Source organism: Schistocerca piceifrons, chromosome 2 (genome assembly GCF_021461385.2).
Source record: "Schistocerca piceifrons isolate TAMUIC-IGC-003096 chromosome 2, iqSchPice1.1, whole genome shotgun sequence".
NCBI classification, from domain to species: Eukaryota; Metazoa; Arthropoda; class Insecta; order Orthoptera; family Acrididae; genus Schistocerca; species Schistocerca piceifrons.
Window position 1 is genome coordinate 1,012,244,111 of NC_060139.1, and position 144,179 is coordinate 1,012,388,289.

At 41.8% G+C, this 144,179-nt stretch overlaps 3 protein-coding genes across 3 annotated transcripts in view; all 3 read right to left on the minus strand.

Annotated features, from left to right (window-relative positions):
* Positions 1-451: 451 nt before the first annotated feature.
* Positions 452-63,801, minus strand: LOC124776788. The gene is made up of 2 exons (XM_047251926.1): positions 63,693-63,801; positions 452-1,437 (listed from the first exon to the last, which is right to left on the minus strand). The coding sequence occupies exon 2, from the start codon at positions 1,426-1,428 to the stop codon at positions 547-549; it is 882 nt and encodes a 293-aa protein (XP_047107882.1). The 5' UTR covers positions 1,429-1,437; positions 63,693-63,801; the 3' UTR covers positions 452-546.
* Positions 63,802-69,044: 5,243 nt separating this feature from the next.
* On the minus strand, positions 69,045-83,189 carry LOC124776911. The gene is made up of 2 exons (XM_047252122.1): positions 83,089-83,189; positions 69,045-70,420 (listed from the first exon to the last, which is right to left on the minus strand). Exon 2 carries the CDS (start codon positions 70,418-70,420, stop codon positions 69,437-69,439), a length of 984 nt encoding a protein of 327 aa, XP_047108078.1. The 5' UTR covers positions 83,089-83,189; the 3' UTR covers positions 69,045-69,436.
* A 36,715-nt stretch (positions 83,190-119,904) lies between these two features.
* Positions 119,905-144,179, minus strand: part of LOC124776565 — a 25,726-nt gene continuing 1,451 nt past the window's right edge. Inside the window, exon 2 of the mRNA XM_047251605.1 lies at positions 119,905-121,253. Coding sequence (XP_047107561.1) covers positions 120,327-121,253 — 927 coding nt within the window. The 3' untranslated portion in view covers positions 119,905-120,326. The remainder of the gene's footprint in view (positions 121,254-144,179) is intronic.

Sequence of the window (144,179 nt, forward strand, 5' to 3'; positions counted from 1 at the left end):
GTACGCTCTGCAACTGCTCCACAGAATGTGATGCGAGTGGAAACTTGAAGAAATATACTGTCTACTGATAAGTGCCATTTTTCTGTAAGTTTTATAGTTTCCTTCTAGTTTTTTTTTTTAACTCCGGAGGTACTTACGAGTAGCCCTTTACTTTTGTCATGTCCTTACAGTTTTTTACTTTTATGTACATTTCAGCCACAAGCAAATAAGTTCGCAGCTCGTGGTCTAGTGGCCTGAGTTGCTGCATCTAGATCACGGGATCTTGGGTTCGATTCCTGGCCGGGTTGGGGATTTTCTCTGCCCTGGGACTGGGTGTTTGCTCTTATCATCATAATTCGCGACGTGGCGCGACTGGACATGGAAAGACTGGGAACTTACATGGGCGCTGGTGACCACGATGTTGAGCGCCCCACAAACCATCATCATCACAAGCAAATAACACATTTAAATCTCAAGTTAAAGAAAGAACTTTTTATTAATTTACGAAATAAAGAAAATTCAGAAGAATAACGACAGATTAATGTTTACTTCTTTCCACCGCGGTGTTTAGAGCGCTTGAACGTTGTTGACCTCTTCATCACAACGCAAGCGCTCGAACACATCCTGGACGGTGTTTCGGAGGATGTCCTCGGCTGTGGCTGCAGCGTCTTTGCGGGCTCTGCTCGCAACCCACGTCACGATCTTGGAGAGCAGCGGGTTCAGCTTCCCCATACCGGTAAGCCGGAGCTTCGGTTCTCCGAGGAAGCTGACCTCCGTGTCCAGGAGAGAGATGCTGCAGGTCTGTTGGCCGACGTCCATGGAAAATTTTACCCTGACCACACTCGTACCCATTTCTCCGTCGATCTTCCCGCTGAGCTTCAGAGGACCTACTTTCAATCTGTACTTGTTGTAACCCAGTTGTATTGTGCGCAGACCAATCCCAAAATCCATTATTATGTTCTCTTCGTTGCTAAAGACCTTGACGTCACCAGCACGTGTAATAGAAGACAGGTCCCTAAACCAGCCTTCGGTTGCGTTCAATGCTAACGTAACACACAGGTAACCTATCCCTTTGCAAGAACTCTTATGGATATCAGGTAACTCAATCTGCCGCTTATCCTGAGAAATTATGTGCGATCTGATCAGATGCAGGATGAAATCGGTCATTTGTTGCACGAACTGACTGTTGTTGGTATCAAAATCTGAAGCTTCGCCTCCAGTACTGGACACTTGGATTTCAGCAGGAGAATGTTTCTCTACCTTTAGATCTGGATGACCTGAGAAGTCTCCAGCGTCCAGTGACAGCTTGAATCGTCTGGGAGATGCAAAGCTGTGATCTGTCTCTCGTAGGGCAGCCAGGTTTTCAGCGGCGTCTGCATTAAGGCAGCTCAGTGACACACTACACAAAATGGCAATCGACACCGTCCAAAGGTTCACTGCAGAAATCATTGTGGTAACCTGGAACAAAAATACGAAACGAAACCACTGTATTGTACCGAAATAAATGGAACAAGCTTAAAAAAGAACAAATGTTATGTAAGAATTAGCTGTTAACCTAGATCGCATCACATAAAATTAGGATCGTCATAAATGACGTTTGCAGAGAAGTGGGTTCCTACAAGTAGATATAAAATGGAATTACCAGCCAATGTTAACCGTAAGTTTCGTCTGAAAACTACCCCTTAGGTCTTTTTGTTTCTGTTGGTAAATAGCACTAGCACTCCATCTTCAGGCCACAAGTGGCCCATCGGGGCCATCCGACCGCCATATCATCCTCAGGTGAGGATGCGGATAGGAGGGGCGTGTGGTCAGCACACCGCTCTCCCGGTCGTTATGATGGTTTTCTTTGACCGGAGCCGCTACTATTCGGTCGAGTAGCTCCTCAATTGGCACCACGAGGCTGAGTGCACCCCTCTATTGGTAAATGGCGAGATATTATTGTCATAACAGTACCTATAATTACTCTTAAAGTTTACATAATCATCGATTTTATCATCATCATTCAGTGCTGCATGGAAGTCCCCTCTACACTTTCCCACGAGGTACAGCATACAACCAAACGCCTCATGTTTTTTCCTATATATTTTCTAATATAATCTACTAGCCTTCAATTAGGTCCTCGATATTGCATATTTGAACCATCAGCTATTTATATCTTAAACCCAAATATCTGCCTGTGTCCGCCTGCTTAGCTGGGTGGTAACGTGCTCTCCTTCCATACAAGCGGGCCCGGCTTCGATTCCCAGCCATGTTGGAGATTTTCTCTGCTCGGGGACTGGGTGTTGTGTTGTCCTCATCATCATTTCATCCTCATCACCGGCACGTGAGTTGCCCAATGCGACGTAGACTGGAATAAGAACTTCCCCAGATGGGGCCTCCCGGCCAAAGAGGCCATACGCTCATTTCATTTTTTTTTTTCATCTACCGGTTTCGCTCTTGGACCAGCTTCACGGATGAGGGTTAGAATGGTTTAAGCCATCATATTGCATTAGTCATTACTTAAAATATGTAATGCATGCCATGAATGTAAATCATTTTAACCCTCATCCGTGAAGATGATTCTAAGACCGAAACCGGTAGATATTTGGGTTTAAAATATAAACAGCTGATTATTAAAATACTCATTTTATTCATAACTTAAAGACTGTTAACAGCCTTCTTCCAAAAATGTTTAAAATAGGGTCGTCGTCTGACAAGGGGACCTTAAAGTTTCGGAAATTCAGTTCGGGATGAGACTTCGAGGTTAGTCAAGGATGTCCACACATAAAACATGTAAAGCGCACTAGCCAGAAGATACCGAGAAAAATAGCTCTAAAGTTTTACGCGCAGCTCATATACCAGTCAATTGACGCATTCTGGCTGCGCTTGTAGTGTGGACTCACTTGCCACGCGGGCAGTCCACATTCGATCCTACTTTCGCGTAACTTTTAATTTGCTTTTTTACATCGCTTTAAAAATCAAAGTTTTTATTAATTATTGATTCTCGTGGTAGACAAGCTCATCCTGAATTATATGACGAAATTCTTCAGGATGACCAGAAAGTGATTCCTCCAAAACGTACTCCTCTTGTTCAATCCTGTGACGTCTATTTTTATAGATAGGTAAAAAGTCTAATAAAGCGTATGTACAAAATTGAACTTATCTGATTGAAAATAATAGAGAAATAAATTCCCGTGAAACTATATAAAATACAATTAATAGTGCATCATAAACTGTCATCAACGATTTTTAACGAAATTGTCCAGTCGTTCGTGTAAACACTCGTCCTTCACAGATTGTGCAAGATGTCAATTAATAAAAACATTGAAAACAAAGATAGTTTATCATTCTGGTGCTTGTATTTAAAACACGAAATTGACAAATGGAAATGGAAATGCCGTGTGGCTAGGGCCTCCCGTCGGGTAGACCGTTCGCCTGGTGCAAGTCTTTCGAGTTGAAACCACTTCGACGACTTGCGTGTCGATGGGGATGAAATGATGATGATAACGACAACACAACACCCAGTCCCTGAGCGAAGAAAATCTCCGACCCAGTCGGGAATCGTACCCGGGCCGTTAGGCATGACATGCCGTCACGCTGACACTCATCTACCAGGGGCGGACAATTGACAAATATAAACAATATTATAAAAGTGTTTGTATAAATAAAAAACCACCTGAAATTTTCTCACAGTGGTAATTAAAGCTTTAATTCACCTCCATTAAAATGCATTTGAAATTATTCAGCCGGCCGAAGTAGCCGTGCGGTTAACGGCGCTGCAGTCTAGTTTACGAAACCCTGTTTAGTTTTCCAAAATCTAGTTTTACTCTTCGTTTTTCTTTGTTCATTATCGATTCAGCTCCAATTTCCGGGGATACAAAAACTCAAGTGGTTTTACGACTTCATTGTTCATTTGTGCCTTACCTTTTTGATGCGCTTTACATTATTTTAATGTTACTATAACTGATTTTATAGGCTACTTTCAAATTTGTCCTATCTTCCAGTGTTATGCGCAAAATTAAAATGATTCTAGTATGTTCCAGTAATTCGTACTCTTCTCTTCTTTCCGATTTAAGAACGTGTAAACTTTTCACATACAACCCAGAAAAATCACAAAATTTCTAAGGTCTACGTGCATCAATGCTCATGGCTCAACAGCATGTTAAAAATTAATAATGTACTTGAAAATGGAGCTTTCGTTTTGTGTGTTTCAACTAGTCTGATGAAGTACTCTAACATCCCAAAACAATTATATGTAAATATTTCGTCTTTTTCCTAATTTTGTAATAGAATTAATTTTTGCATATAAGTGAACTTGTTGTAAATGACACTTAATTTTTTTCTGTGTAATAACACGTATTTTCAGTTTGTTGTGATTTATTGGGCTCTGCCAGCATGAAGGTTGTCTTCGTAATGTCTTTGGAAGACAGGCTGCTCGTGTACTCCAGTCTGGGAGTCTGCGCTATTACGTCTCGAACTACTCCATACTGTAAAGGAAGGTATCACTCTCGCAAACATTCGTGAATCGGAATACCATGTTTAGCGGGTGCACTCCATTTGTTCATCTTTTAGTACTAGCGTTTTCTCACCGGGCTGTGAACTGTTACGACTTCGTAACAAGCCGTTCACTTCGAAACAGAGAGTTTGAACCATTCTGGAGCCGATGGGACATTTCTGTGAATGCTCCACTCCATCATATTTGCAATGTCGAATGTAGTAATAATGATCATTTTACGAAATTTGATTTGTAAAATGTCCTGTCTGACTGCAATAGCAATAACTTCCATGTAATGTAATTTTGTATGTGTCGTGCAACTGATATGTAAATGCAGGTTTCTGCATCGAGTTACTGGAATATAATTTCCTCGGGTTTCCGGTTTGGCCAGTTGGTAGTCTGTCTGCCATGTTTCGGAAAATATACATCCTCTTCCTATGTTTTTTCATTCATAAAGAACTACATTTACGTCTACAAATGCGTATACGTACACATCTATACTCCACAAAGCACTGTGCATGGCAGAGGGTACTTCCCACCGTGCTGCTTATTAGGGTTACTTCCATTCCTTCTGTATGGAGAGACGAAGAATGATTGCTTGAAAACCTCTGTGTACGCTGTAATCAGTTTAATCTCGTCTTGAAGTTTCATACGGAAGCGCTGTGTAGGGATGTAGTATATTCCTAGTTTCCTCACTCAATACTGGCTCTTGAAACTTTTTAAGTGTATTTTCACGGAGTAATTGGTGTAAATCTTCAAGAGTCTATCACTTCAAGTTTACCAGCATCTTCGTGACACTTGCACGCGTATCAAATAATCCTGTGACGATTACTTCGCTCTTCTTTTCTGTACGACAAATATCCCCTGTTACCTCTACCTGATATGGGTCCCACACACTTGCACAATCTATAAGGGGCTGTCAAATTAAAACGAGAAAGTTGAAAAAATTAACTATCCTTTCGAAAGTGATCGCCATAACAGTTAATGGATTTGTCCCACTGTGAAACAGGACGGTCAATGCCTTCACCGAAAAACATTTGCGGTTGCCTACGGAACAGTGCGATTTATATGAAATACAAAAGAGCGTGATCTTTTCCTTTCGGGCCAAGGGTGGATGCATTTCCGAAATGACTAAGTTGGTCAACAGTTCCGGTACATGGCAAAGCGACATTGTCCAAAAGTGGCGTCGAGGCACCTTTGGTATCCAAGCGTGCACCTCTTCATCCGAAGCTAATAAGCGGCCGCTTATCCCATTCTACAGGGCTCCAAATATATGGAAATCGTATGTGGTGAGATCGTGACTGTATGGAGTAAGTGTAAGGACTTCCAAGCGAAACTTCTGCGACGTAATCGAAACAGCCTCGGCAACATGTGGGTCCGCCCACATCCTACATACAGTCGCGATCTCTGACCTTGCCATTTCCGTATTTTTGGAGCCCTGAAGAAATACATTAGTAGCCGTCGATTTGCTTCGGACGAAGAGATGCACTCCACGAATGCAGTCATAGATCCGCACCGGCCGCTGCGGCCGAGCGGTTCTAGGCGCTTCAGTCCGGAACCGCGGTGCTGCTACGGTCGCAGGTTCGAATCCTGCCTTGAGCATGGCAGTGTGTGATGTTCTTTGATTAGTTAGGTCTAGGGGACTGATGACCTCAGATTGTTAAGTCCCATAGTGCTTAGAGCCATTTGCACCATTCATAGTGCCGCAGGCAAGCGCGAAGATTTTTCCATGAGGGTATTAACAGTCTTGTGTTACGGTGGGGTACATTTGTTGACAGTTATGACAATTACTTCTCTTAATAAATGGTTTACTTCCTTTTTTCCCATCTGTCTCGTTTTTGACTGCCTTATACATACACTGTCCAGCCACATTAATGTGTCAAAAGCCTGAATAACCACCTTTTGCGGCGTGGACCGCTGCGAGACGTACAGGAAGAGAGTCAACGAGATTCTGGAAGGTATCGACAGGGATGTGGAACCATGCCGACTCCAATGCCGTGGCCAGCTGCGCTGTATTTCTAGATTGGGGATACAAGGCGCCAACAGTCTGATCACGGTGGAGTCACATTTCTCGTCTGGGCTTCAATCCGGGAAGTTTCACGTTACGTTGAGGGATTAGGGCAAACTCAACCTAATGCTCTTCGAACCACGCATGTACACTGCAACCTGCGGACTCGTAGCACTGTCCTGCTGGTATATTGCCTAGTTCCGAGGAAAACTAACTGCATATAGGGGTGGACAGGATCCCAAGGATGGACGCATCTTGTATTGGTCCATTGTGCCTTCCAGAATGACGTGATCACCCAGGGAATGCCACGGAAATATTCTCCAGACCATAACGCTCTCTCCTTCGGCCTGAACCGTTCCGAAGACTGTAGCATGGTGTTTGCCATGTGTACGATAGAACATAAATGTGGTTCATATGGAAAGTCAATGTTTGTGTCACCTGACATATGTGAATTAGAGTGATAAACATTGGGGTGACAAAAGTCATGGTATACCTCCTAGTACCGTGTCGAACCTCCTTTTGCCCGGCGTAATGCAACAACTCGACGAAGCCCCTGCAGACGTTTTGAGCCATGCTGCCTCTACAGCCGTCCATAACAGTGGAAGTGTTGCCGGTGCAGGATTTCGTGCAAGAACTGATCTCTCGATTACATCCCACAGAGTTCGATGGGATTCACCTCGGGCGATCTGAGTGGCCAAATCATTTGTTCGAACTGTCCAGAATGTTCCTCAGACCAGTCGCTAATAGTTGTGGCACTGTGACACTGCGCATTGTCGTACATAAAAGTTCCTCCGTTGTTTGGAAACATGAAATCGATGAATGGCTGCAAATGGTCTTCGCGTAGCCGAACATAACCATTCTAAGTCAATGGTTGGTTCAGTTGGACCAGAGGACCCGGTCTATTCCATGTAAACACAGTGGATGTCCACTTACGGTGTTGACGTGCACGTACTAGTCGTCGTCGCCGACGAACGGCACTCAGCGTGGGTGCATGAACCAGGCGTGTGCCGTGGAGGTTCATACGCAGAAACGTTCGCTGAACGATCGTTGAGGAGACACTGTTTATAGCCCCTTGGTTCACATGGGTGGCCAGTTGCTCAACAGGTGCACGTCTATTCGCCCGTACACATCTCCGCAGTCGTCGTTCACCCGTGTCATTCATGCCTCGGCGCCGCTTTTGGACAAATGCATCCACCCTTGCCCCGAGAGGCAAAGATCATACTCTTTTGGACGTCAGATAAACAGCACTGTTTCCACAATACGACAACGACTGCACTGTATACCCTCCACTGCTATTCCACCTGCCGGCTGCGTGTGACTTTGAACGCGGAGTGGTAGTTGGAACTAGAAACATAGGACATGGGACACTTCCTCCTGCAGTCTCTGAGTGGTTATTGCACGTTTACGTCGAATAAGGGCGGTGGTCACATTAACGTGGCCGAACCTTTTGTTACTAAATGGGTATCCCGGTTCACGGTATCCAGTTCCAGGTGTAGGCTGCCCATCTAACGGCTATCAGGGCCAACATAAATATGCTTTTCAGTATTTCATATAACAGCAGAGCGAATTTTAAATACTACTCATTAAGAGGTATGTACTCACTAATCTATTCATTAAGAGGTATAATTATATGCTAAAGATTTAACACGGGAAGACAATCATTACAGCTAGAAACTGCATTTGTCTTGAGGTAGCATAACTCACCATACGCAAAAACGTAGAATATATTGGTTCAAATGGCTCTGAGCACTATGGGACTCAACTGCTGAGGTCATTAGTCCCCTAGAACTTAGAACTAGTTAAACCTAACCAACCTAAGGACATCACACACATCCATGCCCGAGGCAGGATTCGAACCTGCGACCGTAGTGGTCTCGCGGTTCCAGACTGCAGTGCCTAGAACCGCACGGCCACTTCGGCCGGCGTAGAATATATTCATCGAGCATTTGAGAGTGAGAGCACTTTGCGACTTCCAACCAACTCTACACATAATTTCAAACCCTTGCGAAACTTTTTCTCGTGGACACCCCCGGCGAAATTATCAAGGAAAAAACTCTATCACTTGCTATATTTTCACTGGGTGTGCAGTAAAACTTACCAGGCATGAAGGTTCAAATTGTTACTTCTTTACTACAGACGCTATTTGTAACACATTTTGCAGACAGTATCCACATGAGCCACTGACAATATGTGCGATATTGTACTGAGTTGACAAAAAGTCGTGGGATAGCGATGTGCACGTGGTGGTAGTATCGCGTACACAAGGTATAAAAAGGTAGTCCATTGGACGAGCTGTCATTTGTAGTCAGATGATTCGTGTGAAAAGGTTTCTGAGTTGATTGTAACCGCACGATGGGAATTAACAGACTTTGAACGCGGGATGGTAGTTGGAGCTGGACGCATGGGATATTCCATTTAGGATCGTTAGGAAATTCTGTATTCCGAGATCCACAGTGTCGAGAGTGTGCCGAGAATACAACATTCCAGGCATTACCTCTCACTGCAGACGGCCTTCTCTTAACGACCGAGAGCAACGGCGTTTGCGTAGAGTTGTCACTGCCAAGACAAGCAACACTTTCAAATAACCGCAGAAATCATTGTGGGACGTACGACGAACGTATCAGTTAGGACAGTGCTGCGAAATCTGGTCGTTAGTGGACAATGGCAGCAGACGACCAACGCGAGTGTCGTTGGTAGCACCACGACTTCGCCTGCAGCGCCTCACCTGGGCTTGTGACTATATCGATTGGACCCTAGACGACTGGAAAACCGTGGCCTGGTCAGGTGAGTCCCGCTTTCAGCTGGTAAGAGCTGATAGTAGGGCTCGAACGAGGCGCAGACTCCAAGAAGCAGTCCGCGTGCTTAGCTGGGTGGTAACGTGCTCTCCTCCCGTGCAAGTGGGCCCGGGTTCGATTCCCGGCCGGGTTGGAGATTTTCTCAGCTCCGGGGCTGGGTGTTGTGTTGTCCTCATCGTCCTTTCATCCTCATCACCGGCGCGAAAGTCGCCCAATATGGCGTCGACTGAAATGAGACTTGCACTTGGCGCCCGAACTTCCCCAGATGGGTCCTCCCGGCCAACGATGCCACACGCTCAGTTCATTTCCCAAGAAACCGTGGATCCAAGTTGTCAACAATGCAGTGTGAAAGCTGGTGGTGGCTCCATAATGGTACGGGCTATGTTTACATGGAATGGACAGGGTCCTCTGGTCCAACTGAACCAACCATTGACTTGGAACGGTTATGTTCGACTACCCGAAGACCATCTGCAGCCATTCATTGATTTCATGTTCCCAAACAACGAAGGAACGTTTATGTACGACAATGCGCAATGTCACAGTACCACAACTATTAGCGACTGGTCTGAGGAACCTTCTGGACAATTCGAGCAAATGATTTGACCACTCAGATCGCCAGACGTGAATCCCATCGAACTCTGTGGGACATAATCGAGAGATCAGTTCGTGCAGAAAATCCTGCACCGGCAACACTTTCACTGTTATGGACGGCTGTAGAAGCAGCAAGGCTCAAAATTTCTGCAGGAGGTATCCCACGTCTTTTGTCACCCCAATGTATCTCACTGTAATTCACATATGTCAGGTGTTACAAACACTGAGACGCATGAAAAACTAGCTCTTACTTAAAACGGGCAGACTACTCTTATAGCGTGTTGGATAATGAGAGTGCTTAGCGACTGTCAACAAACGTGAAACGTGGTTTCAAACCTTTTCTAAATTTTTCTCGCTTACATAGTTATCATCTAATATTTAAGTCACTAACTCTTTTGCAGTCAGAAGTTTGATGCTGTTTTATACATGGCAACTCTATTCTGTGAAGAAATGCGGGCTTACTAGTGTTGTACAATGGATGGCATCAGTATTTTGTAAGCAGTTTGCTTTGTAAACTAATTCCATTTTCCCCGTATCCTACCAATGAAACGAAGTCTTTCATCTGCTTTACGTACGACCGGGCTCATGTGATTATTCCATTTCGTATTCCTAAGAGTTGCTACATCCAGGTATTGATATGGGATGAGTGATTCAAACGGCGACTGACTATAGTCATGTATTGCGGTTTTGCGTTAGGTAGATGGGAGGAAAGAATATGTCTTCGGAAACGGGAAGGACGAATTGAAAATTGACGTGAAAAAAAAAAACGTAAGTCTTACTGCAATCTCTTCTTGTTACAAACTTTTTTCATTATTAATTTCTGTTGCAGTTCAAACGTTTTTCATCTAAAGCACTGAATACCAATTATTTATCGATCATTTTGGATAGATAACAGCTTTTAGAAAAATATTTTAGAAAACCGTAAAACTTGAAAAACACTCTCATGTGTAATAAACTAAATGTAATTAATACAGTCTAATGACAGATTAAAGCTAAAGTAATAATACATGAATTACTGAATAGAGAAATTATGCAAATAAAATTTAGATAGTGACTACAGAAATAATGTAATAGTTTTTTTCTAGAGAAGCTGACGACATAGAGGTCGACAAGATAAGGGAAGAGGCTAGCCTTTTCCGGCGTTACAATGCCGAACGTGGTCGGAAACATTGTGGTTTTAACTGCCGCTACACAACTTATCTTTGTTTCGTCGTTATGCTGTTCCGTTATATTTTTGGGCCGACGACGGATTCACTGAATAACGATGTGAATTTTGCGAAAACAATTCATTATAGAGGTAAAATTGTTCAGACAAACAAAAAGTTACACACACACACACACACACACACACACACACACACACACACACACACTAAAGATAACAATGAAATCATGTGCTTTTGCGTTAATGTTTTTGCTTCTATCACTGTGTCGCTACACTTACAGGCCAGACCTTGTCGTCCACATTTTTTTGCGACAGTTCGAGAGAGAGAGACTGACATCCCGTCGCAACATTAACATGAACTTCTACAAGTCTACACGTACTGTACCAGCCCAATTATCGTATATACAGGGTGTTACAAAAAGGTACGGCCAAACTTTCAGGAAACTTTCCTCACACACAAAGAAAGAAAATATGTTACGTGGACATGTGTCCGGGAACGCTTACTTTCCATGTTAGAGCTCATTTTGTTACTTCTCTTCAAATCACATTAATCATGGAATGGAAACACACAGCAACAGAACGTACCAGCGTGACTTCAAACACTTTGTTACAGGAAATGTTCAAAATGTCCTCCGTTAGCGAGGATACATGCATCCACCCTCCGTCGCATGGAATCCCTGATGCGCTGATGCAGCCCTGGAGAATGGCGTATTGTATCACAGCCGTCCACAATACGAGCACGAAGAGTCTCTACATTTGGTACCGGGGTTGTGTAGACAAGAGCTTTCAAATGCCCCCATAAATGAAAGTCAAGAGGGTTGAGGTTAGGAGAGCGTGGAGGCCATGGAATTGGTCCGCCTCTACCAATCCATCGGTCACCGAATCTGTTGTTGAGAAGCGTACGAACACTTCGACTGAAATGTGCAGGAGCTCCATCGTGCATGAACCACATGTTGTGTCGTACTTGTAAAGGCACATGTTCTAGCAGCACAGGTAGAGTATCCCGTATGAAATCATGATAACGTGCTCCATTGAGCTTAGGTGGAAGAAACTAAAATGAGCTCTAACATGGAAATTAAGCGTTTCCGGACACATGTCCACATAACATCTTTTCTTTATTTGTGTGTGAGGAATGTTTCCTGAAAGTTTGGCCGTACCTTTTTGTAACACCCTGCATAGAAATTCTTCATATTATAAGCACCTGATGTTATCTGAGCCTATGAATACATCAAATTAATATATTTACATAAAATATTGGGTCCACATACCGTACACGAAAGAGGTCAAAAACACGATGTTACATCATTAGCAGGAGGATTTTTTGTCTCAGATTAAAATATTCCGTACCAAACATCCTTATAAGATAGGTGATAGGAATAGTCTAAATAATTACACTACTGGCCATTAAAAATGCTACACCACGAAGATGACGTGCTACAGGCGCGAAATTTAACCGACAGGAACAAAATCAATGATACGATTCGCTGATGACATTGCTATCCTGAGTGAAAGTGAAGAAGAATTAAATGATCTGCTGAACGGAATGAACAGTCTAATGAGTACACAGTATGGTTTGAGAGTAAATCGCAGAAAGGCGAAGGTAATGAGAGGTAGTAGAAATGAGAACAGCGAGAATCTTAACATCAGGATTGATGGTCACAAAGTCAATGAAGTTAAGGAATTCTGCTACCTAGGCAGTAAAATAACCAATGACGGACGGAGCAAGGAGGACATCAAAAGCAGACTCGTTATGGCAAAAAAGGCATTTCTGGTCAAGAGAAGTCTACTAATATCAAATACCGGCCTTAATTTGAGGAAGAAATTTCTGAGGATGTACGTCTGGAGTACAGTATTGTATGGTAGTGAAACATGGACTGTGGGAAAACCGGAACAGAAGAGAATCGAAGCATTTGAGATGTGGTGCTATAGACGAATGTTGAAAATTAGGTGGACTGATAAGGTAAGGAATGAGGAGGTTCTATGCAGAATCGGAGAGGAAAGGAATATGTGGAAAACACTGATAAGGAGAAGGGACAGGATGATAGGACATCTGCTAAGACATGAGGGAATGACTTCCATGGTACTAGAGGGAGCTGTAGAGGGCAAAAACTGTAGGGGAAGACAGAGATTGGAATACATCAAGCAAATAATTGAGGACGTAGTTTGCAAGTGCTACTCTGAGTTGAAGAGGTTAGCACAGGAAAGGAATTCGTGGCGGGCCGCATCAAACCAGTCAGTAGACTGATGACAAAAAAAAAAAAAAAAAAATGCAAACGATTAACTTTTCAGAGCATTCATACAACGTTGGCGCCGGTGGCGACCCCTACAACGTGCTGACATGAGGAAAGTTTCCAACCGATTTCTCATACACAAACAGCAGTTGACGTGGCGTTGCCTGGTGAAACGTTGTTGTGATGCCCCGCGTAAGGAGGAGAAATGCGTACCATCACGTTTCCGACTTTGATAAAGGTCGGATTGTAGCCTACCGCGATTGCGGTTTATCGTATCGCGACATTGCTGCTCGCGTTCGTCGAGATCCAATGACTGTTAGCAGAATATGGAATCGGTGGGTTCAGTAGGGTAATACGGAGCGCCGTGCTGGATCCCAACGGTCTCGTATCACTAGCAGTCGAGATGACAGGTAGCTTATCCGTATGGCTGTAACGGATCGTGCAGCCACGTCTCGATCCCTGAGACAACAGATGGGGACGTTTGCAAGACAACAACCATCTGCACGAACAGTTCGACTACGTTTGCAGCACCATGGACTATCAGCTCGGAGACCATGGCTGCGGTTACCCTTGACGCTGCATCACAGACAGGAGCGCCTGCGATGGTGTACTCATCGACGAACCTGGGTGCACGAATGGCAAAACGTCATTTTTTCGGATGAATCCAGGTTCTATTTACAGCATCATGATGGTCGCAATCGTGTTTGGCGACATCGTGGTGAATGCACATTGGAAGCGTGTTTTCGTCATCGCCATACTGGTGTATCACCCGGCATGATGGTATGGGGTGCCATTGGTTACAGGTCTCGGTCATCTCTTGTTCGCATTGACGGCACTTTGAACAGTGGACGTTACATTTCAGATGTGTTACGACCCGTGACTCTACCCTTCATTCGATCCCTACGAAACCCTACATTTCAGCAGGATAATGCACCGCCACATGTCGCAGGTCCTGTATCGGCCTTTCTGGATACAGAAAATGTTCGACTGCTGCCATCGCCAGCACATTCTCCAGATCTCTCACCAATTGAAAACGTCTGGTCAATGGTGGCCGAGCAACTGGCTCTTCACAATACGCCGGTCACTACTCTTGATGAACTGTGGTATCGTGTTGAAGCGTCATGGGCAGCTGTACCTGTACACGCCATCCAAGCTCTGTTTGACTCAATGCCCAGGCGTATCAAGGCCGTTATTACGGCCAGAGGTGGTTGTTCTGGGTACTGATTTCTCAGGATCTATGCATCCAAATTGCTTGAAAATGTAATCACATGTCAGTTCTAGTATAATATACTTGTCCAATGAATACCCGTTTATCATCTGCATTTCTTCTTGGTGTAGCAATTTTAATGGTCAGTAGTGTATCTATCCGCTTCCTTAGTGGTTTCATTTTCTGTAATGTGATAATAATATACTCAACAGAAGTGTCATAATCAGCTAGAAACGATTTCCTGAATACTTCACAGGTTAGGTCCCAGAAGAGTTGCTCAACTGAGAATGCGATTTAAAATTTAACTCGCCATATATTACAAGTCTTAAATAACGAACTATCGCTAGTTAGAATTTTGTGAGTTGTGTCAAGAGAATTTGAGTGTGTAAATCATGACACTATTTGAGAAAATATTTTATAGCATTAGTGATGTTACAAGCAAATTGTTCGAATCATATTTACCAAAAAGAAGGCAAGTTTTGGTGCTGAATGATCCTGGAAGCGCAGAAATTTTTTTTGACTTGGGAGAAAATTTTAGTGACTTGGGAGAAACCACAGTCTAGAAAGATTCGGTTATGGGTCCAGTCCTATTTATTGTGCTGAAGTTTAGATACATCAAGAAGAGGTTGTACTTTTTGCAAATGACCTAAGTGTTAGTAAACGTAAGAAATACTATTTGTCACACAATTTTTAGTGACTGTCTGGAACTAGACTCTTCCTAAATTAAAAAAAAACCACGATACATGCATTTCTCTGCTGGAAATAGAACAACGTATCTATCCACAATAGTGTTGACGGGAGATTAAACCTTACTCTTTCTTCTTTTATGAATAGGCAAATACCAGCAATTAATGTGGCACATAAACAGAGATCGGTTACTGATGGCAATGCTCCAGATTTCTGGTGTCAAATTACTGAAAACTTCAACAGGAAGAAACGTGTCAGAAAGGAATTCAGTTTGCCGCCACAAAATTCTTTGATCATTTGCCCCTTAGAATAAAATTGACATGCAACAAAACAAATTTTGAATCTAACCTGAGATCATTTATTCTGGGCAACTCCTTCTATTAGAGAGAAAATGATTTAATTAAACATCGGTAGCATGTCGAGTGTAGTAGAATAATCCATTTAAGTTCTTGTTAAATTTGTGTTTCAGCTGGAATATGAGCAGTGACTAAGACTAATGTGCTCATTTTTGTTAAATTTGCTCTTCTGTGTTATATAATAATCTGTAAATGATCGAGATGCAGTCATACATAGAAATAAATCATAGACAGGGTGTTCCGAAATTCCCATTACAGACTTCTGGGAATTGTAGGGGGGAGTGAGTACATAGTATTTTGAATTCAAACCCATGCCCGGAAACGACGCTACATTGCGTCAAACTTAAAGGCGCAGGCGCGTGTAAGTGTATGTGTATACAGGGCGATTCCGTGATGATGATACAAACTTTCAAAAATTATGGAGACAGATAAATCTGTCAGTTGAGGTAAGGGTTCCTGGTTCGGAAACAAACGAATCGAAAGTTATACGCGAAAATCATTCTGATACTTCTGACAAAGGAAAAGATATACCGGTACTGTTGTTGGTTAGAAGTCGGGTCTGAAATTTTTAGAGGTGGTAGTATGGACCAAAACAAGAAAAAAGTATCGTTAAACATGGGATCTAAAATACTTTCCTGAGGGGCTATGAGCAATTCTTCATCTTCGCTAGCATCGAACACATATCCTCTACTGAAGAAGTGCTCATAGCTCCTGAGGAATGCATTTTAGAGCCCATGTTTACTGGACATTTTTTCTTGTTTTGATCCGTACTACCACCTCTGAAACATGCATACTCTACACTCTTAGCACCAACAGTGCCGGTACATGTATTCCACTGTCAGAAGTATACGAACGGTTCTCGCTTATAACTTTCGTCTCTTTCGTTTCCGGTACAGGGACCCTCACTTCGAATTGACACGTTTATCTGTCTCCATGATCTCTGGAAGTTTGTAACATCATTAAGGAATCACCCTGTATGCACATACGTTAACGGACGCTGGCGCCTACAGCTTCGCGCTCTGTAGCGTCGCTAGATGACACTTACGGACATGGGTTCGTATTCAGAGTATCTCCACTCACTCCCCTCTACAAGTCTAGAAGTTTGTAACTGTGGTATATACGTAACCTAGAAACTGGCTTCTTCCACATTTTGACAGAAATGGTGCAAATAATCCATGGAACATGTTACTAATTAGCTAACTCCCTTTCCGGCTATCCAGATATAGGTATTTTGTGGGTTTCCTAAGCCATTTCAGACAGAATCTGGGATGCTTATCTCAATGATGCACCGGACGATCCCTTCCCCATCCTTCCCTAGTTGCTCTAATAATCTACATGACTAACTATCATTCAAATCTAGTCCTTTTTTGACGGAAGCTCTAGCAGTTCACGTGGAAATTCTACTCGAGTTGGTAATAATTCTTTGCTCGAAGTAGAAGCCACCACGTCCAGTTTATTTATTCTCTTATCAGAACCATACGTAGGTGCACAGTTAACATGTCACATAGTCTTTGACCAAAATTTGGACGCTTCCAGTCCATTTTCTGTCGCCTGATGGAGGTCTTCTCCAGTGCAGGAGACTGGACAGTCTGGACTTCTCCACAATCGCACTTAATATTGTTTTCTGTACCGTATCCCCATCTTTCCAGATTAAACCTTGATCCATCCACTACTGATCTCAGCCTATTCAAAGATTTCCAGGTCATCCATTCCTCATCATGTCCTGGAGGCACAGTTTCAGAAACTCTTTTCCAACCAGAGGGAAGGCAAGTCTTATCCCCCCAAAGTTGCACCTTGGAATTTTCAGCAGCGGTAGTAAGTACCTTTGGAAACTAAGGAAACTCTTCCTTGATTTCAATCTCTGCGAATGCAGTTTATGCCCTTACAGGGGATGGGTTTGTTCTTGCTCCACTTTCTTTCATTCCTTATTCGCCGCAGTTTTTCTTCGAATGGGAGCTGGTGCTAGTCCTGCAACGTGGTAAAACCTTTCGACAGTAGTAGATTTCAAACAACCTGTTATAATTCTGCAGGTACATCTACATCTACATACAAACTCCGCAATCCACCATACGAGGCGTGGCGGTGGGTACCTCGTACCACAACTAGCATCTTCTCTCCCTATTCCACTCCCAAACAGAACGAGGGAAAAATGACTGCCTATATGCCTCCATACGAGCCCTAATCTCTCTTATCTTTGTGGTCTTTCCGCGAAATGTAAGTTGGCGGCAGTAAAATTGTACTGAAGTCAGCCTCAAATGCTGGTTCTCTAAATTTCCGCAGTAGCGATTCACGAAAAGAACGCCTCCTTTCCTCTAGAGACTCCCATCCGAGTTCCTGAAGCATTTCCGTAACACTCGCGTGATGATCAAACCTACCAGTAACAAATCAAGCAGCCCGCCTTTGAATGGCTTCTATGTCCTCCCTCAATCCGACCTGATAGGGATCCCAAACGCTCGAGCACTACTCAAGAATAGGTCGTATTAGTGTTTTATAAGCGATCTCCTTTACAGATGAACCACATCTTCCCAAAATTCTACCAATCAACCGAAGACGACTATCCGCCTTCCCCACAACTGCCATTACATGCTTGTCCCAGTTCATATCGTCTAGAGCTACCTCTTTGACACGTGATGAATTATACCGAACTGGAGAAGCACACTCTGCTGCAGAACAGACAATTGCAAGTGCTGAGGTTCGGATGGCTTCAGGTTGACTGCCCCACTGTGATGCAGTCAATTTTCTTAACAGATTGTTCCTGGTGGAAACTTTCAACTTATAATTCTTGCAGTGTCTGTGGAAAGTAAGAGATTTGTCCAGCGTTACTCCTAGGTATTTTGAAGTGTAGCAATGTTATAACTCCTGATCATATTATCATCTACTTACGAGTAGCTATCCTATTTTTGAAATGAAGAGCACACACGCTCAGCCAAAGCAGTGATTATGCACTACACTTTCCGCGTAATTGATAACATACTGGCATCTGCTAAGTGGTTTGCCCATGGAAACATTCCCCAGGCTGCGGCTAAGCCATGTCTCCGCAATATCCTTTCTTCCAGGAGTGCTAGTTCTGCAAGGTTCGCAGAAGAGCTTCTGTGAAGTTTGGATGGCAGAAGACGAGGTACTGGCAGAATTGAAGCTGTGAGGACGGGTCGTGAGTCGTGCTTAGGTAGCTCAGTCGGCAGTCGGCTTTCAGCCGTGATACCGTGCGGACGGGCTCGGCGCGCCGGGCAGTGCTCCGCAGGTGTTGTTGTTTACTCGTTAGCGCGCGGTCGCGTCGTTATATTGCCTTATAGTACCTGTACTGACCTGCCATGGCGTTCTCATATCGAAAAGCTGCAATCAAACTAACGTTCAACGCATCGTACACGAGACCGAAGGCCCATGAAATTGAACTGTTTCTACGAGACATCATGCACATAGAACCACAAGAACTGATAGGCATTCATCTGTCTATTGTAACCAGCACAGTGTACCTCAAACTGATTGACGAAGCGGCCTGCGACAGATTACTCCAACGATCTGCAAACGGCTTTCGCTTCTGTCACGCAGACGGTAATGTGAGCGTGGTAGGAGTTGACCATGCTGGTCTGGGGGCACGTACCGTGCGCATCTTTGAACTATCGTTCGATGTTCCTGCCAACTTAGTCGTTGATGCGCTGCGGCCATGCGGCACAGTTCTGAGACACACAGAGGAGAAATGGAACACATTCGAAACGTACCCTGTTCTTAACGGGGTACGACAAGTGCGCATAGAACTTAAGAAGCACGTTCCATCACATATTTTCGTTGGTGGCTGCCGCGCAATTGTTATATATGATGGACAACCGAGGACCTGCTCGGGCTGCGGCCAGGAGGGCCATGTGAGAACTGAGTGTCTGCAGCGCCGCCTCGTTCAGGTGCCCCGCAATGAACTTCCCCAACGATCCACTATGACCTCTCTCCCGCTACCATATGTGGAGACGGCACGACATGATGTGATGGATGATCAAAACCTGCTACCTCCTCAAGCCGCTGCCAGCTCCGTTGGAGAGTCAGCGCCGTCGACGACGCCGCAGCCCAATGGTGCAGAGGTTCCTACAGCCTCTGCCCACCGCAGCGCCGTGGGCACCCAGCCACCGTCACTGCCCGATCGGACACAGGGATTCCTAGCGACCGAGACTGTGTCGAGCCCGCCCTCCAGTGGATGTCGTATCTCGGACCCGAAAGCAAAAATCACCCAAGTGACACAAGAGGAGGTGATTGTCAGTTGAAGCACAGGACAGAGATGTGAAGCCGGCGGAAGACATCGACTTCGTTGACTCGTCCACAATTGCAACGGACTCCAGTGGAATCATTCAGCAGAAGGTGCCTGAAGACAAGGAACACTCTCCTAAATTTGGTGGCCCAGAAAACGAGGCGCATTACCTCGACTCCCAAAATGTGGGCTCCTGCGAAAGCGACCAGCCACCAATGACATCACAATCGTCTCTTGGTGATTGGGCAGACGATATGGAGGCAGATGATGCACAGCAAACATCGATATCTCCACCAGAGCCCATGGCTGACATTGAGCCCGGAGGGCTCTGCCAGTCAGGGACTCATACGGCACAGTAATGCATAGCATGCAGATGGATGGCTGTGCAGTGTGTGAGATCACTGTGGGCTTGCACCGGCACACTGCCTCCGCCACTTGATATGTCTCAGTCATACCGCGTGGGAACAGTCAATGTAAATGGTGTCCACTCCACTGTCAAGACCCGCATGTTACACGACATGATCAGAGCGGCAGACGTGGATATTGTCCTTCTCCAGGAGGTCCGTCCCGAGCTACACCACGTACAGCCTACCCGTAGGTGATGTGCAGGAGGAACGGCCATCCTTCTCCGAGATGGCATAGACGCGACGGCCGCGACGTACTTGCCGAACGGGCGAGGCATCGCACTCACACTTGGCGCAGTCCGCCTCATTAACGTCTACGCTCCCTCCGGTAATTCGCACCGTGGTGACAGGCATGTCTTCTATTCGGAGGAGATAGCCCCACTTTTGCAAGGAAATATGGACCATTACATAGAGGGCGGCGATTTTAATAGTGTTCTGCGGCCCGAGGACCAGATACCACATTACGTCCCATGCCCGGCTCTACAAGGATTGATACGTGACCTCGCGTTCCACGACACATGGCTCTTACATCACGGGACCCAGAGTGGACATACGCACTTTACCAGCCATTCTGCCAGTCGTCTGGACCGGATATACGTCTCGCGTGCCCTCCGCACAGCAACCCGTGATGCAGAACTGTGGCCGACGGCCTCCACGGACCATCTCGCGTACATCTGCACTGCCACCTTGCCCCGACAACTCACAAGACGCAGCAGGGGACCGTGGACGTTGAACGTCTCCCTCCTTCGCGAGGAGGCGTGTCGGCGAGCAGTCACTGACACGTGGCGTCGATGTATCAGGCGCCTGCCCATGTTTGCTTCCACGTTGCTGTGGTGGCTGGGATGTGTCAAACCTGCACTCCGAAAGACCTTGATGGATACGGGCGAGACAGATCGAACTGGCAAAGGTAACATCGGAATTTTACTATACAGCGTTACGTGAGCTGGCGACGCAACCACCGTCTCCCGAACGTCAGATGTCCGTACAACACATCAAAGCTCGTCTACTTCGCATCAGGACAGAGCAGCTAGAAGGTGTCCGCATCCGTGTGCGAGTGCAAGACTGTATCCCCAACGAAAAGGCGTCAGTGTATCACATTGTGCGCGAGAGGCGCCACCGCAAACGTCAGCTCATTACGGCGGTAAACACGGAGGACGGCGGGCGCGCAGTGACACAAACGGACATCGCGCACACGTTCACCAGACACTATGGGACCTTGTACATGGAAGATCCGCGAAGTGTACGTGATTATGACGAGCTGCTGCACGATTTTCCCGCCCCTCGGGACGTGGCACCCGGTGATAGTCTGCTGTTGCCCATTATACCCGACGAGCTGTCATCGGCCTTGGCACGTGGAGCACCGAACAACTCGCCTGGACCGGACGGTTTACCCCTGGAATTCTACCGCACTTTTTACGACCTTATGGGCGACAAGTGGCTCCAAATGTTTTAAGACCTGATCCGCCCTGATTTCACTGTCCCCACAGAATTCACAGAAGGCATCTTGATCCCAGTACCGAAACCGAATGGTGGTTGTAGGTGGCAGGACTTTCGCCCACTCACACTCCTCAACAACGACTACAAGATCTTCGCCCGTATCCTCCGCGCGCTTCTCCACACCGCTATCGGGAAAGCCATCCACACGGATCAGACATGTTTAGGTGGTGTCAGCAACATTCATACGGCGTTAGGAGCATACCGCGACGTAATTGCTTTGACGGCGGCCTGCAAAACACGAGGCGCCCTTGTCGCCGTAGATTCTGACCACGCATTCGACCACGTCGATCACGGCTTCTTACACGCAGTTTTGCAGCACATGAGCCTCTCTCCGGAGTCTGCACAGGTGGTCCTTCGACTGGTCCACGGAGCGCGCTCCCGCATGATGGTCAACGGTTATCAATCTGGTCACATTGTTGTTGGACGGTCAGTGCGACAAGGGTGCCCCCTGTCCGGTATATTATTTGCTGCAGCGCTTGAACCAACTTTACATGGTCTACGGCAGCGATTAACTGGTATCTCCTTGCGGGACGTGACCTTTCGTTGTGGTGCATTCGCCGATGACGTGGTGTTCCTGGCCAGATCAGAGGATGAAATGCATATGGCGCTACAGTGGCTACGCCAGTACGGGGCGGTCGCTGGGAGCGTCAACAACGTGAAGAAGACAAAATACGTGGATGTCGGAGGGGGGCTTTCCCACACAACGGCAGTGCCCTTTGACAAGGTGCCCGTATTCAAGTGTTTAGGAGTGCAGTTCTATAGCAATGTCCGCCGCACGGCGGCGGCTACGTACCGCCGGCTCCTACACCAGACACATGCTCTGCTGCAGGACAACAAACTGCGTCGCTTGGATATGCTCCTCAGAACACGTTATGTCAACACCTATCTTGTCTCAAAACTGAACTATTTTGCGCATATCCTTCCATTGACGGCTACGATGGCCGACAGATTTCAAGCAGCATATGGACATTTCGTAGGCACCAGTCTGGTTTTTAAAGTCCGATACGTCACCCTGACACTGCCGCAGCGGGCGGGCGGTATCGGTTTAATTCATGTATATAACCGTGCGCGATCGCTTTATCTCAACACTATGCGTCGCACATGGACCTCTGCCCACGCCACTCTGACGGGCACCCTGATAGCGGAAGTGGCACCACACTCTCTGCATCCCCCGGTTTCTGTAGGACACATTTCACCGGCACTCACCCACATCAGAGAATTCTTGATTGACTTCAGCTACTTACGGTCAGAACTTCCGACGACACGGAAGTCCCGGCACAAAAGACTATTATCGCCTCTATAAACAGCAGCAACCTGTAAATACGGTCGCCCACAGACATCCTGAAGTTGCCTGGAACACGGTGTGGCGAGCGGTACACACGCCTTTTCTACCTACGACGGTGCGTTCATTGTGGTACGTGGTTGTGAATGGGAAGTTCGCTACTCGTCAGAGGCTACATTCCATACATCTGACGGACGACCCCTTGTGTCCGACATGCTCAGTCGCTGACTCGGATGCACACCGTCTGACGTGTGCCGCGACCAGCGAGTGTTGGCTACTGACGCAGCGCATGCTGGCGTTACTCTTGCGGCGATTGCCGGAGTGTATCTCCCCTGATGATGTATTGCGCCCCGACGGCGTATACTTTCCATCAACCAGAACGAACGCCGTTAACTGTGTAAAAGGCGTGGCAGTTTGCTACATATTTTGCGATGCTCCCAAAGGCACACTCGACTTTTGGTCCCTATTGATGACGACACATGCAGCTTTCAGCCGCCACCCGAAGTACAGAACTCGTTTCGCAAATTATTTAGGTTCATTATTTGCGGATCCTCCTGCTCACTGGGGCGTTCCGGGTATGAGACGCTGAAAATGAAGAAGAATCCTGGAGCACATTGATCCTCTACGGACGGAATAGGGGGGAACCCCTCCCAACAGACGAGAAGACGACTCGGACGCTCGGCTACGGCAGTTGTAGGATCTTTCTTTGTAATGAAACAAAAATATATCTATAAATACAATACAAAATGAAAATTTAAAAAAAATTAAAAATTTTCTAAAAATTAAAGAAATAAATAAATAAAACAACATCGACAAACCCACTACACACTCTTCCTGACCCTTCGATCCTCGAACTCGAACACGTTGTTTGGGCGTGGCGGCGGGATGACCACGCTTCGGGTCTCGACCCCTGCCCTACCTGTCGTCCTGCTCCTACAGAGGTTCATTAAAAAAAAAGTCGGTAGAGTTGCCCGCGGAAGGCAAAGGTCCCGAGTTCGAGTCTCGGTCCGGCACACTTTTTAATCTGCCAGGAAGTTTCATATCAGCGCACACTCCTTTGCAGTGTGAAAATCTCATGCTGGTTTGCTTTTATTTCACGGTCAGTTTCGATCATTCAGGTCATGATAAGGTGCAAAAATGTCACAACAGATACACATGTCTGCATTATAATTTCCAGATATACTTCTGAAATCAATCTGTGCCAAAATTCCTTGTGGTTCCGCGTGAATGGACGACAAGAACTACTCATATACATTTGGGAATATCGTTGTATTGATACGATGTAATTTAAAAGGTAGTCGAAATAAAACTGGCCTCGAAAATATTTCATGCACCTTTAAGATAGGCAACCACACCGTGCTGAGGATGATGTAAGCTGTATCGCTAATCATAAGTAGTATGGAACATTTTCCGGGCCAATTTTACGGTTGCGAAATGGAAAACACACAGAAAATCGAAAATGTTTTATTCGCAAGAGTTTGGTACACCTTCAGCTCAGACATTCGTTGTCGTGATTTTCAGTACCCTCGTCACAGAAGGTAGCCGCTTGCGCTTTCCGCCAATTCTCTACGCTGGTCTGCAGTTCGTTGTCTGTGCCAAAATGTTGTTTTCATATCCAACGGTTCATGCAAGCACACATCTGATCGAAAACGCTGCAAGGGTGTCCTCATTGTCCATGGAGTGTGCGGTCTGGAATTGTCATGAAGAAGATAATGCATGGCGGGAACGTTATGTGGGGTTGCATGAAATCAGGAGAAACCTCGTAACGGCCACCCATACTTGGTGGGAGACACTGTTTCCTAGGCATCTTCTCGCGCTCACTGTGTGCTCGGAACTGAAAAGAGGGACGTGACGCAATCGGCAAGCGTACTAGAGACACTGTACAACACATTTCTGCGAAGCTTCATCGGATTTTCACTTTCGTTTCCATTTCGCTACCTATCGGAACTTACTTTCCGAGTATCCCTCGTATTGTGGCCACCCTGTATATTACCGGAAACCCGTACTATCCAGCCCGTTATTTTGCGCGAATTATGTTCTGTCATTCCCAGAAATGTTATAAACTCCACCGATACTACTATGTTCATGAAGTAAGAACCGCAGCAGAGGACCATGGATTCTGATATGTCGATATACCGGCAGAGGTATACGATATCGATTCCCAAAATGGCGGAGGAAGAAGCATTAGACGCAACTGCAAATTAACGAAAATCAGTAAACACATCTTACTGGAAACAAAACAACAGATTATATTTTTTATTCTCCGCAACCATATGAAAGCGTAACAGGAATGCGCTGGGAACTCGAATGGGAATCTTTGGGAGAAAGACGACACAGTTCTTGTGAAGACGTTTTATGTACACTCTTTGACATAAAACTTGACCGGCGGCCGGCCGCTTCAGAGGCTAAGTCCGCGCCGATCGCGACATGGGACAATAAAACTGGCCAACTCGCTAATTCTCTAAGTCCGGTTATCTGCACAATCTGGCAACACTGTAGACTGCGGCACTTCCTGGAGGAAAACTTGTCCCATGATAGAGAAACACTAGGCTGATTACGCCTGTGGTCTAGCGGTAGCGTGCGTTGTTTCTGTTTGTAATGTCAGTGGATCGAGAGCAGCTGGAATAAAATATTTTTATAGCCTCTTCTGTCTGAATGCTGAAGACGTGAATGTAATGGTAGCGCAGATTCAATCTATTTCGCTTTCTGACACACCAATATCAAAATTTTATCCAGTAACGATTTTGCGGCATATTTCCTGCTGACTGTCCTCCACTGGACGCCGTATGCGGCAAAGCTCCGGGATCCATTTGCTGGCTACCGGCAGCGGCCGTGGCGACAGCAGCGGCGCTGCGCTCCTCCGTTCTTTATCGAAAGCGCCTGCTCCCGCTCATCGCTTTTGATGATTTAAAACGCTTTATTATTAAATGTTGCTCCACAGAAAATTTCTACGATTTCCATTCACGCTCAAAAGCAACGGAGACAGTAGGCGGGTATTATATTACATTAATCGGCAAGAGCTGAGTATGGCCCGAAATTAATTTTATAGACTGGGACGAAATTAAACCACCTCGCTACATTCGATGAATTTATAAATGCTTCCTACCTCCTTTCTTTTCCTTTCAAACTCAATTATTTGTGCAACTTTTGGTCAATGTTCGGATGTTTTCGTCAAGCCGGGGTGAGCGTCTGTGGTGTAAAGTGTATTACAGTTCTTGTTTCATTCCTTATGGTAACGCTATGCGATAAACTGTGTGAATACCTTGCAATGCATGCTCTGTAGCAGTGCAGGAACACTGCACATTTGGAGTTCCATGTATGGGTTCATGAAGTATTTAATGTTGATCGGAAGTGATAGTTAAGGTCATCAGATTTAGACCAGAAAAATTTGTCGTTTTGGAGGTTTCAGAGAACGGAAAGCAATTGCTAACGCCGGTGTTAGAAAACGTCTACAGTTAAATGCTATTGCAAAAATTTAGAAGAGGGGAACTATATTAATCAACATGTGCACTTCATAAACAACCTTCTGACATGTTAGACCTATATGACGAACAAAACTCAAATTTATATCGTTGACAGTCGCTTTGAATCTTTTCAGGATCTATTTTACAGTGAAGCACCTTGGCATTTGCAAAGCAGACATCCATGATATTAATTTACTAAGTCGAATCGGACGAAGATTGATATTTAAAGGCATTCTTCAGATTTCGTATAAAGAATTTTTACTAGCCGTTTGCAACTCCATTAATTAAAATGGAAAATACAAGGTTGTAGTCAGCGGCTTCCACCGAGATTGGAACTGCTATGTCATACAGTATGACGACCGCAACGCACAAGGGAACCTCTTTTTTTTAAATTTTGCTTTTTTTCTTTTACTTTTTTTGACGATTACCCCTTCTTTTCTCTCTTATTTTAAAGCCCCTTAGGAAAATGGCAATAAAAGAAGAAACTAAGTGCCACCGCCACTTTTCATCCTATAACAAAAAAAAAAAAAAAAATCTGGTCCACTTCAGGCGTTGGCTTCTGACTAAACCTACCCCAAGAGCTGCCTATATACCAGGGGAAATATGGGAATTCAAGGTTAGGGCTATCATTACAAACAAAACGAAATCTTCCTTTTATGAATTTTATTTTTATTTTGATTGTTGTTTTGTTTATTTTTGTTGTGTAATTGATCAGACGCCTTCTGCGCCCCGCTGGTAATATGTTGAGTCACGTCTTCTAAAAATTGGTGTGTTCCGTTCAGTAGTTCAGAAATGTTCATTGGTTCAAACTGGAAACCTTCTTCACTCTTGGCTTAACACATTCCAGCAGCGAGGCGGGTCGTGGAAAGCACTCCCAAGGAAGTTCGAAAAAAATTGTCTGTATTTTGGGTGGCGGACAACGACATAATGACGGTCGTTGAGGTATGTCCAAAAATCGAGTACAGAGTCTACAGTTTGTCCAACTAGGTAGTGAATGGCATGTCCGCGAATCCAATTCACAGCATTGGTCTTTGTCCGAGGAAAATAGTCACGTCCCGGAACTGATAATGAAAGGGGAGTATTCCGATTCAGAATGTCCCGCGTTAGAAAAGCCACAATATGACGAATAACCTCTGAGCTTACGATACACTGGCGACCACAGACGGACAATAGTCACTGCGATGTTGCCTGAGCCTCAAAACGCAACCTTAAAACACACAAACAGGTGTTACTTATGTGAAGAACGCCGTTCTTGGAGTCCAGAAATTAATTATACTTTCTGTCTCATCTTACAGCGGATTCTATCGTACGAGTCTTCGATGTGGAAAACGAATGTCAAGTGATTTTAGCGAGATAACGCCGGCCTACACCCGGAAGTAAATGCACTATCAGAGTGCTGACAAATACTTGCTACGACGCTGCCATTTCTCGGTTCTCTTACGAGGCAGCTCTTCAGCGAAATGCTTGCCGTGATTCTCCGATACGGTCCTTCAGAGTGGAGACGCGAGCGCACGTTTGGTTTTTATGCGGCGTTCTCCCCTGATGGTTTCTGACGTCGCCTTGTGGGCTATGTCTACATTTGAGACATTCAATTATCATTAATCCAAAATAATACAAGTTTCAGCTTCCGGCGTGGAAGAAGGCTGTTGACGCCGACATTATATCATTTCAACGTAGGGAAAGCAAAACGGGTCATCCAATGTTTCTCATTCAACATAAAGCATGTGAGATAATTTTCCGTAACGTTCATAATCATCTAAAAATACAAACGAAGTAAAAATACATCTGAAGCTTATTCGAATTGAATATAATGTAAGATACCAAACGCTTTGCACCTCGATGTCGAATTTGTCCACGTGCAATCTTTTGCAGCATACAAAAAGAATATCATGATTACCACGAGAATGAAGAAATATGTTGGTACGGATGGAAGCAAGGAGAGACGCAGTCAACAAATATTCGATTCCTCATGACATTCATTTCATTTGAGACGTAAGAAGAGTTAAAGTGGGATATTACTTTCGTTAACACGAAAGATATGCCGCACATATTGATAACGAGGAAGTCTGCGTCTTCATACGTTTCCTCCTTAAAATCTGTATGCTCTCTTATATACTAAGTAGCCTGATCATTGTTTCAGTAATGTTACCCTCTTGTTTGACCCCGTAACGATGAACAGATTCCAAGTGCATGTCTCTGCATGAAAGTAGCTGTTCGAACCTTTCCTGGGTTGCTTTTTGTGTTTTATTGCTTGGAATTCCTGAAGCAGACCACTGTCCCTTCTCCCCTTGTGGGTTAGGTCTCAAAACTAAACCGCTTTTTATCCAATGGCATAATTTATTCAGACAGCATCAGCACAAGACTGTCAAACAAAGCCTTCCATTAACAGTTGCAACACTCTAACCAGCACTGACCGAAGTGTAATCCACGGTCATGGTCCGTAATTAGCAGCTGTCTGCTACTGAGACAAAGTCCGTACTACACTTTTGATTCCGCAGCACCATTTTATCTGGTAACACTGTGTAGTTGCAGAGTTGTGCCAGCATGTCTGTCCTCACACTGTCAACTTTATGTATCTCACTTCTCCTGCAGCGTTGATCACGAGGAGCAGAAGTAAATGAGTGTATTCTGCGTGACGTAACATTCAGTATTCCCATCTTTCATAGCCACTCTTCATGTGCATCGATACCAAATAGGAATGTGAAAAATCTTGCGAGTGAGAGAATGTCAATAACAATCGTAACAAGAACAATCAAATAATGAATAATGTTTATTCCAACGCAGAACGAGAATGGCTTTAAATATAAAAATCTATATCTATATCCGTATCTATTAATCTTTGAGTTGGCACAATGCAAATTTATTCTTAGCATTTAGTTACTGAATTTAGTTCGGGATGTTTGCAGAGAAAAGGAAAAGTCGGTACTTCTCACTAGTGTAATATAATGTGAATCAGCAACTACCCTTTCCTTAGAACACGACTCAAGCAGGTCCCCAAGTAGGTACCAAGGCACTGCTGCATTCTGTTCCCTGACATTGCTCTGATGACGGTTAATGCAGATAGTTCCGATTATGAAATACAAAACGTATTGCAGATTAGTTCCTAGGATAGTAACATTAAATTTGCGTTGTAGACGGCACATGAACGTGACGACTATCCATATTACTCATCAATATAAAAAGACAATATTATGGGAATTTAGCAGGATTACTCAACATGAATTCTGAAATTGGTTGACTGACCGCACAGGTGCTAAACGTCGTCAAGAGTATACGATGTCCTAATCGCATTAGGAATAGGAAGATCGTCTTCGACAGCTCGCAACTTTCACATTGCTATCTCCACCCTACTCCAGACAGCCCTCGGTGGAGTTGCACTAAGTTGCCGATGCAATGTAAGGCCTTCAAACCGACAACAGACCACATATTGAAAAATACAAGCGAGTTCTCTTGCAGCGTAAACTTATTGTAACTAATCTAAAAATTATTGGACAGGAACATTGTCCTATTCAAAAAAAGCTGTCTAGCAGGTCCTCTAATCGCTCCTTGGTACAGTCGTTTGACTTTTGGAAATGGTTCCAACAAGTCACCACTAGAAAAAACTGCTCTGTACCGCAATAACTCAAGATGTAAAGTAATATCACGGTACTGCAAATATTTGGGAACACCTTATCACAGAGAAGACTGTGCTTAAGGCTTGTAAGTTCACATTTATTACAATAAATGACATACCTGAAATGTTACCACTCTCATTATTACGTCAGATTGGTAATGCACGTAGTAAGTTCGTCGTATTCATGATTTCCTCTTCAAAGTAACATACCCTACTTATTATTTAACACAAAATGACATTAAAAATTTAAGTTATTCACGAGCAGCTAGTTGAGAATATGTATGAACTTCAAATGACACGACGAACCGTCTTGTTCCGCATATGGATTCAAATTCCAGCTCATGCAGACTAAGCAAAGATTTCGTTACTGACGGAAACTAACAGTCATTCCTGATTAAGCATACAGAGAGTGATATACCTCGATTTTAGACACTGTCAGTTAGCAAATATCAACTTTAAATTGCATAACGCAAACATGTTTAACAGACGCGAATTCCTACCCATCATCTATTGTCCCTGTTAACGAACTACGAGAGATGTTAAATATTGCTTCTTCACAAGTAATTTACTTGAAATGCCGTGAGGTAAAGCTTTGTGTTGGACACGGATTCGAACCCAGAACCTAATCGGATTGTATAGAAGCACAGTCAAATGCGACATATCGGATTTTCGCGACAGTAGCTAGATGTTTTAACTGAAATGACGAGACGAAACATTAATTTTTTCCTTCCAAGGACACCTACCCGGCACCTATCGCTGTTATATTCTAGAGAAAACGAACGTTAAATATGGGTTTGTTGCGCCAGCAGTGATATGTGAGCATGTTTGAACTAGAAATAATATGACGAAGAGTTCAGCGCTCACTGGGAATAGAGCCCACATATATCGTTGTTGACTACACACAAAGAGACGTCAGCTACCGAATTTTTCTCCACCAGCTGCTCAGAATAACATCTTGAACTTACAGTCATCTCGCAAATAGTTCTGTGTCTCACTGGGAGTTAAAAACGTCAGATATCGTTAGTGTTGACAACGAATGAAAATACATTAAAAATCAAAATTCTTATCCACCAGCAGATAGGTGTTCTCATGCTAGAGCTTGATAATACATAATTAAATCTTTAGTGCCGGGCCAGGATTCGATCCCATTCACGCGTAATATGTGGAGATGTTGAGGAATCTGCAGTTTTAAACAAACAACAAATTGTAGCCGAGCTGTATTGTCACGAAAGGATCAAATTCCGCGTTAAGGGCGGTCTGAGTTGCATTCCCAGTTCAGAACCAATCTTATCGACACACAGAAGCTCAGATAAAAGATGGAATAAGTGTCCTGTGACCATACATAGCGTTTGTTTCGTCACTTGAAATAAATAACTAGTATAAGAAAGGTTACTGGTGATAGAGTTTCTACATGTCGCCACTCCAGACTTTATTGTGGTTCAACCCACCGTCTACTTGGTAGAGAAGGAAACTCATCTTTAATGTGAATTTTCAGACCACACTGCCATTACACCTTCTTCACTTGGTGTAGCCAGGAGAGAATGGACTCTGTCTCTCCCTATCTAAAATCATTGACAGAAGTGGGAATCCAACCCAGACCATAGGTATAACAACCTACCATCCGTCCAACAGACCACGAAATCCTCTTCTCTCATTTTTCTATCGTAACGCCGTTGCGCCACGCTGGATGAGAATTCTGACACACAGGCGTCCTGTAGTAATTTGCACCATGTTCAGTAAATTCATTTACTTGTTTGACCGAATCACCATGAACTAGCTGCCTCGGCTACCCAGTGCATACATATTTTGTAATCACCGAAATAAAATCACGTAACTGCCACCTACACAGAACTGCCAACAGTGTAGGATGCAGAAGTTTAAATAGGAAGTGTTCCTTTCCACTTGAGCTATTCTATTGCGCTATCTGTTTGTAGAAAACATCGTTCAGTAAAAAAAAAAAAAAAAAAAAAAAAAAAAGAAAAGCTGTAACTGTTTGTCTCTCAGAAGTCAAGACCTGGCCATATGCATAATCTCACAGTGCTGTGGAATCAAAAAATTCTGGAGGAATAGTTGTCGAGCTCTGGAGCTGTTGTAGCTACGTGTCAGCTAGTAGCGTAGATAAGATGTCGCGAGTTTGAATACATTCAGTGCTACATTTTTTAAAACGCAATTCTGCTGTCTGCTGAAGTTGTCAATCTAATGGAACTTTGAACATACTTCCCTTCACTTCTCAACCCAAAGTAGTCGCATGTGGAAAAAGGGCTAACTACTGTGACATTTTGTTCTGTTCAGGTTTAATAGACAGCAGGCAGCAGATGCATCTCGAAGATGTGTAGGGAGAGCGCATCGTGCCATAATATGTCAGAAAAGTATTTTCTACATTAGCTGTCGAGTGGTAGTGAGATTTTATTCTTCTTCAAACTTTGTTTGACAGCTTTAACTCAGAACAAGTTTTCTACATGCATGTAATCAATAAACTGCACGTGCATTGTCATACTGTCATAGATAACATCAGAGAATTCGCATATATCGTTGATGATTAATTTCTCTCTCATGTTTACTATTGTTTTAACAACACTAAAGGAAACCTTACGAAAATTGTGCACTGTATTATAAGAAATGAAATAAAACTAAACACGATAACCTTACGACGAAAGTATGTTTTAATGAAACCGAGTATCTGTACACAAATGTGCCTCTATCGACACGAATTAGTAAAATACTACTGACTTAGATTTTGATTGGGTCTGTGTTTCATTGGTATGCTGTGTCGTACTCAAGAGGTATGCAAATGTGGCATTTCATAAATATAGTTACGTATTCCTAGAAACCCAAAATTCGCTTGTCAGCAGCGGAAAGAGGCGTTACCAGTTGTGCAGCATTGTAAGTTTTTCAACATTGCACTATGAGCCGAAAGTATTTTCTTGCGATTTCCTTATTGATGTTTTATCCGACTCCTTGTAGCTCTTTCACAGAAGGGATAAAAACGTTGCAGTCAGTGAGACTGGAACTGCAAACCATAACAGACGCTTTTCCACAGGTCACCACGTTACCACAGATCTGGCGAAGAGGTAGGGGTCTGAGCGTCCTCTTACGACGGCAATAGGGCCTAGAACTCGTAAACCGCTATTTAAAGGTCGAGATTAGTTGCGATTTCCATCTGCAACGACTTTCCTGGGCTGAAAACCGTAAATTTACAATCTTTTGTTACCCTTCAAGCGATAATAACTCAGATTATTCAATGGAAATGACAGGTGAAATAAAGTGAACTTTGAGCTTAATTCCGTGCACACCAGGAAGTAACTCGTCGATCACAGAGTTGCCAAACATACGTTGCCTTGTTGCCAAATCTCAGTTACAGTACCAGCAGGAAGAAGACGAACCGATGTGATCCTACAGCGGGCTGGGAAGTGACCATAGCTGGTGTCTCCAAGTCGCGGCTGCTACGGCCTGGAACATGTAATGCGTCTGACTTGCTTACTGTAACTAGGTTTAGGGACTGGAGCGTAGTTACTAGTAATACTCAGAACTGACTGCAAACTAAGCATCATAAATCAGTAGCTCTCACTGTTGTTTTTATATTTCTTTAGTAAGTGTACTCAAAACTAAGAAACTCATTCACAGGCGTTTTCGTGCCTCGCCGATAGTCGAGCACAACAAACAAATAAATATAAAAAAGAATATATATATATATATATATATATATATATATATATATATATATGTGTGTGTGTGTGTGTGTGTGTGTGTGTGTGTGTATGTGTGTGTGTGTGTGAGTGTGAGTGAGTGTGTGTGAATGTTTGTGTGTGTGTGTGTGTGTGTGTGTGTGTGAGTGTGTGTGAGTGTGAGTGTGTGTGAGTGAGTGTGTGTGAGTGTGTGTGAGTGTGTGTGAGTGAGTGTGTGTGTGTGAGAGAGAGAGAGAGAGAGAGAAAAAAGAATGAGAGTGTAACAAATTTTTGTAAAGAAATTAAATCATGCTATTTAAAGAAATCTTTCATTGTAATGACACGTTCCACATCATTACGAATTGTCGTATTCATGATCTATGGAACAAGAAGTAATCTAATGTAATGTAATCTAATCTAACCACATCATATTGATGACTAGCCATAAAGAGTCATGGTTCAATAATGGTTCAAATGGCTCTGAGCACTATGGGACTCAACTGCTGAGGTCATTAGTCCCCTAGAACTTAGAACTAGTTAAACCTAACTAACCTAAGGACATCACAAACATCCATGCCCGAGGCAGGATTCGAACCTGCGACCGTAGCGGTCTTGCGGTCCTAGACTGCAGCGCCTTTAACCGCACGGCCACTTCGGCCGGCTAAAGAGTCATGAATTACCGAAATTTTGCCAATACCAGTAACCAAATCTAAACTTGAAAATAAAAGACGACAAGTTTTGTAATAAACCGCGACTCCTATCAAGACCCTTTCGTCCCTGTTATCTAACCACGAAAGATGTCTGATATACCTCCATTCTGAAGTAACAAAGTGTGCATGCATTTAAAGATGAAGTGCATGATGTGAAGTTCTGTGACGGAGATACAAACCCAACACGTAATCGGATTGTTAACTAAGAAAAATCAAATGTTACTTATCGGTTTTTCTTACGAGCAGCTAGGTGTCTGAATCTAAAATAAGGATACAAACTTTTGCGCCTAAGAGACAATCGAACTGCACACCTACCGTGCATCCACGAACGTAGCTTAAGTATCAGTTTCTTACTCACGAACAGTAAGATGTGTGTGTGTTTGACCAGAAATAACGACACCTATTGCGATTGTTGGCAACACATGAACAGACATTAAAAATACGCGTTAATTTTCACTAGCAGGTGGGTGTGCACTTGATAGAGCTGGAAATGAAATTATGAATATTTTTGTATTGGATCAGGATTCGGACCCACATATTTACCTTTGGAGGAGACCTAGAGAAGACTGCAGTCTTGGGAAAAGGAAGGAAATGATTGAACTATACTGTTCCGAGAGATTCAGATCCTCGAAAGAGCGATACGAATGCGAATCACATTTCCCAACGTAAACTGGCTCTGCCCAGTTGGTAATGAAGGAACGTGATGCTTAATGCTGATTGTGGATTATAACGTCTTTCTCTTGAGGTTACCAGAGGTAAAATAAATCTGTTTGTGCTTCTTAAAAGCAAATTCCTGAACCCACGAATTGCACCTGTGATAGTTCGTTCCACCAGACCATTGTGGCCACATTTCCCAGCCCCTGGAGTGTGCTGTAACGGATGATGCCCTTAGCTTACAAAATTAATCACGGTGGAAAAAATGCGAGTCTATTAAATGGTTAAGTAGAAGCATGCTTCTGACGCAGACATTATGCTATTCTCATGTCAGCAGGATGTAAAGACCCTTCTAGGCATCATAGGCTGGATGTGAAACCATTTTGATTTTTCACAAATTCAGCAAATTTCTTAGTTCGAGAAAATCCACTGTGAAGTGTGAAGTTGCCGGATAATTCGATTATTACTGTTATTATTACTATCATTTTATTCATACCGCTGCTGGAACATTAGTGCTTAAAGATCATTTAATGCCTTTTGGTTAATATAGAAGTAGTTTCCCAAGAACAGGTTCTTTCTCTGTCTACGGAATCCTTTTCATGTTAATATCAAACATCAGCAACGACTCTTAGATTACATTAAAACTAAAGTAATTGACGAAGACGTTACGTGATGACAAAAACGCGCTGCCTTTCGTCATTTACTTGCACCTAGAAATGGCTATCGAGTACTGACAAACCAAAAGGCAAGATATCTTACTGCCTTCCGATATACGCCGCTGTCAGTTCTTCCACATGATTTGGTCGACATGACCTGTTTCAAGTTGTGTATGACAGACAATGTTTTAGAAAATCTATTGTTTCCCTTTGAAATAAACAGAAGTATTTTCATTCTAAGCTGTCCAAGTACAAAATTTTCGCAATATTAGTTCAAATTTAATATTCTCTTCTATAATGTAGGAAAGTATTTCACAGTTGCAAAACTCGCATCCGAAACATTGACCTGACCATAAATTCTAGCTCAGAGTGACACCAGTTTAAATAACCTCATGTAGCGAAGACTGTTTGCCAGTGCTCTTTCTCACCGGAAAATACGCAATCCACTCATTTGGCTCCATAAGTACACTGTAACAGTAATTTCTGTCTGAAATTTGTCAGTAAGCTTTTGCCTTCCAACCGGCGAAATACGGCAGAGTGCGGCCGGTAAACAATTCACAAATCACGAGTTAGTGCTGATAAGACGATTTCTTTAAACATTATCGAAGCTGAGGGAATTTAGTTTCTGCTTAAGTCGTCTTAAGCAGCAACGTTCACAGATATCTCAAATAGGAAAAAGCTCATTATCCAGGTACGAAGGCTGTGAAACAAACTTCCCACAGTTTGTGTCAGGTTGATCTTTTCGTCTGATAACACTGCTTAAGTATTTTGTCTAAGAGGTATCACAAGTAGTGTTCCTGTAGCTATGGGAATCATTGGTTGAAAACGAGTTTAACACCAATTGGTACAGTGCTGCTAAATATTCAGAATTATTATCAACCTAAGTTTGAGTTCATCCACAAACTGAGGCGTATTTATAATATTCAAGCTAGACTGTGTATCCTTGCCTTCCTTGAGTGGTCATTGGAAGGCGTTTACACACACGTATACAATACTATGAATACTTCGAACGCTATGGTTAACGTTGCTCTCATAAACTACTTTTGTTTTTTTAATTCTTCTGGGTCTTCAGCGTGCAATATGTGTTGTAGATATAGTCTTAGACCAAAAAATTGACCGCCGAGTCGTTCACGTAAGGTGGACAATACAGTCGTGCTCCTCTCAGAATTCTATGTCTGGCAACATGCTCGATCTGGCAACATGCAGACTGCGGCACTTCCCAGAGGAAGTCTTGACTCCAGTCTTAGTACATTACTCTTCACTACGACCGTAGTCTTGAGGTAAAACGCGAAACCAGATAATATTATATAGTAGATTCGCTTGAATTACACTCATAGCTTCAGCACCGAGAGGAAAGGGACGACAAAAATTTTGTCGATATGTGCTTTCGGTCGCCAGACGTCATATTAGCAGGTCTCGCGTTTTACCTCAAGACTACGGTCGTGTTCCAGCAGCGGTATGAATAAAATGATAGTAATAATAACAGTAATAATCGAATTATCCGGCAACTTCACACTTCACAGTGGATTTTCTCGAACTAAGAAAATTTCTGAATTTGTGAAAAATCAAAATGGCTTCACATCCAGCCTATGATGCCTAGAAGAGTCTTTACATCCTGCTGACATGAGAATAGCATAATCTCTGCGTCAGAAGGTTGCTTCTACTTAACCATTTAATAGACTCGCATTTTTTCCACCGTGATTAATTTTCTAAGCTAAGCACATCATCCGTTACAGCAAACTCCAGGGGCTGGGAAATGTGGCCACAATGGTCTGGTGGAACGAACTATCACAGGTGCAATGCGTGGGTTCAGGCATTTGCTTTTAAGAGGCACAAACAGATTTATTTTACCTCTGGTAACCTCGAGAGAAAGACGTTATAATCCACAATCAGCATTAAGCATCACGTTCCTTCATTACCAACTGGGCAGAGCCAGTTTACGTTTGGAAATGACATAGCGGAAGTCATTGTAAACAGAAATACAGTCGCCAGTAAGCTTACTTACATTAGCAAATTTTATGTTATTTGATGAACCGATAGCCATTTAAAGGGATTGAACTAGAGACGTTGAAAAATTTGGTGCTGGACTGTGATTCGCATTCGTATCTCCTCTTTCGAGGATCTGAATCTCTCGGAACAGTATAGTTCAATCATTTCGTTCCTTTTCTCAAGACTGCAGTCTTCTCTAGGTCTCCTCCAAAGGTAAATATGTGGGTCCGAATCCTGATCCAGTACAAAAATATTCATAATTTCATTTCCAGCTCTATCAAGTGCACACCCACCTGCTAGTGAAAATTAACGCGCATTTTTAATGTCTGTTCATGTGTTGCCAACAATCGCAATAGGTGTCGTTATTTCTGGTCAAACACACACACACATCTTACTGTTCGTGAGTAAGAAACTGATACTTAAGCTACGTTCGTGGATGCACGGTAGGTGTGCAGTTCGATTGTCTCTTAGGCGCAAAAGTTTGTATCCTTATTTTAGATTCAGACACCTAGCTGCTCGTAAGAAAAACCGATACGTAACATTTGATTTTTCTTAGTTAACAATCCGATTACGTGTTGGGTTTGTATCTCCGTCACAGAACTTCACATCATGCACTTCATCTTTAAATGCATGCACACTTTGTTACTTCAGAATGGAGGTATATCAGACATCTTTCGTGGTTAGATAACAGGGACGAAAGGGTCTTGATAGGAGTCGCGGTTTACTACAAAACTTGTCGTCTTTTATTTTCAAGTTTAGATTTGGTTACTGGTATTGGCAAAAATTTCGGTAATTCATGACTCTTTATGGCTAGTCATCAATATGATGTGATTAGATTAGATTACATTGCATTAGATTACTTCTTGTCCCATAGGTCATGAATACGACATTTCGTAATGATGTGGAACGTGTCATTACAATGAAAGATTTCTTTAAATAGCATGATTCAGTTTCTTTACAACAATTTGTTACACTCTCATTCTTTTTTATCTCTCTCTCACACACACACTCACACACACACCCACACTCACACTCACACTCACACACACACACACACACACACACACACACAAATATATATATATATATATATATATATATATATATATATATATAAACATTCTTTTTTATTTTTATTTGTCTGTTGTGCTCGATTATCGGCGAGGCACAAAAACGCCTGTGAATGAGTTTCTTAGTTTTGAGTACGCTTACTAAAGAAATATAAAAACAACAATGAGAGTTACTTATTTACGATGCTTAGTCTGCAGTCAGTTCTGAGTATTATTAGTAACTACGCTCCAGTCCCTAAACCTAGTTACAGTAAGCGAGTCAGACGCATTACGTATTCCAGGCTGTAGCAGCCGCGACTTGGAGACACCAGCTATGGTCACTTCCCAGCCCGCTGTAGGATCACATCGGTTCGTCTTCTTCCTGCTGGTACTGTAACTGAGATTTGGCAACAAGGCAACGTATGTTTGGCAACTCTGTGATCGACGAGTTACTTCCTGGTGTGCACGGAATTAAGCTCAAAGTTCACTTTATTTTACCTGTCATTTCCATTGAATAATCTGAGTTATTATCGCTTGAAGGGTAACAAAAGATTGTAAATTTACGGTTTTCAGCCCAGGAAAGTCGTTGCAGGTGGAAATCGCAACTAATCTCGACCTTTAAATAGCGGTTTACGAGTTCTAGGCCCTATTGCCGTCGTAAGAGAACGCTCAGACCCATACCTCTTCGCCAGATCTATGGTAACGTGCTGACCTGTGGAAAAGCGTCTGTTATGGTTTGCAGTTCCAGTCTCACTGACTGCAACGTTTTTATCCCTTCTGTGAAAGAGCTACAAGGAGTCGGATAAAACATCAATAAGGAAATCGCAAGAAAATACTTTCGGCTCATAGTGCAATGTTGAAAAACTTGCAATGCTGCACAACAGGTAATGCCTCTTTCCGCTGCTGACAAGCGAATTTTGGGTTTCTAGGAATACGTAACTATATTTATGAAATGCCACATTTGCATACCTCTTGAGTACGACACAGCATACCAATGAAACACAGACCCAATCAAAATCTAAGTCAGTAGTATTTTACTAATTCGTGTCGATAGAGGCACATTTGTGAACAGATACTCGGTTTTATTAAAACATACTTTCGTCGTAAGGTTATCGTGTTTAGTTTTATTTCATTTCTTATAATACAGTGCACAATTTTCGTAAGGTTTCCTTTAGTGTTGTTAAAACAATAGTAAGCATGAGAGAGAAATTAATCATCAACGATATATGCGAATTCTCTGATGTTATCTATGACAGTATGACAATGCACGTGCAGTTTATTGATTACATGCATGTAGAAAACGTGTTCTGAGTTAAAGCTGTCAAACAAAGTTTGAAGAAGAATAAAATCTCACTACCACTCGATAGCTAATGTAGAAAATACTTTTCTGACATATTATGGCACGATGCGCTCTCCCTACACATCTTCGAGATGCATCTGCTGCCTGCTGTCTATTAAACCTGAACAGAACAAAATGTCACAGTAGTTAGCCCTTTTTCCACATGCGACTACTTTGGGTTGAGAAGTGAAGGGAAGTATGTTCAAAGTTCCATTAGATTGACAACTTCAGCAGACAGCAGAATTGCGTTTTAAAAAATGTAGCACTGAATGTATTCGAACTCGCGACATCTTATCTACGCTACTAGCTGACACGTAGCTACAACAGCTCCAGAGCTCGACAACTATTCCTCCAGAATTTTTTGATTCCACAGCGCTGTGAGATTATGCATATGGCCAGGTCTTGACTTCTGAGAGACAAACAGTTACAGCTTTTCTTTTTTTTTTTTTTTTTTTTTTTTTTTACTGAACGATGTTTTCTACAAACAGATAGCGCAATAGAATAGCTCAAGTGGAAAGGAACACTTCCTATTTAAACTTCTGCATCCTACACTGTTGGCAGTTCTGTGTAGGTGGCAGTTACGTGATTTTATTTCGGTGATTACAAAATATGTATGCACTGGGTAGCCGAGGCAGCTAGTTCATGGTGATTCGGTCAAGCAAGTAAATGAATTTACTGAACATGGTGCAAATTACTACAGGACGCCTGTGTGTCAGAATTCTCATCCAGTGTGGCGCAACGGCGTTACGATAGAAAAATGAGAGAAGAGGATTTCGTGGTCTGTTGGACGGATGGTAGGTTGTTATACCTATGGTCTGGGTTGGATTCCCACTTCTGTCAATGATTTTAGATAGGGAGAGACAGAGTCCATTCTCTCCTGGCTACACCAAGTGAAGAAGGTGTAATGGCAGTGTGGTCTGAAAATTCACATTAAAGATGAGTTTCCTTCTCTACCAAGTAGACGGTAGGTTGAACCACAATAAAGTCTGGAGTGGCGACATGTAGAAACTCTATCACCAGTAACCTTTCTTATACTAGTTATTTATTTCAAGTGACGAAACAAACGCTATGTATGGTCACAGGACACTTATTCCATCTTTTATCTGAGCTTCTGTGTGTCGATAAGATTGGTTCTGAACTGGGAATGCAACTCAGACCGCCCTTAACGCGGAATTTGATCCTTTCGTGACAATACAGCTCGGCTACAATTTGTTGTTTGTTCAAAACTGCAGATTCCTCAACATCTCCACATATTACGCGTGAATGGGATCGAATCCTGGCCCGGCACTAAAGATTTAATTATGTATTATCAAGCTCTAGCATGAGAACACCTATCTGCTGGTGGATAAGAATTTTGATTTTTAATGTATTTTCATTCGTTGTCAACACTAACGATATCTGACGTTTTTAACTCCCAGTGAGACACAGAACTATTTGCGAGATGACTGTAAGTTCAAGATGTTATTCTGAGCAGCTGGTGGAGAAAAATTCGGTAGCTGACGTCTCTTTGTGTGTAGTCAACAACGATATATGTGGGCTCTATTCCCAGTGAGCGCTGAACTCTTCGTCATATTATTTCTAGTTCAAACATGCTCACATATCACTGCTGGCGCAACAAACCCATATTTAACGTTCGTTTTCTCTAGAATATAACAGCGATAGGTGCCGGGTAGGTGTCCTTGGAAGGAAAAAATTAATGTTTCGTCTCGTCATTTCAGTTAAAACATCTAGCTACTGTCGCGAAAATCCGATATGTCGCATTTGACTGTGCTTCTATACAATCCGATTAGGTTCTGGGTTCGAATCCGTGTCCAACACAAAGCTTTACCTCACGGCATTTCAAGTAAATTACTTGTGAAGAAGCAATATTTAACATCTCTCGTAGTTCGTTAACAGGGACAATAGATGATGGGTAGGAATTCGCGTCTGTTAAACATGTTTGCGTTATGCAATTTAAAGTTGATATTTGCTAACTGACAGTGTCTAAAATCGAGGTATATCACTCTCCGTATGCTTAATCAGGAATGACTGTTAGTTTCCGTCAGTAACGAAATCTTTGCTTAGTCTGCATGAGCTGGAATTTGAATCCATATGCGGAACAAGACGGTTCGTCGTGTCATTTGAAGTTCATACATATTCTCAACTAGCTGCTCGTGAATAACTTAAATTTTTAATGTCATTTTGTGTTAAATAATAAGTAGGGTATGTTACTTTGAAGAGGAAATCATGAATACGACGAACTTACTACGTGCATTACCAATCTGACGTAATAATGAGAGTAGTAACATTTCAGGTATGTCATTTATTGTAATAAATGTGAACTTACAAGCCTTAAGCACAGTCTTCTCTGTGATAAGGTGTTCCCAAATGTCGGCCGAAGTGGCCGTGCGGTTAAAGGCGCTGCAGTCTGGAACCGCAAGACCTCTACGGTCGCAGGTTCGAATCCTGCCTCAGGCATGGATGTTTGTGATGTCCTTAGGTTAGTTAGGTTTAACTAGTTCTAAGTTCTAGGGGACTAATGACCTCAGCAGTTGAGTCCCATAGTGCTCAGAGCCATTTGAACCATTTTTTTGTTCCCAAATATTTGCAGTACCGTGGTATTACTTTACATCTTGAGTTATTGCGGTACAGAGCAGTTTTTTCTAGTGGTGACTTGTTGGAACCATTTTCAAAAGTCAAACGACTGTACCAAGGAGCGATTAGAGGACCTGCTAGACAGCTTTTTTTGAATAGGACAATGTTCCTGTCCAATAATTTTTAGATTAGTTACAATAAGCTTACGCTGCAAGAGAACTCGCTTGTATTTTTCAATATGTGGTCTGTTGTCGGTTTGAAGGCCTTACATTGCAACGGCAACTTAGTGCAACTCCACCGAGGGCTGTCTGGAGTAGGGTGGAGATAGCAATGTGAAAGTTGCGAGCTGTCGAAGACGATCTTCCTATTCCTAATGCGATTAGGACATCGTATACTCTTGACGACGTTTAGCACCTGTGCGATCAGTCAACCAATTTCAGAATTCATGTTGAGTAATCCTGCTAAATTCCCATAATATTGTCTTTTTATATTGATGAGTAATATGGATAGTCGTCACGTTCATGTGCCGTCTACAACGCAAATTTAATGTTACTATCCTAGGAACTAATCTGCAATACGTTTTGTATTTCATAATCGGAACTATCTGCATTAACCGTCATCAGAGCAATGTCAGGGAACAGAATGCAGCAGTGCCTTGGTACCTACTTGGGGACCTGCTTGAGTCGTGTTCTAAGGAAAGGGTAGTTGCTGATTCACATTATATTACACTAGCGAGAAGTACCGACTTTTCCTTTTCTCTGCAAACATCCCGAACTAAATTCAGTAACTAAATGCTAAGAATAAATTTGCATTGTGCCAACTCAAAGATTAATAGATACGGATATAGATATAGATTTTTATATTTAAAGCCATTCTCGTTCTGCGTTGGAATAAACATTATTCATTATTTGATTGTTCTTGTTACGATTGTTATTGTCGTTCTCTCACTCGCAAGAGTTTTCACATTCCTATTTGGTATCGATGCACATGAAGAGTGGCTATGAAAGAAGGGAATACTGAATGTTACGTCACGCAGAATACACTCATTTACTTCGGCTCCTCGTGATCTACGCTACAGGAGAAGTGAGATACATAAAGTTGACAGTGTGAGGACAGACATGCTGGCACAACTCTGCAGCTACACAGTGTTACCAGATACAATGGTGCTGCGGAATCGAAAGTGTAGTACGGAGTTTGCCACAGTAGCAGACAGCTGCTAATTTCGGACCATGACCGTGGATTACACTTCGGTCAGTGCTGGTTAGAGTGTTGCAACTGTAAATGGAAGGCTTTGTTTGACAGTCTTGTGCTGATGCTGTCTGAATAAATTATGCCATTGGATAAAAAGCGGTTTAGTTTTGAGACCTAACCCACAAGGGGAGAAGGGACAGTGGTCTGCTTCAGGAATTCCAAGCAATAAAACACAAAAAGCAACCCAGGAAGGGTTCGAACAGCTACTTTCATGCAGAGACATGCACTTGGAATCTGTTCATCGTTACGGGGTCAAACAAGAGGGTAACATTACTGAAACAATGATCAGGCTACTTAGCATATAAGAGAGCATACAGATTTCAAGGAGGAAACGTATGAAGACGCAGACTTCCTCGTTATCAATATGTGCGGCATATCTTTCGTGTTAACGAAAGTAATATCTCACTTTAACTCTTCTTACGTCCCAAATGAAATGAATGTCATGAGGAATCGAATATTTGTTGACTGCGTCTCTCCTTGCTTCCATCCGTACCAACATATTTCTTCATTCTCGTGGTAATCATGATATTCTTTTTGTATGCTGCAAAAGATTGCACGTGGACAAATTCGACATCGAGGTGCAAAGCGTTTGGTATCTTACATTATATTCAATTCGAATAGGCTTCAGATGTATTTTTACTTCGTTTATATTTTTAGATGATTATGAACGTTACAGAAAATTATCTCACATGCTAAAAGTTGAATGAGAAACATTGAATGACCCGTTTTGCTTTCCCTACGTTGAAATGATATAATGTCGGCGTCAACAGCCTTCTTCCACGCCGGAAGCTGAAACTTGTACCATTCTGGATTAATGATAATTGAATGTCTCAAATGTAGACATAGCGCACAAGGCGACGTCAGAAACCATCAGGGGAGAACGCCGCATAAAAACCAAACGTGCGCTCGCGTCTCCACTCTGAAGGACCGTATCGGAGATTCACGGCAAGCATTTCGCTGAAGAGCTGCCTCGTAAGAGAACCGAGAAATGGCAGCGTCGTAGCAAGTATTTGTCAACACTCTGATAGTGCATTTACTTCCGGGTGTAGGCCGTCGTTACTTCGCTAAATTCACTTGACATTCGTTTTCCACATCGAAGACTCGTACGATAGAATCCACTGTAAGATGAGACAGAAAGTATAATTAATTTCTGGACTCCAAGAACGGCGTTCTTCACATAAGTAACACCTGTTTGTGTGTTTTAAGGTTGCGTTTTGAGGCTCAGGCAACATCGCAGTGACTGTAGTCCGTCTGTGGTCGCCAGTGTGTCGTTAGCTCATAGGTTATTCGTCATATTGTGGCTTTTCTAACGCGGGACATTCTGAATCGGAATACTCCCCTTTCATTATTAGTTCCGGGGCGTGACTATTTTCCTCGGACAAAGACCAATGCTGTGAATTGGAATCGCGGACATGCCATTCACTACCTAGTTGGACAAACTGTAGACTCTGTACTCGATTTTTGGACATACCTCAACGACCGTCATTATGTCGTTGTCCGCCACCCAAAATACAGACAATTTTTTTCGAACTTCCTTGGGAGTGTTTTCCACGACCCGCCTCGCAGCTGGAACGTGTTAAGCCAAGAGTGAAGAAGGTTTCCAGTTTGAACCAATGAACATTTCTGAACTACTGAACGGAACACAACAATTTCGAGAAGACGTGACTCAACGTATTACTAGCGGGGCGCAGAAGGCGTCTGATCAATTACACAACAAAAATAAACAAAACAACAATCAAAATAAAAATAAAATTCAGAAAAAGGAAGATTTTGTTTTGTTTGTAATGATAGCCCTAACCTCGAATTCCCATATTTCCCCTGGTATATAGGCATCTCTTGGGGTAGGTTTAGTCTGGAGCCAATGCCTGAAGTGGACCAGATTTTTTTTTTTGTTATAGGATGAAAAGTGGCGGTGGCACTTAGTTTCTTTTTTTTTTGCCATTTTCCTAAGGGGCTTTAAAATAAGAGAGAAAAAAAGGGGTAATCGTCAAAAAAAGGAAAAGAAAAAAAGCAAAATTAAAAAAAAAAGAGGTTCCCTTGTGCGTTGCGGTCGTCGTACTGTATGACATAGCAGTTCCAATCTCGGTGGAAGCCGCTGACTACAACCCTGTATTTTCCATTTTAATTAATGGAGTTGCAAACGGCTAGTAAAAATTCTTTATACGAAATCTGAAGAATGCCTTTAAACATCAATCTTCGTCCGATTCGACTTAGTAAATTAATATCATGGATGTCTGCTTTGCAAATGCCAAGGTGCTTCACTGTAAAATAGATCCTGAAAAGATTCAAAGCGACCGTCAACGATATAAATTTGAGTTTTGTTCGTCATATAGCCGGCCCCGGTGGTCTAGCGGTTCTAGGCGCGCAGTCCGGAACCGCGCGACTGCTACGGTCGCAGGTTCGAATCCTGCCTCGGGCATGGATGTGTGTGATGTCCTTAGGTTAGTTAGGTTTAAGTAGTTCTAAGTTCTAGGGGACTAATGACCACAGATGTTAAGTCCCATAGTGCTCAGAGCCATTTGAACCATTTTTTTTTTTTTTGTTACTCATATAGGTCTAACATGTCAGAAGGTTGTTTATGAAGTGCACATGTTGATTAATATAGTTCCCCTCTTCTAAATTTTTGCAATAGCATTTCACTGTAGACGTTTTCTAACACCGGCGTTAGCAATTGCTTTCCGTTCTCTGAAACCCCCAAAACCACAAATTTTTCTGGTCTAAATCTGATGACCTTAACTATCACTTCCGATCAACATTAAATACTTCATGAACCCATACATGGAACTCCAAATGTGCAGTGTTCCTGCACTGCTACAGAGCATGCATTGCAAGGTATTCACACAGTTTATCGCATAGAGTTACCATAAGGAATGAAACAAGAACTGTAATACACTTTACACCACAGACGCTCACCCCAGCTTGACGAAAACATCCGAACATTGACCAAAAGTTGCACAAATAATTGAGTTTGAAAGGAAAAGAAAGGAGGTAGGAAGCATTTATAAATTCATCGAATGTAGCGAGGTGGTTTAATTTCGTCCCGGTCTATAAAATTAATTTCGGGTCATACTCAGCTCTTGCCGATTAATGTAATATAATACCCGCCTACTAATCAGGGCGTCTGTCTCCGTTGCTTTTGAGCGTGAATGGAAATCGTAGAAATTTTCTGTGGAGCAACATTTAATAATAAAGCGTTTTAAATCATCAAAAGCGATGAGCGGGAGCAGGCGCTTTCGATAAAGAACGGGGGAGCGCAGCGCCGCTGCTGTCGCCACGGCCGCTGCCGGTAGCCAGCAAATGGATCCTGGAGCTTTGCCGCATACGGCGTCCAGAGGACAGTCTGCAGGAAATCTGCCGCAAAATCGTTACTGGATAAAATTTTGATATCGGTGTGTCAGAAAGCGAAATAGATTGAATCTGCGCTACCATTACATTCACGTCTTCAGCATTCAGACAGAAGAGGCTATAAAAATATTTTATTCCAGCTGCTCTCGATCCACTGACATTACGAACAGAAACAACGCACGCTACCGGTAGACCACAGGCGTAATCAGCCTAGTGTTGCTCTATCATGGGACAAGTTTTCCTCCAGGAATTGCCGCAGTCTACAGTGTTGCCAGATTGTGCAGATAACCGGACTTAGAGAATTAGCGAGTTGGCCAGTTTTATTGTCCCATGTCGCGATCGGCGCGGACTTAGCCTCTGAAGCGGCCGGCCGCCGGTCGAGTTTTATGTCAAAGAGTGTACATTTAGAGAACCTGTGGTCGAGGAACATTCTGCGACCACTTTGCTTACGCCAACACGTACCGCGCGCAGGGATCATGAGTATAGAGAGGTAGAGGGAATAGAAAGGCATGTAATCAGTCATTTTCTGTCGCTGAATAAGGGACTGGAATACTACAGAGAATCTCTAAATGGAAGGAAGTACCTTGTCCCGTACGCTCTACAGCGTGTTATGGCGTGTATATGCCTATGTATGTATGTAGCCAGCCTCCGTTTCTGTAGCGAAAGACACAAATGATAGGATGAACGACAGAGTTTAAGTATTACAGACGACTTAATGGTTGCCAGCTTGTGCGATGTCGATCGGTGGTGTAGTAGCCACGGCAGGAGGTCCCAAAAGACATTTTCTTGTGGTAGTCATAGACTTCGACGAGCGTACATTTCTCATGGTTGTGCGGAAATACTGAGTAGTGAGGGATACATGCATAATACCATCGTGCTATGCATTAGGTTGCCTTCCTAATATCGTTATGACAGATATGTATTTTGCAACATGTCTCACGCTTCTTGCGTCACCCAGGGCGTGCATTTCTTGGCCAATGCGACCACAGAATCCGTCCGTCGTTGAACGCGTGTCGTACATGACGGGGCGGTATCTGTTCTCCTCTTCGTTAATGACTTCTTTGATCGTGCAGTGCAATAACTAACGTGTAACACTATCTTCGAAAATGACATCGGTGTGATCGTCTCTATGAGCGATTGTAGGATTATAGTCCGTATATGCCACCGAAATCGTTACAATGAACAACCTATGGCTGTGATGTATGAACTTTTATCTTTATATTAAACCTCTTTTGAGCGGAAGGAGCTGCCATCAGATTACTGACTGGTTTCAAGTGGCTCACCACGATTTCCTCACCTGTGCCAACTCTTCATCTCTTATGTAGTTGTCTCCTGCATGTGGTTTGTTGCGGAATGACAGTGTAACACTGCATTCAAAATAGCCACCACGTCTCTCCCACATAGTACAAAGAATAGGCTGAAATGTGCTGGACTATAGGTTTATTTGTTTCACTTGGAAAATTTTCAGTTGGATAGACCCAAAAGCCACTTCTAGAAATCAAAACGCAACGAGGTTCAAGAATGATTCCTTCGCTTTCCAACAATGTAGGTCAAAACCTTGGCCAACGTTAAGCTGTATTTCCAGTGCGGTTATTACAAAGCAAGGCGTGTATACAAATCCTTTGTAACCTAGGAGATGTTCTACAACTGTTCTTCTGAACAGTTACGCTTTTCTCTTTCTTGGAGAGTAGAAATCTTTTATATGTAACGAACGTTACCTATTCCTCAGATCGGAGAGGATCAAAGTCACCGATATGCTCTTACACTGAGGTGACAAAAGTCAAGGGATACCTCCTAATATCTTGTCGAACCTCCTTTTGCCCGGCATAATGCACCAACTGGACGAAGTCGTTGGAACTCCCCTCTATAGCCGTCCACAACCGCCAAGGTGTGGCCGGTGCAGCATTTTGTTCACGAACTGACCTCTAGATTATGCCCCATAAATGGTCGATGGGTGACAAAATCATTCGAATGTTCTTCAAACTAATGGGGATCAATTTTGGAGCGGTGACATGGCGCACTGTCATCCGTTAAAATTCCATCATTGTTTGGGAACATGAAGTCCAGGAATGGCTGCAAATGGTCCCCAGGTAGCCGAATATAGCCATTTACAGTCAATGATCGGTTCAGTTGGACCTGAGGACCCAGTACATTCCATGTAAATACAGCTCACACCATTATGGAGCCACCACCAGCTTGCACAGTTTCTTGTTGACAACTTGGGTGCATGGTTTCGTGGGGTCTGCTCCATGCTCGAACGCTACCATCAACTCTTACCTTCTACATCCACATCTACATGGATACTCTGCAAGTCACACTTATGAGCTTGGCAGAGCGTCAACGAACCACCTTCACAATAATTGTCTATTTTTCCAATTTTGAACAGCGCGCGAGAAAAACGAACACCTGTATCTCCCTGCGAGTTCGCATTTCCCTTATTTTGTTACGACGATCATTTCGTAGGTGAATGTCAACAGAATACTTTCACATTCGGAGGAGAAAGATGGTAACTGATATTTCGTGAGAAGATTTTGCAGCAAAAAAAAAAAAAAAAAACGCCTTTGTTTTAATGATATCCACCGCAAATCCTGTATCACGTCAGTGATTCTCTCTCCTTTGTAATACAAAACGTGCTGCTCCTCTTTGAACTTTCTCCATGTACTCCGTCGATCCTATCTGGTAAGGACCCCATACCGCGCAGCAGTATTCTAAAAGAGGACGGACAAATGTAGTGTAGGAAGTCTCTTTAGCAAACCTGTTAAATTTTCTAAATGTCCTGCCAATAAAACGCAGTCCTAGGTTAGCCTTCCCCGCAACATTTTCTATGTGTTCCTTCCAATTTAAGTTGTTCGTAACTGTAATTCCTAGATATGTAGTTGAATTTATTAGATTTGACTGATTTATAGTGTAACGATTTCTTTTAGCGCTCATGTGGATGACATCATACTTTTCGTTAGTCAGTTTTCGCGCCACACAGATATGCTTCCTAATCGTTTTGCAGTTCGTTTTGATCTTCCGATGACCTTAACAGTCGATAAAGCACAGCGTCATCAGCAAACAATCTAAGGCAGCTGCTCATATTGTCTCCTAAATCGTTTATACCAGGTGTACCGGTATGAAACGAGCGTTAAGATACAAATGTGTTACGATAGGGAACATTTGTTGAGAACGAGCCTTAATTTTTTTTTGGTTGGTATGACATCTGTCAAAGATATTTAGTATACATCAAGTCATGGAACAAACAACATGATATGTTTTCGTCGTGTTAACAATGTCGAATTTTGTTCCAGAAAGTGATGATTTGCGGAAAGCATTAATGTTTTGTTTTCATTTGAAAAAAAGTGCTGCAGAGTCACATCCAATGCTTGTCGAGGCATATGGTTATCATGCTCTATCAGAAGCAACATGCAAAAGATGGTTTCAACGGTTCAGAAATAATTATTTTGATGTAAGAAATGAAAAACGTGGGAGACCACCAAAAAAGTTCGAAGACGGTGAATAGAAAGCAATATTGGATGAAGATGATATTTTGAGTCAGAAGCAAATGGCAGCAATGCTGAATGTTGCACAACAAACAATTTCTGACCGTTTGAAAGCTATGGGAAAGATCCAAAAGTGTGGAAAATGGGTGCCACATGAATTGAATGAAAGACAGATGGAGAACCGAAAAACCATTTGTCAAATTTTGATTCAAAGACATGAAAGAAAATCAGTTTTACGTCGAATTGTTACTGGCGATGAAAAATTGGTTTATTTTAAGAATCATAAACGGGAAAAATCATGGGTTAATCCGGGACAACCATCAGCATCGACTGCAAAATCAGATCGATTCGGCAAGAAGACAATGCTCTGTGTTTGGTGGGATCAGAAATGTGTGGTGTATCATGAGCTTCTAAAACCCGGTCAAACTGTGAATACTAATCGCTACAGACAACAAATGATCAATTTGAACTATGCATTGATCGAAAAAAGACCAGAATGGGGCAGAAGACATGGCAAAGTACTTTTTTTACACGACAATGCACCCGCTCACAAAGCAAAACTGGTTCAGGATACAATCAAAACACTTGTCTGGGAGCTGCTACCCCACCCGCCGTATTCACCGGACCTGGCCCCTTCTGACTACCATTTGTTTTCATCAATGGGACACGCATTGGCTGAGGAACACTTCGATGCCTACGAAGAAGTCGAAAATTGGGTGTCTGATTGGTTTGCTTCAAACGACGAACATTTCTATTGGCGTAGTGTCCACAAATTGTCAGAAAGGTGGTCAAATGTATAGAAAGCAATGGTCAGTACTTTGAATAAAATGTTTTTACTTTTCAATTCAAAATTAGTGTTTCATTTTCGCAAAAAAACGCTCATTTCATAGCGGTACACCTGGTATAATGAGGAACAGCAGATGGCCTATAACACTACCATGGGGAACACCAGAAATCACTTCTGTTTTAATCCAAGACTTTCCGTCAATTACTATGAGCTGTGACCTCTCTGACAGGAAATCACAAATCCAGTCACATAACTGAGACGATATTCCATAAGCACGCAATTTCACTACAAGCTGCTTGTGTGGTACAATGTCAAAAGCCTTCTGGAAATCTATAAAAACGGAATCAATTTGAAATCCGCTGTCAATAGCACTCAACACTTCGCGTGAGTAAAAAGCTAGTTGCGTTTCACAAGAACGATATTTTCTAAATCCGTGTTCACTGTGTGTGAATAGACCGTATTCCTCTAGGTACTTCATAATGCTCGTACACAATATGTGTTCCAAAATCCTGCTGCATGTCGACGTTAATGATATGGGCCTGTAATTTAGTGGATTACTCCTACTAGCTTTCTTGGATATTGGTTCGACCTGTCTTTGGGTACGGATCTCTCGCCAAGCGAACAGTTGTATATGATTGTTAAGTATGGAGATATAGTACCAGCATACTCTGAAAGTAACCTAATTGGTATACACTCTGGACCAGAAGACCTGCCTTTGTTAACTGATTTAAGTTGCTTCGCTACTCCGAGGATATCTACATCTACATCTACATTTATACTCCGCAAGCCACCCAACGGTGTGTGGCGGAGGGCACTTTACGTGCCACTGTCATTACCTCCCTTTCCTGTTCCAGTCGCGTATGGTTCGCGGGAAGAACGACTGTCTGAAAGCCTCCGTGCGCGCTCTAATCTCTCTAATTTTACATTCGTGATCTCCTCGGGAGGTATAAGTAGGGGGAAGCAATATATTCGATACCTCATCCAGAAACGCACCCTCTCGAAACCTGGCGAGCAAGCTACACCGCGATGCAGAGCGCCTCTCTTGCAGAGTCTGCCACTTGAGTTTATTAAACATCTCCGTAGCGCTATCACGGTTACCAAATAACCCTGTGACGAAACGCGCCGCTCTTCTTTGGATCTTCTCTATCTCCTCCGTCAACCCGATCTGGTACGGATCCCACACTGATGAGCAATACTCAAGTATAGGTCGAACGAGTGTTTTGTAAGCCACCTCCTTTGTTGATGCACTACATTTTCTAAGCACTCTCCCAATGAATCTCAACCTGGTACCCGCCTTACCAACAATTAATTGTATATGATCATTCCACTTCAAATCGTTCCGCACGCATACTCCCAGATATTTTACAGAAGTAAGTAACTGTTACCAGTGTTTGTTCCGCTATCATATAATCATGCAATAAAGGATCCTTCTTTCTATGTATTCGCAATACATTACATTTGTCTATGTTAAGGGACAGTTGCCACTCCCTGCACCAAGTGCCTATCCGCTGCAGATCTTCCTGCATTTCGCTACAATTTTCTAATGCTGCAACTTCTCTGTATACTACAGCATCACCCGCGAAAAGCCGCATGGAACTTCCGACACTATCTACTAGGTCATTTATATATATTGTGAAAAGCAATGGTCCCATAACACTCCCCTGTGGCACGCCAGAGGTTACTTTAACGTCTGTAGACGTCTCCCCATTGATAACAACATGCTGTGTTCTGTTTGCTAAAAACTCTTCAATCCAGCCACACAGCTGGTCTGATATTCCGTAGGCGCTTACTTTGTTTATCAGGCGACAGTGCGGAACTGTATCGAAGGCCTTCCGGAAGTCAAGAAAAATAGCATCTACCTGGGAGCCTGTATCTAATATTTTCTGGGTCTCATGAACAAATAAAGCGAGTTGGGTCTCACACGATCGCTGTTTCCGGAATCCATGTTGATTCCTACATAGTAGATTCTGGGTTTCCAAAAACGACATGATACTCGAGCAAAAAACATGTTCTAAAATTCTACAACAGATCGACGTCAGAGATATAGGTCTATAGTTTTGCGCATCTGCTCGACGACCCTTCTTGAAGACTGGGACTACCTGTGCTCTTTTCCAATCATTTGGAACCCTCCGTTCCTCTAGAGACTTGCGGTACACGGCTGTTAGAAGGGGGGCAAGTTCTTTCGCGACTCTGTATAGAATCGAATTGGTATCCCGTCAGGTCCAGTGGACTTTCTTCTGTTGAGTGATTCCAGTTGCTTTTCTATTCCTTGGACACTTATTTCGATGTCAGCCATTTTTTCGTTTGTGCGAGGATTTAGAGAAGGAACTGCAGTGCGGTCTTCCTCTGTGAAACAGCTTTGGAAAAAGGTGTTTAGTATTTCAGCTTTACGCGTGTCATCCTCTGTTTCAATGCCATCATCATCCCGGAGTGTCTGGATATGCTGTTTCAAGCCACTTACTGATTTAACGCAAGACCAGAACTTCCTAGGATTTTCTGTCAAGTCGGTACATAGAATTTTACTTTCGAATTCACTGAACGCTTCATGCATAGCCCTCCTTACGCTAACTTTGACATCGTTTAGCTTCTGTTTGTCTGAGAGGTTTTGGCTGTGTTTAAACTTGGAGTGAAGCTGTCTTTGCTTTCGCAGTAGTTTCCTAACTTTGTTGTTGTACCACGGTGGGTTTTTCCCGTCCCTCACAGTTTTACTCGGCACGTACCTGTCTAAAACGCATTTTACGATTGCCTTGAACTTTTTCCATAAACACTCAACATTGTCAGTGTCGGAGAAGAAATTTTCGTTTTGATCTGTTAGGTAGTCTGAAATCTGCCTTCTATTACTCTTGCTAAACAGATAAACCTTCCTTCCTTTTTTTATATTCCTATTAACTTCCATATTCAACGTTACTCATGTTAGCAGCTGTTCTTGATCCGAATTCTGGAATATTTACTCCGTCTTCTTTGGTGAAGGAATTTCAGAAGGCTGTGTTTAGTAACTCTGCTTTGGCAGTACTGTCCTCGACAGTATTTCCGTTGTTATCTCGCAATGATTCTCTCTTGCCGCTAGCATACTTCACACACGACAAATCTCTTTGGATTTTCTACCACGTTTTGTGACAAAATTTCATTGTGGACACTGTTGTAAGCTTCTCGCATTGAAGTCCGCGCTAAATTTCAACCTTCTGTGAAAGATCGCCAATCTTGAAGATTTTGCGTCCATTTAAATTTAGCAAGTTTTTTTCATTGTTTCTGCAACAGTGTTCTGACCCGTTTTGCGTACCAAGGAGGATCAGCTCCGTTGTCGCGCCTCATCTAACGAGGCCGCGGTTTTCTAGTAGTCTACGGTCGAATCGATATGATCGAGAGCCCAGGAAAGGCACTGCAGGCGATGTCGTGTGTGTTAGCAAAGGCCCTCGCGTCGGTCGTTTGCGGCCATAGCTCACTAACGCCATATTTCATCGCACTGTCCTAACCTATACGTTCGTCGTACGTCCGATAATAATTTCTGCGGTTATTTCACGCAGAGCTGCTTGCCTGTTAGCACTGAAAACTTTATGTAAACGCCGTTGCTGCCGTTCGTTAAGCTAAGGCTGTCGGCCACTGCGTTGTTCTTGGTGATGTCTGAAATTTGCTATTCTCAGCACACGATTGACACTGTGGACCTTGGAATATTCAATCGCCTAATAATTTCGGAAGTGGAATGTCCCATTGCCTACCTAAAACTACCATTCCGCATTCAAATTTCCATCTTGAGGCCATTATCACATGGGAAACTTTTTCACATGACTCACCTCACTACAAATGACAGCTCCGCTTTTTTTTTTTTCTTTATTGATTTTCAATTCCCCCCGAAGGGGGCGGGCTGGCAGCAGCTTAGTACGCCGCTCTACAGCCTACAGACTTTTTTAAAAACAGAAAAGAAAAGAAACAAGAAAAACAGGCGATAAAACGGTTACATAAAGTGTAAAATGGCGGAAAAATGTGGAAAGTTAAAACAGAAAGCAAAGGGGTTGGCAATATTAATGAAAGACACAGGAATCAGACAAGTAACATAGTAGACACACAATTAAAAAACATGGCGACAGTCTGGTTTCTGTTCGCAAGAGATAAAAAATTACACCGAGCGACAGTATGATGGCCGTTCACAACACTTCCCAAAAGACACAACACGGAACACTCACTGTAAAACACTCACTGTAAAACACTCACTGTAAAACACTGCACGAAAATGGCGGCACAAAGATGACACTCCTGAGCCAAAGGCAGATGGGGGGGAGGGACCTAGAGGAGGGGGAAAAACAAGGAGGAAGAAGAGGAAAAAACGAAAGGGGGGGAACCAAGGAGGGAGAGGACTCATAAGGGGGGGGGGAGAGGGGCAGGGCAGATGCGAGAGGGAATGAGAAGAGGCAGAGGAGGGAAATGCAAAAGCACTTGGAGGAGAGAAGGGGGCAGAGAGAGGGGAGGTGGGGATAAAAGAAGATGGAAGGGGGGGAGATGGAGCCTGGGAAAAGGACAGAGGAAAGGAGGGGGAGTGAGGATCAGAGTTGATAGGAGGGATAAATGGAGGGAGAGAGGGCATCATCTGGGAGGGGGAGTTGATGGAAGCCACCTTGGAAAAGGAGATGAAGGGTGTAGAGATGGAGGGTAGGGGGGACACAACAGTGAAGACGTGACAGGGGACGAGGATGGGAGAGGAGAGGAGCAACAGGGGGTGAGGGGGATCAAGGTGGCGGGAGGTGTAGAGGATGCAGATATGTTCGAGGAATAGGAGCAGACTGGGGAAAGGAATGAGGTCATAGAGAATCCACGTGGGAGACAGGAGGTGTATACAGAAGGCGAGGCGGAGTGCATGACGCTCAAGGATCTGGTGGGACTTATAGAATTTGGGGGGGGGGGGCAGATATCCAGGCGGGACTGGCATAACAGAGGATGGGACAGATTAAGGATTTGTAGGTGTGGAGGATGGTAGAGGGGTGCAACCCCCATGTCCGGCCAGAGAGGCGTTTGAGGAGTCGGAGGCGGTTGTGGGCTTTGGATTGGATGGAGCGGAGATGAGGGATCCAGGTGAGGTGACGGTCAATGGTGAGGCCAAGGTAGGTGAGGGAGGGGGTGAGGCGGACAGGATGGGCGCAGACAGTAAGGGAGAAATCCAGGAGCCGGAAGGGACAGCTCCGCCAATTGAATACCCTTTTATACCTTGTGTACGCGATACTACCGCCATCTGTATACGCGCATATCGCTGTCCCGTGACTTGTCATCTCACTGCCCTCAGATTTAATGGTAAGATGGCCCACTGGATAGCCCGTCAAAAACTCAACTCAGATCAAGCGTGAAAACAGGAATGAGGTGTACTGAACTGTGAAAAAAGGCAAAACAGAAACAGTGAACGGGCCAAGGACACGACATGCAATATAGAGCCGCTTTGAACAGGAACGGCGTCCTTGTTAAGTGGTTAAGTGTTGGACTGCGGAAGGGGCGAGCTGTGTTCAAACCGCCTTAGTTCCAGTTTTTTTTCGCTGTTCTCTGAGTCTGTGCCGTGTTGCAACGTCCGTTTGCAACAGCGATGTGTAAGGAAGAGACCTATAATAACTGGCCGGTGTGGCCGAGCGATTCTAGGCGGACTGTCATCTTGTGTTGTGTGTATAACATCGAAGCAATTTGTGCAGTGGCAATCAGTGACAAAATATAATGTGCAATAGTGTAATGTCAATCAACAGCTCCGCCATTACAGCAGTGATGCAAGTGAAGCAGCAAGATGACGAAATTGCTGTGATATGCATAGTCAACAACAGAGAAGAAAACCAGCAGAAGACATCACTGATTTCGATTTCCAGATATACACTGCCCCCTCCTTCCCCCCAAATGCCACACCAGTAGCTACAGTAAAAAACAATGGACAAAGTATTCTAGATTAATCTAGTTTAAGACCGTTTATTTTTAAGTAACATTTCTCTATGTATGTATAAACGCTTGAAGATGAACAGAACATGATCTAAACGCGTTGTATTATGTTAGATTAAGCATAAAATAAAAAGTGACTGGTAGCAGAAACTTGAAATAAATAATTATTCCACACAGTCACGGTTCACAAACATAGCCATTACGGCTGAAAATAATTGTGATGGTGGTTCGATGAACCCTCTGCCAGGCACTTAAATGTGATACGCAGAGTATCCATGTAGATATAAATGAATGTCTATAGAAGAACGTTAGCACATTCTTCCTGAAGAACCGAAAGCAGTGAAGGTAGTGATGTTGGAGCCAAGGTTTGAAGTGAAGTCGACTTTCTCACTCATCCCAAAGGTGTTCCAATGGGTTTAGGTCGGTTCTCTGAGCAGGCCAGGAATGTTACTGTCTACAAACTATTACTTCACACATGCTGCTGTATAATAGAGTGCACTGACACGCTATCATCGTCTGGTTAACTGTTCCGCTGCTGTACGCAGTATACGACGATTTAAAATTGTGTTCATAACCTTCCACATTCAGCGTTTTCTTAAGCGCAATAAGGAGACTATGCACTAATCTCGAGAAACACCTCCATATCGTACCAACACCTGCTCAGTGCTTGACTGTTGGTATTACACTTGACGGCAGGTAACGTTCTTCAGGGATTCGGAAACCCAAACTCTACCATCGAACTGCCACAAGGCACAGCGCGATTCATCATACCAAATCAATCATTTACAGTCATGCACTGTCAGTGTCGTAGCTACACACTTTGGAGCTCACGAGTGATTCCTTCCACCGATGCCATACGATTTTCTTACAACCACCCTCCGCAATACCCGACAGTTGCCATCTTTCAGTGTACGAGGTCTGTGATTGATGCTACGTGTCTTCATCTCACAAATCACGTCACCGACAGTCGACTCAGGCTGTTTTACAAGGGTTGAAATGTCTCTGTGGACTTATTAGATGAGATCCAATGACGAGTGCACGTTTGAGGTCATTGCCGACCGTTCAGCTGTTTACTGCCTCTCACCTGACAACTCGGTACTCCCGATCTCCTTTTATATCGCCGGGTCCGCTTCTCGTGACATCTGGTCATCAATTCAGCTCTGTCCGGACGCTCTTGATCAGATAGCGTTTGCTTGGCGCATTCGAAGTCGCGTTCTGTATTAGAAGTACCACTGATCACAAGGGTCAAGAGGCTCACCAACAGTCACCACATTCCAGCCTTAAGCAGCACATGTCTTTAAGTAGTTGGGATTTTTAATTTAAGCGTCGAACTAAATTTACGCGTGGTTATCAACAGTCATTTCGTGTTAGTAAGTAACAATGACATCTAAAAATACGATACTGTAAGGAAAATTGGAGTATTAAAGACTAAAGGCCACCTTGTCCACCAGGGTAATAAATTGTTTGGCAGACGGTTTGAACCCTCTGCCAGGCACTTAAATGTGATACGCAGAGTATCCATGTAGGTATAGATGAATGTATATAGAAGGACGTCAGCACATTCTTCCTGAAGAACCGAAACCAGAGAAGGTTGGAGCCTCGGGTAGTCGCGCCGGCCCTGGATCGAATGCCCCTGGCAGAGTAATGACGAGGGCCGGTATGCCGGCCAGCCTCGATGTAGTTTTTAGGCGGTTTTCCACATCCTGCTAGGTGAATACCGGGCTGGTCCCCATGTTCCACCTCAGTTACACGACTCGCAGACATTTGAAAAACGTTCGCACTATCCCATGGCTTACACTCGATGCAGACAGCCGGGGTACACTTCTTCTGTCCCGGGGGGTTTGGGGTGGCGGCAGGAAGGGCATCCAGCCACCCTCTGCAACTAACGTTGCCAAATCAATAGTAACAATCCCGACCCCGCATTGCAGCGGGAATAAGACCTCAAAGACAAAGAAGAAGTGTGTAGCAGAGAGTCGTGTAGGATGTGTGGTGCGATGGGAAGTAGACAGAATTTACAGTGAAAAGATTTTTGATGTTATGAATGTTAAAAGCGACTGAAATACTTATTCATTTTCCATGTCCGGGAGGAAGACATCACACTTTTCCTCTACGCAATTCCGCAACTTTTGTGCACTTTACGGTGACAGTTAAAAAGTCTTTCTGACAAGGGAAACTCCCCACCTCACCTCCCTCAGTTTTAGTGATGAGATAGCTCAGTGGAAAGCCCCTCAAAGACTGGGCACAGATGAAGCATGAAAATAGGAGGATGGTATAACTAACTGTGGAAAAAGAAGCAAAATAGAATCAGTGAACGGTCCAAGCTAAAGACGTGCAACATCGAGCGAGTTGCGAGAATCTCGGCGTCGTCGTTGTGTGAACAACGGTGTCGGACTGGAAGGCGGGAGATCCGCGTCCAAATCTCCCCCGTACCCCTTTTTTTTGCACAATTATGAATTTTCCGTTCGGTCATTATCGTGTCTGTTCTCCTTCTATAGTCTTGGCAGTTGTCATTCTATACATTGGTAATGGAATACGAGTCATGTGGTAAGTATGGGTTACCGTCACAAGTAAATGTGATGAATAGTGACAGCATGCCAGGTGCCGCATAGATGTCTCACAGGCTTGAAAACAACAAACGAACGGGTGTGAACTATGTTAGAAGAAAGGAATCCTAGAGCCAAAATTTCCAAAATGGAACGCAAGAGTCATAACATGTGGAACTTGTGTAGAACAAACAGGAGGTACGTACGTCTGGAAGACCTCACTGTTGTAAAGGACGTTACACCACGACACAGACACAAATTTAAATGCAGCGAACGGACACGCCAATGACTGGTCGGACACTTCATAATTTAGTGACATATGTGGGATATGGAGGAGATTTGAACACGGGTGTCTCCCTTCGCAGTCCAACACCGTGACCACACGGCCACGATACCATGACTGTTTAAATTCGCACGATATTGCTCCTTTCCCCACAGTTCAGTACACCTTCTGCCCGTTTTTATGCGTGATCTCTGCTCAGTTTTTGAAGGACTGTCCAATGGGCTATCTTATCACTAAATCTGAGGAGCGTGCGATGCGAGTTTCCCTTGTGAGCACAGGATTCGTTCAAGTTTTGACATACTAGTAGGTGATTAGGTATCTGGACTGCTCCCCAGCTGCATTTGATCTTCTCTTCAAGTCCACGTATGACCAAATTTTTTCTGTATCTTGAGAGACTCCTGTTCTCAATCTATTAAGTATTCTCCAAGCAGCGTGGGGTAAGTGGTAACAGCATCTAATTTTCCCCTTGAAAGTGAAGCCTTGTTGCTTAAGAGCACTTTCTTGCCACTGGAAAAAAAAGTCGTAACATCTGGCTTGAGTCTTATAGTAGCTTTCGCAGAAAAAAAAAAAACTTTTCCTAGACTTAAGGCGAAATGCTGCAAGTGTTTTGGGTTTTCAGTCTGCTTCTTCCGTTCTGTTTCTCCTGTCACTATGCTGCTTATGGGTGGGTGTGCAGTGCTGGCCAACAGGTAGCTTTTGGGTCTGTGGTTGGTCTGAGGCACCCCGTAACTAAGCGGACTGATTCGTTTAATGCCTCGTCCGCATGCCTGGTGTGGTGATCCGACCCTTCCCAAACTGGTGCTCCGCACTCTTCCACAGAGAAACAGTTCCAACACAGATGACGGGATTTTCTCCCCACGGAGAACTTGTCAGCTTGTTCGAGATGTTCTTCCTGCTGCAGAGATTTCCTTTCAAACTCATGTAGTGTGTTCTAAACCTTAGGATGATATCGAGGGTAATACCCAGAAATAAATTCCGACAGATGATAAAACGTGGAAGTGCGACACGAAGAAAGTATTATTTAAAGGATTCAGGGGGAAGTAACGGAATAAGAAGGTACTGAGGAAATTGTATCGGATGCAGATTGCTCAAGTGTTTAACAGTAATAAAAGAAATGGTATTTGTCCTAAACAGTGTCTGATTTAAGATTCTGTACATTTCATGGGTATATTCCAAAATGACATTAACAAGAGCATAGATAGTTTTGGAAAGACAATGTAAGTGGAGAACTAAAACATTATTAGGCTGAAATCGTTATCTAATAAAAAGTGACTTTAATTACAGATGTTTTTGGTTTGATTCTTAAATGAACCAAGGTATTTATGTTGTCCATTAAATTTCAATAATCATGCTGCAAACTATATCAGAAGATGGAAATAGGGTCCTTTGATTGGTACTACGCATACGTTACAGCTATGAACCTGCCATTATTTACCTGTATGTTACTTTTCAACTCAGAACAAAGTCTTTTCCAATGGCCTTGATTAGATTTACAACCGTTAAATAAACATTTTAAATGGAGCGACGTGGGGAGACGTCTTACAAGGCTCAACCTTTGACTCAAAGAGGAGTGAAACAGGCAGAGTAAAACTTCTGACAATATGCCAACTAAACTAAAAAGTCTCACAAACAACAGCAGTGTTTCAAATGTAGATAAGGTTATTATACCTAGATATCTATCTTTACATCAGAGATACATTCTTGAATGGTGGCAGCTATTTACTTCTTTCAAGAAATTCGTGGCACTTGGCTGGATTAGAACAATTTTTAATTTGCTATAGGTTTCGATCGCTGACCATCATCTAGCACGAAAAATGGGCCACTGCAAGACACATGACAATCATACTGAACCATAAAATCGTATTAAGTGTCAGTTTCATTTAGAAGAACAGTACTTTTCATACATCGACAACCTTCTTCATGTACACAGAACAGCATTGTAAATGGCCATCATGTCACAAAAATACACTCCTGGAAATTGAAATAAGAACACCGTGAATTCATTGTCCCAGGAAGGGGAAACTTTATTGACACATTCCTTGGGTCAGATACATCACATGATCACACTGACAGAACCACAGGCACATAGACACAGGCAACAGAGCATGCACAATGTCGGCACTAGTACAGTGTATATCCACCTTTCGCAGCAATGCAGGCTGCTATTCTCCCATGGAGACGATCGTAGAGATGCTGGATGTAGTCCTGTGGAACGGCTTGCCATGCCATTTCCACCTGGCACCTCAGTTGGACCAGCGTTCGTGCTAGACATGCAGACCGCGTGAGACGACGCTTCATCCAGTCCCAAACATGCTCAATGGAGGACAGATCCGGAGATCTTGCTGGCCAGGGTAGTTGACTTACACCTTCTAGAGCACGTTGGGTGGCACGGGATACATGCGGACGCGCATTGTCCTGTTGGAACAGCAAGTTCCCTTGCCGGTCTAGGAATGGTAGAACGATGGGTTCGATGACGGTTTGGATGTACCGTGCACTATTCAGTCTCCCCTCGACGATCACCAGTGGTGTACGGCCAGTGTAGGAGATCGCTCCCCACACCATGATGCCGGGTGTTGGCCCTGTGTGCCTCGGTCGTATGCAGTCCTGATTGTGGCGCTCACCTGCACGGCGCCAAACACGCATACGACCATCATTGGCACCAAGGCAGAAGCGACTCTCATCGCTGAAGACGACACGTCTCCATTCGTCCCTCCATTCACGCCTGTCGCGACACCACTGGAGGCGGGCTGCACGATGTTGGGGCGTGAGCGGAAGACGGCCTAACGCTGTGCGGGACCGTAGCCCAGCTTCATGGAGACGGTTGCGAATGGTCCTCGCCGATACCCCAGGAGCAACAGTGTCCCTAATTTGCTGGGAAGTGGCGGTGCGGTCCCCTACGGCACTGCGTAGGATCCTACGGTCTTGGCGTGCATCTGTGCGTCGCTGCGGTCCGGTCCCAGGTCGACGGGCACGTGCACCTTCCGCCGACCACTGGCGACAACATCGATGTACTGTGGAGACTTCACGCCCCACGTGTTGAGCAATTCGGCGGTACGTCCACCCGGCCTCCCGCATGCCCACTATACGCCCTCGGTCAAAGTCCGTCAACTGCACATACGGTTCACGTCCACGCTGTCGCGGCATGCTACCAGTGTTAAAGACTGCGATGGAGCTCCGTATGCCACGGCAAACTGGCTGACACTGACGGCGGCGGTGCACAAATGCTGCGCAGCTAGCGCCATTCGACGGCCAACACCGCGGTTCCTGGTGTGTCCGCTGTGCCGTGCGTGTGATCATTGCTTGTACAGCCCTCTCGCAGTGTCCGGAGCAAGTATGGTGGGTCTGACACACCGGTGTCAATGTGTTCTTTTTTCCATTTCCAGGAGTGTATATGGATAAATTGTTCCAATAACTATCGCACGTTAATGTTTATTGTGAATACAATCTATGAAATCCGTAAATAACTAACTAACTTACCAACAACAGCGCCGGATGCTGGCGCTGTGTTTTCTGCCCCTGTGACACCTATCGAACAGCAACGACGTTGCACCTTTATCTCACTGTGCCAGAATGAAGAGGTGACAGCTGATTTCCGGAGGTACTGACAGGAGCCTTCGCCGGAGGATATGAACAGGAAACGGGAAACAGCAGAAGCGCGTTGTTTACAGGAAGAGGTCACATTACGGAAATCCTCAGGTGCTTGAGAGCTTGATAAAGTTTCTGTTTCGTAATGTGGAAACGCTTACAAAGATATTTTCAAGGCTTTTGGGCGTGTTCGGGTCATAAATCTTCAGTGTTTCCTACAGCGCTACAACACCCATAATTCCATCGGTTCCATCAGTGTTTGCCCTTTAACGAGATGATAAAATGTAAATAAGTCTATAGAGAAAATAACAGTTGTTGATCACGATCGACTACTGTTCTTGTCTCCATTGTCTATACTCAATGGTCGGTGCGCAGAACGGGATCTTATGGATTCCAATATAATTAATTGAAATATGTGTCACAAAGCTTTCGAAGTTCGGAATATCTGTAGAGGTGTTCTTATCGAATCTAAGGGCTAGGAAGAGTAATCGGAATGTACGGTTCTTGACAATTGCTGTCGTCTCCGATCACTCTAGCATATCCATTTGGTTGCCTTTTTTCTGATCACCCTCTTGACATATATCTTGACTGAATAAAATTATGTGAGTTGTTGTGTCTGACACTGTGCCAAATAGAGTTCCCACTCTATGAATTTTCATGATTAGAACAAGTTTTCTAATTTGTGCGCGATACTGAGCTCTCAGACGTTTCTGTATCATTGTTCTATACAAATAGATCTTCAGAAGTGTTTAATTTTGAATTTGTACTGTTGTGTAACTTGCCTGGGTTGGAGCTCTTATTTTACTGTCATCAGTCTTATGACTGGTTTGATGCGACCCGCCACGAGTTCTTCTCCTGTGCTAACCTCTTCATCTCAGAGTAGCACTTGCAACCTACGTCCTCAATTATTTGTTGGATGTACCCCAGTCTCTGCCTTCTCTATACTTTTTACCTTCTACAGCTCCATCTAATACCATGGAAGTTGTTCCATGATGTCTTAACATGTGTCCTATAATCCAGTGCCTTCTTGTTGTCAGTGTTTATCATATATTCTTTTCCTCGCCGACTCTGCTGAGAACCTTCACCTTCTTATCAGTCCACCTAATTTTCAATATTCTTCCGTAGCTCTACATCTCAAATGCTTCGAATCTCTTCTGTTTTGGTTTTCATCCAGTCCATGTCTCGCTGCCATACAATTTTGTGCTCAAATGCACATTCACAAAAATGTCTTCCTCAAATTATGGACTATGTCTGATACTAGCAGACTTCTCGTGGCCAGGAACGCCCTTTTGTCAGTGCTAGTCATCTTTTTACGCCCTCTTTGCTCCTTCTCCAATTCTGATGTTAAGTTTATTACTATTCTCACTTCTGCTAATTCTCATTACTTCCGTTTTTCTTCGATTCGCTCTAGTCCATATTCCGTGCTCTCTGTAATGTTCACTCCATTCAACATATCCTGTAAACATTCTTCATATTCAGTGATAATAGCAACGTTATCAGCGAATCTTATCATTGCTATCCTTTCATTTGAATTTTAGTTCTACTCTAGAACATTCCTTTTATTTTCGTCATTGCTACTTCGACGTGTAGACTGAACAGTAGTGGCGAAAGGCTATATCCCTGTCTTACACCCTTTTTTCATCCGAGCACTTATCTCTCGGTCTTCCACTATTATTGTTCCCTTCTGTTCTTGTACGTACTGAATATTACACGTCTTTATTTTTATTTTCATTTTACACGTCTATTTCTCTAGGACCAAATTGAGAAGCAAATCTCCATGATGATGAAAAGTATCAGGATATGAACTTACAACACAAAAGTAATAATAAATAAAATAAAATATTATGAATCCTAAAATGACGGCAAGCTATAAATTTATGTAAACGCAATCAACAATATAACACAGGGATCAGCTTGATTTTTCCAGAAAATCCTCTGCAGAACAGAAGGAGTGACACATGGAGAAACTCTTCATATTACATAAGAAGACGCTTGGATTACGGCTAAGATTTTTGAATTCTTGTGGCAGCTAATTGAAAATGGCTGCAGCAGAATACCCCATGCCTTCTGCACAAGAGTCAAAGAGTTGTGATCCATATGAAAATTGGATTTCTGCCTACTATTAACTGACTGAAAGCTGATAATTCTTATGAATAAGCTCCTATTGTTAACAAGAAACTACGTTAAAGAATATCCACAACAATGAACAGAGGTCGACAAGAGTTTCGCTACCTTACGTCACTTATGCCTGAACTGCCCATTTCTTAGCCAAAAACATATCCTTTGAGAACGGGAAGAGTTACCCCAAAATATAATACTATACGTCATAAGTGAATGAAAACAAGCAAAGTAGGCTACTATCACTTACTTCAAATAATGTTCTATCAGTAAAAATGGCAGCATTAAGCCTTTCAACAAGATCCTGAACAAGGGTTTTCAATGACAGTTTACTATCTGTCTGAACACCTAGAATTTTGAACTGTTCAGTCTCAATAATCACATGCCCATTCTGTGTAATTTAAATGCCAAGTTTTGTTGAATTGTGTGTTAGAAACTGTAAAAACTGAGTCTTACTGTGATTTAGCGTTAGTTTATTTTCTACAAGCTATGAATTTATGTCTTGAACTACACTATCTGAAACAGTGCCGACGTTGCACACAACATCCTTTTCTACCACAGTAGTGTCGTCGGTAAACAGAAATATTTTAGAATCACCCATAATACTAGAAGGCATATCATTTATATAAATAAGGAAGAGGAGTGGCCCCAGCACGTACCCTGAGGTATCTCCCATTCAACTGTGCCATTCTCAATGCAGTGGAGAATGACTTTTTGCTGTCTGTTATTGAAGTAAGAGGTGAACCAATTGCGAGCTACTCCCCTATTCCATATGGTTCAACTTCTGGAGAAATATTTTCTGATCAACACAATCAAACCCCTCAGTTAAATAAAAAAAGATGCCACACGTTCCAAACCTTTTGTTTAATCCATCCAGGTACCTCACAGAGAAAAGAGAATATAGCATTTTCAGCTGTTAAACTTCTTCTAAAATTGAACTGTTCATTTGATAGAAAATTACGTGAAATAAAATGATCAATTACCCTTCCGTGTACTGACTTTTCAATAACTTTAGCGAATACTGATGGCATAGAAATTGGCCTAAAATTGTCTACATGATCCCTTTCACCCTTTTTATGAGCGACTTTACTACTGAGTACTTTAATGGTTCAGGAATCTGACCATTCCTAAAGGAAAAATTACAAACATAGCTAAGTGCATAGCTAACATGTGCAGCACAGTTGTTTAGTATTCTGTTAGATACTTCATCTTATCCTTAGTCTTCAGTGATTTGATTGTTAACTCAGTCTACCTCTTCTTAGCACAACGGAGGAGTGTTTCAGATAACAGCCTTGAAAAGCCATTTTTCAAGAGAGTTATGTGATTCTCTGTAGGAACTAAGGTTTTATTTAATTCGCCAGTTAGACTACGTTTAGAAAGTGACTCTTAAACACTGTACATATATCTGACTTATCAGTTAGTGGAACATTTTTACTATGTACTGACCTTATATCCTCGAACTTGTGCTGCTAACCAGACACTTTCTTCACAACTGACCGAGTACTTTTAATTTTAGCCTGTGAATTAGCTGTTTTATTTGCGCACGACGTACTCTTTGCCTTCCTAAAAACATTTTTAAGCACCTTACAGTACTGTTTGTAATGGGGTACTGTAGCTCGATTGTGGCTACTTCTAAAATTTTGGTACAATTCCCACGTTTTTCTACATGATATCCTTATCCCATTAGTGAGCCATCCAGGCTGCCTTTTACTGCTAGCACACCGTTTTGAACGTTCTGATGGAAAGCAACTCTCAAAGAGTATGAGAAATGTGTTATGGAAAGCATTATATTTGTCATGTATGTTATCAGCACCACAAACATCTTGCCGCTCTCGTTCCTTAATGAGGTTTAAAAAACTCTCTACTGCCACTGGATTAGCTTTCCTACATCGTGTGCAATTACACATGACATGTATTTGAATACAAAAACCTTTTACTGATAAAATTTGTGCATCATGGTCTGAAAGGCCATTAACTGTTTTACTAACAAAATGCCCATCTAGTAATGAAGAATGAATAAAAATATAGTCTATGGTTCTGCTACTGTTCCCCTTCACCCTGATTGGTAAAATGCTGTCTGCATCAGACCATATGAATTTAGGAGATCTTCCACAATCATAAAATACTGAAGTCATCGCATACAACTGATTTTTGCTACTTTCCATAAGGTGAACCAAAACCCAATCTACCTTCAGCAGAAATGCTCTGAAGTCAGTGTTAGGGGACGTATAAATAACAACAATTAGTAGTTTCACTAAATTCAACTGCCCCTGCACAGCATTCGAATACGTGTTCAGTGTAAGACTTTGACGCATCCACAGACTCATATGGAATACTGTTTTTTACGTACATGGCCATTCGTTCACTCTGCAAAAAACTTCTTGAGAAACAGCCAGCTAATCTGTATCCTGATAAATCCTATACTTAGATATCTGACCTTTTATGAAGGTGGTTCCCTTGTTAGAGAGACTTCCTTTAAGCAGGGATACCAATTAGCTGACTTCAATCTAAAAGAGGTGCAGCTCTAATACTACAGTTTATCACTATTTTTCTCATATCTGTCTAGAAGACTGAAAATTATACTTTGCAGATCTTTAGAGATCCTTCGTTGTTTAACTACGCCATCAGATCGCTGGAGCTACTCATAGCGCTCAAACAATGAAGGGCATCCACTTGAATCCATGAATGATGAACCATCCAAGATACACAATACTGACCAATACTGTTTCTCCAGTACTTTCAGCATTTATGTCGCAGCCGCCATCTGTACTGCCTGCTTCCACAAGGATAGTTTTAGTGTGAGTAGTTTTCCTCAGTAGCCACCTTGTCACCGCATCAGGGGAATGTTATATATGGAAACTCCTGCTCTTTCCCAACAATGCAGCTTGATTCCAGAAAGCTACATTTATAGCTCTGGCTGTAAAAGGTAAGGATAGGCACAAGCTCTGGATGAAAATGTGTGGGAATCGTGGCTTATTCACCACCTTGTGAAAAATCATTCTGTTGTATGTTCATACTTGACAGTGTACTTACTTTAAACGTTAACATTCTGTGATATTTATAAATTTATTACAAAACTAGAAAAAACTTAATAATTTATGATTTACATTATACACACACGCACTCAAGAAACCATCACATTTCAAATACAAGTATGTGTGAAATATTCTGTTAAAGTAGTTCTGGAAGAGATTAACATATTTTTTACAGCATGTGTTATTTCGTTAGAACACTTAACTTGTAAGTACTTGCATCAGCTGTTGAAGAAAAATTTAATGTTATTTCATTGAATACATTAACATATTTTACTAAGACGCTTTATATTCTGTTGCACACATGCAGCAATATTAACCATCTGATATAAATAATTTTAATAAACTATAAAATATGTGTTTCATTAAACGTTTCTGCTATGCAGAGCTCACATCTGAAGATATACCATCAACCTACTTCTGTAAATGTCTGAAGTGTCTACTTCGATTTATGTTTGTAATTAAAACAGTAGACATATCTGTTTGTCACAGGAAACTATTTCTTTTACTACTGTAACAATGTATTCGTCCAAGCACCGTTTCCAAATTTTCAGATAACTCTCTCTCCGCACTGTCTATGATCTTGCCTTTGAATTTGTTGGTTATCCAAGTAACTACCTTTGAGAATATCCAACTCAACTTACCGAGACCACTTAAATGAATCTTAAGTTTACTGAGTTGCTTAAATCTAAGACCTGCCAGTGCTATCTTACAGTGTGAGCCACTGAGGTCCACAGTCAGCTTGACTTCAACTGCATTGTGGTCCACTTCTCCCTTGATATGTCCCTTAGGGCCAATATGCTCAAACCTTGCCTTGTACTGGTCATAACCGAGTACCATTATTTTTAGGCCTACTCCAGCTGTCACTGTCAGAATGCTGCCAGTTTTCGAAACAGAGATACCCTCAGAGCGATATAAAGACGACAAAGATTTGAACCAACCCTTTTCGGCATCGAATGTTCCTTTAACCTTTAAAGGACCAACTCTCTTACGAAATGTCTCATGAATGTCAGGTATCTGTATTTGGCTCTTTCCTCTCTTCGTTATCTCCTGTTTCACCATGTCTATGACGAAATCGACTAATGTGTCAATAGACGAATCTGCGAACAAGTTCATTACTTTTTTCTTGTTGTAGAGGATAGTAATGGACTTGGGGATGTTAGCAACATTTATCTTGGTGGTTTGTGGTGACAGTATCACTCCTTTAGTGTCGTACAGAGGAAGTGTTATATTTTTTAGGCTGTTTGTGTCTTGAATGGCATTCGGTACTTCGTTTGGAGGATCGTTTTCAACTGAAATCGACACCGAAGCAACTACGTGACAGTCTGTGTTCTGCGAGCAAATTATAATTTTGCTCTCTAATGCTTCGTGTACTGTACGAGCAGTTGAAAAGCAGGTAACACTGAGTAAGACGTTGTGGAAGAAAAGAATTAGTAGACCCCATTGCAGCCTCCTTCTTTCTGTCACCATCTGAAACAAAAAAGAAAATTTGTCATAGAAGAAGAAATTTTGTGACTGTACAAGTATTGTAGCGATACTGATATAAAAATGGCCATAACCTGCTTATTAGCTGGTAACAACTTTATAAAAAGGGGTAACTCCATTACTTGTACCGGTTAATAAAGAGGTTATTATCATTTTGAATTACTTTGCCTACAGCTCTGGAGGAAGCGTGGAGGGCAGCGTAGAGGATAAAAATCGTAGAGGGAGACCAAGAGATCAATACACTAAGCAGATTCAGAAGGATGTAGGTTGCAGTGGGTACTGGGAGACGAAGAAGCTTGCACAGGATAGAGTAGCATGGAGAACTGCATCAAGCCAGTCTCGAGACTGAAGACCACAACAACAACAACAACAGCTCTTTTGTTCCAATGAACACTTTCCTATTTGTACCAATGCCAGGTGAAGAAAGTAACACAGATTAGATCAAAACTTTTGTCCCACGACTTTGGAAAAGCGACTATCCATGGCCTAACAGTATTACCGGTAACCACAATAATAACATTCGTGGTGTTCTTCCACAGGACAGTCTCTAACAATATGTAATATACAAACCATATGAGTTAAGCCATTACTTGTAACTTTTTATGACATCATCTGACTATGTACTTCTTGTATTTATAGCATTGAGAATAGCTAGCTTCTAGCTGAAATCAAGATCTGCATAATAAAATTTAAGCAAGGACGACTGATTGCTGAAATCTATAGTTTACAAGTCAATATAACAGTCGCTGAGTGGAACGCTTTCCAAATGGGAGGTAACCTGAATAAGATCTGTATCTATTGTGATTAAGATAGGTCATACACATACACTAATCTATTTATGCTGTGTATCACAAAAGTAGCTTTCATTAGACTTTTTCCTACTAAGGAGCAATACTCTATTTTATACTAGTGTATTGCATTTTTACATTTCCTTAAGCTTGTTATGATTACTACGTATTTCCCTACTCTTACTACATTTCATAAATATTGCACTGTGGCTGCAATCTCATGTTTTCTATCTATCTTTGACTACCCACCCATCCCACAGCCCTATCTCTCCCAGATCCCCCTCCCTCCTCCCCTTGTCTTGCGGTCTCTCTCCCACATTCTAATCCCCTGCTCTCCACCATGCCAGCATTACTATACCAACCTAATCTATTGGATCACTATCCTTCCCCCACCCAGCCGCCCCACCCCTATTCCTCAATGCTTTGTTTGTTCCTATATATCACAGTCTCGTGTCACTCCCCCCCCCCCCCCTCGGGCATGCACACATTGAGCCTTCAATCACTCACCTGTGGTTAGGTTCGATGAAGTTTAATGCCCCCCCTCCCCCCACACACCCCACCCCACTCCCCATCCACTAACCAAATTTTCACCCATCTCTTCACTCTCATTTTGGTTTTCCCTGCTTCAACATTTAATCAAGTATTCACTCATATCCCTACTGTCATTTTATTCAATCCCCCTTCCCATCTCTTAGTACCTCTAGTACTGTTTTTCCTACCTCTCCATCTCGCTATTGTCCTTTGACATCCCCCCCCCCCCCCCGTATTTGTTACAATCCTATCTCTCTCTCTTAATTACACTGTTAATCGTCTTAATTTTCTTGATTTTATATGTCTTGGCCTAACAATGTATATTCCTGTCTCTCTCCCATCCCTCTTCAGCCAGGTCCATTTATCCCCCCACTCACCCTACGTTTTTACCTCCTATTGTTACCTTTCGTATTATCAATGGCACTTAACTATATTCTTATATGTGATTCACTGTCTTAGAATTTTATTACATTTTGTTCCTTTCAGACTTTAGTTCCTCATCCAACGTAATGTAGGTTCACTTACCTTTGTTGACGATATTGTGTATATATGTTTATTGGAAAGACGATTGCACACAGTGCCACCTCAAAGATAATTATATATAGTCTGAAGATATTTAATATTAAAAGTCAAATATCTATGACACTTTGTCAGTATACAGTTGTTCTATTACTCCTACTCTTTGATGTCGCTATCATGACGTTTTAAGGACTTGCTCATCTTTTATTTACCAATGTAAGCCTGTTTTTACTAAAAATGACGTGCTCCCGCGATTATTTACCTATCTGTTACAAGATGGTTATTTTACATCTGGCATTTCGTGGGGAGTAAATAGTTTTCTTAATGTATGGCCAACTTTGAGCTTGACAACATGTTAAGTGTCCTGCAGTTATGTTAAAGACATAAAATGCTAGTATATGTTCCATAATCATACATCAGTTTATATTCATTGTTTAAGACATTTTACATTTTTAAAAATTTTACTTGGTCTTACTGTATGTAATTTTTGTTCTTAGCAAATACTTGAAAATGACATAATAGGCCGAAACCTGTGTTCTACTTATATAAACAATAAAATAGTCAAATAGCGGTGTGTTCCTTTAAAAAATACTTCCTGACTGTTGCACAGGAACATCAAAAACTGACAACCATTTCCAGTCAGTTGGAGCAGGGGACTCAGTCCATTCCACGTTAACACAAGCCACACCTTCATCATCACCACCAGCTTGCACAGTGCCTTATTGACAACTTGAGTCCATGGCATCGTGGTGTCTGCGCCTCATACTCTACCATCACCTCTTGCTAACTGCAATCGGGACTCGTGTGACCAGGCCACGGTTTTCCAGTCGTCTATGGCACAACCAATGGGATCACTAGCCCAGGAAAAGTGCTGTAGGCGATGTAATGCTGTTAGCAAAGGCACTCGCGTCTGTCGTCTACTGCTATAGCCCATTAACCCCAAAGTTCGCCGCACTGTCGTAACGGATACGTTCGTCGTACGTCGCACGCTGATTTCTGCGCTTATTTCACGTAGTGTTGCTTGTCTGTTAGCACTGACACCGCTGCTCTCGGTAGTTAAGTGGAGGCCGTCGACCACTGCGTTGTCTGTGGTGAGTGGTAATGCCTGAAATTTGGTATTGTGGGCGCACTCTTGACACTGTGGACCTCGGGATATTGAATTCCCTACCGACTACCGAAATGGAATGTCCCAAGCATCGAGGTCGAACTGCCATTCTGTCTACCATTCCGCCTTCAAGGTCTGTTAAATTCCCATCGTGCTGCCATAATCACGCCGGAAACCTTTTCACATGAATCACTTGAATACAAATGACAGCCCTGCCTTGTGTACGCGATGCTACCGTCCTCTGTATATGTGCGTGTCGCTATCCCACAAGTTTTTGACCTCAGTGTATGTACCCGTTTTGATATTTCTAAGATTTTTTGTGAATGTTGTTGTTTGGTCATCAAAAATGGTTCAAATGGCTCTAAGCACTACGGGACTTAACATGTGACGTCATCAGTCCACCACTGCGTGCCCGCTAACTACAGACAATTTCCTTCAGTTGCCATTCACATCGCTTTATTTAAACCATTTGTCTGAAGATTGTCCAACAGTTACAGAGTGTTTAAAAATTCTTTTTACGGGTTTCCAGGGGTCATAGAGGTTATGATAAAGAACCTATGTTCGGAAATGTAGCATGTGGATATAAAATAAGTTTGGAGATCGGTTCACTTTCAAATTTCAGACTTCACTGTAGGCTGAGAAGAGGACGCCGTCGTCAGTCCTTGTTGTAATTATGTCATCATGTACATTACCGACAACAACAACAACTGGCAGAAAGTTCGGAACTGGGAGGGTTGGCTGTGGTGCTCCACGGACACGCTGAATTCTAGAGTTTGAAGAGGAAGTCCTTCGTCACGTAGAAGAGAACTCGAGGACAGGTACTCGAAACACTGCTCATGCAATCAGCTTCTACACCACACATGTCAGAGCTCATTACCTCCGCTGTATGTATATCGTGGAGCGGTAGGTTTGAAAGTGATCCGATCCTCAAACTGATTTTATATCCACATGGCTCTTTTCCGGATACGGATTTTTTTTCAAAACTTCATCTACTCTTTTCTACAGTTCTACCTAGAAGCCTGTAATGTTAATTTTGTATCACCATGTATAATTATATCACTTCGCTAGACAAGTTGATAGATGCAGTTTGGGAAAGTACACAGTTGGTTTCTATAAGGCAGCACACGTTTGTGGATCAAGTTTGATTCACGAGTCACATCAAGACAGCTAGAATCTGCCTAGCTTAGAAATCGGCAACCAAAAAATAAAACTGAATGAAAAGAAGAAATTGTATGTCATTAATACTGAACAGCTATATTTCTGTACATGTTTCCAGCGTGGAACAAAGAAACTACTCAACTATTTAGCCACTTTGTTGCTCTGTTATATATTAAAAAACATGAATTTATTTGAAAATTCATAAGTCACAGTTAACCAGGTCGTAGGTGGAATAATATAGTTTAGCAAAACCTTGCGAAGACTAGGAAGTGAGTGGGGAAATCTCTATTGATAATTTCGAGAAGGGAACATGGTGTCTGCCAATAACTGCGTTTAGGAAACAGTGGTGTAAACAAGTCGCATAGCATTGTCGATTGTTCGACAGTGGGGCAATACAGCAAATAATTTCATCAAGCCTGTGTGCTCGTTAGGCAGCAATGAATGAAGCAGCGGTAGGTAAGAGAGGCTATTCAAATAATTCAGCGCCCAGACAGCATGGACAGAGAGGGTGGCTACAAGTTGTAGAAGGCCTGTCTGCCAGCGATCCCAGTACAGCTGCAGAAAACTGGATGACGGGAGTAGTATTTGTTGTGAATAAAAGGTATGGCAGAGAGTGTGTTACTGTGCACAGCTCAGTGATAGGGTGGTTCTCAAAAGAAAAGACATCAAACCAACACAGACAACCATAGTTCAGGAATACATGGCGACTTCGCAAGCTGAAGTTAAAAAGATAGAGAAAGTATATGAGGATATTGTTGTTTTGTTGTTTTTTGGGGGTGGAAACCAGACAGTGAGGTCATCGGTATCATCGGATTAGGGAAGGAAGAGGAAGGAAGTCGGCCGTGCCCTTTCAAAGGAACCATCCCAGCATTTACCTGGAGCGATTTAGGGAAATCACGGAAAACCTAAATCAGGATGGCTGGAAGCGGGGTTGAACCGTCGTCCTCCCGAATGCGAGTCCAGTGTGCTAGCCACTGCACCACCTCCCTCGGTATGAGGATATTGAAAAGGTAACACAGTACGAAAAGGGAGACGAAAATCTAATAGTCATGGGGAACTGGAACTCAGTTGTAGGGGAAGGAATAGACGAAATGGTTAGAAGAGAATATTGGCTTGGGACGAGGAATGAGAGAGGAGAAAAACTGATTGAATTCTATAATAAATTTCAGCTCGTAACAGCGAATACTCTGTTCAAGAATCACAAGAGGAGAAGATACACTTGGAAAAGACCGGGTGATGCGGGAAGGTTTCAGTTCGATTACCTTATGGCCAGACAGAACTTTTGAAATCAGATACTGGATTGTAAGGCGTACCCAGGAGCAGGTATAGACTCAGATTACAATTTAGTAGAGATGAAGAGTAGACTGAAGTTTAAGAGATTAGTCAGAAAGAATCGATACGCAGAGAAGTGGGATACGTGAGTATTAAGGAATGATGACATATGCTTTAAGCTCTCTAAGGCTATAGATGCAAGAATAAAGCATAGCTCAGTAGACAGTACAGTTGAAGAGGAATGGACATCTCTGAAAAAGGCAATCACAGAAGTTGGAAAGAAAAATATAAGTACAAAGAAAGTAACTGCTAAGGCAGAAGGAGGTACAAAAATGTTCAGGGATATTCAGGAAAGCATAAATACAAGTTGCTAAGAAATGAAATAAACTGGAAGTGCAGGGAAGCTAAGACGAAATGGCTGCGAGAAAAATATGAAGAAATCGGAAAAGAAATGATTGTCGGAGGGATTGACATAGAATATAGGAAAGTAAAAATAGGACCAAGGATGGTACAATTAAGAGTGTAACGGGAATTCCACTGCAATACAAACAAGAGAGCGGACAGGTAGAAAGAGTACATTTAAGGGTCTATGATGATGAAGATGTGGCTGATGTGATAGAAGAAGAAGCAGGAGTTGATTTAGAAGAGATAGGGGAATCAGTATTAGAATCACAAATTAAGAGAGTGTAAGTAGGCTGTTTAGGTTTTCTCATTGGTAACGCCACGTAGCGCTCTGTATGAAAATCACTGGCTGTGCTGTGTGCAGTCTGTGGCTTTTCGCATTGTTGTTCGCTATTGTAGTGTTGGGCAGTTGGCTGTTAACAGCGCGTAGCGTTGCGCAGTTGGAGGTGAGCCGCCAGCAGTGGTGGATGTGGGGAGAGAGATGGTGGAGTTTTGAGAGCGGATGATCTGGACGTGTGTCCATCAGAGACAGTAAATTTGTAAGACTGGATGCCATGAACTGCTATATATATTATGACTTTTGAACACTATTAAGGTAAATACATTGTTTGTTCTCTATCAAAATCTTTCATTTGCTACCTATGCCTATCAGTAGTTAGTGCCTTCAGTAGCTTGAGTCTTTTATTTAGCTGGCAGTAGTGGCGCTCGCTGTATTGCAGTAGCTTGAGTAACGAAGATTTGTGTGAGGTAAGTGATTTGTGAAAGGTATAGGTTAATGTTAGTCAGGGCCATTCTTTTGTAGGGATTATTGAAAGTCAGATTGCGTTGCGCTAAAAAATATTGTGTGTCAGTGTAGTGTTGATCAGAATAGGTAAAGAGCGAAATGTCTATTATTTTATATATTCACTTATGTCATAATTCCTGTAACACTGATGTATCTGTTTATTTCTAGTCTTTTGTAAAGCCTGTACTACTACACATTTATCTGTATTGTTATGTTCTTTAATAATGTATTTTGTACCTTTGTTACTGTATTCTCATGTTATAAACTGTAATTGACACCAGTTCATCAAATTTCTGATGGTCATAGTATATGCAAAATATGTGAGAAGTTGGGACTGTTAGTGTTTGGACGTGTGCTAATAATTCAGCAAGGGACTGGTTAACAGTACTGCTGGTTCTAAGGACAATTTCAAAAACTTTGTGAGTGTACAAGTGGTGGTTTATGAACTTGCTATATTGTCCGCAAGACTCTTCGATGGTGATTGTGCACCTGCACAGTCGCAACAGATGGCTGCTGGCCATCTCTACAAGGACTGTAGTGGGTCTGCATCTTTGATGACCCACTAATACCATTATTTCTACAAGGACTACAGTGGGTCTACACCTTTGATGACTCACCAGTACCATTATTTCTACAAGGACTGCAGTGGGTCTGCACCTCTGGTGGCCCACCAATACCATACACTCTACCAGGACTACAGTGGGTCTACTCTGTGATGACCTACCTACCAATATTCTTCAAAACGTCGAATGACTCTGCTGTGGGTTTGCTCTATTGTGACCCATTACCTGTCAGCATGTCAAGAGTCAGCACTGTCTTTCCGTTGGAAGGACAACACTACTTTTTCAAGACTGCATGGAAATCCACTACTTCCGTGTGCATTTTCTTTAAATGCTCAGACTTTGAGAAACACACTGCAATTTTACTGTGATGAACGATCAGGGCTGTCTTTATGGACTGTGAGAAAATTTTAGCTTTTGACCAACATTGTATCAATAAGTGTGTGCATTTGCTTTCTTTGTTATTGTAATTGTGAAATTTTTTTAACAAATATGTATTGGGCAGTGCCCAAAACAATTTGTAAAATTTTTTGTGGGAAACAAGGGGGCAATGTAAGTAGGCTGTTTAGGTTTTCTCATTGGTAACGCCACGTAGCGCTCTGTATGAAAATCACTGGCTGTGCTGCGTGCAGTCTGTGGCTGTTTTGCATTGTTGTTCGCTATTGTAGTGTTGGGCAGTTGGCTGTTAACAGCGCGTAGCGTTGCGCAGTTGGAGGTGAGCCGCCAGCAGTGACGGATGTGGGGAGAGAGATGGCGGATTTTTGAGAGCGGATGATCTGGTCACAGACAGTAAATTTGGAAGACTGGATATCATGAACTGATATATATATATATATTATGATTTTTGAACACTATTAAGGTAAATACATTGTTTGTTCTCTATCAAAATCTTTCATTTGCTAACTATGCCTATCAGTAGTTCGTGCCTTCAGTAGTTTGAGTCTTTTATTTAGCTGGCAGTAGTGGCGCTCGCTGTATTGCAGTAGCTTGAGTAGCGAAGATTTGTGTGAGGTAAGTGATTTGTGAAAGGTATAGATTAATGTTAGTCAGGGCCATTCTTTTGTAGGGATTATTGAAAGTCAGACTGCGTTGCGCAAAAAAAATATTGTGTGTCAGTGTAGTGTTGATCAGAATAGGTAAAGAGCGAAATGTCCGAGTACGTTCAGTTTTGCTCAGCTGTTTGAAAATCAAATAATGTAAGAGATTTATCAGCACAGTAACTCAATAATTTTTCTAGGGGACGTTTCAAGAGCTTTGGAGGATCTAATATCAAATAAGGAAGAAGAGATAGGTAACATTCCATCAGAATTTCTAAAGTCACTGAGGGAAGTGGCAACAAAACGATTATTCACGTTGGTGTGTAGAATGAATGAGCCTGGCGACATACCATCTGACTTTCGGAAAAATATCGCCTACACAATTCCGAAGACTGCGAGAGCTGACAAGTGTGAGAACTGTCGCACAATCAGCTTGACAGCTCATGCATCCAAGTTGCTGACAAGAATAGTATGCAAAAGAATGGAACAGAAAATTGAGGATGTGTGAAATGACGATCAGTTTGGCTTTAGGAAAGGTAAAGGCACCAGGAAGGCAGTTCTGACGTTGCAGATGATAATGGAAGGAAGACTAAAGAAAAATAAAGACACTTTTATATGATTTGTCAACTTGGAAAAAGCGTTCGACGACATTAAATGGTCTAAGATGCTCAAAATTCTGAGAAAAATAGGAGTAAGTTATAGGGAAAGACGGGTAATATACAATATGTACAAGAGCCAAGAGGGAATAATAAGTGTGGACGATCAAGAATGAAATGCTCTGACTAAAAAGGTGTAAGACAGAGATGTAGTCTTCCGTCCCTACCGTTAAATCTGGTATGTCGTGAAGCAATGACGGAAATAAAAGAAAGGTTCAGCAGTGGAATTAAAATTCAAGGTGAATAGATATAAATGATACGATTGACCGCTAACATTGCTATCCTGAGTGAAAGTGAAGAAGAATTACGTGATCTGCTGAATGGAATGAACAGTATAATGACTACGGAATATGGACTGAGTGTAAACCGAAGAAAGACGAAAGTAATGAGAAGTATCAGAAATGAGAAGAGCGAGAAATTTAACATTAGGATTGATGGTCACGAAGTAAATGAAGTTAGGCAATTCTGCTACCTAGGCAGCAAAATAACCAATGACGGACGGAGCAAGGAGGACATTAGAAGCAGACTAGCACTGGCAAAAAGGACATTCCTGGCCAAGAGAAGTCTGATAGTATCAAACATAGGCCTTAATTTGAGAAAGAAATTTCTGAGAATGTTTGGAGCACACAATTGTATGGTAATGAAACTTAGACTGTGAAAAAACCGGAACAGAAAAGAATCGAAGCATTTCTAATGTCGTGTTGAAAATTAGGTTGATGATAAGGTGAGGAATGAAGAGGTGCTGCGCAGAATTGGAGAGCAAAGGAATATGTGGAAAACACCGACAAGGAGAAGGGACAGGATGACAGGACATGTCTTAAGACATCAGGGAATGACTTCCATGGTACCAGAGGGAACTGTAGAGGGCAAAAATGGAACAGGAAGACAAATCGGAATACAGCCAGCAAATAATTGAGGACATAGGCTGCAAGTGTTACTCTTAGATGAAGAGGTTGGCACAAGAGAAGAAATCGTTGCGGGCCGATCAAGCAAGTTAGAAACTGATGACTCAAAAAAATTCTAAATTTCTAACCAGTAACATTTTTGTCAGCTAAATTTTAGCTGCTAGTTGCAATTGATTTATATCAATGGGCAAGTTACAAAATTTCTGTCACCCCCGATTCGAATCAGTGTCTCCTGCTTTCTCTGCAGATGCGCTGACCACTACACAATCCGAACACAGTGGTCAATACAACCACACGCACTACCCTAGCACGCCTCCCAACAGACCCAAATTCTCAACTTTATACCACACATTTCTGATGTAGCGTCTCTGTTCATTAGCCTCATAACATGCCGCTGGTTCCCTTAAGAGTACGATCTTGGTGTGCGTCTGTCTGAGAGAACAGCCACCGCCGGCCGGGGTGGCCGAGCGGTTCTAGGCACTACAGTCTGGAACCGCGTGACCGCTACGGTCGCAGTTTCGAATCCGGCCTCGGGCATGGATGTGTGTGGTGTCCTTAGGTTAGTTAGGTTTAAATAGTTCTAAGTTCTAGGGGACTGATGACCTCAGCAGTTAAGTCCCATAGTGCTCGGAGCCATTTCAACCATTTGAACAGTCACCACATACGTAATTACGGCGATGATGGCGAATTATTCCTTCAGTGCAGATGCACACCAAGTTCGCACCCTCATACGGCACAAATTTTTAACTTGCAGCATTGATATACACTGAAGCGCCAAAGAAAATGGTATAGGCATTCGTATTCAAATACATAGTTATGTAAACAGGCAGAATACGGCGCTGCGGTTAGCAATCCCTATGCAGTGTCTGACACAGTTGTTACATTGGTTACAGCTGCTTCAGTGGCAGCTTACCAAGATTTAAGTGAGTTTGAACGTGTCGTTATAGTGTCGTAACGTGTCGATATCTCCGAGATAGAAGTGGGGGTTTTTCCGTACGACCATTTCACGAGTGTACCGTGAATATCAGGAAACCGGTAAAACGTCAAATCTACGGCAAAGCTGCGGCCAGAAAAGGATCCTGCAAGAACGGGACCAACGACGGCTGAACAGAATCATTCAATGTGACAGAAGTGCAACACTTCCGCAAATCTCTGCAGATCTCAGTGCTGGGACATCAACAAGTGTCAGTGTGCGAACCATTCAACGAAATGTCATCGATATGGACTTTTGGAGCTGAAGGCCCACTCGTGTACCCTTGATGACTGCACCACACAAAGCTTTACGCCTCGCCTGGGCCCGCCGACAGTGGACTGTTGATTACTGGAAACATGTTGCCTGGTCGGTCGAGTCTCGTTTCAAATTGTATCGTGCGGATTGACTTGTGCCGGCATGGAGACAACCTCATGAATCCATGGACCCTGCATGTCAGCAGGGGACTGTTCAAGCTGGTGGGAGGTCCGTAATGGTGTGGGGTGTGTGCAGACGGAGTGATATGGGACCCCTGATACATCTAGATACGACTCTGGCAGGTGATACGTACGTAAGCATCCTGTCTGATCACTTGCATCCATTCATGTCCGTTGTGCAGACCGACGGATTTGGGCAATTCCAACACGACAATGCAACACCCTACACTTCCATAATTGCTACAGAGTGGCTCCAAGAACGCTCTTCTGAATTTGAACACTTCCGCTGGCCACAAGTCTTCCCAGACATGAACATTATTGAGCATATCTGGAATAACTTGCAACGTGCTGTTCAGAAGAGATCTCCACTCCCTCGTACTCTTACGGATTTATGGACAGCCCTGCAGGAGTTATGGTGTCGATTCCCTCCAGTACGACTTCAGACATTTATAGAGTGCATGCCACGTCGTGCTGCGGCACTTCTGCGTGCTCGCCGGGGCACTACACGATATTAGGCCGGTGTACGAGATTATTTGGCTCTTCAGTGTTTGGTACCTAATGTCTTTTAATTCCTTTGTGTCTTGATTCATAGTGGTTGCAGGATCAAAGTGGTGAATGTTCTTTCGGATACGCTAACTCGACCGACTCCATCTCACCACTGACTGAGCGCACTCGGTACTGCCTAGCAACCTCGCAGGGCCCTGGCTGCCGGAAAAGGCGTGGGCAGGAAGTTCTAGAAGCTAAGACTCGATTGGTGGCGCATGCTGCTGGTAGCTCGCAGGTAAGGATATAGATCACGGCACCATTACAACGGCAGGCGCTGCGGTCTGGAACCGCGAAACCGCTACGGTCGCAGGTTCGAATCCTGCCTCGGGCATGGATGTTTGTGATGTCCTTAGGTTAGTTAGGTTTAACTAGTTCTAAGTTCTAGGGGACTAATGACCTCAGCAGTTGAGTCCCACAGTCCTCAGAGCCATTTGAACCATTTAAACAACGGCAGGAAGTAGTGTGCAAATGGTTGAAAGTATACGCTCATGGTTTCAGAGCCCCGTGCGTATCTGTCGCAACAAACATTTTTTTCGGAGATTGGCCGCGATGAACATTTGCTGGCCAACTAGATCGCCGTTTTCGTTATAGTAATCTTTCTCTGGGTTCTCTGGAGCAGCTGCAAGGAATGCTATGTGGCCCCAGCCACTCGTGGTGACCCTTTAACCCCTGCATACGTCGTTTTCAGCTCGTCGTAAAGCAGTATAGGCGGGCAAGTGATGGGAATAATGTAAGCAATCACAGTGTCGGCACAGAAGTTTGCATTCTCACGTTAAGGATGACATACATTTTCTTGTAGCGAAGAAAAACAAAGAAACGTAAATAAAAGAATGCAACGTCGAGCACTTCACCTTGATCGTAGACAATTTTTTTTTATCAATATGTTGAAATCAAATGTTATAGAAGAACCTTGTTCGCAGTTACAGAGTTACGGATTTTTTGTATATAAACCAGCTTTCTGCGTGCGCGCAGAGTTCTCTTACCTCTTCTGTCGCTGAAATGGTGTGGACCTCACTGAGAATGTGCGACTCTATCTAGTGCGAGACCGAGCCGCTCTGTCGAAACCGCTTATCGCTGTTTCTCGTCCTATTCCGCCTTATCTCTCCGAGTGGTCGAGATACATAAAATACACTTCCGCCACCGGATCTCACTGTCACATTTTCCTCTGTGCTTGTTGTCATTGAGTTGTGCAGTCAGTATATTCAAAACTAAGAAGTTTACAATACGTCCCCCCCGTCTTACTAGTGTAGATGATACATCTAGATGGATACTCTGCAAATCACATTTAAGTGCCTGGGAGAGGGTTCATCCAACCGCCTTCACAATTCTCTATTATTCCAACTCGTATTGCGCGCGGAAAGAATGAACACCTATATCTTTCCGTGCGAGCTCCGATTTCCCTTATTTTATCGCGGTGATCGTTCCACTCTATGTAGGCCGGTGTCAAAAAAATATTTTCGCATTCGGAGGAGAAATTTGGTGATTGGAATTTCGTGAGAAGATTCCGTCACAACGAAAAACGCCTTTCTTTTAATGATTTCCAGCCCAAATCCTGTAACATTTCTCTGACACTCTCTCCCATATTTCGCGATAATACAAAATGTGCTGCCCATCTTTGAACTTTTTCGATGTACTGCGTCAGTCCTACCTGGTAAGGATCCCATGCCGCGCAGCAATACTCTAAAAGAGGACGGACAAACGTAGTGTATGCAGTCTCCTTAGTAGGTCTGTTACATTTTCTAAGTGTCCTGCAAATAAAACGCAGCCTTTGGTTAGCCTTCCCCACAACATTTTCTATGTGTTCTTTCCAATTTAAGTTGTTCGTAATTGTAATACCTAGGTATTTAGTTGAATTTACGGCTATTAGATGAGACTGATTTATCGTGTAACCCAAGTTTAACGAGTTCCTTTCAGCACTCATGTGGATGACCTCACACTTTTCGTTATTTGGGGTCAACTGCCACTTTTCGCAGCATTTAGATGTTGTTGTTGTGGCCTTCAGTCCTGAGACTGGTTTGATGCATCTCTCCATGCTACTCTATTCTGTGCAAGCTTCTTCATCTAACAGTACCTACTGCAACCTACATCCTTCTGAATCTGCTTCGTGTATTCATCTCTTGGTCTCCCCCTACGATTTTAACCCTCCACGCTGCCCTCCAATACTAAGTTGGTGATCCCTTGATGCCTCACAACATGTCCTACCAACCGATCCCTTCTTCTAGTCAAGTTGTGCCACAAACTTCTCTTCTCCCCAATCCTATTCAGTACTTCCTCATTAGTTATGTGATCTACCCATCTAATCTTCAGCATTCTTCTGTAGCACCACATTTCGAAAGCTTCTATTCTCTTCTTGTCCAAACTATTTATCGTCCATGTTTCACTTCCATACATGGCTACACTCCATACAAATACTTTCAGAAACGACTTCCTGACATTTAAATCTATTCTCGATGTTAACAAATTTTTCTTCTTCAGAAATGCTTTCCTTGCCATTGCCAGTTTACTTTTTATATCCTCTCTACTTCGACCATCATCAGTTATTTTGCTCCCCAAATAGCAAAACTCCTTTACTACTTTAAGTGTCTCATTTCCTAATCTAATTCCCTCAACATCACCCGACTTAATTCGACTACATTCCATTATCCTTGTTTTGCTTTTGTTGATGTTAATCTTATATCCTCTTTTCAACACACTATCCATTCCGTTCAACTGCTCTTCCAAGTCCTTTGCTGTCTCTGACAGAATTATAATGTCATCGGCGAACCTCAAAGTTTTTATTTCTTCTCCATGGATTTTAATACCTACTCGGAATTTTTCTTTTGTTTCCTTCACTGCTTGCTCAATATACAGATTGAATAATATCGGGAGAGACTACAACCCTGTCTCACTCCCTTCCCAACCACTGCTTCCCTTTGATGTCCCTCGACTCTTATAACTGCCATCTGGTTTCTGTACAAATTGTAAATAGCTTTTCGCTCCTTGTATTTTACCCCTGCCACCTTCAGAATTTGAAAGAGAGTATTCCAGTCAACATTGTCAAATGCTTTCTCTAAGTCTACAAATGCTAGAAACGTAGTTTTGCCTTTCCAATTCTGAATGAATTTCCCTTTGGCGATAAACTGCAAAAAATAAATAACTGTATGACGCACGGCTATTCACTTTATCCCTCTGAAAGACAAATGGTTCAAATGGCTCTGAGCACTATGGGCCTTAACAGCTGTGGTCATCAGTCCCCTAGAACTTAGAACTACTTAAACCTAACTATCCTAAGGACATCACACACATCCATGCCCGAGGCAGGATTCGAACCTGCGACCGTAGCAGTCGCGCGGTTCCGGACTGCGCGCCTAGAACCGCGAGACCACCGCGGCCGGCCTCTCTGGAATTAAAAAAAAAAAAAAAATAATAAAATAAAAAACTAAAAAAAAAATTATAAGCACGACTGCTATGCGGTTCAAGTTAACACTTTATTACACAACATTTACTAAGGTAACGGAAACGGTTCAGTTGATCTCAGCTTCCTCTGTTCCACAAACAGAGAAATTTTCTCCTTGTCCTATGATATCAATATAACGTTGTACTTTGTTGCTCGGGTATATCGTGCGATCAACGTGTCACTGTACAATCTGTTATGATCATGTTGGCCACAACCGTGAACTGCTGTGTTAAAGGAACCCCTACTGTAACTGGGTAAGCATTGAAGACTGCTGTAACAGAAGTTTAAATCTTCTACTGAAAGATTATTCTTTACTCGCGTAATTCGGCTTTAAATACATGAAATATATTTTCAGCTGCGAACGTGGACAGCCATCCGCTGTATAATGGAATGACTATGATGAAAGTTTGTGCCGGACCCGGACACGAACCCATATTTCCCGCTTATCTCGAGAGTTTGTCATAGCTTTCGGGTATCTGAGCACGCATCATGGTCAGACCCACACTTATGTAAGTTGTCAATTATGTGTATACAACCTGCACTCGTAAAACCATTACATATAATCCCGTACAGGGCAGACGTTTTAATTCAAAGTCGCTTGCCCGTTGTCGGCGGGTAAATACGGCATTTCAGTACCTGTATTGCTTTGAAGTCCGATGCAATGTTCCTTCTGAACAACACAGACTCTGCAATACCGTGTCGAATCGTATATCTCGGCTTGTTCGTTTAGCATATCTTTTTTGCAGAATTATATTACTATCAATTCATAACGGTTCCAGTCTAATGGTTTCACGTCTGAAACGTGGGAAAATATCAAACAAACGCTATATAGAAGCCTTCAAACCATAGGTTCTTGGTATCAAACCACTCAACAAACATTCCTAAACAATTTCTGTAAATTTGCCGGTACGTTTCATATTACTCCAATAGCAACATATACTTTTATTATTTGTGTAATTTCCGCCAAAATATGAGCTCTGGCTTCAATTCTACTCGTTGTACGTACCCCTTCAATTTTGTCGGGCTGACAGTGCTCAATAATCTTCATGTCTGGGGAGTTTGGTGGCTAGCGGGAACGTCTGAACTCAGGAGTTCTTGGAGCCACTCTGTAGCAATTCTGGACGTGTGGGTTGTCGCATTGTCCTACTGGAATTGTCCACAATGGACATGAATGAATGCAGGTGATCAGACAGGATGCATATGTACGTGTCACCTGTCACAGTCGTGTCTAGACGTATCAGCGGTCCCACATCACTCCAACTGCACACGCCCCACACCATTACAGAGCCTCTACTGGCTTGAACAGTTGAAACTTCCCCTTTGAACAATTCTACATGACTGACCTTAAACTGACACACAATATTTTGTTAGCGCAACGCAATCTGACTTTCAAAATTCCCTACAAAAGAATGGCCCTGACTAGCATTAAACTATACCTTTTACAAATCACTTACCTCACAAAATCTTCGCTGCTCAAGCTACTGCAATACAGCGAGCGCCACTACTGCCAGCTAAATAAAAGATTCAAACTACTGAAGGCACTAACTACTGATAGGGATAGTTAGCAAATGAAAGATATTAATAGAGAACAAACAATGTATTTACCTTGATATCATCACATATAAATATACCAGTTCATGAAAAATTACAAAACTCCGCCATCTCTCTCCACACATCCACCACTGCTGGCGGCTCACCTCCAACTGCCCAACATTACGCGCTAGCAATAAACAAAATCTACACTAATTACACAAACTACAAGAAAAATCAGAAGATTCCAGTGAGGTATCCTAGGCTAAGGGTCGACATATGAAACGTCCCCTTTGAACAATTTATACATATGAAACGTCCCCTTTGAACAATTTATATATGGCTGTGCTTAACCTGACACACAATATTTTGTTAACGCAACGCAATCTGACTTTCAAAATTCCCTACAAAAGAATGGCCTTGTCGTGTCAAGTTATTACTTCTTTCAGCGCGGAATTGCGACGGATGTGACCTGTAATTGTTGTGTTCCTGGTTTCGCGTTCCGCGATTGTCAGTGTCAATTTCTAATTCTTGTAACAGTCCCTGAAATGCTTCAATGTCGTCTTTGCAACGCCCTGCCAAAATAATGTGTCGTAAATGTTCAGGTAATTTGATTAAGCAAATGCGGATGAGTTCTGAGGGGCTGTATGGGTTTGACAGGTACTGATTCTTGTGCAACATGTCTTCAAAATATTTCACAAGACTGGAAAATTCAGATTGTTCAAAGTGTTTCATCATCATGATGCTATGTTTTACACGGTCTTGTGTAGCTTGAGACCAATATGCTGAGAGGAAGGCATGGTAAAATTCTCCTTCACTGTGGCAATCGTGAATGACCGATCGCATTCTTACGGCTGGTTCATTCTCTAAGTAGCCACACATAAATTCTAACCTGTGCTCCAATGACCAGTTGGGAGGGAAACAATGAGAGAATTGATGGAGCCACGCTTGTGGATGAATGTCGTTGGCAGAATTCTTAAATGTTTTGAATTTACGTGTAGTAATGAACAGCTTATAGTCAAAATCATCATGTCGGCGAGTCGCATATCGGTCATTGTTAGGTCGTGTCGGCCGTTCCATCTCAAAATTCGGTGCACATTCCCAATTTCTTTCATTACTTCCGAAATGCCCTGTGTTATTATTTTGCGGCTTTTCCGTGTTTCTAAGTCCCTCTTCCCAAGTTGGGGCACGAGTATCCTCTGAAATACGTAATTCTTGTATTAACTGTGTCAGCTGATCTTGTACTTCCCGGATTTCTCTTTGGTGTTGCGTATTAATCTGATTCTGATTTTGTTTGAATTTCCTAATTTGTTCGCACTCTTCAGTGTCAGTGAAGGCTACAGGTCTTGTGTCATTCGGATCATCATCTACCTTTGTAGATAAGTTAGTGACCTGATCCGAAAGTTCGGCTACTTTCTCCGATAGTGAACACATTTCCTCAGTGTGTTTTTCTGAACCAAGTTTCAGAGTATCTACTGTGTCCTTTAAGTTTTCCTGAGCTTTTGCAAGTTGCGTAACCGAATCGGTAGATGCAACTGAGTCAATTTTAGCTTGCAAGGTGTTGTGATTTTCATGAACAATAGTTTGCAGTTCTTTTATGGCTGCTTCGTGATTCTGTAATGCATTTTCATGACGCGAAAAAATAGGTTGAAAATGCTCACAAATTTGTGTTTTTACGTCATTACAGACTTTTTGACATTTCGATTCAATGTTATGTAACTCAGTAGTTAAATCTTCACGCGTTTGTTCAAGAGTTTGTTCCAATGAGTCTAACTTTTGAAGCTGTTGCTGTGTTTGTCTCTGGTGTTGTTCCATTGTGTCTAACTTTTTAAGATTTTGTTCCATTGTGTCTAACTTCTGAAGATTTTGTCCCATCTGTCTCTGATTTTGTTCCATTTGTTGCATTAATTGCAATAGTAATGTATTAGTGTCTGGAATCTGTTTCTCTATGCTTTTTGGCAGTGCATTTTCACCGGCAACATTCACATTTTGACAAGCAGAAAATGTGTCTTGACTCATTTGAGAAAAAGGTGGGGACCCAAAACCTGAATCTACAGTATTTGCGAAATTGTGTCCTGTCATTTCGGATTCCTGAGGCGAGCTGTTGCCGACCGATCGATCGATAATGCTTCCCTCTTCACTAATTGTTTCACTGTCCACGCCATTGTTTGCCGCCCGCTCCATTTCCCTATGCACAATTACCAAATTACTACTTTGAACATCAGTTAATTCATTACTCGGTGGCGCTAACACACTGCTTTCATTTTCACTGCCATTTCTCAATTTACTTTGGAGCCTAGTATTACGTTTTTCACACGCCATTATTGTCACAATATTTCACACGATAACACAGAAAATCACAATTTGAATAGCAAAAATAAGAGAACACATTAATATAGCACTGAAAAAATATCTAGTTAATTGCAGCTGCGAAATACTTGGTGCAAATCTACATGCATGCCACAACTGTTTTACTGTACAACAATGAAAGGCTACAACTACAAAGGAGATTCTCTCTACAATTACGCGCTAGCAATAAACAAAATCTACACTAATTACACAAACTACAAGAAAAATCAGAAGATTCCAGTGAGGTATCCTAGGCTAAGGGTCGACATATGAAACGTCCCCTTTGAACAATTTATACATATGAAACGTCCCCTTTGAACAATTTATATATGGCTGTGCTTAACCTGACACACAATATTTTGTTAACGCAACGCAATCTGACTTTCAAAATTCCCTACAAAAGAATGGCCTTGTCGTGTCAAGTTATTACTTCTTTCAGCGCGGAATTGCGACGGATGTGACCTGTAATTGTTGTGTTCCTGGTTTCGCGTTCCGCGATTGTCAGTGTCAATTTCTAATTCTTGTAACAGTCCCTGAAATGCTTCAATGTCGTCTTTGCAACGCCCTGCCAAAATAATGTGTCGTAAATGTTCAGGTAATTTGATTAAGCAAATGCGGATGAGTTCTGAGGGGCTGTATGGTTTTGACTAAAATTCAAACAATTGAGAATTGTAATGACACTGATAGGCAGGACCTTTTTGAGATTTTACAAGCACATTCCACAGTTTTTACTCATAAAACAGGAACAATCAAGGGATTTCAATACCAATTTCGTGTTCGTGAGCATACTAAATTTTGTGTTAGACCATATGTAATTCCAGCACATTATAGGGACCGTGTTAGAACAGAAATACAATCTATGCTCGATGAGGGCATTATTGAGCCTGCAGTAAGCTCATACAACAATCCATTACATGTTGTGGAGAAGAAAAATGGATCGATCAGGCTTGTCTTAGATTCGAGACAAATCAATACTATCATTATTCCTGAAACAGACAGGCCGCAAACGTTAGAAGAACTTCTTCAAAATTTTAATGGTGTAAAAGTGTTGTCTTCCATTGATCTCAGATCCAGCTTTTATCAGATCGAACTTCATCCAGAATGTAGAAAATACACAGCTTTCCTTTGTTTCGGCCTTTGTTATCAGTTTCGGAAACTTCCTTTTGGTTTGAACATTTCTTCGGCAGCATTCATTCGTGGGTTAAATTCCATATTACCTGAGTTCTTAAAACGTCACATCACCTTGTATGTGGACGATATTCTGATAGCAGAAGCTTCATGGGAACAACATAATCGCATCCTCAACAGTTTGTTACGTATTTTTGCAGAATCTGGAATTACAGTTAACTTGGAAAAGTCTGAATTCGGTAGGACAAAGGTGAAGTTTTTGGGACATATTATTTCTTCTGAAGGGATTCAGCCGGATCCTGAAAAGTTAGAAGCAATCAGAGCCATTCCAGTTCCATCCACAAAAAGACAAGTCCGCAGTTTTCTAGGTCTCGTAAATTTTTACCGTCGTTTTCTGAATATGCAAATTCTTGTTACACCAAAACTTTGTTCTCTCACTGGAAAAAATACTATTTGGAACTGGGACGAACAAGCACAATTGGAATTCAATTCTTTGAAAGAAGCGTTACTTCACGCGCCAATCTTAGCTCATCCAGATCTGTCACAAGATTTCTGCCTTAGCACGGATTCTTCTAAAGTCGGTCTTGGTGCCCATTTATTTCAAGAAGCCATAGAAAATGACACTACCATTCAGAAAACCATTGCTTTTGCTAGCCGAGTGCTAACCAAATCTGAAAAAAATTATTCCGTTACTGAATTAGAAGCTTTAGCTATCGTTTGGGCATTTAACAAATTCCGTTTCTTTCTTTCTGGTAAGCACGTAAAAGTATACAGTGATCATCGTGCATTACAATTTCTTATGTCTTCAAAATTAAATCATGACAGGTTAAAACGTTGGGCATTGTTTCTGCAAGAATTCCGCTTCACAATAGTCTACATTCCCGGCAAGGAGAACATTGTTGCGGACGCACTGTCACGCGCACCGGCTGGGCTTGAGAAAAGTACCACAGAAGGCAACCTCGAGAAAAATTTCAGTATTCTTTACATTCAGAAAGTCGCCTTTGAAAACTTCATCACCACATCTTTAAAGGACATTGCTCATGAACAAGATAAAGATCCGATTTGGAAAGACATCAAGAGCAAATGGCATGAAAGGACACACACACAGATTCGGCATTATTATCTGGTTAGAAACAACATACTGTTCAAACGCTGCACTGTTGATGACAAGCTATGGGTACTTTGCATTCCTGACGATTTTGTTAATAAGCTCATTTGGTACATTCATTTCAGCTACGCACATTTTGGTCCACGAAAATGTTATCATATTCTTCGAACGACTTGTTATTTTAACAATATGGAAAAGCGAATTCGAAGAGTCTTGTCTATTTGTAAACTTTGTCAAAAGGCGAAACCATCTACTGTCTCACATCGTGCTCCGTTGTTTCCTATCATTCCTTCTAAATTAAAAGAATTTGCTGCTGTTGATCTCTTGGGACCGCTTGTCAGAACATCTAATGGATTTTCGTACGTTCTAGTCGCTGTTGAACTTACTTCAAAATTTGTTTCTTTCACACCGTTACGTAAAGCCACTGGACGGTCTGTATCCAACGCCTTTGTTAAAAATTTCTTACGTGAAGTTGGACACGTTAGTAAAGTCATTTCAGATAACGGACCGCAATTCAGATCTGCTGTTTGGTCACGCATGCTTCGCAACCATAAAATCAAACCTGTTTTTATTTCATTGTACTCACCACATTGTAACCCGTCTGAACGGATTATGAAAGAAATCAATAAGCTTTGCAGACTTTATTGTCATAGAAAGCATCAGCATTGGGACAGATATTTACACTTATTTCAAAATGTGCTGAATGAAATGCCTCATGATTCCACTGCTTTACCACCTACTCTTGTACTAAAGAATGAAGAACCACCGAACAGAATCAGAGAGCTTGTACCTTTCCCAAATACACGTAAACTTCGACACAAAGACATAATTGATTTGGCTCTTAAAAATATAAAATCTGCAGCAGACAAAAGGAGAAAACTACACGGTAAAGCAAATACAAAGAAATTGTATATTGGTCAGAAAGTTCTCATTAAAGCTCATTCATTGTCACATAAGAAGAAACACTTGAGTCACAAATTCTTTCTAGTTTACAATGGACCTTACAGAATCCGACGTATACCACATGATAATTGCGTTGAAGTTGAAACTCTGCGTACTAGGAAGAGTAAAGGTTTACACCACATTTCACATGTAAAACCATTTATTGAAAGATAATCTGCTTTTTAACTTTGTCTTTGCCATAAAACGTTTCACTTCACGTTACTAGTATGCTTTAGAAACTGTTACCATGCAACAATGTTTGAAGTTCAATATCCAGCCAAGAACCAAGAGAAATTATTTAAACAGAAATTACGAATGCATTGTTATTGCGAACAGACGACACAGTGTAATTGTATGTGTACATTCTTGCTTGTTAGTTGTACGATTAGAACATTTACCAGTACTGCTAATGAGATTTTAATGCAACATTTTGGTTTACTTGAAAATACATTCCGGATTTAAAGTACTTTCTGAGAGATACCAGATGACACAGAGGTTAGTTTATGTGACAGCTACACGATTTTTATCACGACGCTACTAATGAGTGACAATTTACAATGTTGCTTTTGCAGTGTATCTGTTTTATATCTGCACAGTTTTCCGAATTCTTCTAGGAAGAAAAACATGTTTTAGTAGTAACTTTTGTGGTATAGCAACAATGAGACAGCCTTTTTCGTGGCATAACAATACGTTACTGTACAGTACTTTCCTCATCACGGCAATAAGCGTAATAACTAAGATATCTATACGTAAAGCATTTCACTTTTGTGTATCATGAGGTAAGTACATTGACTTTAGCAGAACTTTGCTTACAGAGGACGATAACTACGACAGTTCCACAGAATTATCTTACAGCAAGACGCGCATTTAGCGCTACAGGACACGCATTTGAGTGATTAATCTTATACTTAAAACACTTATTTTCAAAGATTTTTTTAATTACAAAGAAAGTTTTCCGTGATACATTTCATTCCATTGCTGTAATTTGTAACACCTGAGGGTATAATTACATTTATCCTCAGGGGGGTACATGCCTACTTTGTGTACCATGTGTGTGGCAACCACAAGGAACCCTAGCTAATATGGTATTTGCTTATACAACTTTACACATCGGTACCATATTTCTCTAACACACAAATTACACAGCTATCTGATTATTTAACTGAGAGAGACAAACATTTATTTTACTACATCAGTGACACATGTTTACGCAATTATACAGTTGGATAACTTCACACTTATGAAACTGTATTTTGTCTGTACTTTGTAAACTGTTCATATTTTTCGGAATCATTGTGATACTATGAGAGCTTTGAATGATGTATTTGATATGGATTCATGATTTTTAAAGTACGTTTGAGGCAGATGACACTTTTGACATGAGCAGAGAATTTTTTAATTCTTGGAGGAAGCTACGACGATTTGAGATTTGACTGAGGTGTTATGATGTTATTTTTACGACGACGATGTGTATTATGCTGCTGAGGTATGTTTATGATTAATAAGCTGAGGCTATATGAGTTATTTGATTATAATGACGAAATATTGACGAGTGTCGATGGATACGTATATGTGTAATAAGGTAAGGAATAAGGAGTAGGGGTTAGGGACTCTGATTTATGAAAAGGTTGTTGGAAACCAAGAATCGTACTTTAAGAGTTATGAAATGTGTGTGTATATGCATGAATGTATCACAATGCCACTGAAAATTTTTTTGGACACTGTTATATCAACAGCATTTTGTTTCTACAGATTTGTAACGCAAATTCTTGACCTGTGAAATATTTTTATATGCGACTGTCTCTGTAGCGGAAACTGCTGTCGTAAATATTTCCGTAAGAAAGTTAACGGACCACCTACACATAATGCGTCGTGGGCACCCAGCTGTGTCAGACGCCTGGAGAAAAAGCCATTAGCGCGTGCCTTTCAGAGCACAGGAAAACACCTGGAGAACAAGCCATTAGGGTGTGCCTTTCATCGCTAATGCGACACCCTCGTTACTTGAAAACATATGATTACTCGCACTTTGTGCTAATTGCTGAAATGCTTATGAATTGATGGGAAATATTCGTACATCTGCAAACCTGATAATGACAAGTGTCTTTCTATGAGAGTTGAGAGCTACTGACTTACGAAATGCCACATGACTATTGAATGATGTTTTTATGCTTTGGTTTGCGTAATTGCTTATTTCACTTGATATCTGGTTTTCAGCTGTGTTGCAGCATTGCTTTTATAAAATAAAATGCATTTGCTAATGTGAACACTTTCTGTCAACAGATCTATTAAATAATTATTTTATGATCCACATTCTTTAAAAAAGGAGCACTTGGAAAGGAAAGAACAATAAGAAGGAACTAGTAACTGCATTCATAATTTTCTTTTCAAGTAATTGGTAACTTTTTGGTAGAATAACTTCTTGTGGTGCACCACTTTAATTACATAGACATTAAGATGTGAATATGCATTTCCCTTGTCTGCATTGTTGTTTTTACTGTAATATTTTTTCTGCTTAAGCTTTGTCATGTTTAGATATAAGTTATTTCCGCTGCTGTTTGCCAGGCATTGTGCTACTAAATTTCACTTTGTATTACTCTGTTAAGCTAGTTTTACTATTGGTTTATTTTTATTGTTGCGGCACATTGCCTTATATTAGTTGTAATATTGCACTTGCTTTGCTAATTTATGCTGCTAGCTTTGCCAATTTGCATTTTTTGTCATTTCTGTTTGTGTTGATTTGTTGTGATGCTGCATTGCCTCGTCCCTTGGTATATATATCTGAGCTCAGTAGATTTAAGTTAGCTTAAGAGGGGGTAGACTATATAAGAAACTGAATATGGAGAATAGGTAAAGAATGCATTGCGAAGAAAGATTTGGGCCCCAATGAGTATTGTACAATCAGAAATAATTATTTTGAAAGAAATATGAATAGAATACAGGAACGAGGTATAGGTAGGATTTTCTTGGAAATAAATGTTGAGGTAAGAAATGTGTGAACATATAAATACAGAAAGCATGCTTAGATAGAATTTTTTTTGGTGGAAACAAAGGATGAAATAAGAGGAAAGATATATGAAGTTTTGGGTTGGACTGCAGTACCAAATGTTACACTGAAAACGAACCCTGTCCTTTCCTATTGGTGTTATCCCACTATGTGTTTGTGTACCCTTGAGTATTTGTTTTCTTCCTGTCTCTGTGTACTGTTTCATAGAATTTTTTTTTCTCTTCTAATACTAAGCTATATTCACTATGAGGAGGAATACTGTTATCCTCAAATATAAGTTGCATTAATAATATGTTATTTTCTTTGTAAAGTTGTTTACAATTCTGTTCTGTTTCAATGTTCATGTGTGAAATTAATGTTTCGAAAACTATTCTCATTATTTTATGTATGTACTTATGTCACTATTTTTGTAACACTCATGTATATGTTTATTTCTATTCTTTTGTAAAGCCTGTACTACAAATGTTATCTGTATTATTATGTTTTTAATGATGTATTTTGTACCTTTGTAATTGTATTCTTATGTTATAAAATTGTAATTGTCACCAGTTCATGACATTATTAACTTGTTAGTTACATTTCACTGCACACGTTTCTGTTGGTCATAGTATGTGGACAATATATGAGAAGTAGGGACTGTTAGTGTTTGCACGTGTGTTAATAACTCAGCAAGGGACTGGATAACAGCATTGCTGGTTCTAAGGACAATTTCAAAAACTTTGTGAGTGCACAAGTGGTGGTTTATGGACTTGCTATATTCTCCGCAAGACTCTTCGATGGTGAATGTGCACCTGCACAATCGCAACAGATGGCTGCTGGCCATTTCTACAAGGACTGCAGTGGGTCTGCACCTCTGGTGGCCCACCAATACCACAATCTCTACCAGGACTACAGTGGGTCTGCTCTGTGATGACCTACCTACCAATATTCTTCCAAACTACGACTGACTCTGCTGTGGGTTTGCTCTGTTGTGGCCCATTACCTGCATGCATGTCGAGAGTCAGCACTGTCTTTCCATTGGAAGGACAACACTACTTCTTCAAGACTGCATGGAAATCCACTACTTCTGTGTGCATTTTCTTTTACTGCTCAGACTTTGAGAAAAACACTGCTATTCTCCTGTTATGTACGATTAGGACTGTCTTTATGGACTGTGAGAAAATTTGAGCTTTTGACCAACATAATATCAATAAGTGTGTGCATTTGATTTCTTTGTTATTGTAATTATGAAAAATTTTATCAAATCATTATTGGCCACTGCCCAAAAAAATTTTGTAAAATTTTTTGTGGGGAGCATGGGGGCTATGTAAGTAGGCTGTTTATGTTTTCTTTATGTAAGTAGGCTGTTTATGTTTTCTCTATATAAGTAGGCTGTTTATGTTTTCTTTATGTAAGTAGGCTGTTTAGCTTTTTTATTGGTAACGCCACCTCTGTATGAAAATCACTGGCTGTGCTGTGTGCAGTCCGTGGCAGCTTTGCATTGTTGTAATACTCGCCATTGTAGTGTTAGGCAGCTGGCTGTGAACAGCACGTAGCGTTGCGCAGTTGGAGGTGAGCCGCCAGCAGTGGTGGATGTGGGGAGAGAGATGGCGGAGGTTTGTAATTTGTCATGAACTGATATATATATTATGACTTGTGATGATATTAAGGTAAATACATTGTTTGCTCTCTATTAATATCTTTCATTTGCTAACTATCCCTATCAGTAGTTAGTGCCTTCAGTAGTTTGAATCTTCTATTTAGCTGGCAGTAGTGGCGCTCGCTGTATTGCAGTAGCTTGAGCAGCGAAGATTTTTGTGAGGTAAGTGATTTGTGAAAGGTATAGTTTAATGTTAGTCAGGGCCATTCTTTTGTAGGGAATTTTGAAAGTCAGATTGCGTTGCGTTAACAAAATATTGTGTGTCAGGTTAAGCACAGCCATATATAAATTGTTCAAAGGGGACGTTTCATATGTATAAATTGTTCAAAGGGGACGTTTCACAGTTCCCTCCTGACATGCAGGGTCCGTGGATTCATGGTGTTGTCTCCATACCCGTACACGTCCATCCGCTCGATACAATCCGGAACGAGACTCGTCCAACTAGGCAACATGTTTCCAGTCATTAACAGTCCAATGTCGGTGCTGACGGGCCCAGGCGAGATGTAAAGCTTTGTGTGGTGCAGTCATCAAGGGTTCACGAGTGGGCCTTCAGCTCCGAAAGTCCATATAGATGAAGTTTCGTTGAATGGTTCGCACACTAACACTGAAATCTGCAACAATTTGCGAAAGGATTGGACTTCTGTCACGTTGAACGACCCTCTTCAGTCCTCGTTGGTCCCCTTCTTGCAGCATCTTTCTCCGGCCGCAGCGATGTCGGAGATTAGATGTTTTACCGGATTCCTGATATTCACGGTACACTCGTGAAATGGCTGTGCTAGAAAGTTCCCACTTCATCGTTACCTCTCAGATGCTGTGTCCCACCGCTCGTGCGCCGACTATGGCACCACGATCAGACTCACTTAAATCCTGGAAACCTTCCATTGTGGCAGCAGTAACGGATCTAACAATTGCGCTATATAGGCGTTGCCGACCACAGCACCGTATTATGCTTATTTACATATCTCTGTATTTGAATATCGTATGCCTACATCAGTTTCTTTGGCGCTTCAGTGTAGAAGACAGCTAGAAGAAGGCTTTTGTCAACGTTGGCTGGAATATACTGCTTGAAATCAGAAACTGTCAGTAACACAATGCAAGGAGTGAATAGCTATCTATAATTTGTACAGATAATAAAATGCTAAGACGTGACAATATGAGCAGGAAGATGGAGTCGCGATGGGAATCCCGTTGTCACCTATTTGTCTATGGAAAAACGCCACAGTAACGATTGCGATCAAGAAGACCAGCAAGGGTTACTGCATGATAACTCATCACGGATGGTTCTGATCTAAATGAAAGCTGGAAGCATGAATGGTCAACAAAAACATTGGGAACAAGAGTCCATCACCTTGATCCACAAAGAAGCCAAGAGATTTTGACCTACCGAGGAACCTTTGGTGCCGTCTCAACAGGTTAAGGACTGGACATGGCTGTTGTAGGTACTTCAGGTACAAATGGGGCTGGATCAATTCACAAATGTGTGAATCTAATCAAGAAGAGCAGACAATTGAACATTTAGTCCAACGCTGTCCACTTCATTCATACCCTGGAATTCCCGATGATTTGTTCACTCTCACACCCAGCTTAATTAACTGGTTGAAAAACACGGACTTAAAGGTTTAATCTTATCTAATATCATGTGTGTATTGTATAAAATCATTTGCCTTATATCAACTGTATATTGTACAAAATCACCATAAGATTAAATAAATAAATAAATATGGAAAAAATGGTTCAAATGGCTCTAAGCACTATGGGACGTATCATCTGAGGTCATCAGTCCCCAAGACTTAGAACTACTTAAACCTAACTAGCCTAATGACGTCACACACGCCCATGCCCGAGGCAGGTTTCGAAGCTGCGACCGTAGCGGCCGCGTGCTTCCGGACTGAAGCGCCTAGTACCGCTCGGCCACAGCGGCCGGCTGTCTATGGAAGACTTCGAGGAACGTGGCTTGGAGTCGGCAGCTTTGAAACCTGCATGTTTTTCGGATATGTGAACGATTCGTTTCTTGTTTGGGCTCTTGGAAATGAGGAGTGAACGACTTTTTAGAACACCTGAATTCAATCCACCCAAATATTCGTTTCACGATGAAGATAGAAAAGGATGGCTATCTTCCTCCCTTGATGTGTTGGTCAATAGAAAGGTTGATGTTACGTTGGGACATGCTGTTTATCGGAAGCTACTCACACTGACTTGTGTCTACAGGTTGATAGTTTTACAATCCGGCTCATCGTGAAGGGGGACTTCATACATTGATTCACAGGGGTCTGTGCACCGGTTGAGTGATTATAATACCGATCTGGCATCAATGTCTATGGTCTTTCTGCATTATGCAGGGAGCATCTGAGCATCTCCAACAAGACTGGACGTATTTTGCGAAAATGTAGTGTGAAATGTGTTTACCGAACTCCATCTAAGTTTAGGGTCCTTTTAAGCTCCTTTAAGGATGATTTTGGTTTGCATAAGGCGGGTGTCTGTCATATTACTTGCAGCTGAGGCATGTCACAGGTTGGTCAGACCATCACGAACGTGAAGAACCGATGTACTAAGCATAAGCGTCACTCATACAATAGCCGAGAAAATCGGCTCTTGCAGAACATTGTCTAGGCACCGGTCATCCTATGGAATACAACGACATGGAGATTCTAGTTGCTCTTTCAGCTGTTGGAATAGTATTATTAAGGAAGTTGTTTAGGTTAACTTAGCAGTTAAACACAGATGGAGATTTTTCCTTAAATTATGCCTGAATCCTGCTGTGTCTGTTGTCAAAAAAAACAGAGGGAAAGAGTTAATACTAACTCACCTGTTGATTAGTAATTTTCACTATCGAGGACTTCTGGCGTCGCTCATCTTTGGTTTTGTGGTTGCGCTAGAGTTGTCAGTGTGTGTGTGCGCGTGTGTGTGTGTGTGTGTGTGTGTGTGTGTGTGTGCGTGTGCGCGCGCGTGCGTGTGTGTGTGTTATCTTTCCAGAATTGCTTTGCAAACCGAGCTTTCAAATTTGCTTGCACAGCGCTTACTTGCTGATGCCTCAAAAACGACAGTGTAGCCATCTATCGAAACATTGGCAGTTGTCGACGGCGTCACCCCGCTGGATTCCCGTAAGGTATTTGGCTAAAATGCTGTTTTAAGAGCCGAAGGGTATAAAAGGGAAGTAATATTGGAGTAAGACACGGTTGCAGCCCATCCCCGATGTTATTCATTCTGCACATTGAGCAAACAGGAAAAGAATACAAGGAGAAATTTGTGGAGAACTTAATATATAGCAAGAAGAAATAATATCTTTAAGGGGCTTGTACATGAATAACTCTCAAAAAATCGATTTTTTAATTTTTGTCTAAAAAAATTCTTTGCAGTTTTCTGAACGAGAAAAAGTTTACTTCCAGGAAATGGACCACAGAAAGTATCAAAATTAGAGGAATTTAAAAGTGTCTGCACACACCACGACATGACATCCATATGGCACACAGTCGGCTATGTTAAAAATAAACTTTTTTTCACATTTGTTTCGTTTTTTTTGTCCCTTAAACTGGCTAACCTGCGAAAGCTTTTTTTTTGTCCCTTAAACTGGCTAACCTGCGACAGCTTTACAGTTGCTTATAATTTGCTCCTACAGTGAGTTTAGTCATTGTTTGCTGCTGTTTTGGCGCGAATACTTTGCTTACATCGAAGTAATTGTGTGCGTGCGTTTCTTGTTGTGTACGTGAGTTTCTTATTTCTTTTGAAAGCAATAGGAAGAATTAAGAAGTGCCTCCCGGACTAAATATGCATAGAACTCTAACACCCATTGACCGAAACAGACTCTTCGAAGCAGAAAAATCAGTGTTGGAAGCCAAGCCACCAAAGAAACGATAATAAGAAGGAGAAGTGTGAAAAAGAGAAGGGAGGAAGAACAACACAGGAAACAAGATGAACGTGGACCTGGGATGCATTAGTGCCATGCAAGTTTAATAGAAAAAGTAAGTTTTAACTTAACTTGAATTTCCCGAAAGTTAAACTATTTCATGTTCTGCTACACTTTGGCTAAAAACTACTGAAGATAGAGATTGAAATTTTGCGGACTGTCTTAAAAGATGCTTAACTAAAAGGTAGACTACTCTTGTGACTTTTCTTTGAAAGTAAAATGGTTTTGAAGAAAAACCCTGAATTTATTTCAAAATTTTTTGATAATCATACTTAAAAAATTTTTGTACTACAATTTATGACAGCACCATCTTTCCAGTAGCCTGCTTTAAAGATAATAGTCTAAAGAACTTACAGGAAAAAATAAACCTTACACTTTGTTTGTATTTTGAGTAATGTGTACCTGTGATGCACATAAATAGTTGTCATTTGCATAAATAATTAGCACGTTTTATTTCACTTGAAACAAAAAAATACTATTACAAAAAAAATATGAGAGCTAAAGCTTTTGTCCATACATAAAAATGTTCCCAAAAGATATCTTAAAAGATGGTAAGCATTATATGGGCTAACAAATGTTATTCTTTGAGTTTCACTGTTTACAAAAATTGACAATTTCTTCAAGGTGTCCCCTGCTATTCACGGACTAGTCCAGTTAGGTCTGACAACGACACTGAAATTCTGTCAGAAGTAGGATGACTTGGAAGGTCTGTTGAGCGGAATGGAAATAAGTTATACGTGAACATCAATAAGTAAACAATGGTAATAAAATTAATGGAATTAAATCAGGAGATGCTGAGGTAATTTGATTAGGAAATGAGACACTAAAGTTAGTCGATGAGCTATATCGTTTGGGAAACGAAATAACTTATGATGGCCGAAGTAGAGAAGATATAACGCTGATTGGTACTGGCAAGAGAAATCAGCATGAAATGTAAATTTCATTGTTAGGGAATCTTCTCTAAAGACCCTTCGTTGGAGTATAGCCTTGTATAGAAGTGAAATGTGAACGCTTAAAAAAAAATGGCTCTGAGCACTATGGGACTTAACAGCTGTGGTCATCAGTCCCCTAGAACTTAGAACTACTTAAACCTAACTAACCTAAGGACATCACACACATCCATGCCCGAGGCAGGATTCGAACCTGCGACCGTAGCGGTCGCACGGTTCCGGACTGCGGGCCTAGAACCGCGAGACCACCGCGGCCGGCAACGCTTAAAAGTTTGACGAATACAGAAAAAATGTTCAAATGTGTGTGAATTCCTATGGGACCAAACTGCTGAGGTCATCAGTCCCTAGACTTACACACTACTGAAGCTAACTTATGCTAAGAACAAGGGGCCGCGCTCGAATAGAGAATAGAAATTTTTCTAGATGTTAGATGTTAAATGACTGAGACGCGGTATCTGTATGACGTGAAAAGTGACAGTTGACCCTAAAAAATGAAAATTTCTTGATAAGGCCCAACTTGATATGAAGGGGAGGCAAAATGATTTTATCGGGCTCAACCAATGGGGTATTGTTCACATTTACGTTTCCAGGAAAATATGACTTCCTTGTATGCCATTCCTTGACTGTATTGTGGTTCTTGGTGTCATGGCTGTCCCAAAGGCACAAAAAGCAGCAGTATTTCGTGAATTCATCCTAGAAACCTGTAAGGAGTGCGAAAACATTTAAATCACAGCAAAGCTGCCATTCATGATCCTTATATTTAATTGCCTCTGGCAGCAAGCCATGCTTTCACAAGTTCCTTTCATGCCCACTGTGTAAGCCAAAGGTACCGATGGAAATGCATTGCCATTATGCAGTAGTACTGCTTTCAATCTGGTTTTACTGGAGTCTATAAATAGTCGCCACTTCTGTGGATTATGTTGTGCACCTCGCTGCATCATCAGGCCATTGACATCTCTACACATACACATTGAATTCTGCATATCTAAATATTGAGCGAAGGAAGCACCTCTTGATCTGAAACAGGAAATTTTTGTCCCTGGAGCTAGAAGGTTCCGTTGTTGCAGTCTAGAGCCCAAGAGTTCAGCTTGCTATTTCGAAAATCTTAGATCGCGAACCAAATCGTTCAATTCCTTTTGATTAAAGAGCTGAGGCGAAGTGTCATGATATAGAGGGCAGTACTCTTCTATATGTTCAATACTTTGTGATTCACTTGACATGGTGTCTGGTTCCGTGGCTTTAAAGTTACAGACAGGAACAGGCAACCTTTCATCATGGGGCACGGGCAAATGCACTGAAGTTACATTTGAATACTTTATTTTACGTCTAGTTTTGCTTGAATGTCCCGAAATATTTGTAAGACGAAAGCAACAGTCTGAATAATGGTCATTAGTCTCACACCACACCATCGGAACAGCGAATGGAATGGATGCGCAAAATTTTTATCTTGATCACCAACAGGACAATCAAAATACAATTTATATGCCTTCTTAACCAAATCAGTGTTTGGTTTTCTTTGGGCTTTTGGAGTGAATTTCCCACACACATAACAAAAATTGTCAGGGTGGTTTACACAGCAACGAGATTTACTAGTTGCCATTTTTCTTAGTGTAAGTTTTGAACACAAAAAGTTTGCTCTATCTTTCACAGGAAACACTCACTGATGATCTCTTTCACACCACTGGATTACCACACCAACCATTTCCTGTTGATCTGAAGATCTTCTAGCTCTCCTCTGCAAATCAAAAACAAACTATTAAACAACAAAACAGAAGAACTGCAAAAAGCGAAATACTGAATACGAAAAATAAAACCCTTCAAAAACTCAAAAATGTCACGTGCTAGAACATTTTGAAAGGTATATTCGGATTCTACACCCCAAAATACATACTAATTGATGTCTCACATCCCAGATGCAAAATGACTGTTGACTAGTGGTATCAACCGCAACGTCAGAATTGCCTCTCTCGTGGTTTTACCTTTCTAAAACCGAAAATTATCGTCATCTATCATATCCTAAATTTTCTTTTCCATTCTTCTGTATATTATTCTTGCCAGCAACTTGCATGCATGATCTGTTAAGCTGATTGTTCAATAATTCTTGCATTTGTCAGTTCTTGCAGCCTTCGAAATTGTGTGGATGATATTTTCCCGAAAGTCAGATGGCATGTCGCCGCACTCATACATTCTACGTATCAACGTGAATAGTCGATTTGCTGCCACTTCCCTTCAATGATTTTAGAAATTCTGATGGGATGTTATCTATGCCTTCTGCCTGTTTGACTGTAAGTCCCCCAAAACTCTGTTAAATTCTGATTTTGATCTGGATCGACTATCTCTTCTAAATCGACTTCTGCTTCTTCTTCTATCACATGAGACAAATCTTCCCCCTCATAGAAGTCTTCAGTGTACCTTTCCGCCTATCCTCTTTCTCCTCTGCATTTAACAGTGGACTTACCGTTGTACTCTTAACATTACCACCATCGCTTTTAATTTCAGAAGGTTATTTTGTTGAGTCAGTTCTTCCGACAATCATTTGTTTTTCGATTTATTCACATTTTTCACGCCTTAGGTGCCCTGCACATCCTATTTGTTTCATTCCTCAGCGATTTCTACAAGTATTTCTGTACGTCCTAATTTCCCTGAACATTCTTGTACTTCATTCTTTCATGGATCAACTGAAGTACTTATGTTTTCCTTTTCAGATTTTGTGACTGTTCTTTTCAGAGATGTCAATTCCTCTTCAACTGTAGTGCATACCGAGGTATTCCTTATTCCTTTCAGTTTCCTCATATACTTTCTCTCTCTCTTCGTCTTCACCTTGCAACGTCGGTATGTATACCTGAACTATCGTTGTCGGTGTTGGATTGCTGTCGATTCTCATAAGAACAACCCTATCACCGAACTACTTACAGTAACACACTCTCTGTCCGACCTTCCTGTTCATAACGAATCCTACTCCCATTATACCATTTTCTGCTGCTGTTGATATTACTCTGTACTCATTTGACTAAGGCTTCAGCATCATTTCACTTCACTGGCCCCCACTGTTTCTAGATTGAGCCTTTGGATTACCCTCTTCAGATTTTCTAGCTTGCTTACCACGTTCATGCTTCTGACATTCCACACCTCGACTTGTAGAACGTTATACTTTTGTTGGAGATTCAATATTTTCTCATCGTCACCTCCCTTTTGGAGTCCCCTCCGGGATCTTATGCCAATGGAGAGATCATCATAACACTTTCTCAATTACAGGCCACATGTCCTCCACAGGACACGTAATGTGTCTTTAATGTAGTGTTTTTCATTGCCATTTCATAGGGGCAGTTTCCCACCCAATGACAAGAGAGTGCCCTGAACGCCTGTCCGCTCCTCAGCCCTCTTTGACAAGGCCGTTCGCAGAATGAGAGTGTCTTCTTACGCCAGAAGACTTCGGCTACGAATGCTGACCAACTGGAATCTGGACTCATCCGACCAGGCCTCTGTTTCCGGTCTTTTAGCGTCCGGCCGATATGATCGCGAGCCCAGGAAAGATGCTGCAGGCGAAGTTGGTCGTCTGCCACCATAGCCCATTAACGCCAAATTTCGCCCTAGTGTCCTAACGGATACATTCGTCGCTTGTCCCGCATTGATTTCTGCGGTTATTTCACGCAGTGTCTCTTGTCCGTTAGCACTGACAACTCAACGTAAACGCCGTTGTTCTCGGTTGTTAAGTGAAGGCTGTGGGGCACTGTGTTGTCGGTGGTGAGAGCTAATGCCAGAGATCTGGTATTCTCGCATCATTCTTGACACTGTGGATCTCTGAATACAGAATTCTCTAACGATTTCCAAAATGGAATGTCCCACGCATCGAGCTAAAACTACCACTCGGCGTTCAAACCATCGTGCGGCCATAGTCATGTCGGATACCTTTTCAAATAACAGCTCCATCAACACACTGCCCTTTTAGACTTTATGTACGCGATACCGTCGCCATCTGTATATATGCATATCGCTATCTCATGGCTTTTGTCACTTCAGTGTATTTTGTATATTAGAAGAGATCAGCTTAGCATGAGCTTATAGCTTCAGCCAAACAAATGTGGAATCGTTTTTCAGTATTCTGACAACAGATGTTCAAAAACAAAATTTTCAACCTCACTAAATTTGGAACCTGGACGAAACGGGCATCAATTCAGTGCAGAGGCCACACAGAATTGTTGCTAACACTAAAGCTTAGAAATAATGGATCCGGTAGAAAGAATGCAAGAAGTGGGCTTATGAATTGTGCACCTGATTGCCAAATAACGTTTATACGTGTGAAATTTCTGAGAGTGCGGTCGAAAGTGATGCAGCATTCTTTTTTTAAAATCTCTAGTTAAATTAATATTTTAATGCCTAAATTGGTCTTCAATATGCATTAGTGCTTTATCAATGTCATCGATCTTTCTATTTGTGGCGTTTGAGGGGCATATCGAGTATTTGTTGTCCTGTTTGGACGCAACCGCTTTTGCAGCCGTCTCTGGCGGCCGGTGATCGCTGGGGGTCGCGCCAGTGGCGAGGAGACTTCTTCTTCTTCTTTTTTTTTTTTTTTTAATTTGTGGTAAGTTCCTATAGGACCAAACTGTTGAGGTCATCGGTCCCTAGGCTTAAACTAACTTACGATAAAGACAACACAATCATCCACGCCTGAGGTAGGACTCGAACCCTCGAAGGGTGGGGGGGAGCCGCGCGAACCGTGGCTAGGCGCCTGAGACCACGCGGCTACCCCGCGTGGCGTTAGGAGAAAGATTCGAAGGTCCTGCACGAGCAGCGTGGAGAAACGGTTATTACTGGTTGGAGGAGTGAGCTAGGTGAGTGATGAGTAGCTGTTGCTGGGCTGTTATGGTAATCTTGGCTGATGAATGCTGGACGGCGGCAGCCGATGTTTGTATGTACGGAGCTGAAGCACGTGTAGTTCTGTTAGTATTCAGAGGACCTGTGGCACGTCTCTCTACTCACTACCGCATTTGAGGAATGCAAGGCTTACGAGAAACTCACTTTTGGAAATACGCAGTCGTCAAACCCTTAGGATTCGCTCGCCTTCTTGTTTGCTGCCAGTGTCACGCTAATAAGGATTGCCTTTTGTAAGTGCGTCTGTCGTTGTAACTGTTATTGTATCTTGTGATTTATATTGCTTGTGTGTGTGTGTGTGTGTGTGTGTGTGTGTGTGTGTATGTCTGTGTGTGTGTGTGTTGTGTTTTGTCAGATATTCTGAGACACATAATTTATGTGCAAATATCATTGTTTGGTGTGGTGTTGAGATATTTTGCGACTGTTTACTTAATTTGGCCTGAAAGCGCACGAGTCAGTGATCAGTACAACATTCATGCACCTGTCGTTTGCACGATGTCTCTTAATATTCAGACTCAACTGCAGTACTTTAAATTCGCCCAGAACTGTGTCTGCTATCAGTATTTCGTTGCTAAAAAGAGGATCGTAAGAACTTTCCCTCACCCATCTGATTCATATTGTCAGGCCGCGCAGGGCACGACTATGACTTCAGCACGTGTAAACAGCAAGACGCCACTCTCAACCGCTTTCGAGAAAATCGAGTTAGAACATTCTACGCGTGCATTACATACTTCGTATGGTTGTTAGCAATCAAGTATTCTGCAGGTAGCGAGGTCTGTGGTTCGAATCTCGCTTCAGTTACTCCCTTTTTTCTTTATTCCCACGCAATTCTAACAACAGATAAGCGTGGTACGCGGTGAAATCGTGTGATGTCCGAGCACCACCGATGAATGTAACCCAAGTGTGTTTTGTAAGAGACACATTGAAAAAACTATGGACATGCAGAGATAAGGCGTTCGTTACAAATACGGTATGTCGCAATAATTGTTGTTTCCCGTGTTTCTATCATATTGATTCGTACAGTGCTCCATAGGTTACACATTATATTCACCATACACGTAGATAAAAATAATATAAATAAAACGACTACTGATTAGATTGAAATTTGACGTGTATCCATTTTTTTCCAAACCCATTACGAAAATGTTGCCCTTCTTTCAGGATAAAGATTATGAAAATAATAAAATTATTTAAAAACAGTCTTCATCGCAGCCGATGTTAACTTGTGACCGGTTTCGACCTTTCAATTGTGGGCCATCGTCAGAGGTTACACTGTAATAACAAAAAAGTAAACGCTCTATATTCCATAGAGAAGCCACTGATGTAAAAGTATGCTCTAAAATGACGCATTATTACCCATCTGAGTGACGGCGATGGCGTCTGACGCAGTTTGGAGACCTCAGTCACTGTAACTGATGATGATGTCTAAGCAGCCACGAGTTCTACAGGGTAGAGAGAGGGCGCTCCAGAGTCTGAGGCATCGCCGTCAGCCAATGAGGAACGACGTACATATCATTTCGAGTCTTCATTATTGAATGTTTATCTATGTAACTAATCAAGAAACGAGTTTATATACGTTAAAATTTAATGTAATTCGTTAAATGATGTCCACAGTACCGTCTGAAGGAAGGAATTAGTACTATAAGATGGTTAATTCTATAGCGACTGCTATTTATTCGTAGTAAAACCAAATGTATGGCGTATTAATACGAAAATTATACATATTGACTTATTTGTGTTAGTAGTAAGTTATTCAAAGTCTTAAAACATTAGAAAAAACTAAAATCATCGTTGTTTAGGTGTGCCATCTCTTGGTGCCTGTAATAAGGTATTAGGACGTCATTTCCATGGAGACATCCAAGTTGATATGTCTGTCAGTTGTCAAAGACTTACATTTGTATAACACTGGAGGTCGATATCGCTCACGAAAGGTAAAACTGGCGTTGTTCACAGGGGTGGCGCCAGTTTAGCCACATTATGTTACTGTGGATAATCTGAAATACACCACTGTTCACAAGAGGACACGATTTGTTGCAAATAATTTAGAACCATTTGGAGCTTAGATTAAAAATACATTTTAAGAAGAGCAGCAAAACGTAGAAATTATGTTAAAATCGTAGACATGTCATTTGTAACATCATTGATGTTACTGGTACTGTAAATTATTGCCGGCCGAAGTGGCCGTGCGGTTAAAGGCGCTGCAGTCTGGAACCGCAAGACCGCTACGGTCGCAGGTTCGAATCCTACCTTGGGCATGGATGTTTGTGATGTCCTTAGGTTAGTTATGTTTAACTAGTTCCAAGTTCTAGGGGACTAATGACCTCAGCAGTTGAGTCCCATAGTGCTCAGAGCCATTTGAACCATTTTGTAAATTATTATTTCTACGACTGTTCACGTTTTATGTCAGGAGAGAGTCACAACTATTAGAATAATGAGGTACATTTATATGAATTGTTGTCTACTTAATGCTAAAAATCATATAATTTGCTCTAACAGAGAAGCTTAAAAATCAAATAGAACCATAGATAGTTGTAGGAGCAAGTATCCTCTATTTCAAAAGAGGTCATAAAATAATTCAAGAAACGCTTTTACATAAAAATCTAACGGTTCGTTTAACAGGACTAGTGGGCTTTTCCTATAGTAAACAAAAATTTCTAATTCTTCCAGCATATTTAAAAGTAAAACTTTGGGGCTTGTGTGCATAACCTGAAGATTATTCATGGTGTCGCCTTCAGAATGTTTGCTGCAAGTAAGGTGTGATTTGTCCCTTGATGTACTTGAGATGTGTTCTCTGAAGCGAGTTTTAAAATCACAGCCAGTATGGCTAATATATGTTTTGTCACAATAATTGGAAGTAACTTATACACACCTGATCCACAGTATTGTTTATCAGGTTTGCCAATAATGTGTTTCAGTTTATTGAAAAACATGCTGAAAATGCAGTGGTTAAACTAGAATTTCTAAAAAGTCTGTTTATTCCATGTATATGCTGTTCTCATACATATCATTTTAGAATATGTATGTTTTGTAGGGGCCTCTGATTGTTTTGACCGTACCTTTTGGAAAAGATCATCAACTTTTCTATAATTACAGTCATTAGCAGATGCAATTTGTTTTAAAACTTCGAGTTCTTTCTGTATTTGATCTGTGGATAAGGGAACTTTGATCATTCTCTTCAACATGATTAAGTAGAAAGCTCTCTTATATTTCATTGGCTGACACGAATTAGTGTTGATAATGACATAAGCCATGGTTGGTTTCCTAAAAATGCTAAAAAAGTGTTTTCCATTTCTATTAGAAATAGACAGATCTAAAAAATTAATGGTTCCTTGTTTTTCATGTTCTATTGCGAATATCAAATTTGGATGAAAACTATTCAGAGATCTTCTCCAGAGCCACTATGTAATAATAATGTACCATCTACATAACGTTTATACTAAATGACTTTATTATTTCTTTGTGGGCTGCCTTCAAAAAATTTTGTTTCAATATGATTGACAAAAATATCGGCAATTGTACTCGCTAGAGAATTGCCCATAGCTAAGCCTTCCCTCTGAGTGTAAAATTTACCATTAAATGTAAAACTATTAAAATTTGAAGTGATTTTCAGCAGTGTTGTTAATTCAGCAATTTCTTCGCAATTAATCAACTCATGTTTCACGAAGTTTCTGATAATTTAGATGATCTCTGCTACTGGAATATTAGTATGCGTTTTTTTAATATCTAGTGAGACAAGCCTGCTCCGGTGGAATATCTACATTAAAGATGTTAGTTGCTAACCGTTTTTTACGTTATAATTCTCCTCAAATATACAAAAATCTTTTAAAATCTCATTAGTTTCTTGTTAAGCAACGATGAAGGATAATTAATGTTATTCACAGTGGGGCATATCGGTAAAACAAGCGTAAGTACTCTAATTTGTGCTCTAAGCCTAGGTAGTTGTGGATTCATAACTTTCAGTTGTACTTTATATTTTGGTGAAAATTTAATATTATTCTCATAAACATAATTTTCTGATGGTGGTTTGAAATTTATTCATTGGAGCTTTTGCTACTTCAACTATTTCATTATCACTGAAGAATTGAACTGTTTTAGAAATGTACTCCTCTTCTTTGCTAATGACAACAGTATTACCTTTTTCCTGCTTTGGTGACAATTGAGTGGTGTGATGCTAGCTTGTTATTAATCCCAATTATTAATGACACCTCCCAATTACCTTTATTGTTCATTTTTTACCTTTCATTTTCTATCATTTCCAGGAAGCTTATATTTGTCATGTTTATTTAATTTGCCACTAAACATGCCAATGGCTGCAATTCAGGAATCCTATAAATTTTAAGAGGTTGAAAAAATCAGCCAACCAGCTGCAAATCAAAGTATTATTTAGCCCTTGATCTAGGTTTCGATATTCATAATAATATCTTCCTCAGAAGGAGTGGGCCTTCTTAGATCACATGGTGGTAAATTACATTAGCTGAAGCCGAGCCACTCAAGTCATACATAAAATTGATATGAAAACCAGAAACCTCACATGCCATGGCTTGAGACAGCAAGCAGATTACACTCAGTGTAAATCAGAATAAATGCACAAATGCATTCGCTCACTGGTGAACGCTCTTGACAACATAAAATTATAACAGGAGTCGAAACAATAAAACATTTACATAACATAAATATTCACCATGCCAGAGACAAATGCCAACTGTTCGAACTGTTAAAAGAAAAGAAAAAAATTTCTTGAGGTCTATTTTTATGTGCTGCTCCATGACTCTGCTGTCAATGTCTTTATTCGTTGCTTTTGTGCAACTTCTGTGTTTTTTTCAGTAAATGTGTTTTTTTTTCGTATCCAGGGTGTAATTATAAAGTTAATAAAATGTTTTCTTGCCTTTAAAATAATATTTTTCATCAGTTTATGGGCCCAGTCCTCTGGTCCTTCAAGCTTATCAGTGCTGACCTTATAATCGCCGCTAGCAGTCATGTTTCTTCACAGACATAAGCCTAGGAGATTTACATTGGTCATCTTTAGATGAATTCGGATCATTAAATTCTTCCTAAGGGACATCAAATTCAAGAAAAAATTGGCGCTCTTGATTCTAGAGAAAGTCAAGAATCGAGTGAATCTGATGAAAATAAAGAATTAACAGAATTTCTAAAAGCTGAAGCTGCTGAATCTTCTAATGAAGAGAAACAGAAGAATAAAAGACAACGAAGAAAATCAACCTGGATGGAAAGTGGTGAATTTTGTAAGGCAAGAAAAGTTGATGCACTTGAATACAAAGGTCCAAACTGTTTTTCAGAAATATTGCAGTCAAACGAGAAGGAAGAATGGATGCAAGCTATCAGTGAAGAACGTCAATCACTGAAGAAAAACAATACCTGGGTGCTGGTTGAGCGTCCGAAGAATGCCAAAGTATTGCAAAACCGCTGGGTTCTACGGCGAAAGGTCGCAGTCAATGGAGGTACTCGCTTTAAAGCCAGATTGGTTGCAAAAAGCTGTATTCAGAAAGCAGTAATTGATTATGACTACGCCTTTAGTCCTGTGGCACGTTATGACACCATACGAACTCTGTTGGCTGTAGCTGCTTCAAAGAAAATGCTGCTAGAACAATTCGATGTAAAGACCATCGTTTTTAATGGAATACTTGAAGATGAAGTATATATGGAACAACCAGAAGGTTTCGAAGATGCTACAGGTCGAGTGTGTTTCTCAAAAAAGAGTCTTTATGGGTTGAAGCAAGCACCACGTTGCTGGAACAAACGTTTTGTTGAGTTCATGAAGAAAGCTGGTTTTTTAATCAGTGATGCAGATCCGTGCCTATTTTATCGTAGACAAAATGAAAATAGCCTTTATGTGGCAATCTACGTTGATGATGGCGTGATTGTCGGCAGTAACAAGAAAGAAATTGCTGTTTTTATAGATGTTTTACAACACGAATTCGAAATAAGAACTGGCAGTCTTGACAATTTTCTTGACATAAAAATAAAGCAATATGAAGATGGAGCAATAATGATAAGTCAAGAGAAATACACAGAAGAAATTGTGCAAAGATTTCGAACGGCAGAATGCAATACAGTCTCAACTCCCATTGGACGTGAAGACAATAATCAAAACGAAGAAGTTTCGTCATCTGTACCCTACCGTGAAGCAATTGATTGTCTCATGTACCTTTCAACAGTAACTCGTCCAGACATCACTTTTGCAGTCAATAAAGCTGCTCGACCTATGGAGAAACCAACCACTGAAGACTGGAATAGAGTAAAGCGCATTTTCCGGTGTTTGAAAGGGACCTTAAATTTTGGAATTGTATATAATAAACAAGAAGAGTTAAAGATTTACGCTGATGCAGATTTCGCAGGTGATCACCGGACAAGGCGCTCAACAACTGGAATTCTTGCAAAGTACTCAGGTGGTGCAGTGTCATGGACAAGTCAGGTCCGACATTTCTATGTTCGTGAAAGATATCTGAATGGTGAGATTTTCTTGGAACACATTGAAGGACACAAGCAGTTGGCAGATATTTTGACGAAACCTCTTGAACGAGTTCGATTTAATTTTCTATGTTCAGAAATTGGCATACAAGAGACAAAGCAATAATTTCATGATTTTTTTCCTTTTGGAGGAAGTGTTAAAAGAAAAGAAAAAAAATTCCTTGAGGTCTATGTTTATGTGCTGCTACATGACTCTGCTGTCAATGTCTTTATTCTTTGCTTTTGTGTAACTTCTGTGTGTTTTTTTCAGTGAATGTGTTTTTTTCCGTATCCAGGGTGTAATTATAAAGTTAATAAAATGTTTTCTTGCCTTTAAAATAATGTTTTTAATCAAGAACTTACGGGCTCAAGGGATTATGAGAAACTGGGATGCAGAGAGCGCTAAATACATGTGCACAAGAACTTTACTTTGCTTGTGTTAAGTAACAACGTCTTACATTTAAAAAAGAATGAAAATTTCTTTCATAAGGCTACTAACAATGCAGTAAAATTACAGGTATACATGATGTATAAAATATCTAATACATTTGCTGCCAGAGTAATACTAAACGTAAATTCTTGCTCACTCCTTCTGAGCAAGATATTTGTATAAATTTCGAAACCTGGGTGAAGGGTTAAATAAACCTCTTGTTTAGCAACTGGTTAACTGATTTTTTTTCAGTCTCTTCTGACTCTATTCTGTTCTTTGTATTTTACTGAATTACTGTAAATTGCTGTGCACTCCAGTTTCGGTACGGAGACAGACTTGTAAATCAACGAGGGTCCGTTGAGATTAGGCGACGGTTGGCCGTTGCCTTACGCCGCTTTCACACTATACGGTTTTGACCGTACGGCAAAAAGCCGTACGGCTGTAGGTGTGAAGAAATGTATGGCGCCTTTCACATTATACGGCGACGGCAAAATGCCGCTGCCGTGCCGTGCTGCAGCCGTGTCTTGCCACTACAACAGACGGTCGCCGTACGGCAAGTTCGACAACAGTGGCCTACGTGACTAAGTGCATGCTTTCACACTGGACGGTTTTGAGCCGTACGGCGTCGACTAGTTCGTTGTAGTGTCGTTTTATTCATTTGTGTTTATTCTTGTTTACTGAAAAGTGTAGAAGAATGGATGAAATTGATACTGAACTTTTGATAACCTTGGTGGAAGTAAGACCTGTTCTGTGGGACAAAACTCTAGATGCGTATAGAGATCGTATTGCTACAAAGAATGCTTGGCGGGAAGTTTGCGTAGCACTGAAGCAAGATTTTGATGAGATGGAAGACAAAGATAAAAATGCGTTTGGTAAGTATTTATTTAATATATTAATATTACATTTAATACGTTTTAAACAGTTTTTATTTAACGTTATAAATTTTATTCTAAAAGTAAATCGTTTGTTTATAAGTAAATTACTGCTACCAGTCACGTTTTTTTTGTTTTGTTTATATTTTGCACGACGCGTTTCGGGAAATAATTCCCATCCTTAAGTGCGTTTTTCTCTAAGTTTTCATCATGTGTGGTGTCTTTTTATGTGTCAGGTCTTGCATTCTGTTTTCTTTACTGTAATTTATAAGAGAAACACGCACAAGACCTCACAAATAAAAAAACACTACACATAATGAAAACTTAGAGAAAAAAACGCACTTGAAGATCGGAATTATTTCCCGAAACGCGTCGTACAAAATATAAACAAAACGATTAAAAACGTGAGTGGTAGCAGTAATTTATTTATAAAGAAAACTATTTACTATACAGTCGCAGGCTTTCACAAACAATCTACAAAAAGGAAAAGGCTTGTTAATTTATATCTTTGACATCTGCCATGACACGCTTCCAGCATTTGTCATAAAATATTTACAAAGAGTGTTCCTTATGGCGTTGGCTGTCAGTCCTCCTCTTATGTTGGCATCTTGGGCTAAGTCTTCCAAACCAGTGAAGGATGTGGTGTCTTCAATTATAAATCCATCTCTCTGACGTACAAAATTGTGTAAAACAATGCAAGCTTTAACCATTTTTACTGCAAAATCTGGATGAACATTTAAAGGTCGGTGAAACAACCGCCACTTATTGGTGAGGATGCCAAAAGCACATTCCACATACCTCCTTGCTCTGCACAAACGGTAATTAAATACACGTTTCTCAACTGTCAAGTTTGTTCCCCCAAAAGGCCGGAGCAAATGCGTGTGTAGGCCAAATGCTGCGTCTCCCACGAAGAAGTAGGGTACTTTTGGACCTTCCGTACCAGGCAGACATTGGACGTCTGGAAATTCCAGGGAATTACTTTCTATTGACTTCCATAAACTGGACCGTCTGAACACTGAAGAGTCACAGTCTTTGCCATAACTTCCTACGTCGACATAAATGAACCTGTAGTTGGAATCCGCTACAGCCATCAGAACCACAGAAAAGTATTCTTTGTAATTGAAGTACATTGATCCGCTATTAAATGGGGCAGTAAGACGGATATGTTTTCCATCCACCGCTCCTAAGCAGTGGGGGAAATTAGCAGTACGTTCAAATCCAGCCGCTATTGATTCCCATACCTCTTTGGTCGGTCTTTGTATACATTCTTCCCGCAGTGATGACCAAATTGCTGTGCATACATCATTAACCACTTTACTTGCTGTAGAAATCCCAATTCTGTACTGGAAATGTAAGTCAGTGAAGGAACAACCGCTTGCCAGATACCTGAACAAAACGAAAAAAAATCAGTGACATTTAGTTTGCAGTGGACATTTTTTGTTACAGTTTTGCTTTTTTCTATACAAAATTAAAATGTTTTCATACAGTTTTGTTTTCTTTTGATGTAGGTATAGAAGTAATACGGAGGTGGACCAATCTACGAGACTCCTTTGTGAAGTCAAACATAAAAATTCAAGCTGCGAAAAAAAGTGGCTCAGCAGCAAAGAAAATGAAAAAGTATGTATATTCTGATCAGCTGCAGTTTCTAAAAAAGCTGTATGATGCTCGAGAGACGGAGGACAGTTTTCAATCGGAACGCACCGCCAGACTGGAAGAAGATATAGAAACGCAGGGCTCCGTCGAAAATACTGAGAATGTTTCTGGGCCATTTGATACAGCACCCACACAACAAACATCCAAAAGCGAGTGCCATACAAACAGAAAACATAGAAAACCTGATGCAATCGAAATGAAAATATTACGAGCTCTGGAAGAAGACAAACCTTGCAGCAAAATGTCATTTTTACTTAGTCTGAAGCCTCATCTGGAAAAATTTGATGAACAGGATTATCTTCAGTTTCAGATGGGAGTCCTCAAAGTTATAGAAAATATATATGAAAGGAGAAATATATTGACAGCTCAACCTCCTCCATTTACCCATTACACACCTCCCATGCCCTATAATAATAGATTTCAAGCTTATTCTTATTCACCTATGGAAAATGCTGCTCCAATATCCTCTTACCATACGCATCAGATTCGTCCTCCTCCAGCTGCACCAAACCCAACTACTTTTCTCGAACAACCATTACAGACTTCTCAAGGTCGCAGTTCTTATCAACGAATTAATAAAGTGCCACCACCATACCCTTCGCCTTCCACAAGTAGCCATGAAGGCCCACCATCAACAACGCAGTTCTACAACGTTTTTGCAGAGAGCCTGTCGCCACAAAGTGACAGTACAGTCAGTCCTGCTACAAACTCTTTGGTTTCAACTGCTGATATTGATATTGACTTTTCTACTTCATAATCTGAGCGTAATAAAAATGTAAAACACAAATAAATAAGTAAATAAACAGAACTAGTTTTTATGTATTAAATTACCTTAACGTGATAGCCAGCATTTGAACAGGTTGGATGCAATTGCGGAATTGTGTGTTTTGTCGTTGTAACACATCCTTTAGTTTTCTATGTAATTCGTCAAACGAGGTAATAGACATTCGGAAATAGTTAAAGAATTTATTTCCGTCGTTCCTCAAATCTTCAAAGAGTGTATAAAATAAACCCACTTCGTCTCTTCTCTGGTTAATGGGGTGTACCCACAAAAGACGACCTTTTCTTTTGCGGCGACGATGAAGCAACCACAAAGCAACAACTCGTTTACGGTTCATCTTGATACACACATTAAGCAAACTGAATAGACACCAACAACTGGTCACGTCAAAAAGCCGTGTAATGTGAAAGCAACACAGGCACGGCTAAAACTCGTACGGCTTTTTGCCGTACGGTCAAAACCGTATAGTGTGAAAGCGGCGTTAGTTTCAATCTGTGTACCTCCCGCCCCACTCCGCCTTGTAGAGAAGCGTGTTACCTCGTCGCTGGTGTTGATAACTATAGTTAAAGTGCTTGCAAGGCGAACGTTCTGTCATCTTGTTTTAACAGCAACTGATGCCATCTCAGCAGTAGGACTTGTTACAGCAACAGTTGTAAACTTACGCCTTAATCAAAATCTATTATCTGTTCTTTGATTACAACGCTGAAGTAATTGACATTAAGGCCCTATTTCTAAGGCTCCAGTGTGGAGTGGTCGTTATTGTAAAATTCGGATAGACTGCTTTTGTTGTACAGCTATTCCTAGTGGACTTGGAGTCGCGTGTTTCATAGCCAGTCTTGGCTGTTACAAATTTTTTTACACCATCCTGTTGGGGCGCGGTCGGTGTTACGATTTTCCGCATCTGGTACGGATGTAAATTGTTTCAGCAAAAGAATACGTACTTGCTTTAAGGATGCCGCACCTCGTGTTCAACTAGTGTGTGATTTGCGATTGTGTTAATTAAAGATGTTGTGTTTTATAGGTCTTGAGGTGACGTACGTCACATCTAAGCTATATAACATCTTTGGATTCTGTTACGTAAACTTGTTATCTTAAAAGGGAAAAACGTCACGCTGGGCTGTATTATATCTTTTATGCAGAGTAAGTAAAGTCTTATTTTTCTCAAAGGTGACATACGTCACGTTTTTCTTAATCGCACTGCTGTTGGAATAAATGCCTGCTTTATTTGATCTGATACACATCGCATCTGAATTTTAGAACAATCATGTATGCTAGACTTTGACGGACTTGAAATTTAGTAATGTTTCCACGGGATAGTGTGGTTAATATCTTGATAAGACAAAATTTTTTGAAAAACACAGCCCTCAGTCGTGAACAAATTAATTGTGTTCACGACTGAGGACTATGTTTTTCAAAAAAAATGTATTGTACAACAGTCGCTGATTGACAGTCATGTTAAAAACCTTAATATTGATAAGATTTTTTATTGTTTAATGAAGATTGTTTATACTGTGTCGTTTCTATTTATGGGCCAGTACCTTACTACTTCCCTCATCCGCTACTCTGTACCGTATCAATGTTCTTAATACCACTCTTTTTGAATAAATAATATTTTTCCCGTCTAAATAACTCGTGGCGACTAATCCCCACGACTGCGGCAGCCAACCCCAAATCAAGGCAGCTTGTCACACAAATTTACGCCGTCAGATCCTTTTGTCTGACAAGGCATACGCTTCTATAGCTTCAAAATTGTGGAAAAATATAACCGAGATACACTGATAGTAGAAAGAGAAATTGTAACCACTCCCTCCTCAAAAATTTAAAATGAGCTGTGACTACCTGCACTGGTCCCCTCTACTTTGGCCAGTATTTCATGGTCTGAAAATTTTACTTTATTCAAGGAAAATCGTCTTACAACACAAGCATTTAGTTGTTAATTATGAAAATCTTTATTGTAAGTATAGTTCCAGAAATCTGTTCATCTGCTTGACTGCGCTTGAAGTTATGATACTGTGTTCGATAGAAATGTGGAAATACAACTGTCGTCTAGCATTCTGAATAGACATTCAGAATCTATACATAAATAACCAATACAATAACTGAAGAAAATTCACCACTCGAAAAATAGCTTGGAATACTCTAGCCATTAGACAATTATCTGCAATTACTGCACGCAATAAATACATCAACAACTCTCCAATAATTTACCGATTCATTCTGTAATTGTGTCTGGCCACAAGAAATGCCTCTAAAACTAGTACTGCCAAATCCAGGTTAACACGGTGAACCTGTGAAGATACGGAATAAGGCCAGGAAAAAGGAGTAATTCTATAATGGTTTCAAATTCTTGATTATGGTGTGATTGTTTTTAATTTCAGTATTCAGTTCAACTTGTATCGGTACAAAAAAGTTTCTGAGTTCAATAACACAGATAATTATACTTGCAATGACATAGATTCTTTTACTAGAAAAAGGAGTAAAAAAATTTCTGAATTAAAGTGGACTCCAAGGAATATATAAAAGAAAATAAAAATACATCTTTCTTTGAATGTAATTTGAATCTGATGTGTTTTCATTACTACTTAAGGCCAAGGAATTATTACACATGTATTGGGAAGTGCAAAAAATGGCTTAGTAATGAAGCATACCCCAGTCTTCTTTCTGTCAACAGATTTTTATTTGGTTTATACATTTATTAGAAACAAACAAAGATTGATTATCTACGTTTACTTAATGTAGAATGTTACTTATGGCTCTGCGACAACTGTATTTACTACGATCTGCTGTGTTGAGATCATGCATAAACTAAAACATCTTTAAACAAAATATGCATATTTTACTAACTGAAATATTCAGAGGTACCAATCAATACTATGAAAATCAGTTACTCATCGTATGCAAGATTCATGAATCGCAAGCTTTTTGTTTTCATAGTTTATCACTCTTGAAGTTACACCAGTTAACTGCAAACCTGGATTCATATGAAAACTAGAATTAAAAAAATATATGTTTTCAGCAATTGTACAATTATTTTTAGTGATAATTCAGGAAGTACTGAAATAAAGTCATAAAAAATAAATGAGAAACTGTAATTTCAGGAAAGCTGGCAAATATTCCAATATTGCTTTTAAATTCTATGAAAGCTTATCACATAATCAGTCTACATAGCAGCTTGTTCGTCCAAGAACCGCTTGAAAATTATCGGACAGTGCCTTCTCTACACTAGGTATAACTTTTCCTTTAAACGTGTCAGTTACTGAAATAACTGCTTTTGCGAATATCCAGCCATTCTTTCCGAATCCAGTCACTTGAATTTTAGGATTACTTAACTTCTTAAATCTGAGACCCGCCAATACTAGTTTGCAGCGTGACCCAGTGAGGTCTGCAGTCAGCTTTACCTCGATAGCATTGTGGTCAATTTCACCAGTGACGCGTCCTTTTGGACCCACAGATTTGGCTTTATACTCGTCATAACCGAGCAGCATCTCTCTCAACTGAATCTCAGCAGTTACCGCTAGAACGCTACCACGTTTCGAAACAGAGATCCCTTGTGTGCGATGTAGAGACGACAGAGATTTGAACCAGCCTTTCTGAGCAACGAATGATCCCTTAATGGTCGAATGGCCAACCCTTTTGTGGAATTTCTCGTGGATATCGGGTATCTTTATTTGGCTGAGTTTCTTTTTCACTATCTCTGCGTTCACCGTGTTGATTATAAAATCAAATAACGCGTCAGTGGGTGAATCTCCAGGAAGACTCATCACCTGTTTGTTGTTATACTGAACAATAAAGGGCCTAGACGCCTTAACACCATTGTCGCTTCTCTTCACTTTTTTACTTGTTCCAAGTTCAGCGGTGTTGTCAATAAAGTTTTTCTCCTTGTGCACATCTCCTGGTTTGTTTAGACTTCCATCTAACCATGTAGCTGATGACACAACAACTGGAGGGGGGTCATGGACGTTCGTCGATGTGATATCTTTCCGGCCTCTGATGTCATATGCGGCCGTCACGGTGGAGAAACTGACCAGTGCAAGGAAGATAATGTGAAAGCTCCATGGCACGGTAGGGCATTTTGTTGACATCTGAAACAGAAAGATTCTAATCAGTTCAGGTTTTACAGTTTCAGAAATTTTCTAGTGGAATATTTCTCTTCGGCCCTTCGTCAAATGAAACCTCAAACGGCTGTCTTCCCTGAATCCTTTTCGGTATCATAAACCTGACTTTGGAATGATCTGTACCACTGTATCAGAGAACTGAATCACATCGCTAGGTTCAAAAGACAGATAATGACTTACCTCATAAGGCAATAATAATGTGTGCTCTTGTTTTTGAACCCTTTACCAATTTACATCTAAGTACCCTTCTTCCCCAACAAAAATTTCTCATTACTCAAGTCGCTATCTAGGGGAGTTTAAGTGAGTGACGTCCACATCGGATTCGTTGCTCTACGATCAAACGCGCGGCGCTGAGTAGCTCAGAATGCCGCAGAATGAAGCAATGTTCGTGGGTGCGCACCAGTGTTCCAGTTTGCTCGCGCGCGTCGATAATAAAACAGCTGACCTGGTGCGAGTAGTAAACACGCTCTCAGCGCTCTGTGTGTGTGTGTGTGTGTGTCTGGCACAACAATAGATATTCAAAAACGTTTTCAACAGCGTGAACCGTGAAGGCAGCGGCTTAGGAAACCCAATACTATGCGAAATTTTAAAACGTAAACAAATACTATTTTCAACACAAATTTGTATACTTTTAGATGGACACCCCCTATTATTTCGTATGCAATCAACAGCAGGAAAAATTCAATTAAAAGACACGACCATTTATGTCACTATTTTGATACACGCAAACTCACTCATCAAAAGCTTCCCGTTGACCTAGAACAATGAAACTCATCAAGAAACAAGGTTTCACAGTGCTAATAAAGTAAAAAATCAAAAAATTTATTTCTTAAATTATATCACACGCAAAAAATTTGCTTTGCCATTTGTTATAGTTCATCCGTCCATCCCGGGAGACGAGAATTTCTGCGATTTTTGCTTGTTATCGACATTGATATTGGGAAGATAGCGGTCCCGGAAATTCCAAGACTTTCAAGAATGTTTTAAGCTTGAAGACGGATAACAAATGACAAAGCAAATTTTTTTCGTGTGGTATAATTTAAGAAATTAATTTTCTGATTTTCTTTTTTTTCTTTTTTTTTTGCTTTATTAGTACTGTGAAACCTTTTTCTTGTCGAGTTTCATGGTTCTACGTCAACGGGAAGCTTCTGATGAGTGAGTTTGCGAGTATCAAAATAGTGACATAAATGGTAGTGTCTTTTAATTGGATGACTTTGAAGCTTCATTTATTTACACAGTCACGGGACCATAGTCCCTAGTATGTGACTTTCTCAACTTGATACGTCTACCCTTTCCTGAGGATAAGAGGTTTTAACAGTCGGACAGACAGACAACAGAATGATCCTATAAGGGTTCTGTTTTTACCGGCTGAGATACGGGAAGCTAAAAATGGAAGGCAAAACTGAAAAGTGCAAGTGTTGCTTTCATAGTTGTTTATCGTAAGCTGAAGGCGGAAAAACGTAGGCATATATCGTCAGTGGTGACACTAGAGGTGAGAAGTTCAAAAACATTTGAGAGAAATAAGCCTTTAAGTGATTTACCTATCAGTAGGGATCGGTACGATATCGATGATAAGATTCGCTGATGACATTATTATCCTCAGTGAAAGCGAGGTAAACTTACAGGAAGCAAAATAATACATGACGGACAAAGCAAGGAGGACACATAAATCAAACTATCATAGGCAATGAAAGGATTCCTAGCCAGAAGAGGATTACTAGTATCAAACATTGTCCTTAATTTGAGGTAGAAATTTTCGAGGATGTACGTATGTAGGAAAATATTATATGGATGTGAATCATGGACGTAGGAAAACCAGAAAATTGGAGAATCGAAGTGTTTGTAATGTCGTGCTACAAAAGTATATTGAAAATTGGTTGGATCGATAAGGTAAGCAATGAGGAGTTTCTCCGCAGAAACGGCGGGGAGAAAAACATGTAGCAAACATTGAGAAGAAGAAGAGCAGTATGATAGGACATGCATTAAGGCATCAGTGAATAATATCCATCTTACTACTGGGTAAAAACTGTAGGATAAGATGGAATATATCCAGCAAATAATTGAGGATGCTGCGTACAAGTAAGACTCTGAGATAAAGAAGTGGCTGGTACAGGAGAGAAATTCGTAGTACGCTGCACAAACCATTCTGAAGGCCGATGAATCCACCTCCCAAAAAAAGTGACGGTAAATCTGAACATTTTATCGCAGGTCGTCAGAGGACTTGGAATACTTTGTCAGTTTGCTTGAACCAGTAATGAAGAAACAAGAAGCTAATTATATGGTTCAAGTGGCTCTGAGCACTATGGGACTTTACATCTGAGGTCATCAGTCCCCTAGAACTTAGAACTACTTAAACCTAAGTAACCTAGGGACATCACACACATCCATGCCCAAGGCAGGACTCGAACCTGCGATCGTAGCGGTCGAGCGGTTCCAGACCGCTAATTATAGAAAATCAGTGTGATGGATAAAGAAAATGGCAGTAGCACTGTGTTTTTCTGGTTTCCTTTGTTTGATCTCCTTCTACAGAGCATCCAGGCAAAGTACGTAAATGGTTCTTCCTGAAGTGTGCAGCACTCTCTTTTATGCATTGACACTGCAGATATTAGCGATGTCTCGCTGCGATCTGCAACGACGAATCGGAGGTATTCCTGAAGACCACATCTCCCTTCTCGGCACAGCAGCACCCCCGTACTGAGGTCAATATAGAGCCGAGCATGGCAGAGTTCTGCCCAGTTTGTGACCTCAGATTCAGAAGTCAACAACGTCACAAAAGAACGGTGATAACTGTTTCAGATGAACATGTACTTTAGTTAAAACTGAATTTTGTACTTCAAAAGGACAGTTTGTGATTGTATGCAACAAGTGATACCTTCATAGTCAATGGCAGTTCTAACTTATCCAGGTCTCCTATCGCAAAAATGATTTTCAAGTTAAATAAACCTTTTTATTCATTCATGTCGTGAAGTGAACTAATATTTGATCTGCTGTAGTTAAACATGAACTGTCTCCCTGAGCACTCAAAAAAGGCACAGTTACGACCAGACGATTGTAGTTTCGTCTGGTCACAGTACTTTATTTCAAATTTCCTTTGTTACCAGCACTACTTAGGAGGTAACATTACTAGCACATTGCTGAAAAGAGCAGCAGTACTGATAGATTGGTGGGCCGGTGGTTCAGAACTGTATTGAACAGAATTGTACGCAGGAGTGCGATCTGCACTATGCTTTTTATTTATTTATTTGATAATCATTATATTTGGGCTCCACAATAATGGTTGTTCTATTTTCGGATAATTCCACCCGGAACTCATTTTGAGACAGAATGTAAATTAATTTTCATACCTCTGTCGGTATCCTAGCGTATTGCTCTGACTTGGTAGCGAGAGAGCCCGACCACGATTGCCCAGGTACGAACCGTTGCTATTGATGTACCGACACTGCGCAGAAATTGTTCGTTGTTGTGCAGAGTAGCGCTGTTGAACGTCCACACCGAAAGTGCCACGTTGCGCCAAACTTGTATTCGGTGTTCGGTAAGTACGCGGCTATAGGATTCGCTATGTCAGTATCTCACTACGTACTCCCATGTATACATTTGTATCTTCTATCGTCACTGTTGTTGTTATCATTGGTAATAGTGGAAGTGGATAGTACTGTTATTCGAGATGGCCTTAGGGCCATACAAATCTTTCCAATTCTATTACCAGCGCTATTATTACCACTTATGATATTACAATTTTACTAGTTGCGACGTAGTCGGAAATAGAGACACTTATTCGGGAACTAAGGGATTCGTTTTCTAATTTCACTCGACTGTCAAAACAATCTACGTGAGACTATCGATTTAGGTTAATCACGATCATCTCTAGATCTAATTAAAACAGACGAATCCTTATATTATCCCAATACGATAGGGCCAAAGCGGCAGCGTCAAAAGTTAAAAAGATACAAACATAATTAGCTTGGTATCGTTGAATAGATATAAAAATATATACAGGGTGTTTCCGTAAGAGCGAGTAAAAATTTAGCAGGACATAGAGGATGCTGCACTGAACAATTTGAGGTAGGGATCCTCCAGCTTAAGGAGATATCAGGAATAAAATCACATTATTGTCTACTTTTTTATTTATATTAGTTACAGCTAACTGCAAATGCCATCATTGACACAATGAACGTTCCATTTGTACTGTATCTTACAAAATGTGCTGAAACTGACGACCATCAACCTCAATGCAAGTATGACATCGGCGAAAAAGATTTTGACGCACCCGGACAAATATCCCTAGTGAGTTTCGAATCACATCACAGGTAGTTACAATTCTGGCGACTAATTCCATCTCTTTATCTACTGGGGTCTCATACTCAAGTGACTTTAGGTATCCGCATAGGAAATAATCAAGGGGACTCAGGTCATGTGACGTCGCAGGCCATGGAATAGCACCTCCCCTTCCAATCCAGCGACCAGGTGGCCAGGAAATACAGCACTGAGATGGTTTCGGACATCCACACTGAAGAGAGGCGGTGCACCGTCTTGTTGTATTCACATACTCTCACGAATAGCCAAGGGCACGTTCTCCAACAACTCAGGTGGTACTCTTTGGATGAATCTCAAGTACAGGTGGCCATTCAGAGGGCCAGGTAGAAGATATGGCCCAATGAGATTGTCGCTCACAATGCCGGCCCAGATATTCACAGCAAAACGCACTTGATGGTGTGACCCTACTACAGCGTGAGGATTTTCCTTATCCCACACACGGCCATTCCTGCTGCTCGAAATACTCATGGATAAGTAAAGTAAGCCGAGCGGTCTAGGGCGCTGCAGTGATGGACTGTGTGTCTGGTCCCGGCTGAGGTTCGAGTCCTCCCTCGGGCATGGGCGTGAGTGTTTTTAGGATAATTTAGGTTAAGTAGTGGGTAAGCTTAGGGACTGATGACCTTAGCAGTTAAGTCCCATAAGATTTCACACACATTTGAACATTTGAAGTAAAATAAACAAAACCTGCATCACGGCTTCCTAGTAATCAAGCTCGTCCTTCTTGTTTCCTCGGAGGAAATAAAGAATGTACACGTAAATAAACAGCACAGTGTAAATTAGTGCCCAAGTTAGTTGCAAATAATCTGGAAAACAGGAAATGCTAGACAAAGCGGTAGACAAGTTTGCTTCCACATATCCTTAAGCTGGCTTCTCCGACCCGAGGTTCCCTGCTTCATTCTCCATGCCCTGTTACTTTCTTGCACGCGCTCACGGAAACACCCTGTGGTGCAAGCCTGGCCACGTTGTGGGAAGAACAATAACCTGACCGGCGCTGCTGCCCACAGCTAACTGTTTGCTGCAAACTGGACATTACATTCTATACAAGTCTCATATTTCTACAAGTTCTCTAATCTATGATCCTTACTTAACTCAATAATTGGTCTTGCTTGTAACTGTAACTAAATCATACCTTAGTCGGCCGGGGTTGGCGAGCGGTTCTAGGCGCTTCAGACTGGAACCGCGGGACCGCCACGGTCGCAGTTTCGAATCCTGCCTCGGGCATGGGTATGTGTGATGTCCTTAGGTTAGTTAGGTTTAAGTAGTTCTAAGTTCTAGGGGACTGATGATCTCAGATGTTAAGTCCCATAGTTCTCAGAGCCGTTTGAACCATTTGATATCATATCTTATTTTTCAGTTTACTTTCTTTTAGTTGTCATCGATACCAAATAATTATTGTTCGTTGATATATTTGAATTTGTTTCAAAGTTGTTAGAATTTACGGTGGCGTTACGTTTTTATACTTGACCACTGTTCAATTTTTAATTATATTCGCTGTTCTTGTTATTAGTGAGGAACATTTGCCTGTAGAGTAGACGTATAGCCGCTGGAATAATGCTGCCTGCCGGCTATTTCCTTTACTTCTTGGCGCGGGTAGCTTAGGCTGACAGTTATCACTTACGTGCGCGCAGATGGTAATTCTGTGACTTAGGACTCTGTGTTGAGCGCTTTCTTCACTTTAGCGTTAGCAAGTTCAATTGTAGGTTAAAGTCAGTGGTTGTGTTTAGATTATCATTCTGTGTTTTTTGAGTATAGTTATCCGACGAGGAATCTGCGCTGAAACGTTACGTAATTGGAATTAATAACGTTAAAGGAACGATCCGAACATAAATTTCAATAAAGACCGCAAAGTTATAGGGCATTCGCACGTGAAATTTACTTCCTTTATCGACGAGAGTTAAAACTGCGAGGGGCGTTCTATAAGTAGTGCACCCCTTTTCTTCTGAAAGCATATTGGTTTTATTCAGGGTTCCAATACACCACATTGTTCCCTACTCTTTTGGGCACAAACCCTATTTTCTAGTATAGTCTCCGTTCAGTGCGACAGGCTTATGACACCTTACTGGGAGGGTCTGTATGCCCGCAAGGTACCCCACTACTGGTCCACGTAGGGACCAACGTCTTCGAATGGCTCTGAGCACTATGGGACCTAACTGCTGAGGTCATCAGTCCCCTAGAACTTAGAACTACTTGTACCTAACTAACCTACGGACATCACACACATCCATGCCCGAGGCAGGATTCGAACCTGCGACCGTAGCGGTCTCGCGGTTCCAGACTGAAGCGCCTACAACCGCTCGGCCACACCGGCCGGCGCCAACGTCTTGCAGCAACAATAATTTCCCCATCATCCATGTTCTGCTTCCCTCCGAGTGCATCCTTCATCAGGCCAAACAGACCACTGTCGGAAAGTGCGAGATCCAGGCTGTAGGGTGGATGAGGGAGAAGTCAAATGAAGTTTTGTGAGTTTCTGTAACTAGTTTGGGGCGTTATATCGTATTGGAGAAGGAGAAGTTCTTTTGCATTTTTGTGGTGACGAACACGCTGAAGTCGTTTCTTCGGTTTCCTGAGGGTAGCACAATACACTTACGAATTGATCGTTGCACCATGATTGAGGACATGGAACAGAACAACCCCTTTCAGAATACCGGAAGACCGTCGTCATGACTTTACTGGCTGAGTGAGCGCCTTTGAACTTCTTCTTGGAGAAGGAGAAATTCTTTTGCATTTTTGTGGTGACGAACACGCTGAAGTCGTTTCTTCGGTTTCCTGAGGGTAGCACAATACACTTACGAATTGATCGTTGCACCATGATTGAGGACATGAAACAGAACAACCCCTTTCAGAATACCGGAAGACCGTCGTCTTGACTTTACTGGCCGAGTGAGCGTCTTTGAACTTCTTCTTCGGCGGAAAGGTGATGGTGCGTTACCCCATGGATTGCCATTTTGTTTCCGGCTCAAAGTGATGAGTTCATGTTTCATCGCCTGAGACGATGTTCGACAAGAAAATTGTAATCAGTCTCGTAATGCGGAAGAATGGTCCTTCGTTGCTGTTTATGGTCCTCTGTCAGGTGGAGAGTAACCCTGCAGGAACACAACTTTTAGGTCCCCAACTGGTGGACGAGTAAGTCAGCCTACCATCAGAGACGTCTGCATGTGCAGCGAGGTGTTTAATTGTGATCCGTCGATCACCTCGAATGAGAGTGTCCTGTCACTCCAATATTGCAGAAGTCACAGCTGAGTGCGGCAGGCGGGCACGGAGGAGAGCGTACAGGTTTGCGCGACCTGGCTGCGATGATGACAGACGATTCGCCCAACGTTTCACCGTGCTTTTGTTAACTGCCAGGTCTCCGTAGACATACTGCAAGCGCTTACGAATATCTACGATGCTATGATTTTCCTTTAAAAGAAACTCAGTGACAGCTCTCTGCTTGGATCGCACCTCCGTTACAGATTTTATTTTGATGGCTATGTATACCGACGGCACCTACCGGTATTTTATGAAACTATAAGGGCTGAAGAGGGACTATTCCTCGATGCCCCACAATAAATTCCGTATTTTTACGGGCGAAATTGCTAGAAAAAATGGCACTACCTATTGAACGCCCCTCTAAGAATATATTGTTGGAATAAGGAATGTGCGTGCATAACGCTTCAATGTGGATTAGTTAGTAGTGGTATGGGGGAGGGGTGGGGGCTATGAGAGTGAGAGGCAGAGAGAGAGAGACAGGGGGGGAGAGAAATCCCGTGGATCGGTGCCGGATTCTCTGTTCGTTGTCATGTGAGGTGGACATACCGTATACTCTCTTGGGCGTCAAAGTAGAGACTGACCTTGCACAGGCTAATTATGCTTGCTTGCTCGCAATCGGCAAACAGATAAAGATGACAGTGCCCGCATCAGACAAATGAGCTGAATCCAACGGCGAAGAACAAAGGCATCGATCTCTGCAACGATAAAACCGCTGCGTTGTATCCACTGCAGAGGACAAGGACCGTTCGAAATTGTAACTTCCTGTTATACGGTCAACGTAGCTGAAGTTTAGCTAATAGAAATGCCGCTACTTGAAAGGGAAGAAGGGGCTTCTCCATTTATAACATTCAGCTGTTCCTTAGCATTGCACACTTTGCATTTATGTGTGGGTGACTGTTACCTGTGTGTTGCAACGATTGACTTTCCAACTTACGGGGGCGTATAGAAAATTTCATGCCTTAGAACAATGAAGGCGTTGGCGTTAATGTTCTCTTCGTTTTGTTGTGTTAGCATGGGAATCGGCAGAAATTTAACCATGAGGGTCAAGATTTTAAAATTGCCATTTTTGACGTAACTGCGAGTTTGAGAACAAAATTTGACAGGGAGCTCACAAAACTTGTATTTCAAACTGACTGGTATCCACACAGTGACAAACGTATTTCATTGCTATATGTAATGCACACCTTTTAAGTTTAATAACAGGAATAGGAATGCTACCTATTTGCTTCATCGATGTGAAATTACATCTTTCTTATGTTTAAACCCAAGGTACCCAACGAGACATTTACAATATATATGTTTGATTGATACGAAAAATTAAAAACTGTGACACTGGCAGAAAATAAGAATAATGAAAAAATTAGATTGGATTAAAGAAAAAAGCTGTTCTGTTGTGTAGCACATGCTGGATGCTGGCAAAGCTTCGCGGTCACCGTGTAAATGTATACAGATTGTGTAAAAGTGTGTGTAGTGATGTGCCAACTGGCCATCAAAGTGGAAGCAGACGGATGGTCACTGACAAAAAAAAGTCGCCCATACTGTCGCAAACCAGCACCCAGAGTTGTACTCGAACCTGTAAAGGTTCGCAAACACGTTCATGGAACAACAAATAACTATTCAAAATAGTGACTGGTTGCAGTTTTATGTATTTACATCAAATTCAAGCGATATTTTCTTTTGTATACGTGAGTTATTGTTGGACTGTTTATTGTAATGGTTTTATTTCCGTCATTTGACTTCAGATTTGCCTTACTTTACTCAATGTCGGTTTTTTCTCTACTTTCTTGTTGTTTTCATTGCTTTCCAAGTCGCAAAAGCTCCGACATCCGAGCTACACTGTATTAACGGTCTCATCCACGCACAACACATTATTATTAATCATTTTTCATATTTCCTCCCATCCTTAAAAGGGATTTTGGCTACGACAACAGAAGACAGCGGTCATGTCTGCTTGAGTTTTGTGTATATGATCGTATGAATGTGTATGTGTGCTGTGCTTCCTTTCTGAAGAAGGCTTTGGCTGAAAATTTACGTGAACAGTCATTTCGTCGTGCGTGCCTTGTGCTCAGCGTTTGAGTAGCAACCTATCTGTTTCACAGTACAGTTAAACCTTCATGATGTTTGTTGTAAATAATCCACTATACTTCAACAGGAACAATGATGCACATATTTTATAATACCAGTGGAAAGAAATGACATTCATTATGACACATTAAGGTTGTCTGTAGCACAAAAAAGAGATTCAAAATGCTGCAACCAAAAGATTTATCATTTACCCATATATATAAAATGCCTGACACGTAGCAAAATAAAATTTGAGACTATACTAAAACGTTTCTCTTTGATAACACCTCCTATCCAGCAAGAGATTATCTACTACTGTAATGTGTAAATGGTAATGGCTAGGAATTACTGAGATATCTTTAATTGAAAAACGTAAAAACTAATACCCTTATGATGACTGGAGGCATATTCACAACAACAAAAAATATGAATATATAATGACTCGGTCCATGTCATTACGATATATTGTGCAAATGATAAATGGAACAGAAACTAAGTAACTATTGGTATATCACAAAGCATCGAATAAACATATACTTTGGAGACCTTAAAATAAAAAAAAATAAAAAAGTAAGATCAAGCAGATGATCAACGTAAACGTACATTCCAATTCTGCTATGTTTGATTGTTTCTGAAAAACTGATAGAGCTACGGGTGAGAAATATTCCGGGAAAAGAAGCAAATAGGCCACTGTTGGAAAGGTAGGCCTACATCTTACACGAGTTAGGTTATCAGTACTACAAAGGTACTGACATACATGTTAAAGCAAAATATCCAATCGTAAACAGTAGTCTGCTAAGCTCTAGGCTAATAAAGCGGCTGCAGAACCCTGGCAGCTTTCAAAGATTGCCTCTATGTAGTGCCTCTACTACAGGCATGACATCATTGCTCAAAGCCGACAAGTGGAATCTGACACCAGAATTGCCCCCAAAGTCTGTTACGAGTCCCGAACTAACTCCTGATGGCAGGCCTAAAAAAAAAGGAAAATTGAGAATGCTAATAAAGTAGGTAGTAAGACTGGGTTTAATGTCCCATCGACGTCGAGGTCATTAGAGACGGGGCACAAGCTCGGATTGTGTCAAGGATGGGGAAGGAAATCGGTCTTGTCCTTTCAAAGGAACCATCCTGGCATTTGCCTGGAACGATTTAGGGAAATCACAGAAAGCCTAAATTTGGATGGCCGAACGCGGTTTTGAATCGTCAGCTTCCCGGTTACCAGTCTAGAGTACGGGCGGTTAGAAAAGGAACGGAAATTGAGATTACTGAACATGAAAATAAACTTTAAGAAAATCAAGGATTTGTAAACGACTAATTTATTTTGAATTGTAGTATCATAATACTGGAATTGTAGTATCATATTAATGCGTTTAATTTTTTGAATGAAATGTGTAACTACAGATACCAAACACTTTTTTATGTTGCAGCGAGATATGATTTCATAGTTCTGCGAAATAGTCTTCGATCAGCGCAGTTCTCGCCATGTCCTCTACAATAGCTGAAGCATGAACTTCCAAACTTAGTAATGTGGTATTTGACTCTAGAGGAGGCTCATCGTTTTGTTTCTGAAATGTATTATGTAGTACAACAAAAGCAACAATAATAGCCATGACTGTAATTCTTAAGGCTTGTGATAACACTGGAAATCTTCGCTTCAACACACCGAAAAACCTTCCTATTAATTTTCTAGCATGAATGCGACATGCATTATAGAGTCTCTCTGCCCTGTTAATAGGGCCATCAAGTAGTGTCACAAAATAGGTTTCCCAGGGATATGCACTGTTGCCTAATACCCATGGACCTTTAACTCTCCTCTTCCGAGGCATGCCCTTAACCTACTATTCATAAAACCGTTACTATCATGTGTTGAACCAAGTCACCAGTGGTAAACTAGTGGTGGCCTAGGTGGAATTTTTATATAAAATTGATATGCAAGTTAATTAAATTGATCAATTAATCACCAATGCACGGACCAACCCCCGCCCCCGAGCACGTCCACCCCCACCCCCGGACGACGTCATGTGTTTTTCCTAGCCTTCATTTTCATGGTCCATCGAGAGAACGCCACTCCCAAAGTTAACTTCTTGCAAAATAGGAAGCCCCTCCCGCCTAAAGCGAGCGCAACCGCACACTGCAGTGCCTTCAGTACAAAGCGCGACGCATCCCTCAGAACCGTGATAAATGACCGCGGGTTGTTTGTCTAAAGGAAGAGCCTCGGTCTGTTAGGGAATTCTCCCGCAGCATCACACTGTTCTACACTGGGCTATTTACCATCAACGCGACTCCTATAATAAAGCAACTATTAAAAAAGGAAAACACAACCGTGAAGATAGTAAATGTCCTCTTTCTACGAAAATAGGCAAAGTCATTTTCTTTTAGTTTTATGAGCAAAATCGATATAGTTATTACGTTCGACTGCAGGATACAATTCGTATCTCATTTTTTGTGATGTCCAATGAAGTGCACCGCCAACGATCACAAATGATCAGCAGAGACATGTCCACCATGTGTAAAATCAGAACAAAAAATGTGGTGTCACCGCCAGACACCACACTTGCTAGGTGGTAGCCGGTCCATTAGTATACGCCGGACCCGCGTGTCGCCACTGTCAGTAATTGCAGACCGAGCGCCACCACACGGCAGGTCTAGAGAGAGACTTACTAGCACTCGAGCCAGTTGTACAGCCGACGTAGCTAGCAACAGACACTGACGAAGACTCTCTCATTTGCCGAGAAGATAGTTAGCATAGCCTTCCGCTAAGTCAATTGTTACGACCTAGCAAGGCGCCATCACCAAGTTATATTGAAATGATAATACTGTATCAACAAGACCATTGTTTCCCAATTGTGGATTAAAGTTAAGTATTCCAGCAGCTACGTACTTTTCTTTATAGCATTCATTACGTATCCTGTTTCAGACCTCACGCCATCCTGCGTGAGCTTATAGCGTGCATTTCGGCTTCCTCAAACAACACGGTGTTGCACTTCTGCCGACACTTCAAAAAAAGCTTCGTCTATTTTGCTGCGATGATTACCGATCACAGAAGAATGTCCTCGTTATCTCGAAACAGTAACTGAAGTAAAGAAAAAGCGAGAATATAAACTCCAAAGAAAAAAAATCTATATTAAGCAATTTCTTTCAGCTTATTGAACAAATTACACGACCTGAGAGCGTCTCTCACTTTCAGTGCCTGTAAATAAACTGTCACGCACGCGTGTATTGCAAACATTTCAAACAACCTTCCACGCCATTGGTTAACATGTCAGGAAAAAAACCACATTCATTGTACGTTCGATAACAACAAGCTATAATTCAAGAGAACGTAGCTGTTTTGTAACTGTGGCAGGTCCCCTTATACAAACGCGATGCTCTATCATACTACCGTTTACGAAACAAATCGTGAGAGCCTGTCTCGTCCTGTGTAGGTGGGAGATTGAAATTTTGTTAAAAGATATCGCCACAACGAAAAAAATAGAAACGCCTCACAAGAATCATTCTGTGGTGCCCTAGCCGTCTCCTCCACCTACCAGGCGGCAAGTCATTGATATCAATTTGATAGGCTAATTAATTAATTAGATCATGAGAGTCAGTTTGATGGCGACTAATTTTTTTTTCACTAGTCGGATTACACTCACCAGGTAGGTCAAATGGAAATCCGTGGAGGGAAGACGATGTTCTTTTCGAGGAACACTATTGAGATATGACATCTGAAGCTGACCGCAGAGAGACTCTACAGCTCACAACATGCATTTCGCGTAAGAATATTGTAGATGTATCACCAGGAATCGATGTTTTAAGGAAGTAGTTTTTCATTTTACAGTTTATCACCATAGTTTATCGTAGAGAAACCTGCAGGAGAATGTATGTCATGCGCTGGATATACAGGGTGATTCAAAAAGAATACCACAACTTTAGGAATTTAAAACTCTGCAACGACAAAGGGCAGAGCTAAGCACTATCTGTCGGCGAATTAAGGGAGCTATAAAGTTTCATTTAGTTGTACATTTGTTCGCTTGAGGCGCTGTTGACTAGGCGTCAGCGTCAGTTGATGCTAAGATGGCGGCCGCTCAACAGAAAGCTTTTTGTGCTATTGAGTACGGCAGAAGTGAATCGACGACAGTTGTTCAGCGTGCATTTCGAACGAAGTATGGTGTTAAACCTCCTGATAGGTGGTGTATTAAACGTTGGTATAAACAGTTTACAGAGAATGGGTGTTTGTGCAAAGGGAAAAGTTCTGGACGGCCGAGAACGAGTGATGAAAATGTAGCACGCATCCAGCAAGCATTTGTTCGCAGCCCAGGAAAATCGACTTGCAGAGCTAGCAGAGAGCTGCAAATTCCACAATCAACTGTATGGAGGGTCCTACGAAAAAGGTTAGTTATGAAACCTGAACGTCAACTACCCGAGGCGATGGATCGGCCGCCAGGCAGCCCGTGACAGAGCACTTCATCACTGGCCTCCAAGAAGCCCTGATCTTACCCCCTGCGATTTTTTCTTATGGGGGTATGTTAAGGATATGGTGTTTCGGCCACCTCTCCCAGCCACCATTGATGATTTGAAACGAGAAATAACAGCAGCTATCCAAACTGTTACGCCTGATATGCTACAGAGAGTGTGGAACGAGTTGGAGTATCGGGTTGATATTGCTCGTGTGTCTGGAGGGGGCCATATTGAACATCTCTGAACTTGTTTTCGAGTGAAAAAAAACCTTTTTAAATACTCTTTGTAATGATGTATAACAGAAGGTTATATTATGTTTCTTTCATTAAATACACATTTTTAAAGTTGTGGTATTCTTTTTGAATCACCCTGTATATTTCTTACCTTGGGATAGTAACAGCGTTGCATTCCATACGACTAATAGGTCGTAAACCGCAACGATCCAACATTGTAGCGTGTTTTAAGTGCAGAGCTTTGTAGCCTTCGGAGTGCATGCGCTTATGCTCTCTCGTACCAATACCAGACACTAGAACAATATTTTAGAATTGATAGCGCAGTTGATTTACATAAAATGCAGTAAACTCCGTCCGTCTGGAGCTCCATCATGCATAAAAACCACCCGTTCTTGTTCTTAACCGTCTGTTATACCATCACAATATATGTCACCTCCAGACAACACTTTGGAAACGCTCCACAATGCCTCAAAACTCTTCCAGTTTCGTTGACTGTCTTCTATTTCAATCACCCAGTGTGTGCGTGTGTTGTGAGATCAGCAGCACCAACATTGATTTGCACTGTGGGATGTCTAGTTTTCTCGGGGAGCCAATGGACCAAAACGTGTTAATGTCAGTTTAGAACCTAACACAGGCGTCGAAGTCGTGGCGGGCAAAAAATGTATGGCAGTGGACAAAGCGTGTTACAGCAGAGAAAGCGGTGTATTAAAGAACTAAACAGGGTCCCTCTCCTGCGGCTGATAACCTGTGGGAGGGAGGTGGTCCTCGTACAGTACAGGTGATGAAACGTTCCACTGGTCTGTACAAGCGACGTCAATCACTAGCCGCCGGTTCCAATGGATCAGTACCTGTATATTTAATAGGTCCGCCGCATATGATGAGTGCCGGCACGTAGCCTCTATTAGTTTTCGATATATCAGAAGAGAGAGATGAGGAAAAAAATCTATCGGATGAAGTTAGCGGAGCTTTTATAGTTCGTAATTTTTCTCTCTTGGATGGTGCATAATAACGATGATAGAATGTTTGGGTGATAGACGTGAATGAACCCTGACGGACGCGGGTCTGCTTCTGACTGCAGTAACAGTGTGTAGTTTGCAGATGTATCGCAATGCAGTAGCAATATCCTCGTCCTTCTTCCATGGCCTGTATGATGTGGAGTCTTCCTATTTTTTACAACAAGAAACACACTGTAACTGTTTGCACTGCCTTTTATACTACGACATGTTGCAGGAGCAGGCTTCGTTTGGTGCTGACCGTACACATCGTACAGAGGTGGTGGAGCTATGTTAACATGTTCCCATTTCCACCGAGTGGTCAAAAAACGGTCCTATAGCATTAACTCAGCTCACTCTGTTTCTACACGGGTTGCAGAATGTGGTAGATATAGCTCTCTCTGACTTCTGGGTAAAATTGATCTCGCTATCAACTGCGGTGTGTATTACAGTACATCGTTGAGTATCGGGGGTGTCTTTTCAATCGCGACCTTCAACTGAGTATGCTGATGATTACTGCATAATGATTTGACTGACAGCACTCGGTTGAGTCGGAGGAAGCCTTGACGGAACACCGGGTATCTGCTACTTGTTGTGGAGCATGGGGTTAAATGTAGAAGTCATCACCTCCATACAGATCTTTCGTAGCGTTCCTCATTGCTACAGACTGGTCCTATTTCCATGTGCTGCGATGCCCTCAACATGTTTTTATTTTTTTTTCGCCAGTAAGGTGACAGTACCTCTTTTTATTTGTATTAGCCCTTGCGCGTTGTGAACAGCACCTTCCGGTAATGGTCAACACTGGAACAGCAATCATATACATGACTGCAAAATGAAGGAACAATGCTTTTCAAAATGGAACACTGAGACATTCGCTACCCTGTCGATGGGGAAGGTGAGATTAACTGTACAGGTCATAACCTTCGAATAGCTGTCGGAAGCACTCTACAATACCGCAAACTCTTCCAGTTTTCATATGTTGCGATGTCTTCCACATTTTTGTCAATGAAAACATCGCTTCTGTGTTTTATTTCTGCCAGCCTGGGTTGTGGTAGCTGTACAGTGTATGCCATGCGACGTTCAGTTTTTTGTGAGAGCCAGAGGATCGAAACGTATTAATGTTGGTTAAGCAGCAGCTGATACGGATCCCTAAGTTATGGTAGAAAAAACAAAGTGTATGGCGGTGTACACTGATTGGATGTGTTATAACCGAAAAAACAATGTATTAAACTGCTTATAAAGGAACGATACAGGAACCCTCTAGTGTGATTGATAGTCTGTTGCATATAGTCATCCTACAGTACAGGTGATAAAACTTTGCACCGGCCTGTGGAAGCGACTTCGATCACGACCATGATGCAGAGGAAATGTCTAAAAAATAGCGCTAGGGTTTTTGCTGTATGGGATCCTTAACAGATAGGTTCGAAAAGGGCGACTCGTTTCGAGATATGAGAGAGATACAAATGTGATTCACGAGTGGCTGTAATCATTAAAAGACGTCTCTACTGGATCCAACCCAAGTACGTGGTCGAATGGGTAGATTTGATTCCAAATCGCAGCAACGCTTCTACCAGGAAGCATAACACTATCAGCTACTAGTGTGTGTGCCTGTAGACCGAAAACGGCTTTTTATGCGGGGTTACGTTACCACAGTCGCTTCGATCGTGTTTTGAATAGCACAGATCTTATGCTTAATGTATGGTGTGGGCTGTAGAATAACTCTGTGGTCAGCTTCAGATGTCGGTTCTCAATAGTGTTCCTTGAAAAAAAAAACGTCGTCTTCCGTCCACTGATTCCCATACGACCCACCTGATGAGTGTAATCCGACTACTGAAAAAAAATTTCTCGACATGCCAACTGACTCTCATGATCGATTTAATAAATGAGCCTATCAAATTGTTATCAATGACGTGCCGCCTGGTAGATGGAGAAGACAGCTATGGCACCACAAAACGATTCTTGTCAGGCGTTTCTATTTTATTCGTTGTAGCTATATCTTTTAACGAAATTTCAATTTCAAGCTCCCACCTACATAGGACGAGACAGGTTCTCACGATTTGTTTCCTAAACGCTAGTATGATATAGCATTGTATTGGTATAGGGGACCTGCCACAGTTACAAAACAGCTATGTTCTCTTGAATTATAGCTTCTTGTTGTCGAACGTACAATGAATGTGGTTTTTTTTCCTAACTTGTTAACCAATGGTGTGGAAGATTGTTTGAAATGTTTGTAATACACATGTGCATGGCAGTTTATTTACAGACACTGAATGTGAGAGACGCTCTCACGTCGTGTAATATGTTCAATAAGCTGAAAGAAATTGCTTAATATAGATTTTTTTCTTTGGAGTTTATATTCTCGCTTTTCCTTTACTCTAATGACTTTTTAGAGATAACGGGGACATTCTTCTGTGATCGGTAACTATCGCAGCAAAATAGTCGAGCTTTTTATCCTGATTTTACACATGGTGGACATGGCTCTGCTGATCATTTGTGATCGGTGGCGGTGCACTTCATTGGACATCACAAAATATGAGATGCGAATTGTATCCTGCAGTCAAACGTAAAAACTATAGCGATTTTGCCCATAACAAAGAAAATGGACTTTGCCATTTTTGTGGAAAGTGGACAGTCGTTATCATCATGACTGCGTTTTCATGTTTTAATAGATGGTTTATGATAGCAGTCGTGTTGATATTAAACAGCCCAGCGCAGAGCAGTGGGCTGCTGCGGGCGAGTTCCCTAACACACCGCAGCTCTCCCTTTAGATGAACAACCCGCGGTCCTTTATCACACTTCTGAGAGATGCCGGCGTTGCGCTTTGTACTGAAGGCACTCCGGTGTGAGGCTGCGCTCGCTTTAGGTGGGTGGGGCTTCCTGTTTCGCAAGCAGCCGACTTTAGAAATGGCTATCTGGGGCCTTCTCTGGATGGACGAAGTTGTGCTACCAAATTTCCATTTTGTGTTCACTAGGCCGTCGCCTTAAGGCATGCCACTAACCTAAGGACATCACAGACATCCATGCCGGAGGCAGGATTCGAACCTGCGACCGTAGCAGCAGCGCGGTTCCGGACTAAAGCGCCTAGAACCGCTGGGCCAGAGAGGCCGGCTGACTGCGGAGTGCCTGGTGAGGCCTGCGGCCGTAGAGGAGTCTGCAGAAAAACAGCAAATGGCGGACGGCGGCTTGCACGTGCTGTGAGGTGGGCGGTGGAGCAGCTGGCCGTTTGAAGAAGCATGTGTCCTGCCCATAGATGGATGGATGGAGGGAGGCAGGGTGGGGGAGGGGGAGGTGTGAGAGGAACTGAGAGGGCCTCGGTTTTCGGCAGTTTGTAATTGTACATTGAGGAGAACGCACGTTCAAGTCATCCCCTTTGCAGTCTTTTAGGACAACGATTTTCCCCAGAACATGTGCTTCATTATGACCCATTCATTATGAGTGCTGGTTTTTCTCATGACAATTTCGAAGTGCAACTTGAACTGTGACGCAATTTTTTTTCAATCAGTTGTGGTAGCATGTATTGGCTACGATTACCTGGTCTGCAGGATGATTTTTGAGCAGGAACCCTCTAGTGTGATTGAGCAGGCACGTGTAGCGAACTCAGACGTCAAACAGCGATTGATTCTGCAAGCTTACAGGTAATACACTTTTTAAACTCCTCACTGTCCAACATCAGGATCTCATCAGTTGAACGTATTAGTCTCCAAAAAGAATACAGGTAGTACCTTACACCTTTGCCTTTTTTGCACCAGTTTGTGGGTGAAGGGTAGAGTTTGAGTGTGGCTGTCATAGTTTCTAGTGATATTGCGAAATTTTTTTCCAGCAGGTTAACACCAGTTGTACAGCATCGCCTATTTTTGAGCTGTATTGCGCTTTTATGCCGCCCTTGCGTAGCGCTGTATCTATAGCTCTGTAATTAGGCCCGATCTTTGTGATTAATTACGTAATTAGGATCGACTTTTGCGTCAATTTCCCAACCAATACAAATAAAGTACACTATCCACACCTTCTCCCCTGCTTCTAGACAGTTTTCATGTGTTGGAGGGGGGGGGGAGTGCTCTTGGGCTTTCCATCCAGTAGAATCAGGATTTGAGTCCAGGAAAGGACACCGCCATGTTTAATTTCCCATCAGTTCCAAGCACCTCTGGTGGTATAATTGTGTTAGGAGGTTGCAATTGGGCTTTCTGTCCAGGAGGACCGGGTTCTAGTCCCAGAAAGGGTACTGCCAATTTTAATTTTCCACCAGTTCCTGGGTGGGAGGTGAAGTGGGACGTCAGTACAGCCCTGAGCCAAGGAAATTCTCGCCAAAATTCGAAATTCCGGCAAAAATTTGAAATTCCCGCCAATAGGGTAGGTTTGGGCGGGGGAGGGTGGAGAGGGGGGAGAGGGGGCTTGGGCCCATATGCACGCTGAGAAAAACACGTGACATCATCTGGAGTTGGGGGTGGGTGTGGTCGTGGGCGGAGGTGGGCGTGATGGGGGGCGAGGGTGGGCGTGGTCGGGACTGGGGTGGAAGGTGACGGAGGGTGATTATTTGATCAATTTAATTATCTTGCATATCAATTTGACATTAAAATTGCACCGAGGGCGCCACTACACTACTACTGCCACCTTGCGAAGTGTGAACGGTAAGTATGTCACTCTCAACTGGTGACTGTGTGGTGTGCAATGTCCAGTCACAGAATAATTGTTGCTATATTCTTTGATGGCACGGTGACTACCGAACGGTACGTGAAGGCTTTAGAAGAAGATTTCATCCCCATTATTCAGGGTGTCCGTGGTTTCTACAAGATGTGGTTCATGCAAGACGAAGCTCGACCCCCGTCGAAGCAGGAGAGCGTGTTGTACATTTAGGGAAAAATAACCTTTTCTGTTCTAAACATTTCGGCATGGTCGATTTCAGGTGACTGCAATGTAATGGACTCAAAACTTCACGAAATTTTGCAGAACGACAATAGTTTAATTTTGCACTTTCAATTCCGTCTTTTGCTTCAAGTTTTATGTACTCTTTTGCCAATCTTTAGTAGCACTGCTTACTATTTTTACTATTTGAGAAGTATCTGCCGTGCTAACCACTACGAAATCACCAAGTCCAGTTAGTATTCTTCCGAGACCCTAAAATCGCAAGATTAGAAGTACTTGGTTCATCGGCATTAGAATATTATTCCTGAAGTGAGTGCGTAATACACAGTTCTCGGTTTATCACGTATTCATTAGCATGTTAAGAAACGCTATAGAAGTGCCAAAACGAAGAATTAAAATCATAATAATACAGAACATGAATTTACCTTTGTGTTTTATGCTGAATTAGGAAGGAGTAAGTAAACAGTTAGTATTTTTAAGGGGAATCGCTTAGAGAATTCTTGATTTTCTAAAGTTTGGTGTTAGTCTGTACTGGTTTTCACTACTTCAAGTTTCCTAGCGTGTATTATAATTTGACCGTCATCGTTGTCTTCAGAGTAACTTTAAAAGAGTTAAATATAATTCTTTTTTCCCATTTAGCATGTAACCTTAAAATATGGCTACGCTAAGAGTATACTGGAAGACAATGCTAGGTGAAGATTTACGGAATTGTTTACGCAGAGATGCCTCTTAACTGGACATTGTAAAATCTAACTGTCAGTGAAGTTGCCTTAAACGGTTTACTGAACATTGTAAGAACTGGCCTTAATCCCGTACCGTCGTCTTCAGCGGACATTTAACTGGAGACAATATTCTAGAGTTATTCAGGTATTAGAAACACCCAACTGCGTTCCGTAATGCACAATATACTATTAGCCGCAGTAAGAAGGAAACCCTTCGACTTATGGAAGTGGACACGCGAAAGCGTGTTGTCCTTGGCTAATTGAAATTGTTTGTGGGCACGCCATTGACCCGGTGAGCGATAAACTTGTCACGAATGTGACAGCTACGCGCAGAATCAAGCGTTGCGTCTAGCGTCCACGTGACGTATCTTCATCTTAGTTGAGGAGAGTAAACTCTTTCAAGTTTGTAACATGTAAGAACACGCCATATTTACAGGGTGACAATTTTTGAACTATTTGAAATAAAAGCGTCATAACTTCTGAACGGTTTGGTTTAGGACGTTCAAAACTGCACGGTTGGCCGCGGGGCAAGATGGAAATCGTATGGTTTGGTTTAGCAACGAAGCCAACTTTCATGGGCTCATCAATAAGCAAAATTGGCACATTTTGGGGGACTGAGAATCCGCATACCGCGATCGAAAAGTCTCGTCACTCTCAACTGGTGACTGTGTGGTGTGCAATGTCCAGTCACGGAATAATTGTTGCTATATTCTTTGATGGCACGGTGACTACCGAACGGTACGTGAAGGTTTTAGAAGAAGATTTCATCCCCATTATTCAGGGTGTCCCTGGTTTCTACAAGATGTGGTTCATGCAAGACGAAGCTCGACCCCATCGAAGCAGGAGAGCGTGTGATGGCTTGGAGGTGCACTTTGGGGACCGCATTCTAGCTCTGGGGTACCTAGAGGCCACTAGCATGGGCCTCAAAAAGTGGTTCAAATGGCTCTGAGCACTATGGGACTTAACATCTGAGGTCATCAGTCCCCTACAACTTAGAACTACTTAAACCTAACTAACCTAAGGACATCACACACATCCATACCCCAGGCAGGATTCGAACCTGCGACCGTAGCGGTCACGTGGTTCGAGACTGAAGCGCCTAGAACCGCACGGCCACACCGGCCGGCATGGGCCTCAATTGGCCGTCGTATTCTTTGGATCTGAAAACATGCGACTCCTTTTTGTGGGGCTATATTAAAGACAAAGTGTACAGCAATAACCTCAAAGCCACTGATCAGCTGTAAACAGACATTCAGGAGGTCACAGACAGCATCGATGTTCCAACGCTTGAGCGAGTCATGCAGAATTTCGTTGTTCGTCTGCGCCTCATCATCGCTAATTATGGTTGGCATACCGAACATGTCATAACCTAAATCTGAACATCTGTAGTGATGTTTACATGTTGAATAAAGCGTGTGCACCCTGTTGTTTGTAACTGTACGCTTTTTTTATATAGTTCAGTAATTGACATCCTGTATGAAGGCAATATGTTGAGAAAACCTTTTGACGCATTTAAACTACCCTTCAAATCTCGTTCGATATACGATTGCTTGACCAGTCGCATGTACATTTGCTCAGGAATGCACAGGATGTAATTTATCTTTGCCACTAATAGTGAGGGTAGATGTTTCTAATCACAACTGTGCCATATGATTACGTTAGGATGTGTCTCTTGTACCTGCTCTGCGAGTGTAGCATGGGTCACTAAAAGCGTGTTTACAGGCGAATCACATTTTGTTAATGAGGCCAGGGGCTCTGACGTATTCTACACCTTTATAGTGCCTGCTTATGTTTTCCAGTATACCAACATCGGACGCTCTACTGATTGTTGTTCTTAGAAAGGCTGAAGCTGACGTTGTCCGTTTCATTATCTGACTTTACAGAGTACCTGTTTGGCAGAGGAATGGTTAACCCTGGAACCCTAGGGGGGGGGGGGGGGGGGAGGTAGTGTTACACTGTTACTAATCCATCGAAAAGTTTCCAGTTCGTGGTTTGTTCAAAGGAAGTCATAATTCATAGTTT

Excerpts from the sequence above, each read along its gene's own strand:
- LOC124776911 (XM_047252122.1), bottom strand. The coding sequence starts at position 70,420 with ATGGTGACAGAAAGAAGGAGGCTGCAATGGGGTCTACTAATTCTTTTC.
- LOC124776788 (XM_047251926.1), bottom strand. The coding sequence starts at position 1,428 with ATGATTTCTGCAGTGAACCTTTGGACGGTGTCGATTGCCATTTTGTGT.